The following is a 144,179-nucleotide window of genomic DNA, read 5'->3' as shown; positions in this document are numbered from 1 at the left end:
GTCAGTTTCAACAACTACTACCATGTACATACATAAAATAAGTATAGAATAGATTCTCCATTCCCTCCATGTGACTGGTACCATGATTGTTCCAAAACAGCATGAATGAGACAATGGTATCCATTCATGTGTATGTAAGATGGTATAAAAGTTCTGGAAGTTTGAAATCTATCCCGTTTTTCAGTAATCTAAGTATTCCAGTGAATGTATATAATTATTAATGCACATCCATACATATAAACACTTTATATACATTTATTATAATTCTTATTGTGCCATTATTACTTTTATTGAAGTAACCCATTATATATTTCAAGTAAGCATCATTGAAAATCAAAATGTGTATGAGTTAAATTATGTTCATCACTAAAAGTCTATTTTTTAATTTTTGGGCCACAACTATCAGTGATCAGGGTTAACTCCTTATTCTGAGCTCGGGAATCACTTCTGGTGGGGCTTAAATGACTATATAAGATGCCAGGGATCTAATCCAAGTCAGCTGCATGCAAGGCAAGTGCCCTTCCCGCTTGTACTATTGCTCTATCCCATCTAAAAGTCTGTTTCTATCCTTCACCATATAATGTTCTGCTTGTCCTAAAATTTACCCACACCTCTCCCTTCCATTATGACAAACATATTATTGTTATCCAGACAGTCTGAACATTTCAAACTAGAATTTGCTTATTAAAAATAAAATTTCAGATGTAGAACAAATGCATTCACTTGTGGTTTATAAAACAATAAGACTAATATCCAAGGCTAGGAAAAACAGGAGCCAGAGGTACTGGTCAATGGTTGGAAGCTGACCACAAGTGCTTGAGGGGTGAAGGGCGGTTAGGATAGAGAAGGGACCAGTATGACAATAGTTGAGAATGATCACTTTGGACAGGAACTGAATGTTGAAAGTAGGTAAAAAAAAAAAAAAAGATATACCCGATAACCTTTCAGTATCTGTATTTCAAACCATAATGCCCAAAAGGAAAAGGAGAGAGAGAGAGAGAGAGAGAGAGACGACAGAGGGGAGGATGTGCCTCCCACAGAGGTGGGGGGAAAAACACTGGAGACATTGGAGGTGAGAAATGTACACTGGTGAAGGGATGGATGTTGGAACATTATATGACTAAAGCCCAATCACGAACAACTTTGTAACTGTATATCTCACTGTGATTTAATTAATAAATAATTTTTTTAAAAAAATAAAACTTTAAGTATGTAACTTCCAGGCTCAGTTAACTCATTTGAGAATGAGGATAAATATGGAATCTGCCTGTTACAAAGATTCAATTAATGGGACTATGCAAAGTTCTTGGCATCCACATTTTAAATATGTGCTTTAGTAATAGTAGAATTTATATGATTGTAAGCAGCACTGTAGCACTGTCCTCCAGTTGTTCATCCATTTGCTCGAGCAGGCCCCACTAAAGTCTCTATTGTGAGACTTGTTGTTACTGCTTTTGGCATATCATATAGGCCATGTTGAGCTTGCCAAGCTCTGCCGTGCAGGCCGGATACTCTCAGTAGCATGCTGAGCTCTCCGAGAGGGACGGAGGAATGAAACCCAGGTCAGCTGCGTGCAAGGCAAACTCTCTACCCACTGTGCTATCGCTCCAGCCCATTATGGTACATATATACAATGGAATAGTATTTAGCTCTAATAAAAGATGAAATCATGCAATATTCCACCACATGGATGGAATTTGGAGATATGTGCTTAGTGCAGTCAATTAGAAGAATAGGAACAAATACAGAATAGTCTCTCTCATATAGGGCATATAAGTAAACATGGTAAGGGACCACAAAAATTCAAAGACAATAGAACATAAGAATTGGTTTATAGAACCAAGCTAACCACAGTGGGGTGATGAAGAGGGTAAGGGACAGAGGCATAATGGTGGAAAGAAGCAGACACGCTGGTGGAGGGTGTATTGTTGGATCACTGTATGGATGAAACCCTATCGGTAACAGTATTGCAAATCACAGTGTCTCAATTTTTAAAAAAGTAACTAAGAGTAATGGTAAGGGGGCCAGAGCAACAGTACAGCAGGTACGGCACTTGCCTTGCATAGGGATGACCTAGATTCTATCTCTGGCACAACAGATGGTCCCCAAGTTCCTCCAGGAGTTATCCCTTTGAGCAGAGCTAGGAATAAGCCCTGAACACCTCAGTGTTTGGCCAAACTAAAAGATAAAGTGTAAAAGTGTTGAGCTGGCTCTGAGGAAAGACAATCTCTCTCTCTCCATGAACTAGGATAGCCATGTGGTCCAGATAATGTGCAGCTACAATATCTGTTCAAAGAACTCTTATTTTTTTTTCTTTTTGTGTCACACCCAGGGATGCTCAGAGTTTACTCCTGGCTCTGCACTCAGGAAACACGCCTGGCGGTGCTCGAGGGACCATATGGGATGCTAGGGATCAAACCCAGGTCGGCCATGTGCAAGGCAAACACCTACCTGCTGTGCTATCGCTCCAGCCCCAAAGAACTCTTATATTTCTGTTATATGTGGGTACCTTTAACTCTTAGAAATAACCTGGAGTTTCTGCTCCACTCTCCACTTCTCTCCACTCTCTGCTTCCATTCTCAGTTGGAGAAGGCAGTGAAAAGCATACACTCATCTTTCAGGTCATACAGCAATTTGATAGGAAACATCTTTAGTCCCCATCTCTCTTACGCTGAATCCTGAGCTTTGTCCACAGTGCCCTCAACAGCTCTGACTAGCTCTGATAAGCATAGTGTTGCATATCTAATAGGAATGTCAAATGTAGTATATCTAATCGGAATGTCAAAGTGCCAAATTGAGAGAAGCAGAAGCAGTATGTATCTCTCCTACCTTTACCTGTTTTGTGTAAAATGTATAATCTAAAAACAGAGAAAACAGTCTAAACCCAAATTCTTTCAAATGTAGGTAAGATAATTTCACATCAAGCTAGGTTGAGCAAAGAATTATTGACTCACAGAACTAGAAAATGCAGGGGGTTGCTAGCTCCATGCACAAATGAGTCAAGGGACATGAAATACTGCTCTCTTTCATTTATTCGCTTTTTCTTACTCTAACTCTCTGTCTCTTTACCCCTTTTTATTCGGTGTGTTGATCTCATTCCTTCCTATTGCAGTAAATCTTTCTCCATAAAAACAGAAGATGGTCTTTGACAGTTTTGAATTCACATTCTCTCAGTTTAATATACCCAGTCAAAAGAGCATTCCTTTGTCTCAGTGTCCATATATCAGCCCCAGAGAGAACTATGATTGACACTACCCAGCCCTGAAACAATCACCATTGCTATGAAATGAGGTAGCAAGATTGGCAAGTCAAGATTGATAGGACTTGAGGAAGGGTTAGAGATTGAAATTTCCAATAGGATGCAATGATGGAAATATGGTGCTCATTTAGAGGTGGGGGGAAGAAGAGTAGGAATAGCAACATATATTCACTGCAAGAGACACTAAATACTTTGAGAAAGGGACTAACAAGATGAAAAATAAGGAAAGAGAAAATTTCAATAACACATGGATCATTTTTGAACAACCAGGGAAGTCATGATCAGTTGCACTTCCACTTCTAGATAGGAGTAAATAACAAATCTGAGTTTTCCAACATAAACAGTTAGGAAATTGGGGCAGTGGGGATGGAGTTCAGTGGTAGAATGCATGCCTTGCATGTGTGAGGCCCTACGTTTTATACCCAGGACGGCAAAAAAGAAAATAAAGGAATTGTATAATGTTTGAAATAATTGCTTCAAACATAGGACAAGGAATGTAAGATGATGATCCCTAAAAGAAGGGAGACAAACAAATATGGAATTCCATCTATGACCACCCCAGATTTCAATCTAGATTCAATTTTAGGTTGAGTCCAAGGAAGAAAACCTGAATCAAGAGCAGTGAGTGTATGGGGCCGGAGTGATAGCACGACGAGTAGGGCGTTTGCCTTGCAAGCAGCCGACCCGGATTCAATCCCGGCGTCCCACATGGTCCCCCAAGCACCACCAGGGGTGGTTCCTGAGTGCAGTGCAGAGCCAGAAGTGACCCCTGAGCATTGCTGGGTATGACCCAAAAAAGGCAAAAAAAAAAAAAAAACGCAGTTTGTGTAAGAATTGAGGAGTAAAAAGAAATTAGAATTTTTGAAAACTTACATTAGCTTTCCATGCAACTAACTCCAGGTCCCCCAAGCACTGCCTGAGAACAGAGCTGAGTCTTGCCTTTAAGCATCACTGAGTATGACCCAAATTCCAACATACACACCTCAAAGATGAAAAGAGTTTAGAGAAATTTGAGGAACTAGAATTTTGAGGCAAAATATCAAAGAGGAGGTGGCAGTCATAAAATGAGCTCCAAAAATCTGCATGAGGATTTCCTTGAGTCTGGCGAAAGGCAAAGCTGCAAGTGATAAAATTCCATAAAGCTGGACAAAGAACAAACCCTAGGAAGAGAAAAATTACTGACAATCTATAAGCTAAATACATAGAGTTCACTATGAACCTAGAATTATTCAAGTACTCAAGAGAAAGAATACGAAAATGAAGAATGTGAAGGATATGTACTCCCTAAATTTCACAATATTGTTAACTGATGGTAATACAATAAAATTTGGGTTTAAAAATCTTATCTTTAAAGCCAGAACAATAATAGTACGATGGTAGGGTGTTTTCCTTGTATGCAGCTGACCCATGTTCGATCCCTGCCATCCCATGATCCCATGAATCCATGGCATCCCTGAGTACCACCCAGAGTAATTTCTAAGGGGAAAGCCAGGAGTAACCCCTAAGCATTTCCAGATGTGACCCCCAAAAATAAAATAAATAAATAAATTAGATTAAATAAAATCTTATTTTAAAAAATTAATCAAGGCCCATGTCCCACTGCCACCATCCTGTAAGCTCATTTACTAGCCCTATTCCAGAGATTCATAAATAAATATAAAAAGAAATCAACTAACTGCAAAAGTTTCTCAGATACCATTCCTGGCTGAGACCTCCGGGGCAATCTCCAGAGGTGGGGGCAGGCCAGCTCCCATAGTAACAAAGTCCGGATAGCTGCTCCCACACCCCAAAGCCACTGCCATGCCTCTGACTGGACTGCACAGTTAAATATTCTTGATTTTCTGAAGCCAATATCTTCAAACTCTACCACCCTGACATCCTAGTAGTAGTAGCATACCAGATTGGATGGGATGTAATGTAGAAGCCAACCAATCTCAACTAACAAAAACATTAACATAGAAGGTTTAACTTGGAACAAGAGCTTAGTAAAATCTCAGTCAAGGACTTGATGTCCCCATGTGAGATACAATTTTTTTTCTCTTTGGGTCACAACAGCAATGCTCGAGTGTTACTCCGGGCTCTGCACTCAGGAATTACTCCTGGCAGTGCTGGGGGAGTACAGGGCGGGGGAGGGGTGCAAGGTAAATGCCTTACCCACTATACTATCACTCCAGCCCCTTTACTTTTTTTGTTTGTTTGTTTTTGTATTTTTTTGCTTGTTTGTTTGTTTTTTTGTTTGGGAGGGGTTGTGGGTTGTTTTTTTTGTTTGGGGAGGGGGTTTTGTTGGTTTTTGGGGTTTTTTTTTTTTTGAGATACAATTTTCACAAATTTTCTTCTATGAAAATAGCTTTGACTCCAAGACATATCATAGTTAGAATGATTGATGCTGCCAATAGAGATACAATACTGCAAACAGCAAGGGCAAAGAAGGAAATCACATACAAAAGAGCACCCCTTAGATTCACAACAGACCTATCAGACCTATCAGAGGAAACCTATCAGAGGAAACCCGAAGGCAATGGTGGGATACAGTGAAAAAACTCACTGAAATGAATGCTTCACCAAGAATACTCTATCCAGCTAAATCCTCTCTCTCAAAATCAAAGGAACAGTACACTATTTTCTAGATAAACAGCAGCTCAGGAACTTCATAGACTCAAAACCAAACCTAAACACAAGGGTTAAAGGGGCTACTACTATAAGACAAGACAAACCCTACAAGCACAACACACCCTTACAGAAAGATGACACAAAACCCCATAACAATAATCTCTCTCAACGTCAACGGTCTAAATTCACCAATTAAGAGACACAGAGTGGCAAAATGGATTCAGAGACAGAACCCAACATTCTGCTACATACAAGAAACTCATCTCAACAGTCAGAGCAAACACAGACTCAAAGTCAAAGGATGGAAAATAATCCTGCAAGCAAACAGTTCCCTCAAAAAATGCTGGGGTGGCCATACTAGTATCTGACAACATTAATTTCACGTTGAAAAAGTTTAGAAGAAACAGCGAAGGCTATTTTCTCCTCAGCAAGGGATACGTACAACAGGAAGAAATCACATTCTTAAATGTATAGCACCTAATGAGGGAACAACTAAATATTTAAAACAACTGCTAACAGATTTTAAGGAGGGCATTGCTAGCAATACAACAGTAGCTGAATATTTCAACATCACCTTATCACCTCTGGATAGATCAACAAGAACAAAACTCAGCAAGGAAACATTGGCTTTGAAAGAAGAAATAGAAGAGAAAGGGCTTACAGACCTATACAGGGCTTTACACCCCAAAAAGAAAAATTACACATTCTTCTCCAGTGCACACGGAACATTTTCCAAAATAGACCATGTCCTAGGCTACAAAACATACTTCAATAGAATCAGAAAGATAGAAATAGTATCCACAAACTTTTCAGACCATGATGCACTGAGAATAGAAGTGAATCACACACAGACACGGAGAACCAAATCAAACACCTGGAAATTAAACAACTCACTGCTTAACAACGAGTGGATCAGGAAGAGAGGGACAGATATAGAAATATTGCATTCATCTGGGGAACATAAAGTAACAAAATAGGGGGGTATGGTGCCACCAGCAGGCCAATTTGTACCTGTGAGGCGAGTGCATCAGCAGCCTGATGGCATCGTCAGACTTTCAGACCCCCCAAAATTGCTGCTGTGCCCTTGGCCAGACCCCAAAAACTTGGGGCAAAGTTTATCAAGAAAGTAAACAGCCAAAAGTTAGGTATGTGGAAGACACACCCACAAACCACCTCCGGCTCAGCTATATAATTGGAGGCATGGCCTCTCTGGTTCCTGATAGAACTGCTTAATGGCCATGATCCCAGAGACTCAGGAATGAATCTTGGAACCCAAACACTTTTGGCAAAAATGCATCCTGAACCTGCAGTAGGTTTCTGACGCTGGGCCACTCCAGGTGGGAATAGGTTTCGTGCCTTGACCTGTTTCCCTTGGGGACCGGTGACCACCATTCTCCAGAGGCCACTGGACAGTCAGGTTTGGGCCTGCAGTGATGAGACATGCGGGGCCTCACCAGATGGGGGTGGAACCAGCCCTTTCCTTCCCATCCCAGCGAGACCCCAAGTTGCCGCCTACAAACGGCCTCTCTGGCTCCTGATCAAGCTAATTAATGGCCATGATCCCAGAGACTCAGAAACAAATCTTGAAACCCAGCGGCTTTTGGCCGAAATGCATCTGGACCACATACAAGGTGGCCGCCGCCTTAGAGCTTCTTGGAAAGCCAGGTATGAGCCGGCGGTGATGGGGCAACTGCAGTCTCAAGGGAAGGGAGGCAGTACCGGCTCATTTTTCACGCCCTACCAAGGTCACAAGTTGCCCACCACGAGCAGCTCTCAGGCACAGCCATGGCTCCAGAGGCAAAAGGACTTAATCCAGAGCCCAGCAGCTTGCGGCAGAAAAGTGAATGGACCATGTGTTAAACTATGGCGTCATGCCTCCCTGGGAGGAAAAGGGTGTTGCTTCCTTCCGCCTTTTTCCTCCCCAGCAGCAAGGTGGCCGCGGCCTCAGAGCTTATAAGCCAGATATGAGCCGACAGTGACGGGGCAACTGCAGTCTCATGGGAAGGGGGTCGGTACCGGCCCATCCTTCTCGCCCTACCAAGGTCATGAGTTGCCTCCCACAAGCGGCTCTCCAGCACAACCATAACACCAGACACACAGAAACCAATCTCGTAATTATCTGGCTCTTTGCAGAAATCCGAAATCGCGAGGCCGCTATTGCGGCCATGCGAGATTATATGATTCTCATAACCAGCTATAGAAAACAAAGTATTTCACAATGCCTTTTCAACAATTCTGATTGTTGGGGGAAAATTCTAAACAATAATGGTGCATCTTTTGTCGAAATAATGAATATAATCAATGTAGAGAATAGTTAAGTGGAAATCATCTGCCTCACAGGCATTGGGAGGGGTAGAAGGGGGGTTTATTGGGGTTCTTGGTGTGAAAAATGAGTACTGGTGAAGAGAGAGGTGTTTGATCATTGTGTGACCAAGACTTAAACCTGAAAGTTTAGTAACTTTTCCCACAGTGATTCAATAAATATTGTATACTTTATTATATACCTAGAGTAATATGTTTCGTAGGACTTTGTGCTGAAGTGAAAATATTCTGCACTGTGTCACCAGTATGACAGTCATACACCCATATGAAGCTTCTAAGCATTTGAAATGTGGCCTGGTACATTTGAAGAAATGACTTTTTTTAAGTTGTGGTAAGATATGTAAAAAATAAATTTTGCCATTAAGTGTATACAATTCAGTATAACTAAATATACACAATCATCACCACTATTCATTTTCAGAATTTTTTCATCATTCAAATCAAACTTTATCCATTAAGCAAAAAAAAAAGAAACCTTTTCTCAGCCGATGGTAACTTCTAATCTACTTGTTCTCTTAATGTTTCAATTTGAGATGATCAGATAAATAGTATCACACTATTACTATTATTTGTCCTTTTGTATCTACTTAACATAATGTTTTTAAGTTTTAGCTATATTGTAATCTGTATCAGATTCTTTTTTATGGCCAAATAAAATTCCAATTTATTTATAAAAAAAAAAGTAACAAAATAGGAGACTAACACCCAAGAATGGCCGAGATAAGTACCAGGAGGTTCACTCCATGGCGTGGAGGCCAGCCGCACATGATAGGGGAAAAGGCAGCTCAGATAGAGAAGGGAGCACCAAATAAAGGTGTTGGGAGGATCCTCCCAGGATGGGAGATGCATGCTGAAAGTAGACTATAGACCGAACATGATTGCCACTCAATTCAAACCACAGCACCCAAAAGGAGAGAGAGAACAAAAGGGAATGCCCTGCCACAGAGGCAGGGTGGGATGGGGGAATGTGGGGTAGGAAGGATACTGGGATTCCATGGTGGTGGAAAATGGGCACTGGTGGAGGGATGGGTATTCAATCATTGTATAATTGAAACCCAAGCACAAAAATTTGTAAGTCTACAACTGTACCTCATGGTGTTTCACGAATAAAAATTTAAAAAAAATTTTACAGCAACTCTGTAAATAAGTCTCTAGCTGCCAGAAAGGAATGGATGGATATAGTACAAAATCTCAATAAAATGAAGACCTAGATAATCCATCCAGGAAGATTATCATTCAGATTTGAAGAAGTGATAAAAAGCTTCAGGAAGGGGCAACAGCTCAAAGACGTCAAAGCCTTGAAACCAGATTTACAATAAACTTTAAAGGAGCTACTTTAAAGGAAAGGACAAACCTTCCAGCTCTGGCCATTGAGTATGACATCCACTCACAATGCTTATGGGTGTCCTCTGCTAGATTTTATGTAAAGCGTGTTTACTCCTAGCTTGCTAAGGAAACTTATTCATTTTCAATAATGAGTGAATATTCCATTTATATTGAATGTGCTATGTGTTTTCAATATTCCCTCTCTTTTAAAAAAATCACTTTGTATTTTTATAGGTCAACTCAGATTTTCCCTTTAACTTTTCTTAATTCCTTTCACTCTTATATTACTAGGTTTAAACTACTGCATGCAAACTCTTAAATGTATTAGTGAAGAATTTTTAAAAATTGTTTATTAATGACAGAGGAAACAATTACTACCATAAAGGGACCCAGTACAAAATGAAAGTTAATACAACATATTTTAGATACCAGAGTTGAAAACTTATCTGAGGGTTGAAAACTTAAATAAGAGAAGACATTTTATTATATTATATAATATTATATTATTTTAATTTCTTTATTTACATGGGCTAAAATAATATAGAAGTCAATCATCACACATTTACTTTTGATTTATTTTCTGATATTTTCATTTGCCACTCTTCTAAATTTTGCTTGGTGCAAGCAATATGAAATAAATTTGTTTTGTGCCTGCTGAGAGGGCAGACTGGGGTAGGAGTGGTGACACTGGGTGGGAAGGTCACATTGTTGGTGGACTGGTGATGGAATATTTTATGCCTGAAACAAGCATATTATGAATAACTTTGTAAACTATGGTGTTAAATAAGTCTAACTTTTTTTTCTAAGTCAGCAAAACCAACTGTTCAGTTTTTTGCTATTTTTGGAAGAATAAAACTGCAAATCATTAACTAGACTCACAAAGAAAAGTAGAGAGAAAACTAATAAAAATCAGAAATGAAAGGGGACCCATCACAATAAAAACCACAGAAATTCAAAGAATCATTAAGGATTACTATGAAAATCTTTATGCCACAAAACTGGAGAACCTAGATGAAATAAATTATTTGACTCCTATAATCTTCCAAAGTTGAAGCAAGAGGAAATACAGCATCTGAATAGGCTAATTACTATTAAGGAAATTTAAATTGTAATCAAATGACTCCCCAACCCAAAGTTTGGGCCCAGGTAGTTTACTATTGAGTTCTTCCAAACCCGTAAAAACCTACTTCCAATTTTTTTCAGGCACTTTCAGAAAGTTGTAGAAACAGAAACTAGTTTCTGTGACTCAAACATTACCCTGATACTAAATGCAGACAGCGACATCACTAGAAAAGAAAGGTGTAGACCTATATCCCTGATGAGTATAATATGCAAATATTCTCAACCAAATAATATCAAACCTAGACCAGAGAGATAGTACAGTGGGTAGAGCACTTGCCTTGTGCTTGACCGATCTGGGTTTGATCACTGACTGATCCAGGTTTGTTCCCCTGAACTCATCAGGAGTGATTTCCTGAGCACAGATCTAGAAGTGAGACCCGAACACCACCAGGTGTAGCTCCAAAACAAAAACTAGTGAACTAAACCCAACAACACATGAAAAAAGATTATACACTATGAATAAACTCCCTTAACAAGCTAGGTAAGGCACTATCCTTGTATGTGGCCAACCTAGGTTCAAGCCCTGGCACCGCAAATTGTCTCCCCAGCACCACCAGGAGTGATCTCTGAGCACAGATTCAGGGCTAAGACCATCACCAGTTGTGGCCCACTGTAGCACTATAGCACTATCCTCCCACTGTTCATTAATTTGCTCGAGCGGGCCCAGTAACATCTCCATTGTGAGACTTGTTACTGTTTTGGGCATATCTAATACACCACAGGTAGCTTGCCAGCCTCTGCTGTGAGGGCGGAATACTCTCAGTAGCTTGCCAGGCTCTCCGAGTGGGGTGGAGGACCAACATAAACAAAACAAACAAAAACAAATATCGCAAAGTAACAGACGATAAAATATATAGAGAAAAATCTGCTGCTTTTCTATATACAAATAGTAAACTATATAAGAAAGAACTCAAAGAGACAACCCTGCTTAAAATAATATCCAAAAAAATTAAATACCTAGGAATTGTCTTCTTAACAAAGGATGTCAGAGACATTAGAAGCTAAAGTTATTATTGAAAGAAATAGAAAAAGAAAAGGACAACTGGACCTGAAAAAGATATTCCATGTTCATGAATTGGAAGAATTAGCTTTGTGAAAATAACCCTCCTACCTAAAGAAGTATATAGATTCAATGTGGTTCCCATCAAAATTCCAATGACGTTCTTCAAGGTCTTAGAAAATAAGCTATACTAATTCTTGTATGTAATAATAAAACTTCCCAAATAACTAAAGCAATTTTTTTGTTTGGGGGCCATATTTGGCAGTGCCCATGGCTTACTCCTGGCTTTGTGCTCAGTTATCACTCCTGGCAGGTTCGAGGCAATACATGGGATGCTGGGGTTCTAACCCAGGTTGAATACAGGCAAGGAAAAATTCCCTACCCATATACTGTTCCCCTGACCCCTGAGCTTAAGCAATTTTGAGAGAAAGGGACTGATTTTAAATTATACTATAAGGCTGCTGTAATCAAAACTATGTGGTACTGGGCCAGAGTTATAGTATTGTGAGTAGGGTGTTTGCCTTGCATGAGACCAACTAGGGTTTAGTCTCTGCATCCCATCTTGTCCCTCAAGCACTGCCAGGAGTAACTCCTGAGTGCAGAGCCAGGACTAAGCCCTGAGCATCACTGGGTATGACCCAAAAGACAAATATATATATATATATATGTGATATTTCATGAAGATAGATAGGCTCTCAGACTGATGAAATAGAAAAGGGAACACAGATACGATACCTCAGATTTATAGCTGTTCAGTCTATGAACTAGGAGCTGGGTGCATGAAGTTGAGGGCGAAAATATTTTTAAGCAAACAATGTTGGAAAGACTGAATAGCCACATACAAAAAATAATTAAACTTGATCAATATCTCACACCAATAACAAAAGTTAATTCAAAATGGATTAAAAATCTTTAGATTAGATCAGAATCTATAAAATATACTGAGGAAAACATAGGCAGACCTTTCCAGGATACAGACCTTATAATAATCTTTAATGATTTGAGTTCATTGGCAAAGATAATGAAAATAAACAAACGGGACTATATCAAATGTAAAAGGTTTTGTATGGCAAGTGAAACTCAGAGTAAAATTAAAAGACATCTTAAATGGGAGAAAATATTTGCACACAATGCATCAAATGAAGAGCTAATATTGAAATATATATAAAGCATTTGAAGAATTCAATGACAAAAAATAATTCCATCATAAATGGGGACAGCTGATGAATAGATACAATGCTGGAAGATGGCATAGAAATGGCCATTAGGCATATGACAAAGTGTTCAACAAATGACCAATAGCATCAGAGCCTGAAAGTTGACCTACAGAACTGAGTTTATCAAGAGGAGAGAAGGAGGGGTGCATGGGAGAATACCTTGAGACATTGGTGGAGGGATGCTGACCCTTTGGTAGTGACTGTGGTATTAGAACATTATATGAGAAAAACCTCATTATTAACCGTGTGTACTATAAACCACGGAACAGCTTGAGGACCTGGGTGATTTGCAAGCGAGTGTATGAAGGTCCACAGCTGTCTGCGGGAGAGAGGGGTGGTCCACTTACTGCTGGGCTATATCACAAACAAAATCTTTGATGCACTATAACCAACCCTGCTTCACAGCTCCACGACTAATCTCAGAAGAGATGCCAAGCCAACACTGGTCTTCAGGCTAAAAACTTCGGGGCTTCCCAGGAAGTGGGGCTACCCAAGTGCCTGCCTGCGGAAATCCCCGCAGTGTCTCCCATACTCCGCAGTCACCTATGAAAATGGCCCAGCTTCTCTGCTTCATGACTATCTGCCGAGTGGCCAAACCAACATAGCTCCCAGCTACATCAGTATTCCAGCTGAAAATTCTGGGCCTTCTCAGAATTGGGGATGGATGGCTTCCCCCGACCCCACCTCCCATTAGAAACCCCAGCAGCCACTCCCACATCCTACAGCCTCTGCCATATAAATGGCTCAGTGCCACAGCCTCCCAACTAATATCAAGAGACAGCAAGCCAAAGAACTGTCCCAATTCTTCAGCTCCTGAAGTACATGCAGCCACATAAGGCCTCCAGATTCCACAATGCTGTAGGTTCCCACAGCACATTAGACAGGAAAATAGCATAGAAGCTCGCTGTACTCAATAAGCTAAAACAATAACACAGAAGGCTTTTGGTGGTATTCAGGGACCATATGTCCTCAGACAATTGCTACAATAATACTATTGTGAGTTATAATAATTTTCACAAATTTTCTTTTACTGAACTATTTTTTGATAATTCCACTTACCATTTTTTTGTAACAAGCAATATAAAATAAACTATTTTGTGCCTGCTAAGAGGGAAGGCATGGGGTGGGGGTAGGAAACTGGGGAAAATGGTAAAAGGAAGGTCACACTTGTCGGTGGGATTGGTGTTAGAATATTGAACGTCCAAAACAACTTTATTATGAACAACTTTGTAAAGCATGATATTTAAATAAAGTTTTTTTAAAAAAATATGTAAAGAAATTTTTAAAAATTAAAAATATGGGCCAGAGCAATAGTGGGCTGGAGTGATAGCACAGCAGGTAGGGCATTTGCCTTGCACGCAGCCAACCGGGGTTTGATTCCTCTGTTCCTCTCGCAGAGCCCGGCAAGCTACCGAGAGTATCCCGCCAATCCGGCAGAGCCTGACCAGCTACTTGTGATGTATTTGATATGCCAAAAACAGTAAACAACAAGTCTCACAATGGCTACGTTACTGGTGTCCGCTCGAGCAAATTGATGAACAACAGAAGGACAGTGCTACAGAGCAAAAGAATGACAATAGTACTTGCCTTGCATGGTACCAACCTGGGTTCAATCCCCAGCCCACCATATGGTCCTCTAGCACCTCCAGGAGTAAACCCTGAGCACAATCAGGAGTAAGCCCTATGCACCACCAGGTGTGGCCCAAAAAACAAATGAAAAAAATGTAACTTGCCACTTATTATCATGAAATGAAAACCAAAACAATGAGATATTATCTCATACCAATCAGAATGGCATATTTCAAAAACGCCAGAAACAGCAGTGTGTGTGTGTGTGTGTGTGTGTGTGTTAGGGGGAGGGGCTAGTGAAAATGCTAATTAGTGGAGGTGCACAAGTTATGGTTGTGATGCTCACTAGGAATCACTTGGTGTTTACCCATGTGCTCAGCAGAAGCTGCACTTCTTGGCTGTGGGTTCTTAAACATCGTTTTAGTTGCAGTGCTTGCCAGGGATTGCAACCCCCCACCCCCTTTGTTGCTGACTCACACCTGGATTTGGTGCCACTAGAAATCGCTTGTGCTGCTGGTGATCACAGAGAGCAAAGCTGACAGACTCAAACAGCAGAGCTTCCAGGATTGTGTTTGCCATATGTGAGAAACTAGGAATTTGAACCTGTTAAACATATTTGCAAGGTAGACACTCTAAGTTGCTAAGCTACTTCTCTAGTCAAAATTGCCCTCGAATTTAAAAGTATTGAAATTATGCAGAATATTCTGTCTAAATAGTATAAAATTAATTGGAAATCAATAACCATATGACGTCTGTGAGCCATAGAGGAAGTGCAAAAGACTGGAACACATATTTGACAGTATTGTCCCCAGCATCACACAGTCCCTGAATACCAGCAGAAGTGACTTCTACAAACTGAACTGGGAGAATCTCCTAGGTACCACTGGATGTTTTTAGATCTCACAATCAGAACAAGCAAAAAACTCTGGGAATTTTCTAAAGGTAAAAAGGTAAAGGTAAAGGCTCTCCCGTTGATCGTCGATTTGCTCGAGCGGGCCCAGTAACGTCTCCATTGGAGACTTTGTTGTTACTGTGTCTGGCATATCAATACTCTCGGTAGCTTGCCGGGCTCTCCGAGAGGGGCGGAGGAATCGAACTCGGGTCGGCCATGTTGGCCGCTTGTAAGGCAAACGACCACTGCATTGAATGCAACAATTCCTAGATCATTCTCCTCCTATCTGTACCATTGTAAACTATTCAGGCTACCAATAAGCTCTAGACCACAGCTGAGGGGTATGTGATAACCTGAACTAGCTGGGGAAGACTGCACTGTGGACCCAACTTAGAGGAAAGAGTGACAGTAGATCTCACTCCCTTCAGTTTAAACACTAGCTACTTTGGGGGAGGCCCATTTTGAGGACCTGCAATAGTAACCTATCCATTCCCCCACAGCCTCACCTATTATCCTTTACTGTCACCAATCTCCAATTATCTAAATAGGAATAGCAGTATCATTGCATAAATCAATATGTCTTATGGTCTCCTTAATACAGAGGATTACTTCCTATTTCCTACAATCCTGGTTTAAGTCCTACACAGAAAGGTTAGAAAAATAACTGCTCAATTTTACACACAGATGTTAACATACAAAATGAGGAAATAAAGAAATGTATCAGCAACGAAAAGTAAACATAAACCCAAAAAAAAATTAAAATGCAAGGGAACCGGATAACTTATCTGAAGTAAGTAGTTACAACAGTATCATGTAAAATTAAAAAATAATTTATAAAAATTATATTTACAATAAGGAAAACAATTTAAGAGTTAAAACAAAAAGTCACTGAGTTGAAAGATACAACAGAGGAACTTAGTAAATAAGAAGTAGCTGGTAGAATTAATGGGTTGGAAAGAATGGCAGAGGTGAACAACCAAACAGAAGAGCAAACAGAAAACACTCAGAAGATGTGAGAACATATAAATGCCCTAAGAAATGATATGAAAAGTAACAACACCTGCATTATAGTGGTCCCAGACGAAGAAGAGAAAAATAAGCAATAGAAATCCTATCTGAAGTAATAATAACTCTAAAGGTCCCTAGCTTGAAGAAGGAAATAAATCTCCAAATACAGGCAATTTAAGGAGTCCCAAACAAAATAAACCCAAGAATATACACCCAGCCAACACTTAATTACAGCATCAAAAACTAAACATAAGAATATACAAATAAAAGAAAAAAAGAAAATGAAGTAATATTATAGACCCTTATTAAGATTGTCACTGTCACTGTCACTGTCCTCCCATTGTTCATCGATTTGCTCAAGCGGGCCCAGTAACATCTCCATTGTGAGATTTGTTGTTACTGTGTTTGGCATATCGAATACGTCACGGGTACCTTGCCAGGCTTTGCCATGCGGGCGAGATACTCTAGGTAGCTTGCCGGGCTCTCTGAGAGGGGAGATTAAGATTAAGATTATCTTAGAATTTTAGGCACATTTGCTGCCCAAGCCTGTGTGCTGCTTGTATCCATGTGGCTAAGCACATGTGGTGCCTGAGCACATATGTTGCCCACATCTCCTCTCTTGAGATGTACACTGAGGCTCTCTCCATTTTTAGAGAAGCCCAAATTCTCTCCTGATCATGTTACTCTTTCTCCCTTTGTCTTTCCCCTCCTTTCCCTCAAAAAAGCCTCTAAATAAAATCTGGTTTTGCTTTAAAGAAATTATCTTAGAATTTTAGTAAAGAGAATGCAGGACAGAAGACAATGGCATGAGATATTCAAAATTCTGAAAGAAAAGGACTTTCATCTGTGAATACTATACCCTGACAGATACATTTGTAACTAAAGAAAGAATAGAGTTTTGCAGAGAAACAAAACTTTAAGCAATTCATCATCATAAAACCAACCTTGCGAGAGTATTAAAATGACCCATAAAATGAAAATCAATCTCACCTAGTATAAGGCACAAAAATTATATATATGGTATGTATAAAAAAGTAAAAATGTGACCCTCTAAAATGAATATAAAGGAGCTGGAGCGATAGTATAGCGGGGTGGGCTTTTGCTTTGTACACAACCCACCCGGGCTCAATCCCAGGCATCCCATACGGTTCCCCAAGCACCACCAGGAGTGATTCCTGAGTGCAGAGCCAGCAGTATTCCCTGAAGACTGCTAGGTATGGCTTCAAAACCAAAAAATAAAATAAAATCAATTTAAAATCAAATCACCCTGAATACTGTATCACTGTATCACTGTCATCCTGTTGTTCACCGATTGCCTCGAGCAGGCAATAAAAACTCCCCAGTAACGTCTCCTTTGTCCTAGCCCTGAGATTTTAAGAAGTGCCATATTCGAGGCTCTTTCAGGGTCAGGAGAATGAGACCCATCATTGTTACTGGTTTTTGGCATATTGAATACACCATGGGGAGTTTGGCAGACACTGCCATGCGGGCAGGATACTTTTGGTAGCCTGCCAGGTTCTCCAGACTAAGAACTAGATAATAAGATGTCCTCACAGGGGACCCTACATACACAAAAGGCAAAACCCATAAATACCTCAGGGAAGCCTTAAAAAAAAAATCTGCAGAAGGGAAACATAACATATCTGCAAAGGGATCAGAGATAGTACAGTGCGTAAGACCTTGCTTGCTTCCAAACCAGGTTCAATCTCCAGCATTTCATATGGTCCCATGAGCACCACTGCCAGGAGTGATTCCTAAGCACAAAGCCAGAAATAAAATCTGAGCATAGCTGGGTGTGGCCCAAAAACAGAAAAGAGGAGAGGAGAAGAGAGAAAAGGAGGGGAGAAGGGAGGGGAGGGGAGGATAAGGGAGGGGAAGAGAGAAGAGGAGACGAGAGTGGAAGAGCACATATCTAGTATGTACAAGGCCAAGTTCAATCATAAGTACTACATAGCCCACTGAGTGCTGTAGGTGTAGATCTGATGACTCAAAATGCCTGGTGGCCTTCAAAAAGAGCTGGAGCAGGGCACTGCTAATTATGGTCTTAGTCACCCACAAGCACCACCAACTCATACCAGGACAAGTTATGACAGTAACTCTGGTTCCCCCAAGCACTGCTAGGTTTGGGTACTATTTAAAAAAAAATTAATACATGGCTGGGCTGGAGACATAGAACATGGTGTTTGCTTTGTTCAAGGCCAATCTGGGTTCAATTCCCTGAGCACCACCTGGAGTGATCTCTGAGCCCAGAGCCAGTAGTAAGCCCTGAACCCTGACAGATGTGGCCAAAAAAATCAAAAAGAAAGAGAAACAAACCTGGCTGGGGCCAGAGCAATAATACAGAGGGAAGGGCACTTGCCTTGAACATAGCTGAGCAGGGATCCCTTACTGGCACTCCATGGGGTCCCCAGAACATGCTAGGAGTGGTCCCTGAGTGCTGACCCAGAAGCAAGCTCTGAGCACTGCCTGATATGCTTCCCCCACCCCCATAAAGAAACATCTGAGGAGATAATTCAAAAGGCTGGAGCAAAATTTTGTGTTAAGGAGTCTCGGGTTCAATTCCTAACACTGCTCTGCTGGAAGCAATCCTTGAGCACTGAACTGAGAGCCGCTTCAGAGTACCACTGGGAATGGCCCAAAAACCAAATACTAAAAAGGCAAATATACCACCTGCCCCAAACAGAGCCACAGGAGCCAAAAATCTTCAGAACCCAATCACCACCATGCCCACAGCCGATCTCCACAGGCTCAGGACAAGCCTCATCCACGAGTGAATCTGTTGAAAAGCTCAAGTATGCGGCTTTTGTGACCGAAATCTCCAGGTTCTCATAGTCAGGAATGGGCAAAAACCTCCCATCCCCCTGTTCTTCCAGGAACCTAGCAGTCACGCCCACAAACTGTCTCTGGTGCCATCTAACCTCATTGACAGTCATGATCCAGAGACTCACAAATAAATCTTGGACAAGATTCACAAGCTGCAGATATACTTCCAGACCCCAAAGTTACCATTGAGTTAAAAATTTACCTCCATGTATAGTCGAAGTGACATCTGCACTTGTTTGTTCATTGCAGCACTCTTTACAATAGCCAGAATCTGGACAAAACCTGAGTGCCTGAGAACAGATGACTGGTTAAAGAAACTTTGGTACATTTACACAATGGAGTACTATGTAGCTGTTAGAAAAGACTAAGTCATGAAATTTACATACAAGTGGTACTACATGGAAAGTATCATGCTAAGCGAAATGAATCAGAAAGAGAGGCATAGACATAAAAGATTGCATTCATCTGGGAGACATAAAGTAACAAAATAGGAGATTAATACCCAAGAATAGCCGAGATCAGTACCAGGAGGATTACTCCATGGCTTAGAGGCCAGCCACACATGATAGGGGAAAAGGCAGCTCAGATAGAGAAGGGAGCACCAAAGAAAGGGTGTTTGGAGGATCCTCCCAGGAGGGGAGATGCATGTTGAAAGTAGACTATGGACTGAACATGATTGCCACTCAATGCCTCTTTTGCAGACCACAACACCCAAAAGGAGAGAGAGAACAAAAGGGAATGCCCTGCCACAGAGGCAGGGTGAGATGGGGGGATGGGTGTGGGAGGGATACTGGGATCCATGGTGGTGGAAAATGGGTACTGGTGGAGGGATGGGTATTTGATCATTGTATAATTGAAACCCAAGCACAAAAATTTGTAAGTCTACAACTGTATCTCATGGTGTTTCACTAATAAAAATTAAAAAGAAAAAAAATTACCTCCAGCTGTATCACTCTATTAAAAAGTTTAGAATTCCTGGAGCAACATCTCATACTTTATTACTACAGATGTACCAGGAGTAGCATACTGCATTGGATGGGATGTTAAGTAGAAGGCAACTGATCTTGATCTTGATCTTGATCTTGATTTAAAAAATTATATATATATAAACACAAAATGTCTCAATCTATAACAACATATTAGTAATCTCTTATACAAGGGCTAATGGCTCCAGGATGAGATAATAAGTCTTCACACACTTTCTTCTACGGAAATTTTTTTGAATCATTTTTAGCAGATTATTCCTAACAAATAATACCTATCTTAACTTCCAGACAAATATAGGCTCTAGGGGTCAGAGCAATCATACGGCGGGGAGGGCGTTTGCCTTGCATGTGACTGACCTGGGTTCGATCCCTAGCATACCATATGGTCCCCCAAGTAACGACAGGAGTAATTTCTGAGTGAAGAGCCAAGAGTAATCCCTGAGCATTACCAGGTGTGACCCAAAAAGCCAAAAATCAAAAATAAATAAATATAGGATCTAAGTAAAAGAAAATGGAAAACAATATTACAAGCAAATACTTACTTTGAAAGGCAGGCCATGGGCTAAAGAGCTAGTATAGCAGGAAAAGTGCTTGCCTTGCACACAGCTAACCCAGGCTTGATCCTCAGCATCCCAGATGGTCCCCAGAGTACTGCCAGAAGTGATTCCTAAGTGCAAAGCTATAAGTAACCCCTGAGCATTGATAGGTGTGGAATATATACATAGTCTACTTATAGATATCATATATCATTCCAGCCAAATAAACTAATAAAAGATAGGGATGGGCATTATATAATGATTAAAAGGCTTAATACAACTAAATACTAAACTTATTAAAATGTGCCTCAAAGTATCACCAAGATATATTAAGCAATTATTAATAGAACTGACTAACATTGACAGTAATTATAAAAGTGATTTTCATATAAACAGCCCAGCTCCACAGCTAATCTCAAAAAAAAAAAAAAAACCAAGCCACCAAATCATCCCAGATAAATTGATCTCTGGGCTGAAAAGTATGAGGCCTTCTCAGAGAGTGTGTATGTGTGGGGGGAGGAGGAAGGGAGAAGTGTACAGATTCCCTTCTGCCCCTGCATTGTCATCCCAAGGGCCCAGCAGTCACCATACTACACCATCTCTGACATATAAATGGCTCAGGTCTTCCACATTTCACAGTATTAACAGCCCAGTAGGAGCACAACAAAGTTGATGGGAAAGTTACACAGAAGCCCACCATGCTCAGTGAGCAAAAACAGTAACATAAAGGCTCAACCAGCACCTTCCAGCTCAGTAAATCTTCAGACAATGACCTTAGTAATGTGAGATATAACAATTATCACAAATTGGTTTTTATTCATCTATTTTCTGATCATTTCATTTGTCATTTTGTTGCATCAAGCAATGTAAAGTAAATCTGTTTGTGCCTGCCAAGACGGCAGGCTTTCAGGGTGGGTGGAGGGAAGGTCATACTGGTGGTGGGAATGGTATTGGAATATTGAATGTCTGAGTGCCTGAAACAACTGTTTTATAAATGATTTTGTAAATCATGATGTTTTAATTTTTTTAAATAGGTGATTTTAATATCCACTTACAACTATGTATGCTGTGCTAATAAGTGAACAGATAAGTAGACAATACCTTTAAATAACAAACCAGAACAGATGAGCTTTGTGGACATTTATAGAACACCTTATCTAAAAAAAAAAAAGCTGAATTTACATTTTTTTAGATTCACATAAAATATTTACAGGATAGACCATATTCTGAACATAAAATACATTGTAAATAAACTTATGAAGATTTAAACCATATCAAGGAGGCTGTAGCAATAGCACAGTGGGTAGGACGGTTGCCTGGCATATGACTGACCCGGGTTCAATTTCCAGCATCCTATATAGTTCCCCGAGCACCACCAGGAGCAATTCCTGAGTGCATGTGTAACCCCTGTTTATTGCCGGGTGTTACCCCAAAAGCAATAATAATAATAATGATAGACCATGTCAGGTTTTTTTTCTGAACACAATGCTATAAGATTAAAAAAAAAAAAAAACAGAGAAGCCAGAGCAATAGTGCAATAGCACATGACTGATCCAGGTTCAGTTCCTAGCACCCCATATGGTACCCTCCAAGGAGTAATTCCTGAGTGCAGAGCCAGGAGCAACCCTTGAGCATTGCTGGGTGTGACCCAAAAAAAAAAAAAGAGCAACTTGAAGACTTGAAGAGAGCAACAAATAAGAACAAAAGTCAACAGAAGGAATGAAATAAAATGCATGATGAATGGGACCAGAGATGGTACAGGGGTTAAAGTGTCTGTCTTGTGTACTGCCTCCCTAGCTTGATCCTTGGCTCTGACTCAGGTCATTTGAGCTCTGCCAAAAGTGACCCATGAGCATAGAACCAGGTGTTAGCTTTGAACACTGCTGGGTGTGGCCCCCAAACTTTCCCAAAAATAAGTAAAATAGAAATCAGAGTAGAAGGACCAAGGGTAGCTCAGGAGTAGAGTACCTGTCTTAAAAGTATGAGACCATGAGTTTGATCCCTGGCATTATCTCATATGTGCTGAGTGCAATCCTGGTAGCAGTTCCACTGGGTTTTTTGGTGTCACAAGAGTGGAAAAGCTGTCACACCACAACCAAGTACATGACCCCTCATCATCATAACAGAAACCTCGAGGGAAAGTGGGAAAAATTGCTTAAACGAACAAATAAATATAAATAGAAGGTAGAAATAAAATAGAAAATAAAGAAATAAGGACTTCTTCAAAGGATAAATAAAATTAGTAAATCTTTACTCAGGTTTATAATAAAGTTAATAAAAAGGAATCACAACATAAAAATGGAGAGACAACTAAAATAGTACTGTGAAGGAAGCCATCATTTTGAATGCTTTAAAATCAGTTAACTAAGATTCCATCTTATTAGTCTGGAACTTCACCTTTTACTCATTCTTTGTGTCTACCAGGGTATGACCTGAACAGGTCATAATAATTTTATAGATCATCAATAAAATTATTATCAAGGCCAATTCAGCAATATTGAAATAACAATAAAGAGATCATATATAATGATCAAGAGGGACTCATTCCATGGATGCAAGAATGATCCAACATAGGCAAATCAGTGAAAATGACTCACCATGTACACAAAAATATGAAAATTGTACATCAGTACACACAACTTCTGACACTATTCAACATCCATAACAAAATGAGGATGGAGATAGCATGTCTCAGAGTAATAAAGGTAATACATAATAAACCCACATCACATCCAATGATGAAAAGCAAATATTTTTCTTTTTTTGTTGGTATTTGGTTCTGGATATTTTTTGCAAATATTTTCCACCAAAGATTGGGTGCAAAACAAAATTTTCTACACTTGTTATTCAACATATCTATTGGAAGTACTATCTAGAGAAAGAAATAAAAGAGCATCACAACATTGACAAAAATGAAGGGAAGAAGGAGAAGGGATTTTTTTAGCTATTAAAATTAATAGATCAATCTAATAAAGAGTCAGACTATAGTATCAATACACAAAACTCTGTTACACATACACATATATAAAATAAAATAAAGGGCTGGAGCGATAGCACAGCGGGTAGGGCGTTTGCCTTGCACGCAGCCAACATGGCCAACACAGGTTCGACTCCCAGCATCCCATATGGTCCCCCGAGCACTGCCGGGAGTGATTCCTGAGTGCAGAGCCAGGAGTAATCCCTGAGCATCGCCGGGTGTGGCCCAAAAAGCAAAAAAAAATAAAATAAAATAAAATAAAACTACCCACTAACAGTAAAAAAATGATTAAGTGTTTAGTAAATAAATTTAGAAAAGCTGAAAAATCTGTCAAAGAAAACTATGCAGTGGGGCTGGAGCAATAGCACAGCCAACCCGGGTTCGATTCCCAGCATCCCATATGGTCCCCTGAGCACTGCCAGGAGTGGTTCCTGAGTGCAGAGGCAGGAGTAGCCCCTGTGCATCACCGGGTGTGACCCAAAAAGCAAAAAAAAAAAAAAAAAAAAAGCAAAAAAAAAAAAAAAGAAAACTATGCAGCATTGTTGAGCAGGAAAGACAATACAGGGATTAAGGTGTTTGTTTATAGCCCACCCTGATTTAGTCTCCAGCACTACATAATCGCCCAAGCACCACAGGAAGAGACCTTTGAGCACTGAGCAGGGAATAGACTCTGAGCACCATAGGTATGGTCTAATCAACCCCCAATACATTGTTAAAATGCATAAAGGACATTAAAATATGGGGAAATTTGGAGTGCTTATGAATTAACATTGCTAAGATGGTCATCATATGAAAAACAATTTAAAGATAATACAAACTCTACCAAAATTCCAGTAGCATTATTGAAGGAACTATAAAACATATTACTAAAATTTGTGTAGAACCACTGAAGACCTCAAATAGAACAAAATTGAGAGGGCTGGAGTAATAGTACAGCAGATATGGCATTTGCCTTGCACGCAGCTGACCTGGGTTCGATCCCTGGCATCCCATATGGTCCCCCAACACCATCAAAAGTAATTCCTGAGTGCAGAGCAAGGAGTAACCCCTGAGCATCACTGGCTGTGACGCAAAAACAAACAAATAAAACTCCCAGTGAAAGAATCTTGCATCAAATTGAAAAGACATGACCTTAGAGATAGTACAGGGAAACAGAAATAGTACAGAGAAACAGGCTCATTCTGATCACCATGAGTGATCCCTGAGTGCAGAACCAGGAATAAGTCTTGAGTATAGCCTGGTGTGGACTCAAAACCAATTAAAAAAAGAAAAAAGATAGGGCATCTTACAGAATGGGAGAAGATATTTTCATATCATACTTACAACCAAGTATTAGTATCCAATTATACAAAAAGCAAAACACAACAAAGCCAAAAAAACTGCATTTCTGGAGACTGGAGCGATAGCACAGCGGGTAGGGTGTTTGCCTTGCACGCAGTTGACCCGGGTTCGATTCCCAGCATCCCATATGGTCCCCCGAGCACCGCCAGGAGTAATTCCTGAGTGCATGAGCCAGGAATAACCCCTGTACATCACTGGGTGTGACCCAAAAAGAAAAAAAAACCTGCATTTTATAATGGTAGAGGTGGGGCTGGAGCAATAGCACAGCAGGTAAGGCATTTGCCTTGCATGCGGCTGACCCTGGTTCAATTCCCAGCATCCCTTATGGTCCCCTGAGCACCGCCAGGGGTAACTCCTGAGTTCAGAGCCAGGAGTAACCCCTGTGCATCGCTGGATGTGACCCAAAAAGCAAGAATAAATAAATAAATAAATATGGTAGAGGACCTGGGCTGGAGCCATAGCACAGCCGTAGGGTGGTTGCCTTGCACGCAGCCAAGATGGCCGGCCCGAGTTTGATTCCTCCGCCCCTCTCAGAGAGCCCGGCAAGCTACCAAGAGTATCCAGCCCGCACAGGAAAGCCTGGCAAGCTCCCCGTGACATATTTGATATGCCAAACACAGTAATAACAAGTCTCACGATGGAGACGTTACTGGGCCCGCTCAAGCAAATCCATGAACAATGGGAGTACTGTGACTGGACTGTGACTGGACTGTGACTGGTAGAGGACCTGAATAAACACTGCCTCAAGGAAAACAACAGAGGGCCATGATCCATATGAATATGCTTTTCTTATCAGATGAATGCAAAACTACAGTGAGGTATAGCCTCACACCTGTAAGAATGGCTCTTATCAAAAAGATAAGAAACAAGTTTTGGAGAGAATGTAGGAAAAGAGGATGGGAATGTAAATAGACACAGACATCATGGACAGGACTATTGAGAGTTCTCAAAAAGATGGGATTGGAGAGATACTACAGTGGGTAGAGTGCTTGCTTGCACACACCCGACCTAGGTTCGATTCCCAGCATCCCATATGGTCTCCCGAGCACCTCCAGGAGTAATTTCTGAGTGCAGAGCCAGGAGTAACCACTGTGCATCATTGGGTATGACCCACTCAAAAAGCAAAAAAATAAATAAAAAACACCTGGAGACATTCTTGCTCAAGAAGTATTATAATGGCTAGGTTGCTTGCCTTGAATGTGGCCAACCCAGCATACTACATGGTCCCACAGGCACCACCAGGAGTAATTCCTGATTGCAGAAGGGTATGATCAAAAAATAAAAATAAATTAATTAAAGGATATGAAATACTATTTACATGAAATCTTTAAAAAATTAATTAAACAAATAAAAGATGAAATTCTGCTATTTACAACCTGAATAAACACAAAGAACAGTATGTATATAATCCAGTGAAGTAAGCCAGATCGGGACAAAGAGCATATGGTATCACTCACAATAGTAACAGGAAGAAAAAGAAAACCACAACGGATGAGCTGAAGTTGAATAAAGCAAGAATACACTTTTAGACTATAACACCAATTTGTGCTTACCAGAAGGAAGTGAATGGAGGGTGAATCAGGTAAAAGGAATAAATTGAATGATAAAGGATAAAATTTTGGGTCACAACCGGCAATGCACAAATTGTCACCAGGGTAACTCCTGGTGGTGCTCAGGGGACCATATGGGATGCTGGGGATGGAACTCAGGTCAGCTGCTTGCAAGACAAACACCCTACCTGCTGTACTATCACTCCTGCCCCGAGTAGTGCACTTTTAATATATATTATTTTCTGACATATACATTTATATAACATCTATATATTTTTATACATTATAATATATACTTTTCAACATAGCATATTCATTTAGGTTGGGTTGTTGGGTTTTTTGTTTGTTTGTTTGTTTGTTTGTTTGTTTTTTTGCGATGCTGGGGTTCAAAACCAGGTTTCTCACACATAAGGCACACACTCTTTTGACCACATTGCCAGTCCTGTCACTGTCACTGTCACTGTCATTGTTCATCTATTTGCTGGAGCGGGCTCAGTAACATTGTGAAACTTGTTACTGTGTTTGGCATATTGAATGCATCACCGGTAGCTTGCCAGGTTTTGCGGTGTGGGCGAGACATTCTCGGTAGCTTGCCATAAGTACTTTTAGTATTATATAGCTACAAATTTATTTTCAATGATCTACACCAGAAATTTATATAGTTTTCATAATAAAACATCACTTCAATTGTTTAAAGGGAAAAAATCACATGTTATGAACAGGTAAAAACACTTGGAGACATTCTTGCTCACGAAGTATTTATGTGAAAAGATTGACGAGTTCCTTAGATCTCAAATTCAGTAAAAATGGGCTGAGAACTACTTAAAACTAGAACTAGGAAAGCATAAACAGGCTGATTGGCCTTGCCCAAAGGAGTGTGGGCAGGACAGGGAGGTGGGTCAACTCAGAAAGGGAAAAACGCAGATAACAGTGTGTCTCAGCACTGCCCAGAATATATCTGTGTCGGGGTAGAGGAATTTATCCAGGCACCCAAGTACTTTAGAGTGGAAGTATTTGCATCCGAATGCCCAGCCTAATGTCATCAATTATGAGATGACCCCTAGCACTGCCCCCTGCAAAGGCTGACATCAGTGAGCACGAGGTTGATTATGTAACGTGTCTCATGGTTTATCTGTGTCACTTTTACTTAATTTAGGTTTTGGAGACACACCTGATGGTGCTCAGGCTGAATCCTGGCTCTGCACTCAGGATCACACCTGGCTGGTTCGGAGGACTGTATGGGATGCCCGTGATCAAACCAGGTTGGCCGCATGCAAGGCAAACACCCTACCAGCATTACTATCTCTTCTTTGCATTACTTTTAAACACGACAGGGTAATTGTTTGGGTCTGCCTCAAATATTACAAAAACCTTCTAGGCTATTGCATTTCCCACACCTGTCCTTTGAACTTGATTGTGGTCATGTGACTTGCTTCAAGCAATGAAAAGTGATTTTAAGACACCTGCATGAACCCTTACCTAAATTGTCAACCCTCTGTGATACTGGTGTTCATTACTTCTAACAAAGGTACCATCCTAATAGGGAATGTTGAAGAGGAGGAAGCTGTGTGGTGGGAAGGCAGGGTAGAAGGGAAATCTCTGTACTTTCCACTCCATTTTTTCTGTGTACCCACAATTGCTCCAAAAATTAAAGCCTGTTTTTAAAAGTGAGACATAACATGGTTCACCTCTAGACTTCAAAGGAAGTGAGAGATTTTTCTCAGCCCTTGTACTTCCCTTGTAAGTACTATTATAGAGATCAGCTTAAATCTCACAAAGATCACCACAAGAAGCCCCCTGCCAAAGGACACTAGGCAAATAGCAGAATCAAGACATATTCTTGTATGGGGCCAGAGCAATAGTACAGCAGGTAGGGCATATTAAGTGGCCACAGGCCAACCTAGATACACAGAGATAGGACAGATATTTCAAAGTTTTATTCACACATCACAACACACTCATACAAGAGATTCAGTTCACAAGCTTAAAACACTTGGAACATCAGGGCTCTGAAACCCTTTTCATTTTATACACACTGGGGACTACATAAGCAGGCTGAATTTTACAATCCTATCCTTGTCTGGGGACTGGAGCGATAGCACAGCGGGTAGGGCGTTTGCCTTATACGTAGCCAACATGGCCAACCCGAGTTTGATTCCTCCACCCCTCTAGGAGAGCCGGGCAAGCTACCGACGGCAAAGCCTGGCAAGCTCCCCGTGACATATTGGATATGCCAAACACAGTAACAACAAAGTCTCCAATGGAGACGTTACTGGGCCCGCTTGAGCAAATCGATGAACAATAGAAGGACAGTGACAGTGATCCTTGTCTGGAGCAAAGCATAAGTACAGAATCAAAATGGGTGGTTAGTTTCATCTGGTCCTCTATCCTTCAAATTTTTAAAGTAAGAAGTCACTGGGTCAGGTACAAACCTCAGGACAGCCATGGAGTTGTCCTTAAGCAGAATACATCACACACACACACACACACACACACACACACACACACACGTGCATGACATGGGAACTAGGTCACTCTTTACCCGGCTGTGGGCCATCTGGTGATTTGCTTACTCCAAACTCTGTTCAAGTCTGCTCTGGGTGAGGGAAAAAATTTTTTTCCTATAAAGAAAAGGCTATGCTAGTAATGTTCTTTAAGGGCATTTGCCTTGCATGTAGCTGACCCAGGTTTAATCCAGGGGATCCCAGATGATTCCCTGATCCTGCCAAGAGTGATCCCTGCATGCAGAGCAGGAGTAAGCCCTGAATTCCACTGGATGTGTCAAAATAAATTAATAAATATTTAAAATAAATACTAAAACTTAGTCCATCATGACTGATATAGTGAGTGTAAGCCAGTCATGCTAGTCTTTCCAACTCAAAGATATGGAAAAGGAAAATAGATTTCCAAACTAACTCAGTTCCTAAGATAAAGTGATCAGCCTTAAATGGCTAACTATTCTTTTTTTCTTCTCTTCTGCTTGCAATCAAGACTATTTGAGGCTATGCATTTGATCTGAATTCAATAGCTTATTATTAGATGAAGTCCTCAATCAATGTCTTCAATACAAAATACAAACCAACTGTCCATGAACCATATTTAGTCCAAGCTAATATTCACTTAGCAGTGTGTACATTTTTTATTCAATTAAAATTAAAAGAATTTTACACAAAAATTCACAGCCCAGATTTTTGGTTGCTCTTAGCAACTAAATAATTGATAATCTTAGCATAATCTTGCTTTCTTGGTCCTGCATTCTTTTGTTTTGTTTTTGTTTTTGTTTGGAGACCTCACTCAGTGGTACCCAGAGCTTACTCCTGTTCCTGCACTCAGGGTTCACTCTTGGTGGTTCTTAGGGGACAATAAGAAGTGCCAGAGATCAAACCCAGGTCGGCCATGTGCAAAGCAAATGTACCCATTATACTATTTTTCTGGCTCCTTGGCGCTGCATTCTTATGTGGCTTAAAGCAAGATCAGGCCAGAGTAATAGTACAGCAGGTCGGGAGCTTGCCTTGCATGCAGCCAACCTAGGTTCAATCCTCAGCATCCCATATGTTCCCAAAGCCCACCAGAAGTGATCCCTGAATACAAGCCAGGAGGAAACCCTGAGCACCAACCTGTGGCCCAAGAAAACAAACAAAAAGTAAACTCAGAAGCAAGACCATGTTGGAAATAGTACTGTCTTCAGAACTCCCTATTGTCTGAAACTTATTTGGTGTAAATTATGTTACTTGCCTGAAGTCTAAGTGCATTTGAGTTTGTGACTTGTGTCTACTACCATCTTCCCACTCTTACAACACACACACACACACACACGCGCGCGCGCTTCCAGTTGCTTTGTATTTTTTTTATTCCTTTTGTCTCTGTATTTTATTTCCTCTGACCTTCATCATTACTGCTGACCAACACAGGCTAATTTAATCTCTCAAGGCCAGATCAAAGACTACAATCTAAGAGAATTTTTTTCCAAAGAGATTTTTTATTAGAATTTGTACTTCATTAAAGAGCTGTGATTTACATTATTTTGACACCATACAATATTTTGACACCAATTCCACCACCAGTGTCAACTTCCCTTCACTAGTGTTCCCATGCTTCCTCCTGCCGCCCCCACCCCCCCCCAATATATGCACACACCTACCACTGTGACAAGCACATTCCAAAGTTCTATAGTTTGTAGTTTAGATCTCATGTTTTCAGTGTTGTTGAGTCTGCGTTTTGGATATACAGTTTCAGCACTCTCCTTCATCACTGGTAAACCCAAGGCCCCTGACCCCTGTTTCCCCAGTACTTCCCTTTTTCTTCTTCCCTCTTACCCCTTGATTTCTTCCTTAAGAGATTATTTTCATAGTTTGCTACTAGAGAAATTTATCTGAATGTGTAAACTTATTTGAAATTAATAACTTTTAATCTATACATTTACAAATATTGTCACAGAATAGTATCACTTGATCACTTGACATCCCGTTACTCATCAATTTGCTTGAGCAGGTGCCAGTAACGTCGTCATTCATCCCTGTTGTGTGCTAGTGCAACCCAATGGCGTCTGCTCGCTCCAGGAACACAATGAACCTCAAACCAATCATTCAGGGTCTTGATGAAGAAGTCTGACCATCTCGTAGGTGGGCGGCCACGCAATATTTTGATGTCCCGTGCAATCCAGTCAGTAACAGCTCTCATCCAGCGGTCACCTCCAACTCGCATTATGTGTCCAGCCCATCTGATTTTCGACACCTTGGCAAACAAGACAGCATACCTGATTCTCGATCCTCGACGGAGGTCGGAACTCCGGATTCTTTCTCTCTCTTGAATGAAGCATGATACTCCAATTTTCGATTCCTCTTTAAAAAGGTAAAGGCCCTCTCGTTGTTCATTGATTTGCTCGAGCGGGCCCAGTAACGTCTCCATTGGAGACTTTGCTGTTACTGTGTCTGGCATATCGAATACGTCACGGGGAGCTTGCCAGGCTCTGCCCTGTGGGCTAGATACTCTCGGTAGCTTGCCGGGCTCTCTGAGAGGGGCAGAGGAATTGAACTCGGGTCGGCCATGTTGGCTGCGTGCAAGGCAAATGCCCTACCGCTGTGCTACCGATTTCTCTTTGGGAGACCCAAATAGCGTTCTCATCCTGTTTTCATAGGGCCCAGGTCTCTGAGACATATGTTAATGCAGGAAAAACAGTGGAATCGAAGAGATGTGCCCGGAACCAGAGGTTCTTCATCCTCTTAGCTATTTCTTTAATGCTAATACAGAATAGTATATTTGGATCTTAATAAAATTTATGCATTAAAAATTACCAAGTAGTGGGTCAGAGAAATAGTACAAGATGCTTGCCTTGCATGCAACTGACCTGGGTTTGATGCTTGGAACCACATATGTTCCCCCAAGTACCACCAGGAGTGATCCCTGAGAACAACTAGGCATGATCAAAAGAAATAAAATTTCAAAAAATTAGTCGAGTAGGGACTGGAGAGATATCTAAAAGGATAGGAGCACATATCTGCATACAGACATGTGTGCCCAAGTTCAACCCTTGGCACTGTATACCCACCTGAGCACCACCCAGCTCCCATATGGTCCCCAAAGCCTACCAGAAGTAATTCCTGAGTGCAGAGCCAGGATTAACCCCTGAGAGGGGCTGGAGAGATAGCACAGCAGGTAGGGCATTTGCCTTGCCTTGCACGCGGTTGACCAGGGTTTGATTCCCAGCATCCCATCTGGTGCCCTGAGCACCGCCAGGAGTAACTCCTGAGTGCAGAGCCAGGAGTAACCCCTGTGCATCGCCAGGTGTGACTCAAAAAGCAAAAAATAAATAAATAACCCCTGAGAAACTCAAAAATGAATTGTTGGAAAAGTATAATTAACAATATTGTAAATCCCAGTACTTCAATTAAAATGGTAAAAAAAAAAATACCAACTTATCTACTATTGATTAGCAACTCCATTTCTTGCTATTTGTCCAAAGATGGTAACACTAATTCTAAAATATATATGTACTTACATATTCATTGTCACACTGTTTACAACAGCAAAGCTATGGAAACAATTCAAATGTGGATCAATGAATAAAAGATATAGAAAATGTGGGAATATGTAGAAGAATAGTCCTCAGGCATAACATAAGAAATGAAACATGTATATTGCCATTTGCAACAACACGAATGGACTTGGGGGACATTATGCCAAGTGAAATAAGAGAATGATAAATGCAATATAATCACACTTACACAAAGAATTTTTTTTCTTTTTTTGGGCTACAACTGGTAGTGTTTGGATGATATTTTGGTGTCTCCAGGGATTAAACTCAGTGGTCTCACAATAAAACATCCAAATCTTTAAGTTATCTTCCTAACACCGATAGAAACCTTTAAGGAAAAAGACCAAAGTAATAATACAGCAGGTGGGGCATGGGGCATTTGCTTTACACACAGCTAACCATGATTAGATTCCAGCACCCTATATGGTCCTCCAGCCCCTGCCAGGAGTGATCCCTGAGTACAGAGTCAGGAGTAAGCCCTGAGCAATGCTGGGTGTGGCCCCAAAATAAACTATGACAACAAAAAAACCTGGTACCCAAAAGATAGTACAGAGGATAAATCAGCACCAGCTGACCCTGGTTCAATCCCCAGCATCACCTAAGGTCTCTAGAGCACCACCAGGAGTGATTCCTGAACACAGAGCAAAGAATAAGCCTCAAGTAGGAGCCCAAACCTGACTAACAGACACAGAGAATAAATTGGTGTCCCCTGGATCAAAGGTGAAGAGGGTCAAAGAGTAAAAAAGAAAATTGGCTATAAGTAAATCATGGACCTGAAATGAACAGCATGATCACAGTAATTGCCACGCCATGTTGCCTACTTGAAAATCACTTACAGTATATCCTAAAAGTTCTCATTATTAGGGAAAAAAATTGTAATAGGTGATAGATGTTGACTAGCTGAACTGTGGTGATCATATCACAACATATATGTTAAATCATCAAGTTGAGCCAGAGCGGTAGTACAGTGAGTAGGGTGTTTACATGCAAACACTGAACTTGGGTTCATTCCCTGGTATCCCATATTGTTCCTCAAGCACCGCCAGGAGTGCAGAGTCAGTAGCAGGCCCTGAAACAAACAAACAAACAAAAAGAATCAAACCATCAAGTACGAACCTGAAGCTAACTTGTCATGTCAATTAAAACATGTTATTGTCACTGATCTGGGGGTGTCACCATTCTGCGGTGACCTGAGGGTCCTCTGTTGCATTCAGGGCGATCAGCATCCCCCAGCAGACTGACAACAGAAAAATGAAGGAATGGGGGTCCCCAGACTGGTTGATAATCAGTAGTCCTTTATTCAGTTCTCTCAGAGTTAGTTATATGGAAGTCATGAAGGGGTAGCAATTACACATCAGTGTGGTTAACATTATCATACAATGAACACATGTAGAGCCCTTCCATCAGGGGAAGTTCTTCTAGGGGATTTACTCAAGGACAAAATCTCATCTAAGGGTCTGAAGCGATAGTATAGGGGGTAGGGTGTGGACTCAATCCTAGCATCCCATATGATAATTACTGAGTGCTGAGCCTGGAGTAATGCCTAGGCATCGCTGGGTATGATCCAAAAAGGAAAAAAAACTCCTCATCTAAGGGCTCAGCACTCTAGATTACTAGGAGATCCACCCAAGGATTCCATCAAGGGGCATATTGCTTTCTCCTTTCCTTAGCTAGGAATTCATTTAAACAGTTATATTAAATTTACTTCTTATTAATCTAGTCATTTTGTAAGAGATACAACACTAAAAAAATGACAATACTCTAAAGCAAACTATTCAAAGGACATAAAGTGTAGGATGACATTGGTTTGTCCTTCCTCCCTTGCCACAAGGAACTCAGGTTTATTACAGTGCTCCTGAGGCACTTCCATTCCATTGTGTTTATCTGTAAACTCTTTCCTATGTTCTACTCCCCAACCAGTTAATCAGATTTTTCCCCAATCAGACTGTCACTGTTACACTGTCCTCTCATTGTTCATCGATTTACTTGAGTGGGCCCAGTAATGTCTCCATAGTGAGACTGCTGTTGTTATTGTGTTTGGCATCGGTAGCTTTGCTGTGCGGGCGAGATACTCTCAGTAGCTTGCTGGGCTCTCCGTTTCCCCAATCAGACTCTGTTACTTGTAAGGTCAGATTCCTCAGAAATCTATGATTTTATATGTATGAGTGAAATAGTCTCCTGCCCCCGCGCCTAGCTGTCCTCACCGGGGCCCCTTGGAGGGGAGCAGTTTGAGCTTTCCTCCCCGCCCTGACCAGGGCTCAGGCAGCCGAAGACCTCCAGGACCAGCCACCACCATGCTGAGACCACTCTCTGCACACATGAAGATACTGGCAGAGGGACAAAGTCACGCGGGTTCTGGGGCCGAGATCTCCATCTTATTATGACATCTTATTATCTCATTCCTACTTTGGACAAGGGCTAGAGAGATAGCACAGCAGCAGGGCATTTGCCTTGCACGCGGCCAACATGGCCGACCCGAGTTCGATTCCTCCGCCCCTCTCGGAGAGCCCGGCAAGCTACCGAGAGTATCTCGCCCGCACGGCAGAGCCTGGCAAGTTCCCCTTGACATATTCAATATGCCAAACACAGTAACAACAAAGTCTCCAATGGAGACGTTACTGGGCCTGCTCGAGCAAATCGATGAACAACGGGAGGACCTTTACCTTACCTTACCTTTACTTTGGACAAACTGACAGGCTACCGAATGTAGCCTACCCACATGGCAGAGTCTGGCAAACTCCCCGTGGCGTACCCAATATGCCAAATACCAGTAACAATGATGGGTCTCATTCTCCTAAAGAGCCTTGAATATAATCTCAGGGCTAGGATGAAGGAGACTTACTGGTGCCTGCTAGAGGCAATCGACGAATAACAGGATGGTCGTGATCATGTGATTCGTGAGTGAAATATTGTCTTTCTCCTCTCCTTATGTCTTATGAATAGTTTACATTAAAGCAATGTCCTTTGAGTATAGATATGGGAAGACAGTTAATATTATGCTTTTTAATTTAGGATTTAATTGGATTTGAATATTATTCACTCCCAGGCATCTGCTTTCTCAACTTAAGCTTCAGTTGCCCTTAGTTCCTAGCGCCCCGATGAGGGACTGAATAGACCCAGGGCAAGCTATGAGCTACCCTGGTATCGAAATGGGCCAGGCCAAAGTGTCACGATTCTTAACTATAAGTTAAGAGTTTGATCATAGACAAATGTTGTTATGATCCAAAAGTAACGACAAGACTAGGACCCTGCTAGGGATAGGAAAGACTATCTGTCCTGAGCACTGTAGTCTGAGATCGAGATGGCCCTAGGAGAACAATTCTGTAAGCTTAAGTATTTCTTACTGTATCCATACCAAATGATTTATGTTATGTATGCTTATATGTTTGTTGGACAAGGAGAGGAGAAACACACCCAGGGGATTCCACTCTAGGGTGGGTCAACCTGCTAATGAGAATCTGTCCTAGAAGCGGCTTTCCCCGAGGTAAAGAACTTTACCCCTATTGATTGTGACCACACCTATGTGCAATTGTTACCCCAACCCCTCATGCTTTGGGATTTAACTAGACTGGAAGTGTGGGCTGGGGGATCAGAATCAAGACTCCAGAGAAAGAGGATGAAGGGGGATCAAGAAGAAGAATGAAGTAGCATGGGGGAGTGTAAAAAACTCCGAGGGCGGCCAGGGGGTGGCCCCGATGGCTCTTCTCCTGGCCACCCAGGTTCTGGGGGGCCCGGGCCCTGGGGAAGATGGCGGAGGAAATTAGGGCCAAGCAAGTTGATTGATCAGATGCAGTTTATTCCAATCTTCTCCTGATTTCTGTCTCTCCTTGGCTTCTCTCCGGAACCCCTCTTTCCTGGCACTGGCTCTGGATCTTGATCTTCTCACAGCCCACTCGTACAGACTAGTTAAATTCCCAAACCATGAGTGGCTGGGCTTACAATAAGTGTGGACACAATCAATAGGGGTAAAGTTCTTCCCCTCAGGGGATGCTGCTCCTAGGACAGATTCTCTTTCAGCAGGACCACCCACCCAAGGGTGGAATCCCATGGGTATGTTTCTCTTCTCCTTGTCCAACAAACATATAAGCATTCATAATATTAATTATTTTGTATGGACACAGTAAGAGATGCATTAAGCTTATAGAATTGCTCTCCTGGAGTCATCTCGATTTCAGACTACAGTGCTCAGACCAGATTAGTTTTTGCTATCCCTAACAGGGTCCTAGTCTCGTCGTTACTTTTGAATCATGACAGCATTTGTCATGATTAAGCTCTTAATAGTTAAGAATTTTGGTGCTTTGGCCAGGTCCATCTCCATACCAGGGTAGCACATAGCTTACCACTTGCCCTTGTTTCATCCAGTCCCTTGTCGGGACCCTGCTTTTGGGGGCACTAAGAAGTGAGGGCAACTGAGGCTTACGTTGAAAAAGCAGATGCCCGGGAATGAATAATATTCGAAGCCAATTAAATCCCAAGTTACAAAAGCATAAAATTAATTGTCTTCTTGTGTCGATACTTTTGGACATTGCTTTAAAGTAAATTATTCAAAAGACATAAGGAGAGGAGAAAGGCAATATTAACTTACAATATAAGTTCAGTGTCCTAGAAAGATCTGACCTTACAAATTAACAGAAACTGATTAGGGGAATAAGTTACTTAACTGTTTGGGGAAAAGAGCATAGAGAAGTAGTTACAAATAAAAACAAAAGAATGGGAGTGACTCGGGAGCACTGGGATGGGTGTGACCCAATAAACCTAAGCTACCTGAGGAAGGACAAAAAAGTGTTATCCTACAGGGGAGAAAGAAGCAGGAGGAGAATCAGAGGAGAATGGAGATGGGAATGGAATAAACTGCAACTAAGACCAACCAGCCTGGCCCTCATTTCCTTCCTTCACCTGCCCATCGCCATCGACCTTTCTGGGGTGGGGGAACCGGTGTGAGACTACCAAACATGGGAGATGGGATAGATAGACCGCTGCTGCTGTCTTTTTTTTTTTTTTTTGAGTTTACACAACAAAGGAAAGAGAAAAGCAATTATTTCACATACATATACAAAATCCAGAGTCCTCAGAAGATTTAACCTACAGGTTACAGGATCTGATTTGGGGATATTTGTGATTAACAGATAGGGGAAGAAGAGCACAAAGGAGAGGTTATAGATAGACACAGAGGATTAGGAGTGCCTGATGAAGTTGGGTGTGCCTTGGAAGCACTGTGATGGGTATAACTCAATAAATCTAAGCTCTCTCTGGGAGGGACAAGGACAAACCAATGTCACTTCTTAAAAATTCTAAAAACTACAATCCTGTGGAGCATGGTGACAGACACTGGTGCAGATAAGACCCGACCTTGCAAAGTGGCCCAGAAGCAAAGCCTCACAAGACGGAGTATCTGGACAAAGTTGGCAAGAACAGGGCGTCAGCCAGCACCAGGCCTTAAGCCTTCTAGACCTCTTGGTCACATGATCCCAAGACACAGAAACTGTCACATATGCTTAGCAAGTCATCCTAACTGCAGCATCAAGACTTGATTGGGATTGGACCAGGGCAAAGCAGAGTTGGAGAGGTGATAGGTCAATAATGCTAAACTTTCTGTGATTTGACCATCCCTTTAAGTCGAAACCCCCCATAAAATATGTGTATTTTTGGCAACAGTGAACAGCCATCAGCTGCCCCCGGAGAGTATTTCTTTGCACACCCATCACCCTTCACCCAACGTCCGCCCAGACCTGGTCACAATGTGTCTGTGCACCATTGGGGGGAAAGCTGTTCCCCAACACAATCCAGCAGTCATTTATTTTTCCCCCCACTTTATGTGTACGTGGTTTACAAAGTTGTTTAATATTTCAATACCAATTCCACCACCACTGTCACCTTCCCTCCACCATTGTCTCCATTTTCCCAACCACCTCTCGAGCCTGTCCACAAAGCTGGCTCACAAAAATTCAAATATTTATTTTATATTGCTTGTTACCCCTAAATGCTAACAAATGATAAAAATTTAAAAAATGAATAAGGAGGAGGAGGAGGAGGAGGAGGAGGAGAAGGAGAAGAAGAAGAAGAAGAAGAAGAAGAAGAAGAAGAAGAAGAAGAAGACGACGAAGAAGAAGAAGAAGACGAAGAAGAAGAAGAAGAAGAAGAAGAAGAAGAAGAAGAAGAAGAAGAAGAAGAAGAAGAAGAAGAAGACGAAGAAGAAGAAGAAGAAGAAGAAGAAGAAGAAGAAGAAGAAGAAGAAGAAGAAGAAGAAGAAGAAGAAGACGGCTTCCTAAGAGGAAAATCTGTGAAAATTGTTGTCTCTTACCAGGAGAACATCTCAGTCCTTGTCTGAGAGTTTACTAAGCTGTTGTTGCAAGTGAACCTTCTGTATTCATGTTTTTGTTCGTAAAGAGTCGGTTTCTACACGCTCACAGTCACTCTCCACACACTTGGCTGAGCCTCACCCACGAGTGAACCTATTCCTGAACCATGTGGCCACATTTGCAGCCATGCAATACTTCATACCATGAACCACCCATACTCTAGAAGTACCGCACCACATTTGATGTGGTTTAAAGTAGAACAAAATCAATCTTAGAGGGAAATTAATTTTTTACAGAGCACACAAGTCTCAACCTCTTACAACATGCTAGTAATCTCTTAGAGAAGGGCTTAATGGCCCCTGGGTGAAATACAACAATCTTCACATTCTTTGCTCTAAGGAAACTTTTTGTAGCATTTTCAGTGTTTTTTCATAACAAAGAATACAAAATAAATTATTTTGGTTCTACTTTGGGGCAAGGGTCGGGGCTCAGAATGAAAACATCTGAGACATGGTGATGGGATTGGTGTTCAAATATTAAATGTAATCGAATACTGTAAACTACTTTATAAAATAAAATTAAAAAAAAAAAGACTCGGTTTCTATGTTAAATCCCATCCATCTACTACTGCGATACCAATGTTGTAGATATTGAAGATACTCCAGAAAATCCAGAATTCAGAATTCTTAACTGGGCAGTCCTGCTGGAGTTAAATTTGTAACTGGACTGTGGCTTTCAGGTGCAGAAGTAGCTGCCAGGGTTTTGTTTGGGCAGGAACTGACCTGTCCACCTCTGAGTGCACTCCAGAGGTCTCAGCCAGGAATGGGTGTCTGGGAAGTGTTTGCAGTAGGTGATCGCCTTCAAGATTTATTTGAGTCTCTGGAACAAGGCCAGTAGATGAGCTTACGTGATGGCATTGATGAGATGCGGGCACGCCTGCTGCTGAGGCTTCCAGAGGGAGGTGGGAGGAGGTCACCCATCCCCACTCCAAGGAGGCCTGGAAAAACATGTCATTTAATTACATGTCTATAATTACATGTCAATTAAAACACTAATTAATTACTGCTGAGATGTGAGGGTCTATTGTTAACCCAGAACAAGACAGTCTGTTCCGACAGAGGCAGAGGCTTGAGCTCCTGAGAAAAGTCACAGGCTATGCTTTTTTGCTGAGAATATTGGCGCCATCTCCCCTTTCCCATAGCAAGCAATTTCAGGTCCCGTTTTGTTTCCCCAGGGTTCTCTTGGGTCTTTGCAAAGACTGTAAGGTAAACAGCTCAAATATTTTATTAGCTCTACTACAAACTAGGAAAGTGAAGTGAATGACTGGCCTGAGGCTCCCTGGGTAAAAGAGAGGAGGTCAGCCTGAATCCAGTTCTTTGGTTTCTGGTCTAGGCTGCATTGTTTCATTGGTATAAATAAACTGCAGAGATAAAAAAAAAAAAGCGTGGTGCAGGGGCTGGAGCGATAGCACAGCGGGTCGGGTGTTTGCCTTGCACGCGACCAACCCCGGTTTGATTCTCAGCATCCCATATGGTCCCCCAGCACCGCCGGGAGTAATTCCTGAGTGCATGAGCCAGGAGTAACCCCTGTGCATCACCAAGTGTGACCCAAAAAGAAAAAAAAACCATGGTGCTCATTATACACACACACACACACACACACACACACACACAATGGATACTACTGACTCTAAGAAAAGATGAAACCAATATAAACACACAAGGCTCAACCTTTAACAACTTATTAATAATCTCTTATAGAAGGGTTTAATGCCCTCTAGGTGAAGTACAACAATCTTCACACACTCTCCTCTAAAGAAAGTTTTTTGGAGCATTTTCAGCAATTTAGTCATAACAAAACAATACAAAATAAATTATTTCGGTTCTGCTTTGGGGCTAGGGTTGGGGTTGGGGATGGAAAAAAAAAAGAAAAGAAAAGATGAAACCAGGGGGATAGAGTGATGATACTGCAGGTAGGGTATTTGCCTTGTATGAGGCCAACCTAGATTTGATCCCCAGCATCCCATACTAGGAATGATTTCTGAGTGCAGACCCAGAGTAAGCCCTGAGTATCACCGGGTGTGAGTCCCTCCTCCCCCCCCAAAAAAGAAAAGATAAAATCATGCAATTTTAAGTAAACAACTCCGGGAAGAGGGTTTGATCATTAAGATTAAAGTTTAATAGGGGGGGCTGGAGCGATAGCACAGCTGGTAGAGTTTACCTTGCACACAGCCGACCTGAGTTCGATTCCCAGCATCCCATATGGTCCCCTGAGCACCGCCAGGGGTAATTCCTGAGAGCAGATCCAGGAGTAACCCCTGTGCATCGCCGGTGTGACTCAAATAATAATAATAATAAAGTTCAATAAGATTTAGCTGTTACCTCTGCATTGCAAGCCGTTAAAAGGCACTCTCACTATTTCTACAGTTGTGTTCCAGGATGTAATGCCTGTATCTTGCCACGTGGTGGCACTGTTGTCTCTGAGTCACTAAAACCACGTCTCAAAATTTCAAGGCAAGGAAGACAAAAATCTGGGTAATCTGGTTAAGAAAGGGTCCATCCTGTCGCATCCAAGGAGCAAAAACAGCTTTGTTAATTAATCTTTGTTGTCACTCAGTCCCCAAACTTCCCTGTGCTTCAGAAGAGGCTAAAGCAGCGAGTAAAATCCGGTTCACTGATCCTGCCACCCATTTTAAGAATGAGGCTCTCTAGACTTAACAGTGTGTGCAAGTCAGAAATTGCTGAAATTCCAATTCTGATTCGGTTGATCTGGATCAAAGCCTGGGATTCTGCATTTCTAACATGCTTTCATATGACAGGCGCCCAGACGGCTGGACAGAACACCCCCACTATGAGCTCAGAAACTCCGCCCCGCCTTTACATGGCAAACTGAGCCATGGGCATTTCTGAGTACTGGCTGTGCGGATGCCCTTTGGGAAATTCCCACGCAATCAGGGCCAGAGACCCATTTGTAAGGTTGGGAAACAGAAGCATTAGGTAATTGTCCCGACTGAAACCCCTACTCAGAGCCAGGCGTCAAAAGCACCCGTCGCTAATCACAGCGCTGTTTAGTGTGGAATTCAAGTAAGCATGTTCATTTTTTTTCCCTAACTGTGCAGGACAGCGAGAAAAGGCCAGAGGGGCCCTAGGAGAGTGGCCTGGTTCACAGTCCCAGCTCTGCCATTGTGGGACTTAGAAAGGTTTATAGTTCACTGTGCCCCTTTTTCTTTTCTTTGCTTTCTTTCTTTTTTTTTGGGGGGGGGGGGTCATACCCAACAATGCACAGGGGTTACTCCTGGCTCTGCACTCAGGAATTACTCCTGGCGGTGCTCGGGGTACCATATGGGATGCTGGGACTCGAGCCCAGATTGACCGCATGCAAGGCAAATGTTCTGCCCGCTGTGCTATGCTCCAGCCCCAACTGTGCCCTCCCCCTTGTTTTTCCTTTTCTCTTTTGGTTTTTGTTTGGGGGCCACATCTGGCGGCATTCAGGAGTTATCCCTGTCTCTGTACTCGGAAACTACTCCTGGCAGTGCTTGGTGGACCATAGGAGATCCAATCTGAGCCAACTGGTGCAAGGCAAATTCCCTACTGCTGTACTATTGCTCTGACCCCTGTGCCCCTTTTTATTTTACTACAAAACTGGAAATAGTAATAGAACCTACTTGGGGGAGTTGTTACAAAGATGAATGAGGTCACCGAGTCCTTCGCGGAGCTGGCACCCCACACCCTCCCAGGGGTCCTGATCCTTGGAATGGACAGGAGCCTATTGGTGGCACCAGGGACTAAGCTCCAACCCCAGACTGGTCCTTTTCTTCCTGGGGATTTTAAGCAGCAAACTTGTCAGAATTGCCTCTGTTCTTACAGGAGACTCCAGAGTTTTAACTCATGACCTTGCACTTGTCAGGCAAGTGCTCTGAGTTATTGAAGCATTTAAACTATCTTCTGGGGTCTTCAGCTTTGGGCTTTAAGGAACCCACAGCCCACTAAAGGACAGGAGCAGGGGGTTAAGGGTTCTAAGACAAGGGCCATGAAAGTTCCCATGGGGTGGTGATTACTACCATTGCAGGCCAGCAGGAAGGATGCCCCCTGCCTACCAGGACCCCAGGAAGCCACCATGAGATGTGAGATCTCCACTGCTGGCTCTCTGAGACCCAGCTGATCACAGGGTATACCATTGGTGCGTGCCTCCAAGCCCTTTAACACACAACGGTTGTGCTGTGAGCTTTTAAGGGAGGACTTGGCTTCAGCTGCCAAAGGGAAGGCCACAGAGCTCTGCTGAGTTCCAGGGAGGGGAGAGATCCGATACTGGAGAGATGAGAGGCCATACTCCCAGAAAGAGGCGCCGTGGGTGTGGTCACCCCAGCTGGCAGTGAGGATGCTTTGGGGAGCACTATCCCCATATGGGGTGTGCAGGGGTCACAGCTCTCTGCTGCAACCTGCATCACCACGTCCTCTTCTTAGGGCAGCAAAAAGGCATCTCAATGGCCTCCCTTTTATTAGATTGATTTTTTTCTCTTATTTTACAGCAGTCCTCTCCACGCCAGGGACCGATGGGGGCGGAGGGAGTGGGCGGGGGGATGCAAATGCCCAGACTTGCTGGACACGCTGGTAAGCGCCAGAGCCTAAGCTTTATTTTTGGGGGGAGGAGCTTTATTGGGGGGGGTCACATCTGGCGATGCACAGGGGTTACTCCTGGCTCTGCACTCAGGAATTACTCCTGGCGGTAGCTCAGGGGACCATATGGGATGCTGGGAATCGAACCCAGGTCGGCCGCGTGCAAGGCAAACGCCCTACCCGCTGTGCTTTCACTCCAGCCCCAGCTCCTAAGCTTTAATAGCAGCGAAAGCAAGGCCAAGGGGGCAGCTGCTGAGTGCCCACTTTCTTTCCTTTGCCTTTGAGGCCACCCTCTGGCTGTGGGAGGCTTTCCTGCCCACCGTTCAGACTCTACTTTGCATCTCTATCTGGCCTTTCCGCCTGCTCGCAAAAGATCAAAGTTTCTCTGGGTGCAGGTTTGCTGAGCTTGCTACCAGCCTTGAAGGTGCGGGTCGGAGGCGGCACCGGTGCCATGCGAACAGCAGGTGGCGCTCGGGACTCGGGTGCCAAATAAAAGGCACCTACAGCCGGGGAGAAGTACTGGGAGAGTCCACCCCCACCCCCACCGCGCCAGGTTCCCAGTTGCAGCGCGAAACGCACCTGAGCCGGAGTGCGCTTGCGTGAAGAAACGTGGAGTTCGTTCCCGTTACACCGTCTCGGGTCTAAGCACAGAAGCTGGCAGGAGGGCGAAGGAAGGAGGAAGGAGCCCCTAGAAAAGTGGGGCTTCCTCATTCCAGAAATGGGGAACCCAGAAATGGGCGGCCGCTGGGCTGCCCAGTCCCCCAACAAGAAGGGCAGAGCCCGGAGACCTGACTCGGTGCTTCTTTGGTCAGCCTAGAGTTCGCCTTTAGAGATCGCAGGACCTCTGGACGTGGCTCTTCCCAAAGATCTGTTGCTATCCCCACCCAAGGAAAATGCACAGGTCCCAAAGCGTCAACTGGGATGAATTTGCCCTTGAATCTGTATCCGCCTGTCCTGATTCTTGCCATAGCAACACCCAACCCCAGTTATTCTGGGCTCAACTGTTTTTCTTTTTAACGTTTCAACTCACTTTGTTTGTGTGTTTGCTGGGGGGTCACACCCTGCCGTGCCCAGGAACTACTCCTGGGAGAAACGCTGAGAGACAGGCACATTCTGTTACTGCAGTGAGAGCCTGGCCTCCCGCACGCCAAGCATGCCTGTGCTCCAGCCCTTTCAGCCTCTCCCCGACCTCCTCATCAACTAAAGTTAAGTATAAGGGAAATTTTTATTGCTACAATAACTGGAAGCCCGGTGTTTCTTGCCAAAAATCAGTGCTGTAAAAATAAATATGCAACAATTGCTGTTTCTTTAAAGTCTGGCTGGCTCCCAATGAAAAACATCTGCCATACATCCATAGTATGTTTTGCACACGCTGAGGCTCAGGGGTGGGAGGGCTGGGATTCCAGAACAATCTTGCCCAGGAATTCTGAATGAGATGAGGCAAGAGGTGCTGAGGGAGAAGGGAGAAAAGGGCTCAGAGAATCAGGGCCAAAGGCGTTGCTCCTTTCACCCTCTTGCAGAACAAAAGGAGCTCGGCAGGCTGATATTCCAAGTCCTTCCTGCAGCAAACACAGGCTTCCGGAAACCGAGTTTATTTTTGACTCCCAGCATCTGGAGAGGAAGGGGGCAGACCTGACTTCCTGCAAGCAACGGTGCTCTGGAGCCATTATGGAATTCACCCCAGAGGGAGGAAGTCTTTGGGTCACCCAGCTAGCCTCCTATGGGTGATGCCAACCCCTTTCTGGGGGTCTACCTCCTCTGGTCCAGGTTCTTACCTGCAGTGAGGCGGGCCATGGGTCAGGAGAGAAGTGATGTGCAATGCTGTGTGCTGGGGACAGAGAAAAAGGTGGGCCGGCCCTTCCGGAGACAAGGTTTAATACTCTCAAGTTTAATACAATTGTCCCCTTGGACTTAGGTTTGAGGAAACATCTTGGCAGGACAGTGAGCAAGTCACTTCCCCTCTTAATCTTGGTTTCCTCAAACTCTAAAATAAAGATGGGTGTGAGGGGAGACAGCAGGGTGAAAACTGGCTACGTTCCTTCTCCAGGGATGAGCGGGTGTTGGGGGTGCACTGAAGCCATTTTCCAGAGCCTGCACGATTCCTTTGGGGATGTGTCCCACGTGGTGCTGAAGCTCCTGTCTGTGGTCTGAAGTTCTGCTTCCCAGGGGGTGCTGGCCAGAGCGCCCCCAAAGCAGCCACCTTAAAAGGTGTAAATAAATGTAGCCATTTTGTCCTGGAAGCACCTAATGACCATGGGCCCTAATTGAGGTATGTCCTGTGGACGCATGCAGTCTTACAGTGGCATGGCAACCTCATCGTCCACCTACAGGAACCCCCAGCCTCTCATCCCTGACTCCCTCTGCCACCCCCTCCCCCCCCAAACAGTGAGTCTCACAAGCAAGCCGAGTTGCTCTCAGAAGAATCTGTTTATCAAGGAGTAGCTGATTGTTTTTCTTCTTGCTGTTGTTTTGGGGCCACACCCAGTAGTACTCAGGACTTAACTCCGGATATGCACTCAGGAATCATTCCTATTAGCCTTGGGGACCATGTGGGGGGCTGGGAATCAAACCGGGCTTGACCGTGAGCAAAGCAAGCGCCCTACCTGCTGTCCTATAGCTCTGCCCCCATGATCACTTCTAATTGTTGCAGGCCTATAGGGAGAGGGTCCTGGTAATATACTTTTTTGGAATTAATAAATTCTAAGAAGAAATGGCCTAACCCTGAAGTAGCCCAAAGGCATGAGTATCACATTTCTTTTACATGCAAATCCTAAGTCTTTGGAGAGGAGAAACGGTATCACCCAGATGCAGAAATTCAAGGCCCCACCCTGAGAAGGGTCACCCCCTCAGAAAAGGAGAAGCTACAGAGGAATCTATGTGATTATGAAAAGCCCATCAACAGTGCAAGGGCTCATATTAGGAGATGTCAACAGTGCTAGACTTTTCTGTGACAAATATTCAGATTAACTTTTTTTTTCTTTATGAGTCACACCTGGTGACGCTCAGGGGTTACTCCTGGTTCTGCCTCAGGGATCATTCCTGGCAGTGCTCAGAGGACTATATGGGCTGTTGGGGATCAAACCCGGATGGCCACATGCAAGGAAAATGCCCTACCCGCTGTGCTATTGCTCCATCCCCTCCATGGGTGAAAATTTAAAGTGACCCTGCACTCCACACATCTGCTCCTGCTGTATCACTATCAGTGTAGTTGCAGAGCCAGCTCAGATTCTTGACAGACTCAGGGGAAAGAATTCTTGAGAGCATGCACAGACAGGGAGCGGTAGGCAGACTGGGAGAAAAGGAACTGGCAAGGGCTCCCTTTGGAGAGTCTCCAGCACAGAACAGGAAGAGCATATGAGATCTTGTATTTATTTGTATTGGATATTTATTGGCTTTGGGTCCACAGCCAGCAGTGCTCAGGTTTTGGTGGTCAGAAATAACCCTGGCAGGGCTCAGAAGTCTGTGAGGTTCTTGGATTTCAACAGGGTTGGGTGGCATGCAAGGCAATCTTCTTAGCCACAGAATTATCCCAGCTTGAATAGACCTTTAAATCCCCAATCACTCCCTGGCTCCATATGCTTGATTGACTGATGAATTGGCTCATCATCTCTTCCCTTCCAGGTAACAATGAGGAGCTGCTGCTTTGTTCAAGGCTATGGTCCTGGCACAAAGAACAATGGCAGGCACATTGTAGGTTCTCAGTAGATACCTGGTGAATGAGTGAATTAAATTGCTAGTGAAAAACTTGGCACAGGCCAATTAAGGCCTTCCAACAGCGAAAGGAAGGAGACTTACGCTAGGCATAAAAGTAGGTAGGCCTGGAAGAATGTGTCCTGTCAAGAATCCAATGAAAAGTCTGGTAGGTAAAGGGCAGCAAGGTGTCTGTCATTTACTTGGTGAACACACAAATGAAGAACAAGGCCTTCTTTTTGTTTGTTTTTGAGTCACACCCAGTAGTACTTAGGGCTTGCTCAGGGACCAGTCCTAGTAGGTTTGGGGGACCATATTGGCTGCCAGGGATTTAACCTAGGTTGGCCACATACAAGACAAGTACCCCGCCTGTCACATTATCCCTCCACATCCATGTGTATAAATATAATGCAATCCTTCCACCTTTGCTGCAGTGCCAATTAATGTTAGATGAATTTCAACATCATGGGTAATACGAATGCAAAGGAACTCTTATGGAGAGGTATGGAAGACAGGACACAGGAAAAAAGAAAGAAAGAATGAATGTAGGAATGTAGGACAGGAGTGATAGTATAGTGGGAAAGGTATTTGCCTTGTTTGCAGTGGATCCTGGCATCTCATATGGTCCTCTGAGCTCATCAGGAGTAATTCCTAATTGGGACAGGCCAATAGGCCTTTCAACAGTGGAAGGAGTCTCTGAAATAATGTGTCCTGTAAAGATATCTATGTAAAGTCTGGAGGTTAAACGACAGCAAGTCACTTACGTGGTGAATACACAAATGAAGAAAAAGGCCTTATTTTTGTTCGTTTTGTTTGCTCCTAAGCACAGAGCCAAGAGTAAGCCCTGAACATTGCCCAGTGTGGCCCCCAAACAAAACAAAACAAACACAGAAAGAAAGAAAGAAAGAAAGAAAGAAAGAAAGAAAGGAAGGAAGGAAAAAAAACCCCTAGATTTCTCTACACTCTACAGCCAAGGACAAAGAAAACCCCGCCTGTCACACTATCTCTCCAGGTCCATGTTTATAAACATAATACAATCCTCCATTTTTGCTGCAGTGCCAATTAAAGTTAAATGAATTTCAACATCATGGATAATACAAATGTGAAGGAACTCTTATGGAGAGGAATGGAAGACAGGAAACAGGAGAAAACAAAAAGAATGTAGGACGGAAGTGATAGTATAGTGGGAAATACCACACTTTAATGTAGAGTTTGAACCACCTAAATACCTTTGTTTCCTCCCCTCCATCTCCACTCCAGTCTCCTGGGCTCAAGTCATTATCATTTCTTTCCAGGACCAATACCCTCTAAATGCTTCTCCTAGATCCTTTCTAGAATCCTCCTTTCTCCTCCTGCAATGCCCCCTCTCCCCACATCCCAGAATAGGGAGAAACGTTATAGAGCCCAAGCTATGAGGTGGACACACCGTATGGTATTAAGGGGTTATTCCTGGTTTAGTGCTCAGCGATCGTTCATTGAAAAATGGTCTGGGGACTCTGAACCTGGGGCCCCCTACATGCAATGCATGTGCTCCAGTCCACTAAGCTATTTCTCCAGCCCTAAGAGCACAATTCATTATTTTTTCCCATTTAAATTAAAAAAAATTTTAAGAAAGATTTCTTTTTTTTTTTTTTTTTTTTTTGCTTTTTGGGTCACACCTGGCGAAGCACAGGGTTACTCCTGCCTCTGCACTCAGGAGTTACTCCTGGCGGTGCTCAGGGGACCATATGGGATGCTGGGAATCGAACCCGGGTCGGCCGCGTGCAAGGCAAACTGCCCTACCCGCTGTGCTATCTCTCCAGCCCCGAAAGATTTCTTTTTAATTGAATCACTGTGAGATAGACCCTTGCAAAGCTGTTCATGATTAGGTTCCAGTCATACAGTGTTCCAACACCCATCCCTCCACCTTTCCCAGCACCAGTGTCCCCAGTTTCCCTCCCATAACCCCCACTCCCCAACCTGCCTCTGTGACAGGCACTTTTCTTCTCTCTCTGAGAGCACAATTTCAACGATGCAGTAATTTCTTAAAAATCTGGGAAGCCTTCTTTCTGTTAGAACAGAGACACCAAGGGTCTGGAGTAATAGGACAGTGGTAGGACGCTTGCCTTACACACAGCTGACCTGGGTTCGATTTCCAGCATCCCATGTGGTTCCTTGAGCCCACCAGGAGTGATTCCTGAGTGCAGGGCTAGGAGTCAGCCCTGAGCACTAGTGGGTGTGGCCCAAAAGCAAAAACAGAAGAGAGACAACAAGATGGAGTGGCTTTAGCTAAACTCCAAGTCACCAACTGTGAGTTAATACCAAATATAATTGCAGTTTCTGCCTCTCCCAGGAATGTAATTTAACCAGTTGGTCTGGAATTTCCTGCTCAGCATAAGCAATGTAATCTGTCTGCTAGGGACCTTCCATCCCCTATAGGAAAGTGACCTTGCTGGAGGGAGAAAAAAAAAAAAAACCTCTTTCCTTATCCTGCCCCATCTTCCCAGTGAAAATCTTTTCTAATTTGTTTGTTTTTTTTACCACACCCATCAGTGCTCATGGTTACTCCTGACTCTGTGCTCAGCGATCACTCCTAGTGGGTGTAGGTGATCATAAGTAGTGTCCAGTACCTGGGTTGGCTAGGCTGTATTATGTCTCCAGTGTCCCAAGAAAATCTTTTATTAGAAGGCAGTAATGTGTCTTAAGTGGTGGTGCACTTGCCTGCGTTGTGAGAACCTGGGTTTAATTCCTACATCATACATCTTCCTTCTGCACCACTTGGCCCTGGAAGTCCCCAAACACCATTAGAATGGCCCTGGTCCCCAAGCATGCCACACACGGCCCTACGCCAACTGCAACAACAGACAAGCAAGCAAAAAAAAAGCTTCTGTGTGATCCTCTTAACTACTTTTTATTTGTTAGCTGGTTTATGAAGCATTGACTAAACCCAACAAAACCTTCCAATGTGCTCAGCTGAATTTTGTAACGCTTCCCATTATACTTAAAATAAAATCCAGGGTTCCAGAAGATGGCTCAGTGGTTTAAAGCACAAGGTCATGAGTGCAAACCCTGGTATCTCCACATGTACTGACAGGAACAGACCCATATCTCCTCTGTCTTTCATCTTCCAGAAAAGAAGATGCTTTAGGGATAACAGAAGTCCCTGGGGCAAGTGTGAGGTAGGAAACTTAATCCCCAGTGCCTCGCATGCACTGAGAAAACCATGGGTCTAGGGTTGTGAGGGAAAAAATAGGGACCACAAGAGAGCTCAAGTGTCACGGGCAGAGAGTTTTGCCTGTACAAAGCCCGAAGTTATTTTCTAGCATTGTATGTCCCCTCCCTGTATTGCAAATGTGACCCTGGGGGCACTCAGGCCTGAACAGCATTGCATCACCAGGCCCTAGCACTAAACATTCCAGTCCAGCTGACCAAGTAGCCCCTTTAAGTGGCCCCTGCATCCCCTAAGCATTGTTTAGAGCCTTTTTTCTTAAACAGTAAAAAAAAAAAAAAGATAGATAACATACAAAGATAAAACAAAACTCCCAGAAGAAAGCAATGCAGAATCTCCTGCCCCCACTGCATATATAAACCTCCATCCCTCTTGGAGAGCACAGCAAGCTAACAAGAGTATCCCGCCCACACAGCAGAGCCTGGCAAGGTCCCCGTGGAGTATTCAATATGCCAAAAATAGTAACTATAATGGGCTTCATTTCCCCAACCCTGAAAGAGCCTCCAATACATTGGAAAGGATGAGTAAGGCGAGGCTGCTAAAATCTCCCGACTGGGATGAATGGAGACTTTACTGGGGCCCACTCAAGCAAATCGATGAACAATAGGATGACAGTGCTACAGTGAGTGATACAATGAACATATAAAATCTGTTCACTGGCTTGCTAGGTTCTGAAAGAGTCTGCCTCATCCTATTCTGGGTTTTCCCTGCTCACTCTGACCATGAAGAGCCTCCTATTGGCCAGTCTTCATTCATGGAAGACCGTGAGCTCAATCCTGCCTCAGATCTCTGGCGCCAAATTGCTGACAGACTAGTGACATCTGGGGAGGAATCTGAATCTGTCCATCTGTCACACAGCTAATATAAAACCACCCTTGGTGCTATGAGCAAGGGCACCACAGGAAATCTGGACTCACCAGAGGGGCCAGTCAATGAATTCTTGAAGAAGCCACTCTTGAACTTACATCTTATCAGATGAGCATGAATTAACCAAGAGTGAAGAAAGCAGAAGGAGCCTGTGCAAATGCCCTGTGGGCAGTGCAGGGGCGGCTGGGTGGAGGGAGGAGAGGAGTGGGCAGGAGACAGATCTTGCAAGGGCTGAAACCCAGGGGGAAATTTTCAGGTTTTATTCCGAGAAGAAGGGGAAGCTCTTGGAGAATCTTAAGCAAGAGACTGACCAATGAGATTTGCAATCTGAAATTACTCTGGCGGCAGCAGTAAGATTTGTAAATAATTTGTCCCAATCTTATAGCAGTTGTGGCTCTTGAAATTTGGACAGAGATCAGGAAGAACGTGGGAGACCCCATAGTTGTCAAAGGAAGAGATAGTGATGGCTTGGAGATATGTTTGAAAATTCATTAAAATTTGTGTGTAGTAGGGCATTCGCCTTACAAGCGACCAACATGGCCGACCCGAGTTCGATTCCTCCGGCCCTCTCGGAGAGCCCGGCAAACTACCAAGAGTATTCGATATGCCAAACACAGTAACAACAAAGTCTCCAATGGAGACGTTACTGGGCCCGCTCGAACAAAAGCACAATAGTATTCCAATTTTTCACTCTAAAGCCCTCCACCAATACTAGAATCTAGAAAGACAAAACAATCTCAATACAGCAGCTAGGTAAGGGGGGAGGGGTGGAGTAGGGGAGGCTAGGGGGGCATTGAAGGGTATTTTGAATCTGCCTAATTGGCCAGAGATGACAGAACCTCTCCTGGGCCAGTGTCTGTTTCTGACAGGCTTCCAATGTAAGGGTGTCCTACTGACATAGAAAGGCTGTTTGTCATTAAGAAGTGTGTGAGAGCCCTCAGCAGAGTCAGACTTCCTGAATGTAAACACCTATTTCTACTCCTTCATGCATCAGCTCTGTGAAACATTTCAGAATCTCTTTATGCTTCTGTTCCTTCGTCTTTAAATAGGACTGATGGTAATAGCAATCACTGTTAGATTGTTAGGAGGTCAAGCAATTTTTTTCTGCTTCTCCTGCACTCAGAATTGCAAAATGGAAACAAAACAAAACAAATGTCAGAGATCAAAATGTCATCTTTAGGATCAGGCATGTGGCTTCGTGGTAGAGCACATATCTTGCATGTGTGAGGTCCAGGGATTGATCCAAAGCCAGGCTGGGAGGCGCACACACATGCACGAGAATATGAGTGTACTCTCTCTCTCTCTCTCTCTCTCTCTCTTTCTCTCTCTGACCCCCAACCCCCCATCCCCCATGTCATCTTTTTTTTTTTTCTGGGAGGGGCACTATGTATGGCGGTCCTCAAGGCTTACTCCTAGCTCTATGCTCAGGGATCACTTCTGGTAGAGTTCAGGGGGCGAAATGGGGTACTGGATTTAGAACCAGGGTCAACCTCATGCAAGACAAGTGCCCTACCCACTGTACTATCTCATCTCTCTTGGCCCTAACCATCATTATTTCTGACCAAGTGAGACTAGAGGGTGCTGCTGGGGTGAAAACTTCCAGGCAGCAGATAATACCAGGTCCCTGCTGGGGACAGGGCAGTCTAACCCTGTGCTGACCCTTCCCAGAAAGTAACTATTGGGTCAGAATTTTCCTCCTACCTGAGGAAATGTTCCCTTACATTCTTGGTGAGCCAGCGCGGGAGTAGACCAGTCTCCTTGCCAGGAAAACTTGAGAAGAAGAAATGAGTGATTCCCTTCTCACCATCTCAAGGGGCTGTTTCAGGGAGTGAGAAAAAAAAGGTGCAATGTCTGGAATGCCGCCTCTGTAAGAGGCCTGGCCCCTGGGGTCAGCTGTGCTGGGACTGTAGGCAAGCCTAGTCAACTAAGGAAGTTGTGGTTCAGAAATTGCACGGAGCAAGGGAATTTCTTAAAAGGGGATTTCTCTCGGTTCTCCTTGTACTCTACACTCAGGAAACCTTGAGAGTTCCCTAAAAGGAAATGCTGACCAGATATGAACAAACCAATCTCCAAAACAGAAAAAAAAAATTTTTTTTTCAGAGATGAACATTTGTGGTTTTTTTTTGTTTGTTTGTTTTTAATTTTTATTAGTGAAACACCATGAGGGTTGTAGACTTACAATTTTTTTTGCTTGGGTTTCAGTTATACAATGATCGAGTACCCATCCCTCCACCAGTGCCCATTCTCCACCACCACTGATCCCAGTATCCCTCCTATCCCCCCCCCCCCCATCCCACCCTGCCTCTGTGGCAGGGCATTACCTTTTGTCCTCTCTCTCCTTTGGGATGCTGTGGTTTTCACTGAATGCCAATCATGTTCGTCTATTGTCTACTTTTAGCATGCATCTTCCATCCTGGGAGGATACTCCCAATACCCTTTATTTGGTGCTCCCTTCTCTATCTGAGCTGCCTTTTCCCCTAGCATGTGTGGCTGGCCTCCAAGCCATGGAGTAAACCTCCTGGTACTTATCTCTCAGCTATTCTTGGGTGTTGGTCTCCTATTTTGTTACTTTATGTTCTCCAGATGAGTGCAATCTTTCTGTGTCTGTCCCTCTCTTCCCTACTCATTTCGCTTAGCATGATACTTTCCATGTAGTACCACTCATATGTAAATGTCATGACTTCATCTTTTCTAACATCTACATAGTACTCCATTGTGTAGATGTACCAAAGTTTCTTTAACTAGTCATCTGTTCTTGGGCACTCATGTTTTTTCCAGATTCTGGCTATTCTAAAGAGTGCTGCAATGAACAAACAAGTGCAGATGTCACTTCTACTATACTATTTTTCCTCTCTGGGATATATTCCCAAGAGGTATTGCTGTGTCAAATAGGAGCTCTATTTCTAATTTTTTGAGAATCATCCATACTGTTTTCCAAAAGGGCTGAACCAAGGTTCTCACCACATCCGCGCCAACACCGTTGCTTTTGTTCTTTTGGATGTGGACCAGTCTCTGTGGTGTGAGATGATATCTCATTGTTGTTTTGATCTGCATCTCCCTGATGATTAGTGATGTAGAACATTTTCTCATGTTCCTTTTAGCCATTCAGATTTCTTCTTTGAGAAAGTTCCTGTTCATTTCATTGCCCCATTTTTTGATGGGGTTGGATGTTTTCTTCTTGTGGAGTTCAACCAGTAATTTGTATATCCTTGATATCAACCCCTTGTTGAATGGGTATTGGGCGAATATCCTTTCCCATTCTGTAGACTGTCTTTGTATTTTGGTTACTGTTTCTTTTGAGGTGCAGAAACTTTTTAGTTTAAAATAGTCCCATTTATCTATTTCTGTTTTCTCTTTCTCAGCCAGTGGCATGACATCTTTGAAGATACCGTTAGCTTCAATGTCATGGAGGGTTTTGCCAACTTTGTCTTCAATGTACCTTATGGATTGCGGTCTGATGTTGAGGTCTTTAATCCATTTTGATCTTACTTTTGTACATGGTGTTAGGCAGAGATCTGAGCCCATTTTTTTTTTTTTTGCATGTAGCTGTCCAGTTTTGCCAGCACCATTTGTTAAAGAGGCTTTCCTTGCTTCACTTGACATTTCTTGCTCCCTTATCAAAGATTAGATGATCATATGTTTGGGGGGAGATGTCAGTATATTCAACCCTGTTCATTGGTCTGCAGCTCTGCCTTTGTTCCAGTACCATGGCAACAGCGTTTTTTAAAGTGTTGTTTGTGAAAACTGCCCATGCTCCCTTCCTGTTTTTGCTTTGATGTTGTTTCGACTGTGTGATGGTTGGGCTGTGCACATGTCTGGCTGTGGCACTCACCAGGGGTCACATATCAGGTTTGGTCACAGTCCTCCCGTTGTTCATCAATCTGCTTGAGCGGGCCCAGTAACGTCTCCATTGGAGACTTTTTGTTGTTACTGTGTTTGGCATATCAGTACGTCACAGGTAGCTTGCCAGGCTCTGCCGTGCGGGCAAGATACTCTCGGTAGCTTGCCGGGCTCTCCGAGAGGGGCGGAGGAATCAAACTTGGGTCGGCCATGTTGGCCGCGTGCAAGGCAAATGCCCTACCCGCTGTGCTATCGCTCTGGCCCTATCAGGTTGTGGTGCTAAAAAATTTGAACCTGGTGCTCGCCAGTGTTTTTTCTCCTTTAGCATGTTTGCCAGGGACTGCACTCTCAGCTGAAGCACACAGGTTTGTTGTGGTGGTGCTTGGTGTGGATTGTGGCAGTGCTCACACACGCACATGCTCACGAGGGGTCACACTTTCCTGGCTGTGGAGCTTGCACTTCTGTTTTGTTGAGGTGCTCAGTGGAGATCGCACCCATTTTTGTGATGCTTTTTATTTTTTATTTTTTGCTTTTTGGGTCACACACAGCGATACTCAGGGGCAACTCCTGGCTTTGCACTCAGGAATTACTCCTGGTGGTGCTTGGGAATGCTGGGGATTGAACCTGGGTCAGCCGCATGCAAGGCAAATGCCCTATATGCTGTGCTATTGCTCCGACTCCTATTTTTATTTTTTTATTAAATCACCTTGAGATACACAGTTACAAAGTTGTCCATGGTTGGGTTTCAGTAATACAATGTTCCATCACCCATTCCTACATCAGTGTACATTTCCCACCACCAATATCCCCAATTTCCCTCCTTCCACCTCTCTCTCTCTCTCTCTCTCTCTCTCTCTCTCTCTCTCTCTCATCATTAAGGTTTGTGATACAGGCATTGTAAGGTTATCATATATATCCATTTCCCTACTTTCAGCCCTCAGTTTTTATCCAGAATGATCATTTCCAACTGTCATTGTCAGAGAGATGCTTTCACAGACGTGGCTGTAGCACGGCTGAGAATGTCCGTGTCACCAGGGATCAGGACCAAAGACAGAAAACCCAAGGCATACAGGGCATTGGGGATTTGAACTTGTCATAATGCCTTGGCAAGGCATGCACCTTAAGTTCTAGTTTCTTCAACTCTGGCTGCAATTCACATGGGGTGGTGTTAACTGAATATTATGGGGGTTGCAAAAAGTGTTTTAAATTTATGATTTATTATTAGTCAATATTTGATTTCTGTACCTACTTTATATACCAGAGTAACATAAAAATCTTTTGGGATATGGTGCTGGAGCAATAGCACAGCAGGTAGAGTGCTTGCTTTGTGTGCAGCCCACCCAGGTTAGATCCCCAGCACTCTATAGGGTCCCCTGAGCCCTGCCAGGAGTGATCCCTGATCACAGAGCCAGGAATAAGACCTGATCACTACCAGGTATGATCCAAAACCAAACACCTCTCCACTTCCAAAGAATGCCCACCTGAAACCCCTCCCCCCCAAAAAAAATATATATCTTAGGATAAAAAAGGTTCTGAGTAGAAAAAAAGTTTAAGAAGGCCTGCTCTACGCCATAGTACTTTTCCTTTGGTAGGCAGGATAGGTTTTTGAGGGGAAAGGAGAAGGAATCATTGCATACATTAAAAAAATTTTTTCTGGGCCGGAGTGATAGTACAGAGGGTAGGCATTTACCTTGCGCGCAGCCAACCTGAGCTCCATCCCCGGCATCCCATACAGTCCCTTAAGCACCCCCAGGAGTAAAGGAGTAATTTCTGAGTGCAGAGCCAGGAGTAACCCCTAAGCATCACTGAGTGGCTGAGTGTGACCCAAAAAAGCAAAAAAAAAAAAATCTGATTTGTTTTGGAGCCACACGCAGCAGTGCTCAGGGCTTCCTCCTGGCTCTGTGTTCAAGGATGACTTCTGCTGAGGCTTAAGGGATTAAATGGGATGTTGAGGATCAAATCTGGGTCAGCTGCATGCATGGCAAGCGCCCTTTCCGGCTGTATCATCACTCCAGCCCCCAATGTATACTTTTCAAAGCACAACTCACCACCCTTTACAATTAAGCAATTAAGAATCATTAATCAGGAAGTCACTGGGAGCAAGCTGGAACCATCCTAGGGAAGTCCTGTCCAGTCACTAACAAAGAACATCCATTTCAGTGACCGCAAGACAGGAAATAATGTGCTTTTCGACTCCAGCTCCAGGTGCACGCTATTAGCAAGACAGAGCTCACCTACCCCAAGTCATCTACCTGATAAAGGAAGGTGGATGGTTTGTGGACACCACGGAAAAGCCCAGGGGTGCAGGAAGTTGTTGGTTTGTGAGTTTAGTGGTTCTCTTCCCTGTGCTGAGTCATCTCCTGGTGGGGCACCAGGGGACCACACCTGCCTGTGTCTTTCAGACACACGGAAAACCCCAGCAGCTGGGATCCCTGGCTGGTTTTAACCTTGGGTAATCCCTCTTTACTGAGACTATTGGCCCTTGACATTTCCAACTGCAAGATCTTTATGTCTCTTTGGTCTCCTCAAGGGAAAAGCTAAATACATGAAGGGAATTTCTGACTCCACAAATTCAATATGGTTGCATAATCCTACACAAAGCTTTTCTGCCAAAGTGGAGTGGGAGGTATGGTTAATTTAGCAATAATAATAGCTTACGTGTAGTGATCACCTACTGTGTCAGGTATTATGTTCTTTTTGCAGTAACGGGTAGTACAACATATGATAAATGAGAAATTCAGAGAGGTTAATATTCCCGAGGTTCCTTTCTAGCTACAACATTTAGCCTAAAGTAAAGGAAACCAACACTTATTTGGCACAATATTTTCATGAAGTCAGAATGTCACCCTGAAAATGCCCTTAGAGACAAATAAGTGCAATGATGTTACAGATGGTTTTATAGATAGAGAAATTGAACTGGAGAGGTGTTAGGATGTATCTGTGCCCGTCCCATGGAAGATTCTGAATCCACCTCCTTTGCTTGGGCCACAACGGGGCTGTGCTCAGACATGACTCCTGGTGGCAGTGTGGAGATTTTTAACCAGGATGAGGGCTAAGCTAGCCAAACATAAAGCAAGTACTTCCTGTGTGTGTGTGTGTGTGTGTGTGTGTGTGTGTGTGTGTGTGTGTGTGTGTCCTGACTGTGCTAGGGTGGTCACTTCTGATGGGACTCACCATATGTGGTGCCAGGGATCTAACCCAGGTGCGCTGTGTGCAAGACAAGAGCCCTACTATCCGCTGTACCATCTCTCTGGCTTCCTGAACTCCACTTTTTACTTACCCTACAACAACCCAGAAACCCCTCTACCAAGTTTTTCTTTTTTTTCCCTTTTGCTTTTTGGGTCACACCCGGCGATGCACAGGGGGTTACTCCAGGTTCATGCACTCAGGTGTTATTCCTGGCGGTGCTCAGGGGACCATATGGGCTGGTACCATATGAGATGCTGGGAAACGAACCCGGGTTGGCCAGGTGCAAGGCAAAAACGCCCTACCTGCTGTGCTATCACTCCAGCCCAGTTTTTCTTCACAGTTGCTTGGCTTCTCAAACTTTCTCTTTAAGACTACTCCCTTAGGGCCTGGTTGCCCTTTTTTTTAAGTGGGTCCCACCCAGTGATGCTGGGAGTAAGCAAAGTGGGAACCCGCAGGTGCTGATGGAGGCAGAGGGAGACAGAGAGAGACGCTAGGCAGAGAATGGCCCATTTATTTATCAATTAAGGAGAAATTCGTGTAACCGAATTGATTTTAGACTTCAAGTCAAGGCAAAGCCCTGGTGAGGCACAGGATTCGGCCCCAACTCCTAGCGTTAGAGGCCTGGGAAAACCAGGAATTCTCGCCTCGGCCGGTTTAGCACAAAGCGTCTCGCCCTCACCCAAGGCGACCACACGCACACGACTGGGGAGGGGGCGGGGAAGCCCGGGCTGCCCTCAACAAACATGGCGGCGGCGCGTGACGTCACGTCCGCCCGCTCGCGGGCACTCCGTCACCCCTTTGAGGACGGCGGTCCTCCAGGCCGGCCGGAGGAGCGGCGCATGCGCGGTGGGCGGGGCCCGCCCCCCGGCGTCGGAGGCGGAGGGGCGGGGAGCGCCGGAGCCCGCAGACGCCGAGCTGCGGCGGCCGCGGCGGGATGGTCTAGCCGGGCTCGCGAGCCGGCGGCAGGGCGTGGGCGGGGGCGAGGCGGCCGCGAGGGCAGGCGCCGCCTGACGGGCTCGGGTGCCGCGGCGGCACGCTGAGGGGGCGTCGCCGCCGCGGGCGCCCCCCCTCCTCTCACACACACATACACACACACACACCACACACACACAACTCTCCCGGGGCGCCGCGGCGGGAGGCCGCGCCCGCCATGGCGGCCCGGGCGGTGCTGGACGAATTCACGGCGCCCGCCGAGAAGGCGGCGCTGCTGGAGCGGAGCCGCGGCCGCATCGAGGGCCTGTTCGGAGTGAGCCTGGCCGTGCTCGGCGCGCTGGGCGCCGAGGAGCCGCTGCCCGCGCGCATCTGGCTGCAGCTGCGCGGGGCGCAGGAGGCGGTGCACAGCGCCAAGGTGAGTGGGGCCGCGGCTGCCCGCACCGCGGCCGCTGTTGCTGCTGCTGCGACTTCCCGAAGGGCCTCCCCGCCCCCCTTTTCCTCTCTGCGCCCGCCGTGCTGGTGATGATGATGATGATGATGGTGACGGTGGTGGTGGTGGTGATGATGGGGGGGGGGCGTAGTCCTCCCTCGGCCGCTGCAGCCATGTGACCTGAGGCAGGCGCGGGCCGCTCCCCGGGCGCCTCAGTTTCCCCGCGTGTGAGGCGGGGCGAGCGAGCGCGGGGCACGGCGAGCGGCTCCTGTTGTCCTTGTCGCAGGCTCCGCGCGCGCGCGCGCCCGCCCGCCGGCCTGCCCCCCCCGCCGGCCTGCCACGAGCGACCCGCGCTCTGGAGCGTCTCGGAGCGTCGGCCGCAGCCAGCGCAGCCCGAGCATCCGAGAGAGCCAGGGCCGGTTTCCTACATTGTTTCTCCTCTCCTCCAACCCCCGGCCCCACCCCCCCAGGAAGAAGACCCCCCCCCCCCCGTAGCCCGGGGTGCACGAGTAGTCGCTTGTGTTGCCGGCGGGCCTCAGGGCCTGAGGAAGGAAGGCTTCATCCACCCTGAACAATTTCTGTGGGCTTGACTTTTTTTTTTTTTTTTTTTTTTTTTGCTGCTTTCGCGCTGCTTTTTCAGCTAACTGCTGGGGGTGGGGTGGGGGTGGTTGGAGGGGGGAGAAACTGAAACTGCAAAGACAGTGATTCACCTTCCGACTCCCGCGTTTCGAAGCAATACCTAACCCGACATCTTCTGCTCACCCGCCCTCAGCCCCAAGCCAGAAAACAATAAAGTGCATCCTCGAGCCCAAGTGCCCCTTTTTCCTCAGGTTCTCCCCGCGCCTGGGAGCCAGGGTTCCGAGCCCAGGGTCTTTGTTCTTGATACCTGCCTCCCCAAGTGATGTACCATCTCTGCCTGAGATCGTTTCCGGGTCTCCTCCTCCTCCTCTTCCTCCTCCCTCCAGAGAGCATTCTGTTCTTGCCCTTGAAGAGCCTGGTTGAAGCCGTAATTCCTAACTTGGATCATTTTAGAAAGAACGAAAGAAGAAAGCCCGCCTGCTTGCTTTTAAAACGTTTTCTAGAGGATTTAGGGTTGTGGCTTTTGTTGTTGTTTGTTTGTTTCTGGTCTACACCTGGTGATGCTCAGGGAGTTATAACTCCTGGCTCTGCGCTCAGGTATGGGATGCCAGGGATCGAAGCCGGGTCGGCACGAGTCTGGAAACGAGGTCTTCTCTGTAACTTAACTTAAAATGAGGTAAAGGTTGAATCACGTTTGCATTCCTGTTCTTAGTTTCTCAAACCATGGTGCGATTTCCACCGTCCCCATTCTCATTCCTGTGTTGTTTCTTGTTAAAGCAGTGTATCTTTCCACTACACCTTGTTTAGGAAGTTGGACAAGACTAAGGCCTACTATATCTACCAGAAATGATATGCATTTATCCCTGTTAAAACCTTTTTAGTGGTGTGTGGCCCTCCTTGGTGCAATTTGTTTTTTGTATTGGGGACACATCTGCTTCGGGATCCCTTGCAAGTCTCGAGGACCATATATGGTGCTGAAGATCCAAAGTGAAGTGGACAGAAAGCACCTTACCAGATGTACTGTAGTTCCATGCCCCCCAAAGCCCCCCTACAGTTTGTGTTAGACTAGTCCTTCCAGGAAATGTTCAAGTCTCCTACCCAAGTGAGACTTAGTTGGTCTTTTTGTCTTGAGCTCATTTAACCTAAGCCCTTCTGATTATAAATTACGAATGTAACCCTACATAAATTATTTCCCAGTCTGTACCTTAGTATCTCTCAGCTTAGGCTTTTTTAAAAAAAATTAATTATTTTTATGGTGGTGGTGGCATTGTTTGGGTGACACTCCAGTGTTCCTGCTCAGGACTTCTGACAGTGCTCAAGAATCACTACTGGTGGGCACAGGGGATCATATTGAGTGCTGGGGATTGAATCCACTTCTACCTGCCTACAGTGTTCTCACCCCCCCCCCCCCCCCCCCCAAGTCTTGAATCATTTGTCTGCTCCCAGTTTAGGTCACTCATGAAAGTCAATTCCTTTGCTCAACAACAGAAAAACCCTTTTCTTTCCAGCCAGACCCTCCCAACCTTAGTTATCTTGCTTGTTCCTGCCTCACAGATTAGCATACGCTAATTGGAAAAGGTGTGTCTTACAGTATTTTGGTAGTTTGTGTCATCTGTCATTTATCTCTTGTGATATGTGTTACTCACAACTCAATCTTCCTACATGTAAGAAATCCCTATTTTCCCCCTTCCTTGAGACTCAGAGGTTTGATTGCACACTTAAGGGAGTTTTCTTAATTCATTTTGACATTTGATTTTGTATTCAGTTAGATATGAGGAAGAGAAAATAAAAAACTTTCTTTAAAAAGTTGGGAGATGATGATACAGGGCCTAACCCAAGGCGTTTGCCTTGTTTGTAGCTGACCCCAGTTTGATCCCCTGAGCACTACTAGGCAAGACACTTCTATCCACATTTTATTTATTTATTTATTTCGGCCACACTCATGAGTGCACGGGGGTTACTCCTCACTCTGCACTCAGGAATCACTCCTGGCAGTGCTTGGGGACCTTATGAGATGCCAGAGATGAACCACTGGTCGGCCACCTGCAAGACAAGTGCCTGAGGGGCTGAAGCTATAGTATTGCTGATATTTTGTTTGTCTTGCACAAGACCAACCCTCTTCCATCCCAGGCATCCCATATGGTCTCCCATCACTGTCAGGAGTAACCCCTGAGCATCATTGGGTGTGACCCAGAAAAGAAAAAGAAAAGTGCCCTACTCACTGTACTATTGCTCCAGCATCGGCCACCTTCCCCCTTTTAAAATTGACTGGGGGGCTTCAGAGATAGCTCCAAGAGCTAGGTGCATGATCTCCCTGTTGGAGGCTCAGGTTCAGTCCTTGGCTCTGCATGGCCTCATGAGTGCTACTGGGAACAACCCTGATTCACAGTTTGTTGTTTTGGGGCCGCATCTGGCTGTGCTTAGGAATTATTTCTGGCAGTGCTCTGGGATCCTCCTTTGTTACATGCATGGCAAACACTTTGCTCACTATACTGTCTCTCCCCAGGCCCCTGGTTCTATAATTTTAAGTTGAAATATAGAGGAGAATGTTTGGCTGAAGTAAGACTTAGAGCAAAAAAATTTCAAGCAGTTTGTGGAGCATCTGATTAGAATAAGATGGCTCAAGTGTTCTGAGTCCCCACCTGATGGTTTGCTTTTTGTCCCGCTTTATAATGTTAATTCATTGCCCTTCAGCAAATACTGCTCTGTGATGGTTTTCTTGTTCAATTTCCTTTGACTTGTGAGACATGAGATGGGACTTTTAGTAGTAAAGTCAAGGGAGGTTCAAAGTCCACATCTTTAGGACTAGTGCTCCCTTTTGTTAAAGGGGAATTTGAATGTAGCAGCATCTGAGCTGGGCTTTGAAGAGCCCAGAAGACTCTGGGAGGAAACTTGTGAAAGAGACCTAGGCTCCAGAAAAAAATATGGAATGTCTATGTAGAAGAATCTGCACCCCCATGAAAAATGCCAGGACAGCACCTTGTTGAGGATGGAGTCAAGATTTTGAGAAGGGAAGAATTTGCCTGTGGTTTTTTTTTTTGGGGGGGGGGGGTCACACCCTGTGGTGCTCAGGGGTTATTCTTGCCTCTGCACTCAGAAATTACTCCTGGCTCAAACCGGGGTTGGCCTCGTGCAAGGCAAATGCCCTATCTGCTCTACTATTGCTCCAGCCCCAGGATTTGCCTGTTTACAAGCTAGATTCAACTGGAAGCAAGGGAACATTGTTTCAAGTTAAAACTGACTGTAATAGGTGATAAGATTTTCTCTGGGACTTGGTAACTTACATGGGTTAAGCCTCATAGCATGAAGGATGGTGACTGTTTTTGATCTATTTGTTGATGGGGATAGGTAGCTGACCTTTAAAGTAGACTTGTGTCAGGAAGTATACTTGGCTATCGCCTCTTAACCTCAGCGAACCCGCAGCCTAGCAGAGACAGACCTGGAGCAGAATGGTGTCATACATTCAGCAGTTGAAATTTGTGCAGAGTTATTGCCCAGACTAGCAGAGACAGACCTGGAGTAGAATGGTGTCATACATTCAGCAGTTGAAATTTGTGCAGAGTTACTGCCCAGAGTCTGGCAAACTCCCCGTGGCGTACCCATTATGCCAAATACCAGTAACAATGATGGGTCTCATTCTCCTAAAGAGCCTTGAATATAGCACTTTCTTAAAAATCTTAGGGCTAGGATGAAGGAGACATTACTGGGGCCTGCTCGAGGCAATCGACGAATAATAGGGTGGTGGTGATTCTGGTGAAAGCTTGAGGGCTGGATTTCAGAGAGTAAATGGAGATACTGTGTGCTGTCATATATTAAAACAATTTGGGGGGGGGGACACCTGACTATTCACTTAAAGATCACTCCTGGAGACCCAGGGAACCATCTGGGCTACTGGGAATCGAACTGGGTTGGCTGTGTGCAAGGCTGGCACCCTAACTGCTCTACTATATCACTCAGGCCTCCTGAGTATTTATCTTTGTTTGGAGAGTTTTTGTTTTTTAGCCCATACCCCAGCAGTGCTCAAGGGTTACTCTTGGCTCTCCAAGGATCATATGGGATATGGGAAATCGAACCTGGGTGGGCACTTGCCAGCTATGGCATCTTTCCAGCCCCTATATGCTGTTATATTTACAAAGAACTCAAAGATACAGTGCAACCGTGGTGGGAAGAACTGAGGTTGTTTATCTCAGAGCCCTGGAAAATGGTGAAAGTTAGAAATTGCAGGATATTAAAAAAGTGTAAATAATACCCAAAGTCAGTAGAAACAAGGACCAGGAGGTCTGGTTCATGGTAGGAAACTTGCTACAAAAGGAGGGGAGAAGGAGTGTATTTGGGATTGAGAAGGGACCACTGTGACAGTGATAGTTGGAAATGATCGCTCTGGACAAAAACTGAGTGCTGAAAGGAGGAAAAATGATATGCATGATAATACCATTTCAGTAACAGTACTGCAAACCACAGTGCCTAAAAAGGGGTGGGGTGGGGGAAAAGAAAGTGTCTGCCATAGAGGCAGGCTAGAGGGTGGGAGGGATAGGTGGCAGGAGGGAAACTGGGGACATTGATGGCATGAAATGTGCACTGGTGAAGTTATGGGTGTTGGAACATCGTATGACTGAAACTCAATCATGAACAACTTTGTAACTATATATCTCAGGGTGATTTAAGTTTTTAGAAAGTTAGAAATCTTACTTAGAGGAAAGTGCCACAAATTCAGAATGCCTAGTGGGACCTGGTGGTCCAGCTACAAAGGAAAGTAAGTAGTTGGTTGAGAGGAACAAGTGAATTACAGGGCCTCTTACCCTTACAACAAATTCCCACCTCACTTACTGTTAACTTATATAGTGTGGGCCCTATTTTTTTTTTCTTTTTTGGTCATACCTGTCTGTGTTCAGGAGTTACTCCTGGCTCCGCACTTGGGGACCACTCTTGGCAAGCTTAAGGGGACCATGTGGGGTGACTGGAATCGGGGCTGGGTCAGCTGCTTGCCAGGCAAGCACCCTACCTGCTATACATCTCTCTTGTCTCTGATAGCATTGATAGCATTTCATTATTCAAGATCAGCCAGGGGTGTAGATTACATAATGTGATGAACTTTTGTTTATTTTTGGATCAAACCTGGTGGTCCTCGCGGCTAACTTCGGGCTCTGCATTCAGGGATCACTCCTAGATGCTCAGGAGATCATATTAGGTGCCAGGGATTGAATTTGATTAGCCACATGCGTGGCAAATACCCTACTCAAATACCCGCTGTACTTTTGCTCTGGTCCTGAGCTCATTTTGTTTTTTGGCCATACCTGTTTAGTCTTAGGGGTTACTCTTGAGTCTTCACTCAGAAGTCACTCCTGGCAGTGCTTGGGGAACATATGCCAACCTAGGTTGGCCGCATACAATGCAACAGCCCTACCCACTATACTATCTCTTTGGCCACTGACCCTGAACAAAAGAGGAAGTAAAAATGTATTCTAAAAATGATACATGGTATGAATTATATCTTGAGTTTTGCATTAATATGTTCTATTCTCTCCCTCAACCCCATGCTGATTCTTGCAGAGAGCTTTGAAGACAGTGGAAAAGAAAGATCAAAAAACTGTTGAGCTGAAGTTAGGGCCAAGAAAGGTTAGATTGCATAAATTTGTGCATTAGAAATTCTCAAGTAGGTAATAGCTTTCCTCCTGTAGGGATTGATGAAGCCAGTCACTAACTCTAAGGTGAATTTAACTTGGCAAGGTAAAATGGGACCTAGTAAAAGGCTAGAGCGAACCAAAAATAGAAAACTTAGCTTTTGCTTTCAATGAGCTTTACTGTCCTGGAGAGGTGGTAGGTGGAGATAAAAGGGGTATGTAAGATGAATTGGGAGATGAAGAAAAGAAACAAGACCTCAGACTGTGTGCTCTTAAGTTTAGTAAAATCATAATTTGGGATTTGGAGGAATTGAGAATCATGGGTACCTCAGTGGTGAGAAATGTTCCTTTAAGGTTAGAGAAATGACAACATGAAAGAGATGAGAGTGAGGCATTAGTAGATAAAGCAAGTGCTGTGAGCCTATTAAGAGTCCATAGAAAATTGGGTGCTATAGTGTGTGAGCCAGGAATATGTCCTAGAGGGTTAACAAAGTGATTGGAAAAAACTGGCCTGGACTGCTGACTATCACTTATCAGGAACTTTTGGGATACTGAATTTGCTAGCCATGTCTGTCCATTAATTGGTATTTTGTTTCAGCCATTACCGTTTATCAGTGAGTAGCCACTGTGAGGCATACACAGCACATAATTTACCAGGAATTAGGGACCAAAGGGGTAGTGATCTTATACTTTGAAATTATGGTACACTAGGGAAATTGAACAAGTAGGTTAGCATTAGGTTCATTTTCAATTTGTGTATTTTTTTAAAGGGGAGAGGATCTTAATGAAGACTTGGTAATTATTCTTTATTCAGCTTTGAGTTTTTATGTATTTCTGTAGTAAGAAAAGAGAAAAAGAAGGATAAAGAAAATAGATTTTAAGTAGAAGTGGCCTACTGCTGCCTTGGTGTCAGAGGGTTAAAATGGACCCTGCATTGTTTCATTTCCTTTTCTATGAGAAGTTTGGTGTATACTTGGTTTCATGTGTGAATGCCTGAACAGTAGATTGCTCATGGAGGAAATAATTCATAGATGTTATTCTAGGTAATGACGTGGAGTTTTTGTTTTGCTTTTACCAGAAAGGTGAATGGTTTTTTTTTTTTTTTTTTGCACTTCCTAGAATGGTAGTTTTTAAAAATTTACTCTAGCGCTGTAACACTGTCCTCCTATTGTTCTACGATTTTGCTCGAGCGGGCACCAGTAACATCTCACAATATCGAATGCGTCATGGGTAGTTTGCCAGGCTTTGCTGTGCAGGCGAGATACTCTCAGTAGCTTGCGTGGCTCTCCGAGAGGAGCGGAGGAATTGAACCCGGGTCAGCTGCATGTAAGGCACATGCCCAACCCACTGTGCTGTCGCTCCAGCCCAAAAAATTTACTCTAGATGAGAAAATTATTTTCTTGAGAAATAGTGGTTTGTTTACTCTCTTTTCTTTGGTTGATGTTTTGGGATTATAGCAGAATGTTGAAATAAAGGATACTCAACACTGATTGTGCAAGGTGCAAGGGGCAAAGTGATTGATCATTGACTGTGGTTTCTATTTCCTTGTTATTGGCCATCTAGTATGCTTAGTGACTTTTATTAAAGCACAGGCACTTGTTCTTTATTGGCTTTTTATTTTAACTTTTTGATTTTTATTTATTTACTTTGATTTTTGGGATACGCCTGGCTCTGCAATTAGGGATCACTCCTCTTTGGGCTTGGGGGCCAATATGGGGTGCTGGGAATCGAACCCAATAGCTGCATGCAAGCAAGGCAGACACCCTACCTGCTGTGCTATCTCTCTTGTCCCTGACTTTTAAAAAAATGTATAAAATTTGCAGTCTTGTATTACTTGATTAAAATTTTAAGGGGGATTCTTTGAGTAATTTTAAAAATCAGTAGTGCCATGGAAACAACATAACAAGAAAATTTGAAGCTCCTTTCAGTACAGTGAAAGTTTTAAGTCATAGTGCTGAATATTTTAGTAATTCATATTTTCAGTTACCTTTGCTTATATTAGCTGATGAATAAGAGCTGGGTGGATGGATTCACATAAGAACTTTGTGCATGAGTACTCTGGAGTGACAGTATAGTGGGGGTAGTCTGTTTCGTTTGCTTGCAGCCAACCCAGGTTCCATCATATGATCCCGCTATTCCTGCCGAGTGATCCCTGCACAAAGTGCCAGGAATAAGCCCTTAGCACCACCAGGTATAGCCACAAAACAAAACAAAAAAGAACTCTGTTCAGAAGTTGCTTGTGATTATGGGGCTTTTTGATTGAAAACTCCCTTTGTATTAATAGTCTGGGGATATTTACTCATTCTTGAACTAACATATTTAGTAGTCTGCTTATTTTTAACCCTAGTGTTTAATAATGAAGGTAATAAAGTTACTGCTTTGTTGTAATAGGATAATGAGAAGATAAAGTGTGTATGTGTTTGTGTGTGTTTATTTTATTAATAGATTTGCCTGCAGTAATTAGACTATGCAGTATGGGAGTCAGTTATCTTAAAAGCATGGAGAAACAAAGGTTCAAAGGTGAGTTGGGTTAAGAGCTGTCCGTGTTAGACTTTGCAGTTACCTTGCCTTTCCCCTCTGTCACAAAATAACTTCTGTAGGGACCAGAGAATTGTACAGCCCATAGGGCACTTGCCCTGCAAATTTGATTGTGATAACCACCTATGATCTCATAAACACCAGAGAGTGATCTCTTAGCCCATATCCAAGAGAAAGCCCAGAGTACCACTGGTTGTGTCCCAAAACAAACAAGCCCAAAATAAAACAGCAAGAAATAAAAACAAAACAAAACACAAACTCCTGTAACCAAAAAGCTTCTAGAAACCCCCAACCAACTTTTCCTTTCCTCTTATTGGTCAGAAGTGTTATGACCAATACTAGTAGCAAAGCGAACCAGTATTCTGTTTTAACTAGTTACATTGTTGCTCTAAACACAATCTGGTTTCTGTTATTAAAGAAGCCTACTGCATGCCTCTTGGTAGACAAAAGGCAAGATTGTCACACCAGTGTTACCTACTTTAAAAATTATGTCTTGAATCTCTTCTATTTTTGATTTTGTTTTGGACCACACCCAACATGCTCAGGGACTACTCCTGACTCTGCACTCAGGAATGGTGTGTTCAGAGGACCATATGGAATTGAGTGGGCCTTGTGCAGGGTAGGCTGTCTGAATCCCTTCTGTTTTTTGTTGTTGTTTATGTAAATAGAAAACTTTTAAATGGGTGCTACTTATTTCCAGGGGTTGGGGGACAGGGCTCCCAAGCTATGCTCAGATCCTTCATTGCCAGTCCCCAGCATGCAGAATGTTCAGGAATAGGAATGTTAGAGGAAGTGAATATAGATACTAAAAAAGAATATTGAAATAAGATTGCAAATGTCCTACTGGGTAATGAAACCATAAACTCTGGGGTAGTCTTTTGTACCAGTCCTCTACCTCCACTGGATGGTAATCTGCAAGTTCAAGTGGAATTTCACAGACTATCATAAACAGTATGCCAAACAAAAAGTACTTTAGCCTAGAGCCTGTATTGGCATGCTTTTCTCCAAAATCAGGCACCCATCAATACCAGAGATTGAACTGTGGTCGACCACGTGCAAGACACACACCTTTACTCCTGTAGTATCTCTCCAGGTCCACAGTGCTGTCGTTTGAGGACATTTTTCTAGACAGTGCTGCTTTCAGATATTAAATACTCCTTGATTTAGCAGCCTTCTAATGATTCTTTAGAATGACATTTAAAGAACATTCTTTTACCTTCCAGAGATGTGTAATTTTTGTTAGTTCTTGTTGTAATTTCCATAAATAGGAGTTTATGGAGTGGGGGGAATCTCCCCAGTGATGCACTCCTGGTGATAATAACCTCAATTATGGGACCATCAGGGTTACTCCTGCCAGTGCTGGGGAGAAGAGAAGGGTGGTTGGTACTGGGGCTTGTGCATGCATAGGTTACCTCAATCCTTTGATAAATTATTCTGTTTCTGGAGAAGGGAAGTTAATTACTTTTGACCATACCATATACTTCATTGTGTCTGGAATGTGGCAAGAAGTATTATCAACTACTAAGAATGGAGAATTAACCTTCCTGGGAATTTCATTAGGAAATTTTAGGTTTTATTTTTAATAGCCAAATGGTTTTCTGTTTATTTTTTTTTAATTCTTTTTTTTTCTTTCTTTTTGGGTTACACCAGGGGTTACACCTGACTCTGCACTCAGGAATTACTCCTGGCGGTGCTCAGAGGACCATATGGGATGCTGGGAATCGAACCCAGGTCGGCCACGTGCAAGGCAAATGCCCTATCTGCTGTGCTATTGCTCCAGCCCCCTGTTTGTTTTTAAATTATATTTCTTTTCCTCTCTTCTTTTGTAAAGTTGTAATGCAAATTTCCCCAAAACTAAGAAAATTGTGTGCTCATATTTAATTTGGGCTGGAGCGATAGTACAGTGGTAGGGCGTTTGCCTTGCACATGGCTGGCCTGGCCGAGCTGGGTTTGATTCCTCCACCCCACTTGGAGAGCCCGGCAAGCTAATAAGAGTATCTCGCCCGCACGGCAAAGCCTGGCAAGCTACCTGTGACAGATTCGATATGCCAAACACAGTAACAAGAAGTCTCACAATGGAGACGTTACTGGGCCTGTTTGAGCAAATCGATGAACAACGGGAGGACAGTGCTACGGTGCTATTTAAAGTATGTGTTCAGGGGGCTGGAGCAACAGCACAGTGGGTAGGGCGTTTGCCTTGCACTCGGTCAACCTGGGTTCAATTCCCAGCATCCCATATGGTCCCCTGAGCACCACCAGGGGTAATTCCTGAGTGCAGAGCCAGGAGTAACCTCTGTGCATTGCCAGGTTTGACCTAAAAAGCAAAAAGAAAAAACCAAAAAGTATGTGTTCATACATTTGGATAAATTAATCTCTCAAAGTTTTCAAAATCTTTGAATTTTTGGGGCTTTCATACATTGCATGTAAGGCTGACACCTTGTATGCTATAGAATAGGTATCTGATCAGTTTCCAGAACATTTGGGTTCATATATGAACTAATCTCTGTTTTGCAGTGACTAGGATCAAACCCAGGGTTTCACATATACCAGATATAAAAGTCCCTTGTTTTGCCTGTCTGGATGGGGTGGATTGGTGGTGGGGTGGGGAGTGAGGAAGTGGGGAATGGTGGGAGGAGATTGTATGTAGAGGAGTTGTGTCACCTCCATTGATGCTCAAGAATAATCACTCCTGTGGGTACTTGGGGCAACCATATGTGGTGCCAGGGATCTAACCAGTCAGCTGCATGCAAGGCAAGTTTCTTAACCCTTATTACTTCTCAGGCCCCATTCCCATTTTTAAATAATTACCATATAGATTAAGTGAGGTTTATTCTCAGATGTCAAGTTATAGAATGGATTGCATAATAAATTTTTCTAATTTTAGAGGTAGGGAGTTTATTTGTAGTGTCGGGTGGCACCCAATACCTCATACCTACGCTGTCATAATCCCACCCTGGGGGGGGGGGTTGCCGGGATATACAGCCCCCTCTGTTAGGACAGTGTTTGAAGGCTGCTCCCAGAGGTGCTGGTGCAAGATCATTTGGTGCTGCTCTCTAGCCCTGGACTCCCAGTGCTTTGCATGTGCTCCAGCCTTTGAACTATGTCTCTCACCTGAGGATAGATTTCAATTTGTTCTGCTTTGTTGTTTTTTTTTTTTTTTCCACCACAACCTGCACTGTTCAGGATCATGCAGTGCCTAGGAGGAATTTGAGCTTCCTGAATACAAGGCATGCACTTCAGGTAGATAAATTGGTGCCTGGGATGGAATCTGAGTCTCTCACTTGCAAGACATGCACTCAAGCCAGATGAGCTTTTTCTGGCCATTGAAGACAGATTTTTTGTTGTTGTTGTTTTTCTTGGTGATGCTTTGATCAAACCGAGGGACTCATGCAAGACCCAGATTTCTGCCACTGAGTTACATGCCAGGTGCAGATAACTGCATTGCCATAACTGGACAGACGAAGTAAAAGTAAATCAACTTCGTTTTTAGTTCTTTTCACTCAGCTATTAAAGAAATAACCTTATGTTTAGTGATTTTGTTGAGCTGTAGGTTAATGTCAATGTTCTAAACATAGTTAAGTTAGGCTTGGTCAAGCTGTAATTTTAGTAGGTTAAGGATCCTTGGTCCATTTTATAGTACAGTATTTTCAATTTAAAACCTATTATTGGGATGTAACCTTGTTGAGGAAGAACTGTAATCTAATTGATCTTAAAAAATTACTTTGGGTACTGTGGTTTATCATACTGATAATGAGAAGGTTTCATACCTAAGAAAGATTTCTTGTGTCCCTCTCCTGACTAACTTCACTTAACACTATGCTCTCCATATCCATACACATAGCAACAGATTACTTTGTTTTACCTTTTTTTCTTGTTGAGTAGTAGCCCATTGTGATATGTACCACAGTTTGTCTTTCTTCCTTCCTTTCTTTCTTTCTTTCTTTCTTTCTCTTTTTTTTTAATGTAGGAGTACTGCTATTTATTCAGCCACTGATTAGGCTGATTGAATTGTGCATGAACTCCTCACCAGTTTCTTTATCCAGTCATTTCTTCTAGGACCTTAAGATTTTGCCTTTTGTGAATAGTGCTATAGTGAACATAAGGTTGCCAGTCTTTTCTGATTTGAATACCCTTAGTTTTTCCTTATTGCTTAATTGCTATGGCAGGGACTTCTACTACTATGTTGAATAGTAGTGGTAAGTGTGGGCATCCTTGTCTTGTGCCTGATCACTGAGAGAAGACTTTCAGTTTTCGTGTTTGCTGTGGGCTTGTGGCAAATGGCTTTCACTTGTTTAGGAAAGTTCTTTAAAATTCCATATTCTTGAGCATTTTCATTATGAATGGGTGTGGGATTTTATCAAATGCTTTCTCTGCATCTATTGATATAATCGTGATTTTTATTTTTCTTTGTATATCATATTGATTGTCTTGCATATATTAAGCCATCATTGCTTCCCAGGGATGAATCCTATTGGTCATGGTGTCTGATCTTTTTGATACATTGTTGGATTTTGTTTGCGAATATTTTGTTGAGGTTCTTTACATCTATATTCATCAAGGATGTAGGGCTATAGTTTTCCTTTTCAGTGATATCTCTGCTTTTGGTATCAAGGTCATGTTTGTGTCATAGAAACGAGGATTCTTGTTTCCTCAACTTACTGAAAGAGGCTGAAAAGGATTGGAGGTAGTTCCTCTTTTTAAAGGTTTAGAAGAATTCACTCGTGAACCCATCTGGGCCTGTGCTTTTGCTTTTGGGGAAAGTTTTGATTACTATTTCAATTTCCTTGATAGTAATTGTTCTGTTTAGGTACCCTTTTTCTTGATTCAGCCATGAGAGTCCAAAAATTTATCAGTGTTTCCCTGCGTTCTCCTGTTTCATGCCAGAGTTTCAAAGTCATCGCTGATGATCCTTTGAATTTTTGCCTTGTCTGTTGTAAAGTCTTCCTTCTCATTTCTGATTTGGTTTATATTTCCTTTTTTCTGGTTGTTTTGGGTTCCTTTTGCTGATCTTTTCTCTAGCTGCTTTAAGCTCTCTAGTTCAGTTATTTAAGTGGGCTCTTTCATCTTTACTAAAAAGCCCTTGTAATATTCTGAACTTTCCATTTAGCACTACATTTACTGTGTCCCATATATTTTTGTAGCTTGTGTTTTCATTCTTCTATTTCCAGAAATCTTTTGATTTTTCTCTCTGACTTACTTGTCGATCTACTGGTTGTTCACTAGCAAGTTGTTTATTTTTTTTCTTTTTGGGTCACACCCCGCAATGCTCAGGGTTACTCCTGTCTCTACACTCAGGAGTTACTCCTGGTGGTGCTTGGGAGACCATATGGGATACAGGGGATCAAACCCAGGTTGGTTGCATGCAAGGCCAAATGCCCTACCCACTGTACTATCACTCCGGCCCCTGAGTTGTTTGATTTCAAAGTGTTTAGTTTTTCCTCATTTCTTTTTGTGATTAACTTCCATTTTCAATGTATCATGATCTGAAGAGCATAGTTGATATAATTTCTATCCTTGGTTTTTGTTTTGGGACCATACCCTGCAGTGCTTGGGGGCTACTGCTGGGTCTGCACTCAGGAATGAGTCCTGGCAGTGCTCAGAGGACCATAGGGATACCAGGATCTAAACTTGTGTTGACTGCATGCAAGGCAACCATGTCCTGTTGTTCTGGCCCTCATCCTCTTGGTTTTATGAAGGTATGTATTGTGACCCACCTTGTGGTCTATCTTGGAGAATGTCGCTTGTGTTTTGGGGAAGAACGTGTGTTCTATTTTTGGAGGGGATGAAGAGCTCTGTTTATATCTGCTAAGCCCACTTTTCCCTTTGAAGCCACTGTTTCCCTGTTGAGTTTTGGTGGATAAAGTAGTGTAGTCTCCCACTACTATTGTGTTACTGTCAGTGTCTCCCTTCAGATTTGTCCCTTCAGATATTTTTAAGTATTTTGATGGTCTCTCATTAGGTTCATATATATTTAGGAGTATGAGTTCTTTCTTATGTATTAATATGTCTCATGTATTATATATCCCTTGATCATTAAGAAATGACCATCCTTGTCCCTTACAGCTTTTTTTTTTTTTTTTTTTTTGCTTTTTGGGTCACACACGGCAATGCACAGGGGTTACTCCTGGCTCTGCACTCAGGACTCACTCCTGGCGGTGCTCAGGTCAGGGGATGCTGGGACTCGAAACCAGGTCAGGTGCATGCAAGGCGAATGCCTTACCTGCTGTGCTATCGCTCCAGGCCCACAGCTTTTTTATAAAACTGGAATCTGTGTAGTCTTTTATAAGTATGGCCTCCCCAGTCTTTTAAAGGGAGTTTTCATGAAATACTGTTTTCAGTCCTTGGACTTTGAGTCTGTGTTTGTCCTGACTGTTAAGATGTGGTTTTTTGTTTGTTTGTTTTTTTGTTTTTTGCTTTTTGGGTCATACCCAGCGTTGCACAGGGATTGCTCCTGGCTTTGCACTCAGGAATCACTCCTGGCCTTGCCCTACCTGCTGTGCCATCGCTCCAGCCCCTCAGATGTGTTTTTGTTCTAGGATAACATTACCACAGGGAGCTTAGGTTTATCAGGTTATACCCATCACAGTACTCCCAGTCACTCCCATTCCTCTGTTTATCTGTAAACTCTTCTCTGTGCTCTCCTCCCCAGCCACTTAATCACCCTTTCTCCCTAATCTGATTCTGTTAGCTAGTAAGATCAGATCCTTCTAAGGACACAGAAATTGTATTGTAAGTTATGCCCTTTGCATAGTTTACCTTAAAGCAATGTCCTTTCTGTATGGACACAGGAAGACAGTTAATATTATGCTTTGTAACTTGGGAGTTGATTGACTCTGAATAATATTTACTCCTGGGCATCTGCTTTCTTGACTCAGTTGCCTTTAGTTCCTAGAACCCCAAAAGCAGGGTCCCAACGAGGGACTGAATGGACCCAGGGCAAGCTGTGAGCTACCCTGGCATTGAAATGGGCCAAGCCTAAGTGCCACAATACTCAACTATAAGTTGAGGGCATGATCACTGACAAATGCTGTCATGATCCAAAAGCAAGTAACACACACACTGTGGAATATATAGTGAGATGTCATCAGGAAGAACCAAACCTTAAGTTTATATCTCTTACCCTGCTCATACAGAATGACATTGCTAGAAATATTGGAAGTAGATTTACTACAACTATTTAAGTAGATTACTAGCTGAGGAAAGAACACACCCTCATTGGTATCCCACCCTTGAGCAGATCTCCTAGTAATCTGGAATAATCTCTTTAGATGAGATTTTTATCCTTGATTTAATCTCCTAAAGAGTGGTCTTACCTCTCTTTGTTGATTTGATAATGATCAACTCACCTTTGTGTCACCGCCTTATATGATTGCTATATAAACTAAGACTGGGGGGTCTGAGGAGAAGTCACAGGAGAAGGCTCAGGCTGAGGATGAGGCTCGGGCTTGGGCTTGGGCTTGGGCTCCAGAGGGTAGAGTTAGAGGTGAGAGGGGCTCAGGCTTGAGAGAGAGAAAAGCAGAAGGGGAGTGAAGATTGGAATAAACTACAATTGAGACCGATCAGCCTGGCCCTCATTTTCTTCCTTTGCCTGCCCATTGCCATTGACCTCCTCGGGGTGGGGGAAGCGGCCCGAGACCACCGAATGTGGACAGCGAGAGAGATAGAGTGCTGCCGGCCTTTTGAAAACATACTTGTAGACAGCAGATAGTTGGGTTCAGTTTTCTGATCCATCGTACTAGTCTCTGCTTCTTGACTTGAACATTTAGGCTGTTGGCATTGAGGTTATTGTTTGGTTTTGTTTGGGGACCATCTACGGTGCTCAGGGCTTAATCCTGGGTCTGAAGTCAGGGATCTCTCCTGTTGGACTTGGGGGACCATGCAGGTGCTGGGTATTGAATTCATGACCCCCTACCTGTAGTAAGCACCCCTATGTGCTGTACTATCATGTTGGCCTTGAGAGTGAGATTATTGACCTGAAGTGGTTTTTTTTTTTTGTCATCTGTACAAGTTAGACATGTTTGTGACACATATCTTGACTTTAAAACGTCCCTTCAATGCTTCTTGTGAAGTTAGCATCAAGTCAACAAAGTTCCTGAGCTGTTGCTTGCCCATGAAGCTTTGTATTGTTTCTTTAATTTGAATTACAGTTTAGCTGGGTGAGGTGATGAGTTTTTTTGTTGTGTTTTGTTTTGGGGCTGCACGTGATGGTGCTCAGGAGTAACTCCTGGCTCTGCATTCAGGAATTATTCCTGGTGGTGCTCGGGTGACCATATGGGATACCTGGGATCGATCTCAGGTTGTCAGCGTGCAAGACAAGCACCCTACCAACTGCATTACTGCTCCGGCCTTATTTTTATTGAGTTTTTAACCCTCTAGAGCTACCTTTGTGTGTTTTTGTAGGTATAGATGATAGGAGCTAGGATTAATTTAGTGTTACTGTGTTGTTGTTGGGGGCAGAGTGAGTTCAGTGCAAAAGTCCAATGTGTTCACCATGGAATAGTGCGCTTCTGGGGGTGGGTTGAGATGGAGGTTCCTAACTTTGGGGTCCTATGCAGCACTGTTAGAGTTAAGGTCGAGGGGAAAACAGGCTGTTCGGTGACAGCTGTCTAGGCTGTGCTGTTTTTGGACCTGTGGGCAGGGCAAGTTGGAGGTTTCTGGCATAGGGGGTCTTTGCATAACACTTAGGGTACTTGGGGGGAACATGGCCAGGTACAGGCTGCATGAGTTGGACTCAGGTTTATAATTTTATGTATCAATAGCTCTAGAAATAGGGGTCTGTTTTTTGTATTCAGGCTGAGAAATAAAGGCTTTTCAGGTTTGGTTCCACACTTTTTTTTTCCCCTCCCAAGCAATGCTTAGGGGGCGTGTGGACACTTTTAGGCATACTCTGCCAACTGGCCAGCAGGTCTCTCAAGACCTGAGGATACAGTGTTGCTTGGTGCCAGTGGTGCTGCTATAGCCACCATGGCCAACTCCATGGTGTGCTGGGCCTCCAGAGCTACACTAAGCAATACTGAGACCACGTGGTGTTGGGGGTTGAAACCAGTCCAGAATACAACACTGCCCTATCCTAGCCCCTGCTTCTGTACTCCTAGCCACAGGACAAAAGTAATCTAAAAACAGAACCGGATTGTTAAAAAAAAAAAAAAGGGTCTTGTAGTGGTTTTGAAATATGTTTATGCCCAAACTGAAAACTAAAAAAAGACCAAACCTGATTTTCTTATCTCTCATTTGACCACATTGGGCTGGAGCGATAGCACAGCGGGTAGGGCGTTCACCTTACAAGCGGCCAACATGGCCGACCCGAGTTCGATTCCTCCACCCCTCTCGGAGAGCCCGGCAAGCTACGAGAGTATTCGATATGCCAGACACAGTAACAACAAAGTCTCCAATGGAGACGTTACTGGGCCCGCTCGAGCAAATCGACGATCAACGGGAGGGCCTTTACCTTTACCTTACCTTTACCTTTACCATTTGACCACAAAAGAAAAGATTTTCTGTTGGTAGAACTAGCACATGGTCAGGCCATAAAATCAGATTCCTGTACATTCATATATACCTCCATAGGTTCATATGTATTAAAATAAAAAGGGCAGTTGAGAATGACCCAGTAGGGGAAAGGGCTGTGTAACAAGGAATCATAAAGTAGAAATAAAATCAGAAGAAAACAGAACAAGGAATTGGCACAAATAAACTTCTCTTCCTGCTTGGGAGTCACTTTGGGAGCCGGAATGTGTATGAACTCCAAACAATAATTCTTGTATATCTTCATGGGACAAACAGAACTGCTAATGTAGAATTTTTTAAAAGTTCCCCTACCATCCCTTTTTTTGAGTACTTGGGTAACATCCAGTGGTGTTCAGGGATCACTCCTGGCAGTGACCAGATCATATGTGTGTGTTACTGAGGATTAAACCTGGACCAGGACAAGTATTTTACACACTGTATTTTTCTCAGGCTCCTCCCTCCCCTTTGTTTCTATGGCTTCAAAGTGCAGAGATCATACACGCCCATTGTGATGCTTGCCAGTGGTTGCCCACCAGTTGCTGCATACCAGGCATCCCAAACAGCAGAGCCACTGAGAATTGAACTCATGGCACCACTGACCTCAGGATTGCAAGCAGGTGATTTTGTCTTTCCTCCAAAGTGTGACTTTTTTTTTTCCCAGTATGACTGTCAGATAGGTAACTCATGTAATTGAGGGGACCAGAACATAAAAGAGGTGGAGACAGTCGGCACTGAAAATAAGTCTAATAGAAAAAAATATTACATTGCTAGAAGAAAGAAACCAACTATTATCTCACAGAACAGTGAAATAATAATCTTTGCAGATAACCCTTCTACCAGATTAAGGAAATTGGCTTTTTTGCTCAACAAAATTGGCATCCCCCGAAGCAAGTTAGGTTTTCCTCAAACTTTCTTAGAAAGACACAAGGTGAGAGAATGGGAGAAGTGTGTGTTCAAGGAAGAAAAGTCTTCTTCAGAGTAGAAATTGGCAAGGAAAGAGAAAGACAAGCAAGTGGGGTCTCAAGGGAGAACACAGGCTTGAAGAGCAAAAACAAAAATTTACATTCTAATAGTCTGGGAGCTAATCAGTAAGAAATAGTATCTTAGGTGAATTTCCAGAAAATTCTTTTCTCATTTAGAAGTATTTTATATTTCTTATGTTATGTGACTATAATTATAGGCATCCTCCTCTTCTGACCCGCAGCTTGCGCTCCTCCTCTTTTGCCCCCAAGGATAACCTTGTGATGCTCAGTGGTTCTACTACTGTGTACTCGGGAGTTACTCCTGGCTATGCTCAGAGGGCCAATTGGTGGTCTTTTTTTCTTTTTTCTTTTTTGGATCACACCCAGCAATGCTCAGGGGTTACTCCTGGCTTTGCACTCAGGAATTACTCCTGGTGGTGCTTGGGGGACCAGACTCCTGCTTGGGTCAAACAGAACTGCTAGGGATCGAACCCGGGTCATCCACGTGCAAGGCAAACGCCCTACCCAACTGTGCTATCTCTCCGGCCCCTCAGAGGGCCAATTGGATGCCAGAGATCCAACATGGGTCAGCTGCTTGCAAAAGCAAATCTGTACCCATTGTACTACTGCCTCAGACCTATGCCTCCTCCCTTGTTTTGGCCACTTTCTCAAACTGTTATTAATTAATACTTTGACTAGATGTCCTTCTGTTTCCCCAGACTTAATTCCTGTTTTGATTTAGCTACTTTTTTTTTTTTTTAGATATCTATTGATTATAGAGTTTCTCACAGAGGCACTGCTGACATTTTGGCCAGTTTATCATTGTGGGGGCCTGAGGTATAGCTCAAAGACTGAGTGCTTTGCGTGCTGGAACCCTGACTCCAACCCCCAGCACTCTTCTGTGTTATTTAGAGGTGCCTCTGGCCTCTGCTCTGCCCTTAAGATGCCAGAAACATCTCATTTGTGATAATAGAAATATCTCCTGACATTGCCAGTGCCCCCAAGAAGAACAGAATCATACTTGGCTCATAATTACTGTGCTAAAATACTTAAGACTAGTCTCTGGGCTCTTGTAGAGTTGTGATAAATGTTATAGCTTAAACGAGACTGTTGTGTGCAGAGAACATGTTTACATTGGTCCTACCCACCTGTCTCATTCTTGGAAGGCATTTTTGGCTAAGAGTAGAAGGAAGAAAATATTAAAATAAGAAATTACACTAAGGTTTAAATCCCTGAGGACATTTGAGTATGGTTCTGAGGATCTTGAATATTCTGTGCATTAAAAAGTTCCAGAAAGCTTTAGAGTAAGGATGTAAAATGGATATTCTTTTAGGCATTTTTGAGTATTGTTAGAAGGCATTGGGAATGAGTATGTTCTCAGACATAATTTTGATAGTGTTGTTAGGGATTAGAGTGTGGGCCAAAGACTGATGGCAGAAGGAAGAGTTTAGGGTTGGTTGCATTGTTAAGATACGATAGTCATTGAGAAGAGCTGTAAAGAAGGAAGGCTGGAATTTAGTTTTTTTTTCCCTTTTTGGGGTCACACCTGGTGATGCACAGGGGTTACTCCTGGCTCTGCACTCAGGAATTACTCCTGGCGGTGCTCAGGGGACCATATCGGATGCTGGGAATCGAACTCGGGTCAGCCGTGTGCAAGGCAAACGCCCTACCCGCTGTACTATCTCTGGAAGGCTGGAATTTAGACTGTGTTTCATTGAAAGGGACATTGGACCAAAGATGGAGTGGAAGAGAACTACTAACCCTGTTTCAGTCCTGATAAGTTTGGCACATTTGTGGGAGAATCTGGTAGAAATGCCAGAGGATAGTCTATAACCTAATAGTAATAAAACTTAGATAAGTTAACTCCAGATAAGAGAAAGATATGGTTGAAACTTGGAGTCTATGAGAGTACAATTGAGAGGGGAAACGTACAGAATCTTGAGTAATTTCTATGTTACCACAAATACAAGGTGAGAAAAAGCAGCTAAAAATTGGGGTGGGGTGTGTGGGGAGGGGGAGGTGCAGGGGTGGTATTTCTGGAAGCCCCAGCAGCCATACCAACATCTCACAGCAACCACCATGTAAGCTCATCTATTGGCCCAGGTTTACAAAATGCCTTGTTAAATATTCTGGATTTTCTGGAGTGTGTGACCATGTCTGCAGCCACGTGACACCTTCAAACTCCACGATACTAACATCTTAGTAGGACCATACCAAATTAGATGGGAATGTACCACAGAAGCCAGCTAAGCTGAACTAACAAACATTAACACTGATCAACTAACAACTATCCTCAGACAAGGACATAGAGTACCTATGTGAGATATAACAATTCTAAGTACTTTTCTTTTATTGAAGTATTTTTTGATAATTCCAGTAGCCACTTAGTTGTAACAAGCAGTACAAAATAAATTATTTTGGGCTTGCTATGGGGGCAAACTTTGAGGGTGGTTGGGAAAATGGAGACAGTGGTGGAGGGAAGGTCACGATGCTGGTAGGATTGGTCTTAGAGTATTGAATGCCTGTAATAGATGTATCATGAACAACTTTGTGGACCATGTAGTGTTTAAATAAAGTGGAAAAATAAAAAGATGAGGTGTGGTGCAGAGTGGTAGTACAGGAGGTAAAGTGTTTGCCTTGCACGTAGCCCACCTGGGTTCAATCTCCGGCATCCTGTATGATCTCCCCCCCCCCTCCCCCCAGCACCACTAGGAATGATTCCTGAGTGCAGAGCCAGCAGTAACCCTGAACATTGCCAGGTATGGCTCAAAAACAAAACAGAAAAAATTAGGGGGAGACAGTCAGAGGCAGTAAAACTAGCTTCTGAAAAAGGATTTATACCAGGTAAGTATAGGCAGGAAAGAACTTCTCAAGAAGTTAGTTAACAGTATCCTGCTATAAAGCTTTGTTTCTGAACTGCATCACAACAGTCATGGTCACAATAGATCTCATAACTGAATATGGGGGTCATGAAAAATTATTTTAAAATAAATTTTATTATCAGCAAATTTTTTAAATTGGTATTGTTGATAGCACAGCGGTAGGACGTTTTTGCGCAGCCAGCCCAGCCGAGCCGGGTTTGATTCCTCTGCCCCTTTCGGAAAGCCCGGCAAGCTCCCTGTGATGTATTTGATATGCCAAACACAGTAACAACAAGTCTCAAAATGGAAACGTTACTGGGCCCACTCGAGCAAATCAATGAATAACGTGAGGACAGTGTTTGTTTGACAGTGATTTTATATACATGGGGGTCATATACAAATTTCTCAGATTAAATGCCTGTAACAGATGCATCATGAGCAAGTTGATAAACCATTGTGTTTAAATAAAAGGTGACTGAGTGATAGTACAGCAGGTAGGATGGAAAAAGTTAAAAGAAGCTTTCTGTTATTAATAGTGAAATAAACAGGAAAATGCAAAGAACAAATACTTGAGATTGGCAGTAATTGTCATTGACTTTCTTGATTTTTTGTTTTTGTTTTTGGGGTCACACGCAACGATCACTCCTGACTCTGCACTCAGGAATCGTTCCTGGACTATATTAGACCTGGGGATTTAACTTGGTTGTCCACATGGCAGTCACCATCCTACCCCACTGTACTGTCGCTCTGACTCCTGTCATTGACTTTCAAGAATGGTGGCCAACTGGAGAGATAATATAGCGGGTAAAGGCTTCCCTTGCTCTTGACCAGCAAAGTTCAATCCCTGGTAACTCATGATCCCCTGAGCATTGGTGGCCACAACCCCTAATCCAAAACTAGGTGTAGTCCTCAAGAACTGCAGGTGGTAATAGATAAAAGTGGTAGAATCCAAATTTGTAGGGGTTCACTGTGAGGTGGAATTGTAGATTACTTTCCCTTCCCATCTAGCGGAGGTGATAAATCATGGGTATAGTGGTCCATGTGAAGGCAGTGGGCCTGAGGGAAGTGCTGTCTGATCAGGTAAATGAAGACATGTTTATAGGTGAGAAGCTGGGGATAGTCAGAACCTGGGAGGAAGGCATGGCTTTAAAACAAAATCAAGGAGAAAATAAATTTGTGAAAGGTGGAGTTTTGAGGTCAAAAGGAACAGGCTTTTTGAGACATTGGTCCCTCTTACTTCCCTCCTGATGTTGTTCGCTTTCTGTGTCCTCCACCTCAGCTTCCAACCTGTTGACCTTCAGCCTTTTGCTGACCCCCCCATTTATGTGATTTTTGCCTGTGACCTCCTTGGAATCTCCTGGAAGCCCACAAGTAGTCATATGGTCCCCAGTTGAGGAAACACCAGTTTAAGTAGTTCATAAAATTTGCCTCCATGAGAAGAGTGACAAAAGAAGCGGTCATCAAAGCCCTAACCAATCAGGGCTCAATACATCAGGATCAAACTTAATACATCAGGATCCTCCGTGAGCTGTATTACGGATTCACTACCAGGATCTCACCATTCTACAAGGAGGTGATCATTAGCGTCAAGAGAGGGGTTCGGCAGGGTGATACCATTTCACCGAAACTCTTCAGTGCCACCCTCAAACATCATGCGATGACTGGAATGGGAAGGAATGGGAGTGAAGATAGACGGTCAGCAACTATACCACGTCTACTTTGCTGATGACATTATTCTAATACACCAAACATTAGCCAAGCAGCACAAATGCTGGCCAACTTCGACCGTGAGTGTGGAAAGGTCGGGCTCCAGCTGAATCTCACGAAGACACTGTTTATGAGAAGCAGTCTCGTTCCTGACGTTCCATTCACTCTCAACGGAATGACTATCTCCAAATGTAACAGTTATGTGTATCTAGGTCCAGAAGTCAACATGACTAATGACCTGGCACCTGAGTTGCGCAGGAGGAAGAGAGTGTCTTGGAACGCCTTCAAGAGCATTGAAGAAATAGCTAAGAGGACTAAGAGCCTCCTGCTCCGGACACATCTCTTTGATTCCACTGTTTTTCCTGCATTAACATATGCCTCAGAGACCTGGGCCCTACAAAAACAGGATGAGAACACTATTTGGGTCTCCCAAAGAGGAATCGAAAGAGCTATGCTTGGAGTATCACGTTTCACTCAACTGAGAGAATCCGGTCGATGGTCAAGAATCAGGGACACTGTCTCGTTTGCCAAGGCATCAAAAATCAGATGGGCTGGACACGTAATGAGATTTGGAGATGACCACCGGACTAGAGCCGTTACTACTAGATTCCACGGGACGTCAAAAGACTGTGTGGCCGCCCACCTACAAGATGGTCAGACTTCTTCGTCAAGACCCTGAATGATTGATTTGAGGCTCTTCATGTTCCTAGAATGAACAGACGCCATTGGGCTTCACTAGCACGCGATAGGGACGAATGGAGACATCACTGGTGCCCGCTCGAGCAAATTGATGATTAACGGGAAGTCAAGTGATCAAGTGAGAAGAGTGACAAATGACGTTGGAAACCTAAAGACATTATTTGGGTAAAAATGAAATATAAATTGATCAGGAAAGCTGAGAGCTTCAGAAACTGTTATGGATGTAGAGCTCTACAGATATAAGGGGATGAGGGCTTGAGTATAGGAGTTAATGTACTGGCTTTGCACTTGGCCAACCTTGGTGTGATTCCCCAGTACTGCAATATAGTATTAGTACCTGAGTACCAGGAGTGATCCCTGAGCATAGAGTGAGGAGTAGGACTTGAGGATGTGACCCCAATGCCGAAAAACAACCAAACCATGAGGTGGGGATGAAGTTTAGGGGAGTGGACACCCAGTGTATGTAGCTCCTGGCTTGTTTCTAGAAATGTGCTCAGAGAGAAGTACATTCATGCAGGAAAAACTTTTCCTGTGGAGTGATTAAGTAATCCCACTTGGAATGACTTTAGATATTTAGGAATGAGATTGAGGATGGTGGAGCAGAAAGCAAAGATTTGAAGTGCATTGGGGAAATTATTTTTATAGCAGTACTATTAAAGATCGAACAAGTGGACTTGTCTGTTTTATATATTTTAACTTAGTGTTATGAAGTGTTTTTCCTAAGGTTTATGTCAATACCTAGAAGTTACATTAATCCTCCACTTCTTAGAGATGCAGTGCTATTTCTGTGAGAATCTAAATATGAGAACCCTTGAGAATCTTGCAATGTATGGTCAGAGAATTAGTCTGAAGCATTTTAGAAATCTGTCTAATGCGTGAAGAACTTCCTTGTCTATGTAGTTTCTCCTTCCTTCCTCAATGATTTGTGGTCAGTTTGTGGTTGGTGTATCTTCTGTTGTGTTGTGTCAGGATGCAGTTATGCTCCTGGCAGCTGCCTGAGTCTGCCAGATCTACACTCATGGTGGTTGATCTTCACGTAGATTATATTTTTATCCATTATGGTTATTATCTTTGTGTCTTCCTTAATTTTTTTTCTGCACCTGTGTTGTCAGTTATCATTTACTGTTGTGTGCTCTATAGGTAGGTAAGCTGTTTCTTTTACACTAGTCAGCTGCTTCAAACCACATTATCTGGGAGACAGTGGACATATCTCTTCACTGTAATCAGAAATGGTAGATGTGCCTGTAATCAGAAATGGTAGATGTGAACAGTGGTGCTGAGAAACTTTCACTCAAATTAACTGTGCAGGCTCTTGAATAGTGGACTTGTCTGTTTTATGTAATTTATTTAATTCTGGTTTTAGTGCTGTTCTGAATGGCAGAGATTGCAAAGAAGTCCTTTTGTATAGAGAAGGGCTGCATTTGTGAAAGGTGGACTAAAATTCGTTTTGCCAAGTGTAAGGAAAGTCATTGTATATGTGTATATACATATTTATATACACATGTACTTTATTTAGTCGCCTTGAAATTACAATGTTACTCGTGATAGGATTTCAGGCAGGCAATGCTTCATTCCTGGTCCACTTCATTCCTGGTCTCCTTCGTGGTCCACTTCCCTCCACCAATGTCCCTGCTTGCTGCCTCTCACCCACGCTTCCTCTGTGCTAGGTGCTTTTTAAAAACAAGTTCTTTCACTATGGTTTATAGGACTGTCACTGATAGGGTTTCGTGTATAACACTTTACCATCTTTTCGCACCACCTCCTCCCTGTTGAACACCTTCTGCCATCAGTCATTGTCTCTTCTCTATCATGTCCTATCATGTCCCCTAGGTTGCCCCAGTAGCATGTTTCCTACTGAAGACCAGCTCTCATGTTCTTTGTTTCCATTCTCTTTGGGCATTTGTTATTCCACCATTGTGTTTCTTTGTGTCCTTCATGTGTGAGAGAATTCTGTATCAGTCTCTCTCCCTCTAACTTCACTTCCCATGGTACTTTCCAGGTCCCTGCAAGTAGCAGCACATTTAATTCTAGCTGTGCCATTTTTTTCTTTGAGCTCATTAAACATCCTCATCATGGTGTCAAGTAGAGTCACTGACGATTGACTGAACTGGTTGGTGGTGGTTATGCCTTTGGTTGTACTGGTTCTGCCCATTGAACTTGCTGAGCATCTATGTGTTTGCCCATTGGTTTTCTAGTGTTCTTGTTGCGCTGAGGGTGAGTGAGTCTTTGTATTATACCCCCTTGAAGATGCTGAGGGATTAGATTAAGACTAGGGTTGCTCTCGTCCTTCTCTGCCTGACTTTACTGAATAGCAGGAAGAATAACCATGAGCAGTGTAAAATGCTGGGTAGATCTGCTGCATCAGAAGCTGTGATGTGGGCCCCTTAATATGGCACAGGTTGGGTGTAGAGGCTTCTGGGACCTAGTTGGAAGGATGGGGCTGCCTCCCATTCTTGAGTAGACCCAGTGACATCTGCCATAGACTTTCCTCACTTGGAATGCCTAGCAGCAAGCAGAAGTGGTTGCACTTCTTTTTTTCCTTCCTTTCTTTTTTTCCTTCTTTAGGGGCCAAACCTGGCAGTGCTCAAACCTACTCCTGGTTCTGCTCAGTGATCACTCCTGGCTGGGCTTAGGGGACCATATGGGGTGCCAAGGATTGAACCAGGGTTGGCCATGTGTAAGGCAGGTGTCCTGTTCACTGTAGTGTCACTCCAGCCCCAGGAGTGGGTGTATTCCTTTTTAATTGTGCTCAGCAGGGTTGCTCTTTTGAACACTTTAGTGCACATTCTGGGTCTGGAGTTTGCCAGTGTTAACACTTCTGGTCCTGTTGCTCATGCTGGAAGTGATGGGGTTTCACAGTTCCAGTGGCGATGCTCACACATTTCTAGCTCTAGTGAGGCTGGAAATCTCTTGTACCAGGAATTATAGATAGCAGAGCTGCGAGTATTGCATTTGTAGTAGTACGGTGTGATCACATTGAGGATTGAATTTGTGACCTTAAACTTGCAAGGCAACTGTTCTCAGTCACAAAGTTATCCTCTAGAGCCCTGCATACACTTTTAAGTTTTTTTTTTTTAAAAATTGAGTGTGCCAAAATTATATAGGTGTGTGTATATATTTAAATCACTCCAGGAGCGATAGCTGACTCCCGTTTGATTTCTCGACTCCTCTCTGAGAGCCGGCAAGGCAAACTACCAAGAGTATTGCGCCCGCAGGGCAAAAAAGCCTGGCAAGCTATCCGTGATGTATTCGATATGCCAAAGTGACAAGTTACAATGGAGACGTTACTGGTGCCCACTTGAGCAAATCGATGAACAACGGGAGGACAGTGCTATATATTTAAATCAAATATTACTTGGCCATGACCATTGCTTGACAGTAAAGCACAGGGTCTTGCATGTTTTTGCCTGGCTTCAATTCCTGGAGCGCGCACGCGCGCACGCGCACACATACACACACACACACACACACACACACACACACACACACACACACACCCCAACCAAATAAAAATAAAGTGTTACTGAGGGTTTTTTGTTGTTTGTGGCTCTTAAGTGGTGTGCAGGCAAAACATGTGCTCAGCCTGTTGATCTGTTTCTCTGGCCCATACTAAGAGCCCTAAAGTTGGGGAGGGGAAGAAGGGAAGAGGCTTGCCAGGAAGGTTATGGGACACTCCTGGCTTTACTGGGGTGGGGGTTGGTGATGGACAATATTTTGTAACAGGATTAAACTAGGGCCAGTCTATTCAAGTCACACTCCTTAACCCCCCTGTACTATCTCTCTGGCCCCATCTACTGAGGATTTAAAATAAAAAATAAATAGAAGTTCTTGCTTTTCCCATTCAGCTTCCTGGAGGTGACTACTTTTATTAGTATTAAAATTGCTTCTATGGGGCTGGAGTGATAGCATAGCGGGTAGGGTGTTTGCCTTGAATGCCACCAACCCGGGTTCGATTCCCAGTATCCCATATGGTCCCCTGAGCACTGCCAGGAGTGATTCTTGAGTGCAAAGCCAGGAGTAACCTCTGAGCATCGCCAGGTGTGACCTGAAAAGCAAACATAAATAAATAAATAAACAAAACTGCTTCTAGCTTCTTCATTGGTTACCTAAATAATTTTAAATATTATATTCCTAAACCTTAGGCATTACTTTTAAGACAAACAAAAGCTACCTGCTTTTTTTTTTTTTTTTTTGCTCTGGTCTGCATAGCCAATGGCTTCCCAATGTTCATGTGCTGAAAAAGCCAGATCAGGAGATGGAAGGTGATTAATGTCCCAAGGACAAGCCCTGGATGAGGGTAATGCCCTTATGAGCGAGGCTTGAGAGAGCTTCTTTATTCCTTGTATAATGTGAAAGTCAGGTAGAAGTTTTCTGCGTGGAACAGGATCCTCTCACCAACTGTGTGCATCTAGCCTCCAAAACAGTGAGAAATTTCTCCTCACTAGCCACTGTAGTTTACTTGTATTTCATTACATGAATGGACAAAGACACCAACATTGGTTGCTTGAGTGGGTTGTTTTTAAGTCAAAGTTAGAAACAAACAGGGCTTATGGCCTAAGTATAACTCACTGAAAAGCCACATATTTATTGCATTATGCCTTCTCTCTGGTATAGCTTTTCTGTGTGTGTGTGGGAGGGCATGGGGTCACACCTAGCCTTGCCCAGGGTTTACTTTCTGGCTTTTCCTCAGGGATTGCTTCTGGCTCAGGGTGGTCCTGGGGATGGAACCCACATAAACCATGAGCAAGGCAAGGGATCTACGCACTGTACTGTCTTTTTCTGGCCCCAGCTTTTAATTAAAATATATATTTTATCTGCCCTGTCTTCATCTACTTGTGACATTTGCTTTCCACATATATTTAGTATTTCACAAACATTCCTTTACGTCGTCTATTCATTGAATCATCTTTCCCCGGAGAGCTCCCTAGTTCCATTGCTCCTCTGGTCAGCTGGTTGCTCAACTTGGCTGCTGTACTACTGTGATCTTTGGCCTTATATTTGCCACTCTGGATTGAATTTACTAGTTAAAATATAGCTCACATTTTTAGTGACTCGGTGTCAGATAGTTTCTCAGGGGTTTTTAGGGTTATTTTCTAGGTCTTTGACATATAGAATTTTTTTCCTTTCCTTATATTTGATGTAGAAGATGAAATGTATAAAGATATAAGTACTTTCCCCTTAATATTTTATTTTATTTTATTTTTTTATTTTTTTAAATTTATTTATTTATTTATTGAATCACTGTGGGAAAAGTTACAAAGCTTTCAGGTTTAGGTCTCAGTCATGCAAATATCAAATACATTTCCCTTTACCAATACTTATTTTTTACCATGAAGAACCCCAATAAAACCCCACCCCCCACCTCTCCCCGTCCCTGTGAGGCAGATGAATTCTAGTTAACACTCTATCTGCTTTGATTAGATTCATTGTTTCAATAAAAGATTCACCACTATTATTTAGAGTTTACCCCCACCCCCAAATCAGACATGCTGAAAAAGCATTGTGAAGTGATTTGCTTTCTACAGCTGGGTTCAAGAATTAATGTTGGTTTTGGATTTCTGCTATTTTACCTATTGACCCTGGAAGTATTTCAACTGAAAGTCAGATAGTTAAGAAATTGGTTTCTGTGTTCTGGAGTCGTGGCCATGCTGGAGAGCCACTAGTGGGGGGCAACTGGTGGCCTCGGTAGGGCGTGAAGGGCGTACCGAAATGCCCCCCTTCCCATGAGGTTTTAGTCGCCCCCACACTCCCGGCTCATACCTGTTGTCCACAAGGCTCCCATGTGACCGCCATCTTTCTTTCCAGAGAGGAGAGGGCGAATGGGGCAACACCCTTTCCCCTCCGGCAGACTTGATGGCCTGGTTCAACGCATAGTCCGTTCACTTTTCTGCTCCAAGCTGTCAGGTTCTGCATTAAGTCCTTGTGCTTCTGGGGCCGTGGCTGTGCCGGAGAGCCGCTCGCGGGGGCGACTGGTGACCTCAGTAGGGCGTGAAGAACGGACCGGAACGCCCCCCGACCCATGAGGTTTTAGTCGCCCCCACACCCCCGGCTCATACCTGCTGTCCACAAGGCTCCCATGTGGCCGCCACCTTTCTTTCCAGAGGGAGGAGGGCGGAAGGGACCAACACCCTTTCCCCTCTGGGCAGAAATGATTGCCTGGATTAACGCATAGTCCTTTCACTTTTCTGCTCCAAGCTGCTGGGTTCTGCATTAAGTCCTTGTGCTTCTGGGGCTGTGGCCGTGCTGGGGAGCCGCTCGTGGGGGGCAACTGTTGACCTCGGTAGGGCGTGAAGGACAGACCGGAACGCCCCCCTTCCCATGAGGTTTTAGTCGCCCCCACACCCCCGGCTCATACCTGCTGTCCACAAGGCTCCCATGCGGCCGCCATCCTTCTTTCCAGAGAAGAGAGGGTGAATGGGGCAACACCTTTTCCCCTCTGGGCAGAAATGATGGCCTGGATTAACGCATAGTCCGTTCACTTTTCTGCTCCAAGCTGCTGGGTTCTGCATTAAGTCCTTGTGTTTCTGGGGCTGTGGCCATGCTCCAAACTTAACTCTGATTTTCAGGGAGAAAGATTTCGTGGTTTACTTCTCATTGATCACTTTGTATATAGAGAGATGTCCTAGTTCCCGCATACTCGAGCTGTGTTTGTAGAGGCTTCTGTTCACCGGGGTTCCATCTGGGAGAGGCGGGATGTGGCACCTACCCCATCTGGAACTTGCCGGTGATCTCGGCTCTTTTTGGAACCTGTTTTTTTTTTTTTTTTCCCTCCGGGATCTGTGGTTCCCGCACCCTCCATGTGGTCCTTCTCTTAGGCTGAATGCTTCAAAGATGGCGCTGGGGGGCGGGCTGTGGGCGTGACTTCCGGAATCAGAGGTTACCTGGGAGCTGTAGTCCGGCAGATTTGAGAAAAAGTCCTAGTTCCCACATACTCGAGCTGTGTTTGTAGAGGCTTCTGTTCACCGGGGTTCCATCTGGGGGAGGCGGGATGCGGCACCTACCCCATCTGGAACTTGCCGGTGATCTCGGCTCTTTTTGGAACCTGTTTTTTTTTTTTCCTCCGGGATCCCCTTAATATTTTAAATTCATTGCTGCCTACTCTTTTTTTCCAGTCATCGATTTTGTTCTCAAAACTTAATATTTCCCCATAAAATATGTATAGTGTTTTGTGTATTATCATTTCAAGAAATACATAAATATTAGGTCTGTAGATAACTCAAGAGTCAGGGGTAAAGAGCTGAAGTGATATAGTACAGCGGGTAGGGCATTTGCCATAAACGCGGCCAACCCAGGTTCAATCCCTGGCATCCCATGTAGCCCCCAAACACTGCCAGGAGTAATTCCCGAGTGCAGAGCCAGGAATAACCCCTGAGCACCACTGGGTGTGGCCCAAAAAGGAAAGAAAAAAAGAGAAGAAAGAAAGAATACCTTGCATATTTAAGGATGCAATTTCAGTCTCTGACACTGTATGGTCCAGAGTGGCCACTGACTGTGTCTAAGGTGGTTCCTAGAACTAGTAGGCCCAAGCACGGAATTATCCAGCCTGATCAGCTGTGACTCAATCAGGAATGACCCATGGACTCTAAATGCTACTTAAAAGCCCCCACCCCCATCCTGCCCCAAGAAGAAATTTGTTATAAGGAATACACAAATATTTGTGCTATTTTCAGTTGCCACTCTGTCTTTTTTTGTTTGCTTGCTTTTTGGCCAGACCTGGAAATGCTGAGAGATTTAATTCTGGCTTTGCACTCAGAAATTACTCTTGGTGACTCAGGGGACCTTATGGGATGCCAGAGATTGAAATCCGGTTTGCCATGTGCAAGGCAAGTGCCTTACCTCCAGCCCTGCCATTCTTTCTTTTGAGGCATCCTAGTTACTTGGATTTAGGGTATCCTAGATAGAGGACCTAGGATTTAAAATCTCTTTTCTCTTTATTTTCCTCATTTCTTCATGTTTGTAGGGCCTTTGTTTTTTATTTTTGAGGCCACACCTGATGGTATATGTGCAGGGCTTACTCCTGGCTCTGCACTCAAGAATTACTCCTGGCCGTGCTCCAGGAACCATATGGGATGCCGGGGATTGAACCTTCGTCAACTGCATGCAAAGCAAACACCCTACCTGCTGTACTATCATGCTGGCCCTATTTGCTTGTAGAAATTTGCATTGAAAATTTGCCTCACTTTGTCACACAGTTCTTCCGTGACTCTTGTTTTGGCCATTGTTTAAGTTTACCTACTCATTGTACTCTCACCTGCCACATCCGTTTACTTATATTCTTAATCTGGAAGTTTTTTTTACTCTGATTTTTAGCCTCTTGATAACAGTTTTAGGAGTTCATTTTCCTTATATCTTGGGAAAATTTTATTTTATTGGCTTTCCTCAAGGGCTGGAGCGATAGCACAGCGGTAGGGCGTTTGCCTTGCATGCAGCCAACATGGCAGACCGGAGTTTGATTCCTCCGCCCCTCTCAGAGAGCCCGGCAAGCTCCCGAGAGTATCTCGCCCTCACGGCAGAGCCTGGCAAGCTCCCCGTGATGTATTTGATATGCCAAACACAGTAACAACAAAAGTCTCATGATGGAGACGTTACTGGGCCTGCTCGAGCAAATCGATGAACAACGGGAGGACAGTGATAGTGATTTTCTACCTTGCTATACATAGATTGTTTTCTTGTATTTTGTGTTTTGTTTTGTTTTGTTTTTACTTGAATATGTGAGGCGTATTTTGATTTGTGCATTTTCTTAAGTTTCATAACCAAACATAAGTAGACCATTGAAACCTTTGGTGTGGGAGGGGACTGTTCATAGATAGACTTTACCTTTCATCAGTTAGAAAATGAACTTCATTGTTTTGAAGCTCCTTTACTTGGAGAAGAAACCTCTTCATTCCAGGTTACCTAATTGCTGCTAGCAGTCCAGAGTAAACTGGGATCCAGATTGACTTTTCCTTATAGATGGCTGCATAGTGGTGTCAACAGTAGTTGACTTGTGTGAATTCAACCGTATATTTAAACAGGACTTATCTCTTTAAAAAATACTAGAAGACAGCACCAGACATTCTGTTTTCTGAGAAGAAAGCCAGTATACTTCACCCTGGACTGATATAGCTCTAAAATCTTGACAGAATGTACTTAAGCAGCTCTTAGAGGACTCTGAAACACTAACAAATAGCGACAGGCAGTTTGGGAAAGATCAGAATTCAAAGTGCCCATCCTAAGCAGTTGTGAATGTACCTTTTTTTCCCTATGTTATTTCTAACCTTTAGCTTACTAATGGGCTGGAGCGATAGCACAACGGGTAGGGCGTTTGCCTTGCACGCAGCCAACATGGCCAACCCGATTTCAATTCCTCCGCCTCTCTCAGAGAGCCCGGCAAGCTACCGAGAGTATCTCGCCCACATGGCAAAGCCTGGCAAACTCCCCGTGATGTATTCCATATGCCAAACACAGTAACAACAAAGTCTCACAATGGAGATGTTACTGGGCCCGCTTGAGAAAATCCATGAACGATGGGAGGACAGTAACAGCCTACTAATAAGAATGGGTTCCAGGGCACAGAAGGAATACAGGAGACGCCTCTGCTTTTGACAGAGGGGCATTAAAAAGGAGCACCTAAAGAATAACAAGACTCCATTTTGTGTCTTTCCTTCATTCCATTGTACCTCAGATTCCAAAAACATCCCGTGATGGTGACGGTAGGAGCTTGCAGAAGTCAAAAAATCTAAGGGAACTAAGGGGATAGATAGCTCAAAGAACTGGAGTGCATACTTGGTATATGGACGCCCGAGGTTTGATAGCACCACCCAAACACTGCATATGGTCCAAAAGCCAAAAAATGGGATAGGGAGAAGCATGTGGCTCAGCTATGAAGAACATACCTGCATTGCTTAAGACCTGGGCTTGACACTGCTATCCCCTTCCTCCACACCCCTGGAAAATGGAGGAGGAAAGTCTTTCTCTCTAGTTGGATTATGATTCCAAGAGAATGAGGCCAGTCTGCTTTGTTGTTCTCTCTGAGTCCTCAGCAAGTCAGTTTAGAAGTACAAGGCAAATTGAGATAAGGAGAGCTTATCTTTATGACTGGAGAACTGAAAAGAAGGATGTGGAGAGAGAAATGCAGGCACTAGAAAGAGCAGGGAAAGTGACATCAAAAAAGTAGTTTATGATTCATCACCAAGCTGTAGTTAATCTGTTTACTCATCAGCATAAAGGGGGAAAAAATCCTGAGAGCTAAACAGAAAACTATCATCTGGGTCCCACTGTGGTCACTAGGTACCACTCAGGTGACAAATATAAATAGCGTTGCGGGGTTTTGAAAAAATCTGAACTGATAGAAGAACCAAAACTCAGGCGAGATTGGAGATTGAAGCCTGGAATTAGCTGGATCACCTACCTACCAGCACAAAAATACCAACATGCACCTTGGGATTTTTAAAAAAAAAAAAAACGCAGCGACTTGTATTTAAAATGACTGCAAATTACCACAGGACCCAAAAGGAGAGAGAGAACAAAAGGGAGTCCACAGAGGCAGGGGGGGATGAGGGCTGGGAGGGATACTGGGATTAGTGGTGGTGGAGAATGGGCACTGGGGGAGGGATGGGTACTCGATCATTGTATAACTGAAACCCAAGCACAAAAATTTGTAAGTCTACAACTGTACCTCATGGTGTTTCACTAATAAAAATTTTTAAAAAAATCATCCAGTTCAAAAGGACATGCTGACCCTAAAGGTCTGTAGGGAAGCAGAAAATAAATGGTTATGTGTTAAGGATCAGAAGGTAGAGATGCCCAAGAGGTAATTCAGGGTAAAACATGTAAACAGCCAGTGTTACTTCTTCAGCAAGTAGTACACAGGTTCAAGTTCAAGTTCTTCTGTCTAGTCAGTTCTTCATAAATGTATTGTCAAAAAAATGGATAGACTACCTGCTATGATTGAACATACATAAACAAATGAATAAATAAATAAATAAATAAATAAAAATAGAATGACTGCATTATCTTAGTATGTGAAGAACCAGGAAAATTATGACCTCTTAAAAGATAAGGCGATAGCTTAAAGGACTGGAGTGCCTGCTTTGTATGTGGGATTTGGTCCCTAGAGCTGCACCGTCTCCTGAGCACTGTCAGGAGCAACCCCTTAGCACTGTACTGGGGGGGTCACCTCTGACTCCCTGGAGTGTTGCCAAAAAGAGAAAAACAATCTAATAATTTTGTTTGTTTTTTTGGCCATTGCTGGCTATGTGCAGGGCTTACTCTTAGCTCTATACTCTGGAGTCACCCCGGTGAACTTTAGAGATCATATTGGTTGTTGCAATGGAACCTGGGTTATCTACGTACAAGACAAGCACCTTACCTGCTGTACTACCTCTCCAGTTCCTATATATATATATATATATGTGTGTGTGTGTGTGTGTGTGTGTGTGTGTGTGTATTTCTATATCCTAGACAGAAGATACAATAGAGTGCCATGGGGTGGGAGAGATACCCAACAGGTAGGGTGTTTGCCTTGCACATAGCTTATCCTGGTTTGATCCCCACACCACATATAGTAGTACCCCAACCACCGCTAGGAGTGATCCTGATTAAAGACGGAGAAGTTAACCCTGATCACCATCAATAATAGCTCCATCCCCAATATATGTTTTTGAAGTATGGAATGTGATAGATATATACCTATGTATGTGTATATATTATTTTGTTTTATTTTGGCCACATTGGGCAGTGCTCTGGAACTACTTCAGTGTTTGAGGGACCAATGTGTTGCGGATTGAACCCAGACATTGTGTGCACTCAGCCTGTTGAGCTAGCTCTCCAGCCTCTATAAATTAAGTTTTTTGACAAAGATGCAAAAACAGGGGCTGGAGCGATAGCACAGCAGGTAGGGCATTTGCTTTGCACGCGGCCAACCCGGGTTCAATTCCCAGCATCCCATATGGTCCCCTGAGCACCGCCAGGGGTAATTCCTGATCACAGAGCCAGGAGTGACCCCTGTGCATTGCCGGGTGTGAACCAAAAAGCAAAAAAAAAAAAAAGATGCAAAAACAATGCCGCAGAGAAAAGGTGGTTTCTTGAAGAATGGTTCCAGAACAATTGGACATCTTTAATTCAGAAAATGTGATCTTCTGTCTAAGAGTCATAACACAAAAATCAGTTCCATTTACAGATTTAAATATGAAACTTTCAGAAGATAACACAGGGAGAAATTAAGTAACATATCTATTTTAAAATCTTTTAATATGTGACTTTTTTTCTCCTAAAGTTGTTAGCATGCCTTTGATTTTATATACTTATATTTGTAACATGATATATGCTGTGAGGAGTTTTTGTAAATTAATCTAATTTCTTCTGTTTATAGGAATATATTAAAGGAATCTGTGAACCTGAATTAGAAGAAAAGGAATGTTACCCCAAGGCCATGCATTGCATTTTTGTTGGGGCCCAGAGCCTGTTTCTGAAAAGTTTGATTCAGGACACCTGTGCTGATCTTTGCATTCTGGACATTGGGCTTCTTGGCATCCGAGGAAGTGCTGAAGCTGTGGTCATGGCTCGGAGTCACATTCAGCAGTTTGTAAAGCTCTTTGAGAATAACGAGAACTTACCCAGCAGTCACAAAGAATCAGAGGTAAAAAGGGAATTCAAACAATTTGTTGAAGCTCATGCAGACTGTTACACGATGGACTTGTTAATTTTACCCACTTTGTTGAAAAAAGAACTTTTGGCACTCACACAAGGTGAGGAGAACCTATTTGAAACAGGAGATGATAATGTTACTGAAATCAGAGATTCTGTACAAAGAGAGACTACACAGAACACTGCCACAGGTCTGAATATTTCCAGTGATGAGGTAATTTTGCAGGAAGATGCAAGAAATAAAGCCGGAACTCCTGTTTCTGAGCTTACAAAACAAATGGACACAGTTTTTTCCAGTTCACAAGATGTACTTTTTGTTCCGGTAAATGGTTTAACTCCAGATGAAGAGGCGCTTTCCACAGACAGAGTTTGTCACAAAAGGAGATTTTCTGATTCTGAAGAAAGACATACCAAGAAGCAGTTTTCATTAGAAAATATACAAGAGGGGGAGCTTTTACATGATGGTAAGTCACCATCTGGAAATGCAGGGATTGACCTATCTGATTCTTCTGCTGATCCTGAAAATTTAAGTCCAGATGTAAAAGACACTACTGAGGAAATGGAATATAACATCCTTGTGAACTTCTTTAAAACCATGGGCTATTCCCAAGAAATTGTTGAAAAAGTAATTAGGGATTATGGACCATCTACGGAACCACTACTGCTTTTAGAGGAAATTGAAAAAGAAAATAAAAGATTCCAAGAAGACGCAGAATTTTCACTAGGTACTACATATACTGAAACTAATAAAACCAAAAACAAAAGTGTTTGTAGCAGCATAAGTGAGCTTACAGCAGATTCTACTCCAAAGAAAACACTGTGTCACACACAGCAAAATATAGTAGAACGATTTTCTCATTTACCATTCAAAGCAGAATCAAAACCATGTACCTCAAATTGCAAAATCAATACTTTTAGGACAGTGCCAATAGAACAGAAGCAAGAAATCTGGAGTTCAAATCAGAACTACACTTGTAACGTAGACCTGGAAACTGATGGTCTTTCACCTTCTGTTGCCTCTTTAAGTCCCAAAGAAGTTAATTTTGTTTCAAGAGGAGCCTCAAGTCACCAATCCAGAATTCCAGCTTTCCCTGAAAATGGTTTGCAGCAAGGAGATCCTTTGCTTCCAAATATGAAGTCTGCTTGTGAAAATCGCTTGGGACATTGTAGTTCTCCACAGCCTAAGCCAAACTGCCCACCCCTTTCTCCACCGATGCCACTGCCCCAGCTGTTATCTTCAGTTTCTGATGCAAGGTTGGCAGGAACTTCTGAGCATATTGATTCCTCAGTTACAGGGGTTCAAAGGTTTCGAGATACCCTGAAAGTACCTTACAAGCTGGAATTAAAAAATGAACCAGGGAGAACAGATTTAAAACACATCGTTATAGATGGGAGCAATGTTGCAATTACGTAAGTCCACTTTTCTATAACTTTTAATTTTAGAGAAGGTTATAGTCAGTGTCTTAGCATTATATCTGTAAGGTAAGGTAAGGTAAGGTAAGGTAAAGGCCTTCCTGTTGATCGTCGATTTGCTCGAGCGGGCCCAGTAACATCTCCATTGGAGACTTTGTTGTTACTGTGTCTGGCATATCGAATACTCTCGGTAGCTTGCCGGGCTCTCCGAGAGGGGCGGAGAAATCGAACTCGGGTTGGCCATGTTGGCCGCGTGTAAGGCGAACGCCCTACCCGCTGTGCTATCGCTGTAAGAACTCCTATGTGTCTGGTTGCTCTGTAGCATTTTTTTTTTGAAAACAAACTTTTTTTTTTTTAATGTAGGAGTACTGCTATTTATTCAGCCACTGATTAGGCTGATTGAATTGTGCATGAACTCCACGAAAACAAACATTTTATGCAAAAATTTGTCTTGTCTTCTGGAGTTGGAAAATGCTTCACCCTGCTGATGGTTTCGCAGGACAAGATAAGATAGAGAATTGTGAACCATTAGGTTCACATTCCAGAATAGCACTAGATAATTGAATTCCTATGTGATGCTCTGGAAAAAGATTTTTTTCTTTTTTTATTTTAATGGTAATCTTTTCTAAAGTGAATGCTGTGGGGCACTGGGACCTGGTGGGTGGAGCTTTCGGTGCAGTAGAGGGGCACTTTCTGTTTTCTTAAAGAGAGTAAATTTTTAGGGGTCACTGAGTTGTATTTTAAAACATTCCTTCAGTCAGGGGCCAGTGTAATAGGAATTTAGCCAGCAGTATACATTGGTGTGATGCGCTTCTGTTGTTGGGATTTGTCTTGGGGTTTTTTTGGACAGTGAACAGCACATTTCTAAACAAATTTATCTGTTTGAAATATTTTGTAGATCTCAACTTTATAGTAAAAGTTTCATCCTAACCCAATTTCCTACTTCTGGTGTGGAATTAGGTCTTTTTTCTAATGAGTGGCCTAATACAGTGACTGAGAATACAGAGTAGTCACTCTCTCTTGCTGGGCACCAGTGAGCTGTTAGATCTTGGGGTCCATTCTGAAACCCTGAGGAGTTTCTTTTGCCTTTGCTTTGCCCCAAGAACATCTTTATGCTGTACTTCAGCAACTCATAGGAGTCTTTCATTTTTCAAATTCAGTTCATATTGAAGTAGACTTCAGTGTCTAAGCAGTTTATTAACTGCATTTCAAGAAATCAGGCACCTGGACATGGTAAGTTGTAATAGTTTTATGAATTGGTAAGTTTTTGTGGCCTCATTCCTTGTGTGTGTGTGTGTGTGTGTGTGTGTGTGTGTGTGTGTGTGGTGGGGGTGGGGGTGCCATACCTAGCCATGTTCAGGGCTTACTCCTGGCCCTGCACTCAGGGATCACTCCTGATGGGGGTTGGGGAACCACCTAGGGTGTTGGGAATCAAAACTGGTTGGACATGTGCGAGGTAAGTGCCGTACCCAACTGTATTATCACTCCATTCTCACAGTCTCTCTCTCTTTTTTTTTAAATGTAGAGTACTGCTATTTATTTGGCCATTGACTAAGCTGTTTGAATTGGGCATAAACTCCACACTACTTTTTTTTTTTTAATTGGATCACCATGAGATAGAGTTACAAAGCTACAGAGCTTTCATGCTCAAGATTCAGCCGTACAATTATTGAACACCCATCTCTCCACCAGTGCACATTTTCCACCATCATATCTCCAGAATATCCCCCCATCCCAGTCCTCACCCTGCCTCCATGGCAGGCAATTTTCCCAATACTCTCTCTCTACTTTTGGACATTATGTTTTGCTCGAATTTTCCTACCGACATTCAAGCCTGCCTGCCACGGGCAGATGCTAGTTTATTGTCCATTGCTGAATATCTTGGGTGCCGCAGCCATGCGCTTCCAGAATTCTAGATTGTAAATGGTTGTGTTCCAGAGACATTTCTGTAGGGCACCAATCCATTTTGGGATTCAGTTGGGTGTCTCTGGACCAGGGCTGTTGATGTGCTAAGATGGCACCCAGAGGCACATTCTGGGGGTGACATCCAGGCCATCAAGTGGTTGGGGAGCCAGTGAGGAACAGCCTGGCACCTCTGCTGCCATGCGGCATGGAGATTTAGACTGGAACCCCATTCCTGGGCCTTGCTTGTGAAAACTCTTGTTCCCCGGGATTTAATCTGGAGTAGGTGGGGAGACTGCACCTGCTCCATCTGGGGTGCCCTGGTGAAATTGACAGCCTCATTCTTAAAAGGGTTTAAAAGATTAGTGTGTGACATGACTTTATTTAAAAGTACTTGATAAGGTGCCCAGAACCATTGTACAGCAGGTAAGGTACTTGCAGTGCATATAACCAACCAAAGTTCTGTTCGGGGCATCACTTACTATCCCTCAAGCCTGCCAGGAGTAAACCCTGAGCACTACCAAAACAAAAATACCAAAAAAGAAACATACTTGATGAGTTGGAAATATTTTTTATTATTGAAATGTTTATTGTGTATTTGTTTTGAAGATTTTCATTAGAATTTTCAGACATACATAAGTCACTGTCACTGTCCTCCCGTTGTTCATCGATTTGCTCGAGCGGGCCCAGTAACGTCTCCATCGTGAGACTTGTTACTGTGTTTGGCATATCGAATACGTCACGGGGAGTTTGCCAGCCTCTGCCGTGTGGGCGAGATAACTCTCGGTAGCTTGCCGGGCTCTCCGAGAGAGGCGAAGGAATCGAACTCGGGTTGGCCATGTTGGCTGCGTGCAAGGCAAACGCCCTACCTGCTGTGCTATTGCTCCAGCATAAGAATATAGCATAATGAATTATGTTTTATATTGACCTGGGATTCACTTACGCTTGTTTCTCAATTTCACTAGTTATCTCTTGCTCAGTCTTGTTCCATCATTTCAAACATTGTCTTATTCCCCATCTACTGTCTTTTGAAGAAAATCTAGTATATATCTTTTCGGCTGTTTTTGGTTTGTTTTGGGGTCACACCTAGGGGTGCTCAGGGCTTATTCCTGGCTCTGGGTTCAGGGCTTGTCCTGGTAGGTGCCGGGGATTGAGCTTGGGTTGACTGCATACAAGGCAAGTGCCCTATGCACTGTACTATTGTTCTGGTCTCAACCACATTTAAAAAAAAAAGAAAGAAAAGTATGCACACTTATTTAAATACAGGATTCCTTTGTTTTCTTTCTTTTTTAATATCATTTTGCTGTCAAGGAAAAGAAAATGGCAGTATTTCACATTAAAGTTTGGAGATACTAAAAGTTTGTAATACTTTTGTCTTTGTTTCTAAGTAATACGATCTATTGTCATTTCCTGTTTTTTTTTTTCCTGGAAGTACTTTTGCAAGGAAACGCAGCAAAGGCTTACAGCTTTGTAGCATTATCTAAGTAAAATTGTAAAGTGCAGGGGATGGAGCTATAGCACGGAGGTAGGGCGTTTTGCCTTGCACACGGCCGACCCGGGTTTGATTCTCAGCATTCTATATGGTCCCCTGAGCACAGCCAGAAGTAATTCCTGAGTGCAGAGCCAGGAGTAGCACCTGTGCATTGCCGGGTGTGACCCAAAAAGCAAATATATAAAATATATATATATAAAAAATACAGTTTTCAGTCACACAGTCTAAGTGCAGCTCCAGTTTCTCATTGCAGTTTCTTAAATGATGATAGAAAATTTAGGTCATGCTTTATTGTGAGTAATACAAGTCTTTTTTCATTTTATCTATATTTGGAAAGAATTTTCAAATTAGTGTTCAAAGAATAAGACATGCAAATGAGTATTGAATAAGCAGTGATAATAACACTTTAAAAAATCCTTTCCAAATTAGTGTTCAAAGAATAAGAAATGAAAATGAGTATCGAATAAGCAGTGATAATGACACTTTAAAAAATCCTTTTGGAGTAATAGTGATTTAGTATATTGCTCAGGATGGTCTATTAGGGACCAATAGTATATTGTCTGCTTGTGTTCGCTTCCCTAGTCCCTCCACTTTCCCTAGTGTCTTGTGTCCTTGTGACAGTCCTGAACACATCCACATGATCTCTCACACTCTTGAGTACAGAGTCATCTCTTTCAGTTTTTTGGTTTGTTTTGGGGTAACACCTGGCAGTGCTCAGTGCTTGCTCTGACTCTGCACTCAGGGATAACTCCTGGTGGCCTCCGGGGACCATATGGGGAGCTGGGGCTTGAACCCAGTGCAGGTGTTCTACTGCTGTGTCATCTCTTGAAAAATGCTGAATGAATGAACTAAGGGGAAACCACAAGCTAACATTTGCCAACTCTTGAAAACTTACTGTGTAGGAGAGATCTTGGTTTTCTTTGAATTCACAGATGTTTATTTTGAAAAATTCTTAAAAAGGATATGTTATCCTAAATGATGGAGTTTGATGTGAAAAATCTTGATCTAAAAACAGTATCTTAACATTAACCTTTATTTTAAGAAGAAACTGCTTAATGGATACGGGGTTTTATTTTGGAGCAAAGAAAGTATCTTGAAACAAGATGAAAGTGGTGGTTTCCCATCACTGTGAATGTGATAAATGTCACTTAATTGATCACTTTGAGATGATTGTTTTAACTTGAAAACAATCCCTTCTCTAAACAAATTGCTTTAGCATTAAATGTGAATTACGGGCTGTAAACCCCATTTATAAAATGAAAGTGATTTGTGTCTATTTCTTCTAGAACAGCCCCCATGATCTAAGATGCTTTGCTCTTGATAGGCATTTAGTTATGACTTATTGAGTTAGTCTTAAGACTTGTAAGACTGGAAAGATTAGCTCAGTAGGCTGGAGAGCTTCCTGTACATTCAGGAGGCTTAGATTTGATATCCTGAGTATTACCAGGAGTGACCCCCCCTCCCCCCAGCACTGTACCAGTACTAGCCCTGAGCACCACTGGGTAATACCCGGAATACCCACCCCCCTCCCCTGCACCAAGAAAAATGATTTGGATGGGCAGGGCCTGTGGGTACACCTAGCTATGCTTCCAGGTTGATGATCCTGTCTGTGTGGGGTCAGGATTGGCCCAGGTTGGCTACATATAAGACAAGCACCTTATCTGCTGTTATTTTTTTGCTGTTGTTGTTGTTGTTGTTGTTGTTGTTGTGTGTGTGTCTGTGTAGGAAGATAGTTTTTATTTAAACTGTTTTTAGAAAGATGTGAGGGGAGAGAAAGAGAGAGATGTATGTTCAAGAGAACATAGGTGGGGCAGAAAAGTGCAGTGAGTAGGGGTGGATCAGCCTTGCAGTCAGCTGATCCAGGGTAGATTCCTGAAAACCAAGCCAGAGTAAGCCTCCAGCATTGCTGGGTGTGGCCCCAGAAGGGTCGGGGGGAGAGGAATAGAGGGGTGGAAGGGGGGGGCAGGTGGGAATGGGAGCACACAGGTTTCTCTAGAGTGGAAAATTTAGTCAAGCAGAACTGAGAGAACACAGGCGTGAAGAGCAAGCCCCTGCTGCTGCTGCTGTTGTTGTTGTTTTAAGCACTGTAGTTTACTATACTGTTAATGATGGGGTTTCATGCATAACACATTCCAGCACCACACTCTCCACCAGTGTTCACTTTTTTCCACCATTGTCTTAGTGTCTCCTCACTCCCTTCCCTCCTTAGTAGTTAAGCTTCCTACTAAAGACCAATTCTCTGCTTGTTGCCCTTGGGCATTTATTGTACTTCGGCTTTGTTTCTTTATATTCCACTTATAACAGACATCATTCTGAGTATGTCTCTCTCTGACTACACTCAACATGATATTCTCCAGACCCGTCTAGGTAGCAGCTAATTGCCCGATTTCATCTCTTGAAGCCAACTGGTATTAGAAACTGAGAGCCAGCAGAAGACCAAATTGCTGCTCCCTGAGAAGTGCGAGAACTCAATTTTATTTTGCTGGTAGACCCAGCAGAGCTCATGCTGCAGACTGGACACTCTCCTCAGGGCGGGAGCAATAGTACAGTGGGTAAGGCCCCTGAATGTGACTGGCCCAGGTTTGATCCCCAGGATCCCATAAGGTCCCCTGAGTGCTGCCAGGAGTAACTCCTTCCTGAACATTGCCCCCAAACAAAACAAAACACCAAAGGCTAGAGCTCCATTTTAAAGAATATCTGATAGGATGCAACCTTTGCAGGCTGCTGGCAGGAGAGGAAGCAGAGATTCTTTTTTTTTTTTTTCCTTCTTTTTGGGTTACATCCGGCGATGCTCGGGGGTTACTCCTGGCTCATGCACTCAGGAATCACTCCTGGCGGTGCTCATGGGACCATATGGGATGCTGGGAATCGAACCTGTATCGGCCATGTTGGTTGTGTGCAAGGCAAATGCCCTACCCGCTGTGCTGTCGCTCCAGCCCAGCAGAGATTCTTAAGCATGTCATCTGCAAAGAAGGAAGAGACCATCTCAAGGATTTAAGCCCATTTGGAGTACCTTTCCAGGTTACACCAAGGCTACAAAGTGAGACAATTACCATCTCAAAAGACATTTGAATGCATTCCGTGGTTATAGCAAGTCTCTCAGACTCAGTTACCCTTTAACATTTTCTGCTCTGTGGTGTTGGCCTGTTGAAATGTGGGCAGGGTATTTTCCTCATCAGTATTCCATCGTATATATGTACCATAGTTTCTTAATCCAGTCGTCTGTTCTTGGGCACTTAGGTTGTTGCTAGATTTTGTTTATTTTGAGTAGAGCTGCATGAAAACGCTTTTTTCATTGGGGTGAAAATGCTTTTTTTTTTTTTCCTGAATAGAGCTCTTGGACCATCAAGGTAGATGCTAATAAGTAGAGTTTCTGGGTTTTATGGAAGCTCAATTTCTGTATTTTTGAGAAGTGTTAATATTGTTTTCCAAAAGGCTGGACCAGTTGGCATTCGCACCAGCAGTGAATGAGGTCCTTTTGCCCCTACATCTGTGCAAACACTTGATTTTGTTCTTTGTGATGTATACCAATTTCACTGATGTGAGATGATAGCTCATTGTTACTTTGATTTGCATTTCCCTGATTAGTGATGCAGAGCTGGAGCAATAGCACAAGAGGGTAGGGTTTTGCCTTGCACGTGGCCAGGGTTTGATTACTCTGTCCCTCTCAGAGAGCCTGGCAAGCTACTGAGAGACCTGCACGAGTATTCCACCTGCACCGCAGAGTCTGGCATGCTCCCCATGGCGTATTTGATATGCCAAAAACAGTAGCAACAAGTCTCACAATGGAGACGTTACTGTGTCCGCTTGAGCAAATCAATGAACAACGGGGAGGACAGTGACAGTGATGCAGAGCATTTTTTCAATGTTTTTGGCAATCTGTGGGTCATTGAGGGAGTTTCTGTGCTCTTATCCCCCAACCCCTTTTTTTGTTGGGTTTGGGTTTTTTTTTCCTTGTAAAGTTCTGCCAGTGCTTTATATATCTTGGATACTAACACTTTGTCAGACGAGTAGTGGACACATTTTTCTCCGTGTGTGTGTGTGTGTTTGTGTGTGTGTTTTAATTCTTGTTTCTTTTGCAGTGCAGGAACTTCTTGGTTTGAGGTAGTCCCATTTGTTTATTATGTAAGTTTTGGTTTGCTTGGCCAGTCACCTGCTGAATTGTCTCTCCAGCCTGGTTGGAGTTTTTTTTAAAGGACTTTTGTACCATTCAGCTATAACTTTATTTCAACTGATCTGGTGATCAATTTAGATTAAAATTTTTTTTCTTTTTTGGGTCACACCCATTGATGCTAAGGGGTTACTTCTGGCTCTGCACTCAGAAATCACTCCTGGCAGACCACATGGGATGCCGGAGATCGAACCTGGGTAGACCTTGCAAGGCAAATGCCCTACCGCTCTGACCACTTAGATTAAATTTTTAGGCTATATATTTAATTTAAAATATTATTTAAAATCTTAAAAGTTGAAGCACCAGTTTATGTTAGGTATGGCACTTTTGTCTTTTATAACATACAAATTATGTATGGTTATTTACATATATCATGAAATGACTTTAAAATCTTATACTTGGGGCTGGAGAGGTAATACAGTGGGCAGGGCACTTGTGTTGCAGACGTCTGACCAACCTGGCACCGCTTAGTGTTTCCTGACTCCTGCCAGGTGTGATAACTGAGCACAAAGTGAGAGGTATGCCCTGAGTAACTCTGGGTGTGGTCCTCAAACAAAAAGTCTTGTACATGATTACACAGATTAGATTTGAGTTCATAGTACCTCTTCACAGCTATCATTACTCCTTCCTTCGTAGGAATTGAGGTTGGCATATTCTGGCCTTGGTTACGAAGCCTTTACACTACTAAGTAAATCTCCTTCATTTGATCTGACTAGTTGGGAATGTAGTTAAAGAAGTTTGAAACTTAAAGGCTGTGTTGGTTGATCCCTGTCTGGAGCAGTCCAGGCCCACATCATTCTAGATTTCTGCAAGCCCTTTAATTTGCCTCTCTGGCATGGTGTCCACAGTTCATATACGCTGTGAGAAATTCCATAATACCGTACTTAATGCTGCTGATTATGCAGGTTTCTACTTGGTTTTTCCCCTTTGTCACCATAAATGAGTCAAGTGATGAGTAAATGGAAATTGTTTGTGGTATATGGCTAGACATCAGTGGTGTCCAGATAATACTCAGGCTGTCAGTCTGAAACTTCAGCATAAGATCACCTGACTTATCTGGGTAGATCATTTTCCATAAAATGAGGTTTGCCCCTTAGCTTGCCCGAACTGTAGTATAGCCATTCTAACTTTTTTAAAACTATGCTCCACTTTATCAAGCTTCCCCAACTACTTTCATGAAGTACACACTAGTAGGAAATTACTCTCCCCTGGGTAACTCAGAAAGGTTTTTCGTTGTTTCTGCATGTTTCCCTGAATGGTTCTGGGTGTTGTGAGTCTTTGTCATGTATCTGTTGTATAGCTTCCCTGTATTTTGGGGGTATTCTTCCATCTAGTGTCTACCTACTATGATACGAATAACCGCATGTTAATAAAAGTTGTTGACTCTGTTCATTCTGAATTTGAATCTGGGATCCTCAGGGCTTTTGCCTTTCTCAGAAGTTTTATCTGTGAGTCAAAAGTTAAAACAGGTGACTTTTTCTCTTGTGTGTTTATTTTTTGTAAACCCAAGATTTTCCACCAGAATTTTAAATTGTTCTCTTTATTCTTGCAGATATTGGCGGGGGGTGGGGCTTATCAAGAGTGACTTAACTGGTTTCTTTTTAAGTTTATTATTATTTGGAATTTTAGGGTCACTTGCTTGCTCTAAGATTGCTCCCTCTAGTACTAAGGGAACCAAACAGTGCTGGGATCAAACGCGGGGTTCCCACATGCAGCAGAACATGAGCTCCAGCCCTTTGACTATCTCCCTGACCCCCAGAGTGATCTTTTTTCTCAAATGATTCAGTCTTGTTAGTGAATATAAAAGCTTGGGAATTAGTTTAGAGCTAATGTTTCTAGAAATTTTATGTATTCCCCTCTTAGTTTCGAGGCTCCAAGGCAGCCACATTTCACCTGACTGCATTTTCTAGCTTTCTCTTTAGTGATCCATTAAAATGCAACAGTGTATCCCTCCTGTTTTTTTTTTTACTATGGATGCCTCCCCCTCCCCCTAGTCTTAATGAAAAAGAATACACATTTGTATATATTTGATTATCCAGGGTGCACTTGACAAGATTTTGCAGATTTGACTTGTTCCTTGATTGTTATAAAAAGGAATAGATGGCTATATTTTGGATTTTTATCTTTTGGCTCTGGTTGACTTTAACTCTAGGTTGTCTTTGCTGATAAGCAAGCAATTAGAATCAGTTAAAAAAGAGAAGGCCCCTGGCCAAAAAGACTGTTTGGACTAGCACGCATGCACTGCATGCAGAAACCTTAGGTTTGATCCCTGACACTGGGAAGATGCCTGCCTCCTCCCTCCATTGCTTGGTACAAACAAAACAATAGAAAACAAAAACAAGGCCATCTCTACAAAGAAGTACCCCTCACTTCTTTCCCTAACCATGTAATGCTATATTCGTCTTTTTGTGTGTGTGTGTGTGTGTGCTTTTTGGGTCACACCTGGCGATGCACAGGGGTGGTTACTCCTGGCTCTGCACTCAGGAATTACTCCTGTCAGTGCTTGGAAGACCGTAGTTGGCTACGTACGAGGCAAACGCCCTACCCACTGTGCTGTTGCTTCAAGCCCCTGTAATGCTTTATTCTTGCTGTGTTCCAGTACTTTTAGAACAAAAACAGCTCTGAATTAGTTCATCAGAAATGGGTTTATTTCTTTCTTTGTTTTCTGGGGTATAGTGGACACTATGAACCACGAGAACAGAGTGGGGTTTTAGCCTCTAAAAGGAGATTTTTGAACAACTCCTTTGGATATTGTGTGTCTGGCTCAAACCCTGGTGTGTGGGGATGTAGGCCTGGTTGGGCTAGACTTCGGTGGAGTATTAAAAGGGCCTAGCAGGTTTGAAGAAGCCTACTCTTATTTTTTTTCATTTAAAGGTATTTAATTATTTCTCCATCTTTCAAAGATTGAATTGGATATATGTCATTATATATGCAATGTCATATCCCTATGTGTAAAAACTTCACTGTAAATTCCTGAGTGGTACTGTTGAAGTAAAAAAACATGCACACACATAATTTTGAAAAATATTGCCCAATTGCTCTCATACGACTTGTGCCAATTTCTTTTCTACCAATAACAATCCACGAGGGTGGCTGAGTACTCTTATTTCCAGCTCCGTCCTCCTCTATCAGTGCATCCCCGGCTGGTGACTCACATGGAGTGTTCTGTTCTTTTGATTTGAAACAGAAACTGAAATTCATTCTGTCTCGTAATTCTGATGCAGCAAGTCAGGAAAGAAAGGGGATACTGGAGTGTCTGTCTGTGTCTAGAGATACTTCATCAAAGATAGGGCGCTGGAATGGAATCCTGAGGGTATTTGAAGAGGGCAAAGGAGGGGGTAAGAGATTGCACACAGGAAGGGGCTGAAGAACAACAACTCAGCACAGAGAGTGATGGCAGGAACACCAAACCGTGACATGTGGTGGGAATGGAACGATCCCTCTGATCCCTCTGACTAGTTAGATGTGGAGGCCTCAAAGCCAGGGTTTGTCTCGAATTATGCCGTTAAGGACCTGAGCATGAGTCGAGTCTTTGTCACTGCACATCAAGGTCAAGTAGCAGGAGTTGGCCAGATGGGTTGGGACTGAGTGATCCTGGTGTTGACTGGGCAGATATGTATGTTCAAGGTGTTTGTTTTCTGGGGTATAGTGGACACTATACCCTTATATCCTTCAGCCAGGAGGCTGAAGGAAATAGATACTGAACTTGGGGAGCCTGAGGTAGAGAAGACAGGACTGAAGATGCAGGGTTTACTCCTTTTTTTTTTTTTTGCCACATCAGATCACCCCTGACTGTCCTTAGGTATCATTCCTGCAGTGCTTAGGGGACCATATGTGGTGCTGAGGTATTGAATCCATCCAGGGCAATGCTTTACCCTCTACCAGAAGACTTACTTACTTGAAAACAAGTAATCAGTGGAGCAGTAAAGGTGGATTATGCTAATCTCGTCAAAGTTTGGAATTTAATTTCTTTTTCTTTCTCATGCCTATTGATAGGCAGATAGATTACCACCTGAAAAACTGTAGCCCCTTTAAAAAAATAAACTGCACTTTTACATAAGTGCTGAAGGATAATAAATGATTCCCTCCCCTTTTTTGAGTTTTTGTTTGTTTAGGTTATACCCAACTGTGCTCAGGGCTTAATCCTGGCATATTCAGGGGACCATGTGGGGAGCTGGGGATTGAACCTGGGTTAGTCACGTGCAAGGAAAGCCTCCTATTCACTGTACTCTTGCTCTGGCCCCCAACATTTATGACATTTGGCTCTTTAGGAAATATGGGGTCTGGGGCTAGATAGAGCGAGATAGTACAGAGGTAGGACCCTTTCCTTGCCAACCAGGGTTCAATCCCTAGCACCATAAATGGTCCCCTAAGCCCCACCAGGACTAATCCCTAAGTACTGAGCTGGGGGTAAACCGTGAGCACCGCTGGGTATGGCCCAAGAACCTAACAAAGATGCAAAAGAAAGAACGCTGAACAGATAACTCAATGGGTGGAGCCCTTACTTTGCATTAGGGAGACCTAGGTTTGGTTTTGGGTTTCATGAGCACCATTTAGTATGGCTCCCAAAGAAAAAACATTAAGGAGCTGGAAAAGTAGTACAGGTGTTAAAGTGCTTACCTTGTATCCTGCTAACCCCAGTTTGAATCTCTAGCACCATAATGTCCCCTTGAGCACCACCAGGCCTCATTCCTGAATACTGACTGATGTGGCCCAAAAATCTAAAGAAAAAAATTCTGTGCAATAAAAGCGCATAGATAAGCAGATATTCCCAGGAAGCTCAGACTCTTTTTTGATTTTATGAAAAATCCTAAAACCAATAAGAATCGCAAGCAAAGTTAATGCAACTTGATGCCAGAAAGGGTATAAAAGGGAATTTTGTTCTAATTGTTCCTGCTGCATATGAATTTTATCTTTTTATGGTGGAATTTAACATGTTTCACAGTGAAATCATTTTTATTTTCTTATAGCCATGGTTTGAAAAAGTTCTTTTCTTGTCGTGGAATTGCTATTGCAGTTGACTATTTTTGGAAGCTTGGCAACAGAAACATCACTGTGTTTGTTCCTCAGTGGAGAACAAGACGTGATCCTAATGTCACAGGTGAGACAAATTGATTTTTCCAGATTTCTGATTGCATGTTTAATGAGTGAGCTTATAATGGTGACACACACTGCGTAGAAGAATGCATGTGCCATAGATAGCAGCTTTCAAAATAAAAATGTAAATCCCTTGCTCCTATTTAAGTGTCAGTTGAAGAGGATGCTATAGCCTTAAGAAAAGAAATACTGGAGTGTGGAACTGGGGAGATCATACGGTGGTTAGGGCGTGCTGCCAACTCCAATAACTTGTGCTTGTGAGTTCATCAAACACTGCAGAAATTTTGACTTAAAAATGTAGTTCTTGGGGCTGGAGCGATAGCACAGCGGGTAGGGCGTTTGCCTTGCACACGGCCGACCCAGGTTCTATTCCCAGCATCCCATATGGTCCCTCGAGCGCCGCAAGGAGTAATTCCTGGGTGCAGAGCCAGGAGTAATCCCTGAGCATTGCCGGGTGTGACCCAAAAAGCCAAAAAAAAAAAAAAGTGTAGTTCTTTAGCTTAGTCTATTATGTTTGAATAGATTGTGGGTTTTGTTCAATATTGTGAAGCCCTTGGGTTATCTCTTTCGCTGATGCTCATGTGATGCTCAGGGTTGAACCCAGGGCCTCAGATGTGCAAGGCCTTCGTTCTACCACCAAACTGCATACAGCCCAGCCCTAGTGTTCTTATTGTTTGGCTGAGGGGGGCATTGTTTGTTTTGGGGCCACACCCTAAAACAAACAGTTCTCAGGGTTTATTCCTGGCACTGTGCTCAGAAGTCACTTCTGGTGGGGCTAGGGGGACCATATGGGATGCAGGGATCAAATGTGGGTTGGCTGTGTGCAAGGCAAGCACCCCCATACACTGTACTGTTACTCCGGCCCCAGTTCTAGTACTTTTTGAAAGTCACTTGATAAACTCAGGACCCTGAAATAGAATATGTTTTTAATAGTCTTTTGAGTAACACTATAAATCATTTCTGTTAATTGTATGAAACCTCTAGGCCACAGACAGAAGGTGCGAACTTATTAGGAATCATGAAAAATTTTGAAGAAATTTAGATTATTTCTTATGTCATGGGGCTGGAGTGATAGCACTCCAGCTATCACTGGAGGGCGTTTGCCTTGTGGCGAGCCAGGTTCGATTCCTCCTCCCCTCTCGAGCCCGGCAAGCTACCAATAGCATCTCGCCTGCACAGCAAAGCCTGGCAAGCTAACTGTGACATAATTTGATATATGCCAAACACAGTAACAAGAAGTCTCAAAATGGAGATGTTACTGGGCCCGCTCAAACAAATTGATGGAACAACGGGAGGACAGTGTGTGTTACTTCTTATGTCATGATAGGAAGGCAGATGAAAGGGAACTTAACATACCAGAGACCTAGAAATAACAGGTAGATTGGGAGTTGGGAGAAGGGTGAGTACACTGCTTACCTAGCACATCATACAGAAAATAGAACCTAACCATTCTTAAAGCAGAGATGGTAAAGCCACACTTTTTTTTAAATTTTATTTTCTGATGGTATTTTATTTTATTTTATTCTTTTTTAAAAATTTTTATTAGTGAGACACCACAGTTGTAGACTTACAAATTTTTGTGCTTGGATTTCAGTTATACAATGATCAAATACCCATCCCTCCACCAGTGCCCATTTCCCACCACCACAGATCCCAGTATCCATCCCACCCCCCATTTCCCCCAAAAGCCACACTTTTTAAATACCCAAACCTCCCTCATTTTGGAGTATCTATTTGCCATAACAGAAGGTACTTCAGGGAAGAGACAGATGGTGCTCATTTTGCAGATACTTTTGCAGTTAGATTCCCGAAAGAATCATGTGAGCTTCTGGGTTCTCAAACACTTTGGTCAGAGGTGGGTAGTGACAGTAATGTATGGGACTCTCAGACCTCAGTCTGGGGCTTTGGCCCATTACTGACTTTCTCAAGGGAGACTTAGTCCCTCCTTCTTTCTCTGTGACCCACCTCCACAAATACCTAAATTCTGCAGACTGAAGGGAGTTGTTGACAGACTGGGAATTGGGAGCAGGGAAAAATCATTTTGGGTATCAGGTGTGTGTCATAGTGGTGCAGCCCTCCCTTTGTGTTGTTCCATCATTGCCCTCTCCAGTGGGTACCCTGTCCTATGCTGACACACTTGTCATCACTGTTCACATTGCTTATAGTGGGGAAGTGAAAAACTTCTTGTAGGATTCATTAGGTGTTGGTTTATGATTTACTCTTAAATAAATGAGTCAAATATTTTTGTCTTTGGAAACATGGTAGAAGTCAGTTTTTACATTGGATTCGTCTTGAAATGTGCTTTGCTCAACTTTTTTTTCATACTAAGTCAGTATAGTAGTTTCCCAACTCTATAAGCGAAACATTTGGGGGATAATTTCAGTTATTTAAATGTCTTTTTCTTTTTTTTTCTTTCCTTTTCTTTTTTTTTGGTAATTTAATTTTTTTAAATTTATTTCTGGGTTCTCTAGTTTGCAGTACTATTAATAATTGTTTTTCATGCACAAGATTGCCTTTTTCTGAATGTATTTCAACTTATTCCATGAACAGAACAGCACTTCTTAACTCAGCTCCAGGAGCTTGGAATATTATCTTTAACTCCTGCACGGATGGTCTTTGGAGAAAGAATTGCTTCTCATGATGACAGGTAAGAAAGGCCATTTTTCTTTCTGAGGTGAGAAGGGATGTGCAGTGCAGAGGCAAGCCCTTGCTCTGCTGAATAGTTGTGCAGCTGGACTCACAGTCTCTGAGGACTCCCTGATTCAGATTGAGTTTTAATAGTTATTGCCTCATTGATTTTATGTAGAAATTTGGAAAGTTACACCAAAACTGTTGCATTCTTTCTTTTTTCTTTTCCTTTTTTTCTTTTTTTGAGGTGTTGAGGGCCTCACACATACAAGGCTCTATTGCCGAGCTCATCCCCACCTAGAATTTTTTCTTTTTGGTTTTGGGGCCACAACCTGTGGTTCGGAGCTTACTCCTGGCTCTCTGTTCAGGGGTCATCCCTGGGAATGCGTGGGGGATCATGTATTGGGGATTATAATAGGGGTGTCTACCTGCAAGGGAAGCAAGCACCTCAACCCCTGTACTCTTTCCAACCACTCGGATTTTTTTTTTTTTAAAACATGTATAGTAACATAGGCATAAAGTAAAAACAGACGTTGAGGTAGTCTTGGTGCATAGTGAAAATCATGTCTGTCTCATTTTAGTGTGGCCATCTCATGAATGATTTTCAAACATTTCAAATTGTTTTGGACTTGTCTATCATAAAAACTGGAAGGAGGTGCTAGTACCTTTGCAACAGTAAGCTTCCGTCCATATCTTTTATAGGTTTTTTTTTTTTTGTAAAGGCTATGTAGTGAGCACTAATAAAGTGATAATGTGGGACTGGGCTCTAGGGACCCATGGAATTCAGATGTACTACTCTGCCCTGAGAAGCTTGTGATCCAGAGAGAAGAAATAACAGTTGTTATTAAATTAGAAAAGGTTCCAAACTTGACCAATGGTGTAAAAGCCAATTTTAAAATTCTCTCACAGTAATGGCAAGCCTCTTAGTATGGAACTTGAAGGGGGTAGCTATAAATTCTTTTCTTCTCAGTCGCCCTCTTTAAAAGTGGGGTGTGTGGGTCCTAGAAGGTGGCTCAGTGATTTAAAGTGCTTTACCAAGGCTCAAAACCAACTTCACGCCCTGAAGCAACCATGCCAAACCTGACAGCGCCACCATCTCTCCCTGATTGGGTGTGGGGCGGACGGGATGGGACTCAGGGTGAATGAATGATAGACATTTTTATTTAGTGAGTGGATTAATATGAGAGAGTGGATCTGATGGAGGAAAATGAGGTAAAACGAAAGAATCAGGCTGGAAGAAATAGAACCTGGACCTCAGGGCATGAGTGAGAAAAACCTGGTAGACTGAAGTCGAGAGGCACCTCTTGGTCTTACATTTGATACCTGTAGTAGTTGGGTAGGAAGGTCGATTGGGAGTTGGAGAAATAGTACAATTGTCAGGACATTTGCCTAGCTTGTGACCAACCCAGATTTGGTACCTGGAATCTAATATGATCCCCAGAGCACCGCCAGGAGTAAGTCCTGAGCACTGTCGAGTGTGGCAACAAAACAAAACAAGAAGGAAGATGGAACTCCTGAAGGGAAGAACCTTCAGGCCCAGTAAAACAGTAACTGTATTTTCCAGCAGAATTTGGTTGCATGTACAAGTGTGCAGATCAAGCTTTTGAAGAATTTACATGCTCTTGAGTTTTTTGGTGGAAAAAAAATGTTATTTATAGTACAGGCACTCAGAAACATTACTTACCTGTTCTTTTTAATGGCTCTGGCAGACGTCACTACTTACACGTGATGCCAGTCTAGAAATAAATGTGTCATTCATGAATCTAAAGAGCTAAATCCTGTTTACTTTCCGTTTCCTAAAATCTATCTTGTAAAGAATATTTAAGAAACATTTTAACTAATAAAAAGTTGTTTGTGACTTTAATTCCAGAGCTTCTCATAACTTGTTTTACTATTTTTGTTTACATTCCTTTGATCCTAAGGAATAAAATTCACTTTTTCTTAACTGATGCATCACTCTCACAATTATTATCCATTGTCATCATGCATCTTTTCATAAGTTGCTTTTGAGTTTATAACTTGGTTTACACAGAATGGCAGTTCTAGATTTCTCTTAAGAGCTGAAAATGTGAACCTTTATTTATTTATTTTTCAATTTTATTTGGTAAAGAATTACCAGCTGCCTGAAAGAAGCAGTTAATCTTAGAATCAGAGTACTGTAACTTAGTAACTAAAACCTAAATTGATATTTGCTGGCCTGTTAGCTTGTATTCATTCTTTGTTCTTAGTCTGCTGTTTTATTACCACTGCTTGTTGATAGTACTCCTAACTTATTGGATATGCCAAACACAGTAGCAACAAGTCTCATGATGGAAATGTTACTGGGCCCCCTCAAGCAAATTGATGAACAATGGGAGGACAGTGCTACAGTGTTCTCAAGAAGGAATTAAATTACTTGAAAAGCACACCTTCATTCATAATCACACTAATAGTTTAGTATTTCGGATCATTCGTTGGCATGACTCAATTCTGCTTTTAAATTCTGCCTTAGCTAAATTCTTTGATTTTCCTATGAAAAGGAAATCCATTTGTTTTCTTAAAACACAGCTTTTTTAAAACTAAGAATAAGAAAGCCAGTGTGTTCACTTTAACTTTATTTTTATTTATTTTTTTATATTTTTCATTACCATAGGTTTCTGTTACACTTAGCGGACAAAACTGGTGGTATAATTGTAACAAATGATAACTTCAGAGAATTTGTGGCAGAGTCAGTGTCTTGGAGAGAAATCATTACAAAAAGGTAATGTTGTCTATGTTTTTGGTCAGGAATTTTTGTTTATGTGATTTTGTTTGCATTGTGTCTACTTTGTGTCTGTGTGGTTGAACCCTGCACAAAGCAAAGGAATTCATCCTCAGATTTACTCCCAGTCTGCAGGCTGACTGGTTTCTGAAAGTACAATGGGAAGACCTAGCACACAACAGCACAGTCAGGTGAATGATGGGGGATTCTGAGTACCCTAAAGTATTTTCTAAGAGATAAAGAGTTTCCTGCCATGGGGCTGGAATGATAAGCACAAGCAGGTAGGGTGTTTGCCTTGCACATGGCTGACCCGGGTTCGATTTCCAGCATCCCGTATGGTCCCCTGAGCACCGCCAGGAGTAATTCCTAAGTGCATGAGCCAGGAGAAACCCCTGTGCATCGCCAGGTGTGACCCAAAAAGCAAAAAAAAGAGAAAGTTTTCATGAGGCATGAAACGGATCATTGTGAGCTCATTGTTAACTATGTAATGGGACACAAATGACCCTTACCTTAGCCTTGACATGATACCAAAGGAGATTCTGGCAGTTCATTGGAACTGCCTGTTTTATTCAACTTGGGATATGAAGCTTGGGTATAATGGCAGTTGTGATTTCAGAAATAGAATAAGACCAAAATTAACATGCTGATTAGATGCTTGACTTCTTGAAAGAGGGGAAATTTCTAGGCTTTCAAAGCTGATAGAGTTTTGTTTTGTTTATTTTTGTTTTTTCGGTTGGTTGGTTTTGGAGCCACATCTGACAATGGTTGGAGGGGTGTATAGTGCTGGGATCAAACCCAACCGCTCATGTGCTTTGCATACACACTTAGGCCTCTTGAGCTGCCGTCACAGCGAGTGTGCATTTATTGAGCTTATTTGCCATCGTTTAATAATCTGTGTGGAACATGTATCTTATTATCATCCAGAACAACAAAGTCAAGAGTTTAGCATTCACTGCTCTGATTTTCTTATTTGATGATGTACTAAATATGTCCAAATGCTCCAGAACTGCCCAAGATCAGAAAACATTGGCTTCTTTAAGTAATTTGATGATTTAAAAGACTATGGTATTGTCAGGATAAGTCTAATAGCACAAATCTAAAAACATAAATGAACATACCTTAAATTATATGTTACTGGTAAATGAATAGAATAAGAAAATATTGTACCTCCTTTGGGATTTCAGCAGTTGTCATATTTTACTGTTGCTTTGAAGTTGGCTCGATGCTTTGAGATACTGATCAGTTCCTGCAGCAAGAAACATTATGTTTCCTACAGTTGAACTGTAATAAATTTCTGTGTTATAGGTTGCTTCAGTATACCTTTGTGGGTGATATATTTATGGTTCCTGATGATCCGCTGGGAAGAAGTGGCCCTCGTTTAGAAGAATTTCTTCAGAAGGAAGGCTTCCTTAGGTATTTTCTTTTTCAGATTGTCTTGCATTTGCAGGTTTATTACAGTTGAATTCTTTTGTTTGTTTTTGCTTTTGTGCAAATGCTGTCTCCGAAGACCAATAATGAAATTTTACTATTTTTAAAAAGGACTTAAATATATTTCTATTATAAAACATGTGAAAGTAAAGCACATCAAGCACCCCAAAATACCAAATCTTCATTTTTGGCTCTTAGGAATTTAACCACAGGAGATTAGGGAGCCAGACTTTATCTATAGGTCTAAAACACAGCAGATTTTGCTGGTAATAATGAATGCCACTGAGATTCATTATGTATTTCTTTGTGCATGTGTCTTCTTATGTGCTTTGAATAGGTGGTGTTAATCTACAACTGTCAAAGGATCATGACCCTAGGGACCATCTTGTTACATGCTGTCTTCACTAGATGGAGATCCACATTTTATCTGAAGTTTAATTCGATAATTCACATGTCTGTTGGTTGTCCTTTGGGTTTGTTTTTTGTTGTTGCTGTTTCATTTTTAAAGACACTATGCTAGTGATTGTTTCTGTTTCAGAATTTTCGGTAATGGATACTCGCAGATCATATTACCCAGTACAGACTTTCACCATTAACTTACTTATTTTTGGTTTGGGAGCCAAAACCAGCAGTGCTTGGGGGCTATTTGTGACTCCGTTCTTGGAGGTTGCTCCTGCTGGTGCAAGAGGACCATATGGTACCTGGAAGAGAACTCAGAACTCCTGCATGCTGAATGTGTGCTGAGTGCTGAATTTGAGCTCTCTCCCTGGCCCAGCTTTCCCCCTTTTAAAAACTAAGTAAATTCCGCTTCTGGATACTTCTGCCAAAGGGGGGGAGGGGAGCTTGATAATACTACGGGTGTCAAATGTGCTTAGCTTCTACTGCTTTTTTTGATTTTGGGTCACACCCAGCAATGTACAGGGGTTATTCCTTTGCACTCAGGAATTACCTCTGGTGGTACTTGGGGGACCATATGGGATGCTGGGAATTGAACCCAGGTCAGCTGCGTGCAAGGCAAACGCTCTACCTGCTGTACTATCGCTCCAGCTCCTCCCTCCACTTTTTAAAGGTCGTGAGCCAGAATGGCTTATTTTTCCTCCAGATGGATCCTCTGGGGGCTTTAGGTATAGATTCAATTGTTTGGGAGTTTTACATGGAACTGTTTTCTACAGAGGAGACCAGTATGATTTCAGCTCCCTGAAATCCCTGGTTACGTGAATCATTTCTCTTTTGAACCTTTTTTGGGTTTTGTTTCATAGATGAAGATCTAGTTCCAAATAGTCTGCAATCATTGCCACCATTGTTAACAGTTACCAGGTGTCAATACATTTCATTTTTCCTTTTTTGACCCCACATGTAATACCTTGGTGATTATTTGTAAGGCTTTGAGGTCTGAGTCTTGTGTAAGTGAGCCTAGAGACCCACGGCTCAGACTTGGTGGGAGCAGGGTGTCTGACTCCACCCACAGACTTGACTGCTGTTCTTTCCAAAGATACTACCTGACTCATAAGTTATCAGGAACTCTGCTTACAGCAGGACTAGCTTTTGGAGTTAGCTGAGGTTTGAAGTTGGGAGAAATTTACCTAGTCCTATTCCTTAAACTGCAAGCCAGAGTCACAGTGGCAGCCTTCTAGTGAGGGAAAGGCCCATCATATGGTCTGTGTACACACCCCTGGGTGTGTGGGTGCACTTGAGATACGGAGGTAATCCATGGTTCAGTGGGGGCTGCCTCTCAGCACAGTGGTGTTCCCTACGTCCTGCCAACCAGCATCCCACACAGAATCAGATCTCCAGAAGAGTAGGACCCTATGCGGATCCTGTGAAAGCTCCCAAGTGATTTTTTGGAGCGACCTTGTTTAGAGCCAAATGACTGGACAAGGTCAGCCCTCACAGCAGCAGGCCCGGACGGGTGCAGTAGCACCTGAAGACCTGTCACTCCCCCACCTTGACTACATACTTCTGGCTTGCTTTGAGAAGCCAGCAGCATGTTGAGCCTCAAGTTCAGAACTGGGTATTTTAGGAGGGTTTCTAGTTTTTCTTAATAAGCCCACTCACCCAGACTTGCTTCCATTCACAGAGATATGCAGCCCCTGCTCAATGCCCTGCCAAATGTGGGCATGTTTGACCCTGGCTTCCGAGGCCCTGGCGCCCAGGCAGCCAGCACCAGCCACCAGCCTCCAGCCCGGATCCAGGGCAGCCCACCCAGCCACTGGCTGCCTCAGCAGTCTCACTTCCCTCTCCTGCCAAACCTCCCCAGTATCCAGCAGAACCTGCCCCTGCCCGCACAGAGGTCTTCCGCAGAGACCAGCGAGCTGCGGGGAGCCCTGCTGAAGATCTTCCCCGACTCGGAGCAGAGACTGAAGATCGACCAGATCTTAGCAGCTCATCCGTACATGAAAGACCTGAACGCGCTGTCTGCCATGGTGTTGGATTGAAGTCTGTCAGGAGCCGGCGCTCAGGGCTGAAGGTCACACTCAAGCTAGTGTCTGCATGCAGCAGCCAGAAGCGATATAATGTGAAGAAACCAATTTCCAGTGGAAATGCTGTTGTAGTATATAGAAGAAACATGTTTTGTGTATAAAAAAAAATCTGGATTTTCAGAACCAGCTTTTTTCTATATATAAATTATGCTGCTATTACAGATTTAACATTTTCTGTGAAAGGAAAGTCTACATTTTCTGCCTGTTCAGAACTGTTTAATAGCAGTTAACTCTTGAGTGTATTTACATTTTTATGTTTTTTAAACTATTTTCCTTAAAGCTGAAAATATTGACAAATGGATAAAATTAGCCTTTCTAAATAAAAAAAAAAAGAGTTGCTTTCTTAGGGAAAGCAAGACCTCTTAAAAGTATATTTTCTTGAGATGACTATGTCACGTGCACTAACAAGAAGTGTACTCACCCCTCCAATCTCCTCCACCCACACCTCTGGAATCAGGAGTCTGTGGGAGTCAGTTTTGCTTTCTTGAGGTCTTTCATCGGAGCCATTTGTGAGAATGGACAATGGGTGCCACTAGATGGCACCTTGTGCCTAGCCATTACTGTTGACCAGGGCCTTCCGGAATGTCAGGGTCAAGAGAAAATTTAGAGCCCGTATAATCAGCCCTTCTCCCCGCCCGTCCCACAGAAGGGAGAACTGAGGCTCGGCGTGCTTCCTGCCCGGGTGTGCTCAGGTCCATGCCGGGCAGTAGCACACATGTACAGGACCCTCCTCATACTGCTCTGACACCTCACCACATGCCAAGGCCTTGCTGGGCCCAGCCTGACTAGAAATATAGCTGAGTGTCTGAAGATAGAAGTGAACTTGACAGCATTTAGCGAACAGCCCCATCATTGTGAAAATGATGTCCCCATATGAAGTTAGTGCCGCTTTGTCAAAAAATGTTTTTATATTCTCAAGAATGACCTAAGCCAATAAATAGCATTAGTAGCTTCTGTGGGGGCCTAAAGCCCCATATTTATTTTTTCCTGTGTTTGTGTCTTTAGTGCCCTAAGCAGCCCCCTCTGTAAGTCTTTTTCTGAATTGATATCTTAGTATTACCCGTTTTCAGTGTTAACCGTATTGTCGTTGAAGTTCTTTTTCCGAGTAATCAGTTCATCTTTACTCTTTTCTGAACCTCCAAAGGGCTTTGTGTTTTCTACCTGTTCTCTCTCCAGTTGCTCACCATCACTTCCATGTCTGCCCTGTGGATCATGTGTCTCCTGACCCCCGACTCAGCTTCTGAGGACTTGGTGCTGGTTTGTACTCCCAGGCTGATGGCACTTTGTTTGCTCCGAGCAAAGCTGGGTGGCTTTCTGGGATGTTCTCTCCAGGCGCACTGACTCCCTCAGAAGGATGCATTGCAGTCCCCCGGTGGTCAGACTTGTAGTTCAATCATAAAAAGTTGCAATTTTCTCCTGGGGGCCTCAGGTGCATCCTGTTATGTAACTATTGTTTGGGGGCTGGGTTGCACCGGTCACCCATTGGGGAAGGGGAGGTGGGAGATGTGAGGATGACCAGGAAGTGACTCAGTCACAACTGGGTGCCTCAGCTTTGAAGCTGGTGGGTTTTTAACCATAGCAAAGATGGGAAGGCTTCTTTTTCTGAGTAGTTAATTCTTATTGCCTTGCCATTACTCAGACCTTCTGGTTCAAGTTTGGCCCAGCCTAGCTTACTAATCTAGCAATTCTCCTCTGTTTTAGAGGGGTCCCAGGAAGGACCCAGAAGGCCCTTTGATAACCAGTGTTTAACCCCTGGTTTTCCTGGTAGGAGGCTAAGGCTTCACTGATACCAGCTGTTGCTGGCTAGGCCAAGAAGTCAAGAGTTTCTTGGGCTCAAGAAATGACTTGACCTTGACCACAGAGTTAGGTAAGCTTCTGTGTTCTTGATATTATTTCTGACCTCTACCCCTGCCCTCTCAGGTGTGAGAAGGAGGGATGCAGAAAATTATGTGGGAAAAATATAGAAGAGCATTAATTACCTTCATGAATTATGAAATATTCACCTTTCTGAAATCTATCAGGTTGAGTCCAATTGAACACGTAAAAACTCAGTTTTCAAATCATTTAAAAGAATTAATTACCAGGGCCATGGAGAGCTCAGAGAGCTGAACATGGGCAGGCCTGGGTCCCCTCCCCAGCGCTGCATGGTCCCTGGAGCACTGCCAGGAGTGATCCCTGGGTGTTCCCCCACCCCACCCCTCTTCTCCCCCCAAAAAGTCACGACCTGTTCTTAGCCTCTGGATACTAGGCTAGGTGTTGATTCTACATAAACTTTTCTCAGTGATGGAGAAACGTCCCTTTGAGTTTCCAGTGATGAGGATAGGATTTCTCTCTCTTATGGCAGATTTCTAATCTGCTTCCTTGGGTGTCAGCAGCAGTTTCTCATTCTGTAACTCACCCTGGGCTTGTGTGTGCAGTGGCTCTGCGTTCCATGTTCAGCGGCCTTCCTAGATGTCAGGAGAGAGGATGAATGACTGGTGCTTGGGGCGTCTAGAATAAAGAATAAATTGGTGGTGATGCTGAGTGATTTCCAGGGCTACATTTTCCCCAGGGCAAGCCTTGTCCACTGGCCTGTGTGTTGACAGTCTTGCACCATGGGCAGGGAAACAGCACGAAGTCATTGTGGCCAAGTGGGCCAGCCTTGCCTGGTGGTCTCAGCTGTATCATCAGGCACCTGTTGGTGTCAGTGAGAGGAGGGACATAATCTGACTTACTTAGGCTCGTGGCATTCATGGAATGTGATCTGCACACGGAAACCCATGCTCTCCATGATGCTTCTGCATCCCATCCCCTCTGCCCCTCCCCTTCTGCAGGAAGTGGCCCCAGGTTCTGTGCCCCTGAACGTGAGATGAGGCACTGTTTGCCCTCTGTTCCCAGCCTATTTCACTCTGTCTCTCACGGAGCCCATCTCTCACCCAGTTTAGTAATTACTCTCAACTCACTTCATTATCTACCTCTCCATTGTTCCTTATGTACAAATTTCAGATCCTTTAGATTGAAAAAAGATAACCTGCTTTTCACGAAGAATTACTGTGTTGATTGCTTTTCACCCTCCTACTCCTAACTTCCTGGCTTTCAGATTCAGGCTCCACCTGACTACGAGAGTCTAGGAAAAGCCTTCAAGGACCACTGAATTGCGTGGTCCAGAGACCTTGTATCAATCTGTAATGTTCGTGTGCCCTCTCAGTGACCATTGTGTTTGACAGTGTTGACTTTATCTTCCCTGTTTTCTAAGATTTTCCTCACTCTTAGAGATTCTTCATTCCTTTTCCTTCTTTTACCTAAAGGCCACTCTATAAAGTGTTTTCTTTCTTTACAAGTAGGTCTCAAACCTAGGCTCAGCATTGGGAATCCTGGTGGGGAGACCGCTATGAAGAAAAACACAGGTTATTGGGCGCTACCCTGGAAGTGTTCAGTTACTCTGGAGGAAAGCCTGGAAATCTGTGGCTTCCGCCAGCCCCTTGGGGGACCAAGTCTGGAGAAGCTCCACCCTCACCCAGGGATCCCCTCCAGCCCTGCTCTTCACATCCTTACACTCACTCCCCGGACTCCCATCCTGAGTCAGTTCCTGGTTCTTACTCCCTCGACTCCCTCTCTCAGATAACAGCACTGCTACACGAATCTTTCAGAAACATGTTTCTACTCACCCCTTTTCTGTTGTGTGATCTTTAGTGGCCCTCTGCACCAGAGTGCCCGCTTCAGGTTCCCTGAACGTAGCGTCCATGGCTGTCCACCTTCTCAGCCATACTTGATTGCCCACTTTGTATAGCCGTACCCAGATGCTCAGTGTAGCCATACACATTTCCTCACACTTACCTCTGCTCTCTGCTAGAAGTGGCTTTTTTTCCCAAGTGACTTTACCCCTTCAGAGACTCAGCCTTGAGTCTCTCTCTACCTTTTACCCACTGCTTCTAACAAGAAGCAATCCCTTCCGTGTTCTCTGCCCCCACAGCACGTGTGTCTTGCTTATGGCACTTGTCATGTTGACTGGTGTCACTGAAGCTGGTTGTGTACTGTGTCTTAACCTTCCCTCCTAGACTGTGAGCTCCTCGCGGGCAGGGACCGTTCTGTGTTCACTCTTTGTGTTTCCCGTGGCACCTAGCACAGTGCCTTGCACTTAATAGGTGCTCAATAAACATTTGCTCAACTGAACTGGAGGACAGTGCCTTCTTGACTGCGGTACCCCACAGTGGGACCTTCACCCAGAAGCCGTTTCTCAGGAATCAGCTATGTCGCTTTAGTACCTCTCACCACAGTCTGGGTAAAGGGCCTGGGTCCCTGTGGTTTCCTTCCGCTCTGTATTTTAACACACAGCCTGGGTCAGAGATGGGTACCTAATAACACAGGCTGCACCCCACAGTGTTGTCTGACTTACTGTGGGTAAACGCTCTCTGCAAGACACCTTCCCCAGGCTGGGCTGGTGAGAGCCGCTGCTTGGATTTCGCCCTCTGGTGGCAGGTGTTGGGAACTGCAAACTGCTTTCCCCAGATCTGTTAGAGGTAGTTCCTATCAGAAGGGAAGCTGATGGCAGTAAGATGGGGGGGAGGGGGGTTCAGGAACTTGGTGACACACACCACACACACACCCTCAGTGCCCTTCCTTAGGAAGTGAGCTGCCCCCCATAATTCTAAAAGGCTTTTTTAAATTTAAGTTGGATTCACATTCCTTCAATGCCCAAATGTGGACTTACGTGTATATCACACTGGGCAGATCAGGAGGCTTGTTTTCTCTTAGGGAGGATCCTGCATGAAGGTACCCAAGTCTCCGGGGGCATTCGCCTGGGGGTCAGAACAGGGGCAGGTCTCCCTTCCTTTTCTGTGCAACTTGAAACCTTGTGCCCACCCTCAAGCAGGCTTCTCCCCGCTGCTACTTTTCCTTCCTGGCCATCCCACTTCCTCTCAGTGTCATGTTTTAGAAATTCCCTGGGGCGTGCCCGGCTGAGACAGACCTTCCCGGAGTCTCTCAGAGCCACGCGCCTGGAGCGCAGATGGGGTCCTGTGGGGAGGATTCTGTGTGTGCAGACCCACACGGCCCATTGCCCGCCGGCCTTCCAAGGACGATGCCATCCTCAAAATCCCACACCCCACCTCGACACTTGGTGCTTAGAGATCTCATCTCCCAGGCCCCTCCTGCTCTACTGTGCCTCTCAACTCACCAAGAGTGTGGACTGGGAAGAGTCCACACTTCCTCAGAGCTTTGGCAGTGCCCTGGGAAGCCCCTCTACCTAAGAAGGGCATTATTGCCCCTTGAGCACTTGGCACAGGATGCATGGGGCATCAGTTGATCCCAGGGCACCCACCAAGCTCGTGCCTAACTCCGCTCCATCTCCCTGACCTCTTGCCCCTCTACCACCAGCGCTCTATACAAAAAGAGTTTGAATGGCGGACTAGTATTTCTCAAAGCCCAGGTGTCTAGGCTTCGGGGTTTGGAGTTCAGCAGCCATTCTGCCTCCCCAAAGGCAGATCTCCCCCAAATGCCTCGGCAACTAGATCGGACCCCCTCCCATGGACCCCCTCCTGCCTTCACTCACTAAACAAGCACAGGTCAAAGTTGTCAGCTTGGTGGGCAAGGGGGTCTGGAAGGAAGCTGTGTCCCCTCTCCCCCACACTGCCCCTCCGCTCTCCCCCACCCTACATCCTGGGGCCCAGGTGCAGCCCCGTGCATGTGGGAGCCTGCCGACTGCACATCTTTAAAAAAGAAAGGCCTGGCATTGCAGAGCTCTTGCACACCCTTTCAGTCTTCTAGTTCACTTAGGACCACACAGTTAAATGACTTTGGATGGTGTGTTTGAAAACCTGAAGCCGCCTCGTTCTCACTACTCAAGATTCCAGCCCTCTTGAAATCTATAGTTCTCAGGCCAGTGACAGTGGAGAAACTGAGGCCGGGCAGAAGGGATTTGCCTAGAAACAAGGTAGGAGTCCCCAGAGCCCTTGTGGAGCAGGGATCCCCTTGGTCGTAGGTTTCCTTGCTCTGTCACCCTCATCTCATTCCAGATGCCCGAGCGGAAGTTCTAAGTGTCTGGGGCTCCCCTTGTCCCCCCCAACTCCTGAGCCCTTGGGGGAGTCTCTTGGGCCCCACAGCCTGGGACCCAGTCTGGGTTACACCTTCCTGGTTCTCCGAGAAGAGGTCCTTGGCCAGAAGAATGCACTCGGCAGCTGCCTGTCAGGCGCCGGGATGGATCTATAAAGTTTCCGCCGCCACAGCAGCCTGGGAAGGACAGCCCCTGCCAGCTGACCCGCCACAGCCGCTCTCCACACCAGCACCCTGCCAGGATGGGTGAACTGCCCAGGCTTTGTCCAGCTTTTAAGACTAACGTCCCTGACCCCAGGCGTGCCCTCAGACAGAGAACCGAAAATCCTACTCGAGTAGTGTTACGATCGGGGTCAAGTCCACCAAGTGTCCTAAATGCCCATGGAACCTCCTCCGACCTCAAGTGCGTCTGTAACGCAGGACCCTGCTGGAGCAGGCCCCTGGGGATGGGCGGAGCCCAAACCAGGTAAGGCATGAACAGCAGACGTCTTCCGGCCCATCTGCACCAAGTCCTGCTTGAGGCCGGCATTGCTGCTTTCTCGCCCAGCTCGTGGCAGTAGTTGGTTCTAATGACACCCGGGGACAGTTGCTGAGGGAGGGCGTAGTTGGTGTCCGCTGAACACACAGGCTGCTTCCACCAAACCAGCAACAGACCCGTCACTGCCCCACAGGACACTGATGACACCTGAGGCTGGTAGGGACAGCACAGGATAAGAAGATCTCATTATGTGGAGAATGCAGGGCTCCCGTGGGGGACCACTGGTCCAGCTTCCTCTGACCGTCAAGACTGATCCATTACTTTAGCTCAGCACTCCACTGCTCTCCCTGCAACACCCTCAAAAGCGTTTCCCAGTTTTCTGGCACTTCCCATAGCCCCCAGACCATGAACTTGGGTGTCAGGGAGCAGCCTGAGCCTCAGGCACAGGCAGAGATTCCACTGGGGTGGGCACAGCCTTGGGCTACCTGGTTCCTTCTCCCCCAGACCCCTGACTGTAGAAGTGGCAGTCACGTCCAGCACCCAGTGTGCCAGCATGGCTCCACGGCCGAACACCCTGACCCTGGGACATCAGAGCCTGGGGCTGGACTGGTGCCTGGGAACCAGCTCAGACTCGGGATTGTGTGCCTCGAACCTTGCCGCCAGCCCATCCCACAGCCCTTTTCCAGGCCAAGGATCCAGAGCCATTGGCTTGGATCTTCCAACCCACCCTCTCCTCCCAACAACACAGACACACACTCCTCAGGGACCCCAGCTACAGCCACAGCTGTTCATTACCTTCTGACTTGGATGGATCATTTCTACAATAGCTTGATGGGGTGGGCAAGAAGGTTACCCACCTTAGCGATGTGGAAACTGAGGCAGAGCTGAGCTCAGACCTGAATGGCTCAGGAAATCGCCGCTGGAGGCCCTTCATGAATGAATCCTGCATGTAGGTCATGATGACACCCGTTTCCAGTGGGGGTGGGCTTGGAGCTCAGAAAGACCGGGGTGCACCGGAATTAGCCCACAAGGAGGGCAGAGAGCTGGGGATAAGGCAAGGTCTGCCAGGTGACTGGGGTTTTCTGGGGAATGGGGTTGACTCATTCCTGGACGGGGGAGTGCTGCCTCTTCTCCCTCTGTCAGCCGTGTGTGTGTGTGTGTGTGTGTGTGTGTGTGTATGTATGTATGTATGTGTGTGTGTTTCTGTGTCTGTGTGTGTGTGTGTGTGTGTGTGTGTGTGTGTGTGTGTATGTATGTGTAGGGTAGGAGGGTGTGGACCCACAGTCTGCCCTAAGAAAAGCCTGGGGAGTGGAGTTGAATCACTCCTGGAGGGGGTGTCCTGCCTCTTCTCCCTCTGTCAGAGCTCTGTGTGTGTGTGTGTGTGTGTGTGTGTAGGGATGAGGGGTTTGGACCCACAGTCTGCCCTAAGGAAAGCCTAGGGAGTGGGTTTGACTCATTCTTGGAGGGGGTGTCCTGCCTCCTCTTCCTCAGAGCTGTGTGTGTGTGGGGGGGGGGGCGTGGACCCACAGTCTACCCTAGGGAAAAGCCTTTAAGCCTCTCTCCGCCCTCACTGGCACCTCTCATTCCAGCCCCAGCTGCAGACCGTTGGTGTCTTTGGTAGTGGAGCCTGGGGTCTCCACCACTGAGGAATCTGCTGGGTTTCTGGAGACCAGACCTGTCCTGAGGTGAGCAAGACTGACCTTTTCCCTGACCACTGACCCAAGGCTGCTGTCCTCCATTTGTACCCCACTGGAAGGACCACATCCGGGGGTCAGTTCTGCCATCCCACCACCAGAAAGCACTCCGGCCCTTTGGAAAACGGTAAGTTGGCTTGTTTGGGGGAGAGGTTCATTCATTGCGGTTTAATTTATATCCTCCTTCCCAAGAGGCTTGAGGTTTCGCTCTCCTAAGCCTCAGTTTCCCCAGTCGCCTATTCTGCAGTCATGGCCGTTGTGCTGAAGGGTCAGCTCTGCTCATTCCCTTCTCCCGTTTTGAGCCTTTGTGAGCTGTGGTTGACACATAGAAGAGGACGCAGATCACCATGAGGCAGGTTGCTGGGGACCCCGCCAGTCCTCTCGCCCCTGCGCAGGAAACCAGCATCACCACGACCTCTGGGGATTTGCGCTCCTTACTCCTGGACTGCACCAGTCCTCATTATAGGTGCCCACTCGAGCAAATCGACGAACAATGGGAGGACAATGCTACAGTGCTACTGGACAGTGCTACTCCTGGACTGGGCCAACCTGGCCCCTTCAACATGAAGAACGGAGTGGAAAAGTGGGTTCCAGAGCGCCTGCGTGCAGCCCTGGCTCACGTGACTTCAGAGAACTGGGTAGGGGGCCCACCTCCCCCACAGAGCTGACCAGGCAGCCCTTGCTGAGAGAACCCCACGAGTGCACCTCTGGAGAGCAGATCTGCAGAAAGTCTCTTGTGCTTTCCAAGAAAGTGCACTTTTTCCTTTAAAAAAAAAAAATACAACAAAAAACCTGTGAGGTTTATAGAGTTCTCTGGCATGGGCCAGGGAAAGGCAACAAAAAAACAAGCGCTTTCAGTTTTGTTTAGTTTGGAAGAATAGCCCTGCAGCTGGCCTGCATTCCAGGCCCTTCTTCACGCCCCTCCCTGCTTGGCCTCCTGAACTGGTAATTGCATCCAGCTGGCCAGGGTGGAAAGCGAACTTCCAGGCCGGACTGGCTGCTCTCTGGATGGCAGCTGTCGGAGACAAGGAAGGAAGTCCCCTCCTCGACTGCCCACCAGCCCATCTTCCTCGGGTCAAGCCCTTCCCCCCCCCGGCTGGGGTGGGCCTCTGGTGGCGTGGCCCCTACTGTCACTGGGCATCCCCCCCCCCCCCCCCATGTGTCAGAGATAAGCAAGTGTCGCCACTGCTCAGTGCTGGAGTTTTTACGACCCTTGGATGTCAACCGTGATTTGGGGGGAAAGAGTTCCCCGGGGCACAGGGGGCAGTGGCTCCTGAGCATGACTGGAATGCCCCTAAAATAGGAAGCACAGTGCCCACTCTTCCAGGAAGGCCCTTGGGACCTACCACAGCCCCAACTCGGCACAGGTCTGCTTGTTTTTGACTTACAAACTTTCGTGCTTACGATATGATCAAGTACCCATCCGTCCACCAGTGCCCGTTCTCCCCGTTCTCCACCACCAGTGATCCCAGTATCCCACCACCACCCCCATTTCCAACCCCCTGGCCCCAGCCTCCGTGGCAGGCACATTCCCTTCTCCTCTCTCTCTCCTTTTGGGTGTTGTGGTTTGCAATACAGGTATTAAGTGGCCATCATGTTCGGTCTATAGTCTACTTTGAGTACGCATCTCCCATCCCGAGTATGCCCTCCAAGCATCCATTACTTGGTGGTCCAGGTCTGCTTGTTGAGCAACTTCTAGAGTGGGCTCAGGAGTGCACAGCCTGGTCCCTGCCCCAGCGGGACTTGTGTCCTGGGTCCTTTACGTGGCCTGGGGTTCTCCCTGAGGTGGCATCTTTTTCACTCCTGCTGGCACTTGGGGTGGGTGCTTGGCTGCGTTTTGCATATCTTCCCTGAAAACGTCATGCAAGGGACTGTGGGAAACGCTGTCTGCACAACCCAACTCATCAAACTGACCGGGCAGAGTGAAGACTGCTGGGCGTTATTCCCGCCCACAGTCTAGAACCAAGTGGGGCTCAGGGTCAGGTCCCCATGTCCAGAGCTCCCTAGGTTCCGCCTGGCCAGAGGGGTTGCCCATTTCTTTTCTTTTCTTTTCTTTTTCTTTTTCTTTTTTTTTTTTTTTTTTTTTTTTTGCTTTTTGGGTCACACCCGGCGATGCACAGGGGTTACTCCTGGCTCTGCACTCAGGAATTACTCCCGGCGGTGCTTGGGAAACCATATGGGATGCTGGGAATTGAACCCAGGTCAGCAGTGTGCAAGGCAAACGCCTTAACCGTTGTGCTATCACTCCAGCACCGAGTTGCCATTTCTGAACCAGACAGAGGCCATGATGCTATCTGCAGAGAGTGAGGGGAAATGACTGGGGACTTGGGAACATGGGGCTGAAAGCCCAGGAGCTAAGGACCTCTGTGGTTCTACAGAAGGACAGTGCTAGTCTGGGACAGGGGGGTGGCAATTCAGGGGTGATCAGGAGAAGGAGAGGCATGCCGGACCCTAAGCAAAGCCATGGTCAGCTGGAGAACCTGGCTGGGCACTACCAGGACCTGTGAGCTCTGCGTTGTTGCTTCTCTGCCCCCTCCTCGTACCCCACCACAGAGAACAGGGGACCACAGTGCACGGGGGCTCATCAGCACCAAGCTGGCTAGGCAGGCCGCCCCTTCTCCGTCCCTAGCACACACTCACACAGACTCCAGGGAGCAACCCAGAGCCAACTGCTCATCTCTCATTTCTGTTCCTAGCGCCTGGGGAAAGGGGTCAGTGGAATAAACTCAGGGACAGAGGGGAGGCCTTCGCCAGTGCTCAGAGCCTGCCCCCTGCACCACCAGGCTGGAGCCCTGCTTCCCCCAGAGCTGTCTGCTGGTCAAACTCTTGTTGGTTAGGATGCCTCAGGGAGGCCCTCAGACCCCGGACCCTGCTTCCCCGGCCCCTCTTGGCTTTACTTGTGTCTTCCATTCCAGTGTGATGGCTGGTGGGGCCCTGGGAAAGCCCCTGGGAGTAGGAGAGCAGCAGGGGTCTCTCCGACAGTCACTCCTGCAGCCACAGGGCATTCCCGGTTGGGCCTGCGGGCGCCAGAATGAGGCTAGAGCTGGTACTTGAGGTTTTGTGGCACTCAACCCCGACCCCCCCCCCCCCCCCCCCCCCCCGCTGGAAGAACCAGGCCCTGGCAGTCTCTGCATGTGAGTGTGGAAAATTATGGGGACAGGGAGCACAGTGTGCTCAAGTGACTCCCTGGAAGGAAGGCGCCCGGAACCCCCCGAACTGCCCCCTCCCCCCCATTCCCATGCCGCTCTCTTGTCCTCTGGGTTGGTCGGTTGTTTGCGTAAGGTGCTTACCACATCCTGGAGGGCATTTCTCCAGGGTAGCAGGGCCAAGCTGGCACCTCGGAGACTGTCAGGCCAGCAGCTGGGCAGGCAGGGGTCGTGTGTGGGAGGTCCGTGCCCACCACTGCTTCTTCTCTACTACAAAGCCAGTCCCTCAGTGTGTGGGAGGGGTGCCACGAGAGAACGCCGAACCCTCAGAAGGTGGGGCGGGGATTGGCTGGCTGAGGCCTGTGGGCAGGAAAAGGCAGACCTGCTGAACTAGGAGGGTCCCATCATGCAGGGTGGGGAGGGAACTGTTCCCCAAAGTCTACCTTTCCCATCTCCTGCCACTAAAGATCTTCCCCTGAAAAAGGAGGGGAGGCATTAAGTTTATCTCTGCTACACAGGATGTTAGTTAGGAACTCAGTTTAATCCAAATGGGCCAGAGTGTATCTCAGGAAATGGGGCAGTCTCTTCCTCTTGAGACACCTGTTTCCTCTGTCTCCCAAGGGCTGGGCTTCAGTCTGGATGCCATTCAGACTTCTGACCCTGTGAGGTCTTGCTGAGCTTCCTTGAGCAGACGCTGTCCTTTAGACTGCAGCTGAAGATATTGGGAGCTGGCACTGAAGGTTTTTTTTTGGGGGGGGGGGTGGTCACACAGGGATTACTCCTGGCTTTGCACTCAAGAATTACTCCTGGTGGTGCTCGGGGGACGATATGGGATGCTGGGAATCAAACCTGGTTGGTTGCTTGCAAGGAAAATGCCTTACCCACTGTACTATCCCTCAAGCTCCCTGAAGTTCTTATAGCACTGAATTTTCTTGTTTCTTTAGCCAGGACAGAGGGAATTAGAGAGCAGGAAGCATAAGGCAGGAGTTTCCTGCAAAGTCAGGCACATACCTGCCAGACAACTCAATTCTCAGGGTTCAGCTAAGAATGTGAAAATGTGTCGATCACTGAAGTTTGTCCCACGAGATGACAAGCAGCCCTGGCTTCTGTAAGGCCACAGTGGAAGGAACCCACCATCCACAGGTTAAGGCATGAATGAATTGTGGAACAGCCATCATCTAGCTAGCAGGTCCTCCCAGGGAGGCCTCAGGATTGAAATAGGACCCAGGACATTCCTCCAGCCCTCCATGCCCTGGAAAGGCAGCCTCAAGCTACACTCAAGTCTGCAGGGCCTGGGAACTCGTCCCTGCCACCCTGGTGCCTGGGACTCAGGGGAGCCTCCTCTGAGATTGAAGGAGAGGGATGCCAGTAGTCACCCAGGCACCAAGCTCTTGCTCCCACCATGCAAAGGAATTCAAGGACAAGATAGAGAAAGCAAATGGACTTAATGACTGCACAGGCAATGAAAGGGGGCCAGTGTTCTCAGGGGAGCACCGCTCCTGCATGATTGAGGGTCTTCAGGATGTTATAGGGTGAATTAGCTTAGTAGTGAAACAGTCATTGGAGGTGGTGGGGTCAATGCAGGCACATCGGGGTGAGAGGCCTGCTCATGTGACATATGTGTCATTAGCATCTCTTATTCAGCGGCAAGCTAATGTGAATTTTGATCTTAATTAAGGAAGAGGTTGTAATGAGGGTCAGAATCTCTTCTCTGAGCATGCACTAGTAAGAGATTTAGGACCAGTCTGTGTTCCTTTATTATATCAGAGACTCATGACCACAAGAATCCTGGGCACGCCGGGCATTTCCTTCCTCTTGGCAGTTTTTTGCACTGCTTCTCCTGCTTCGTGATGGGATACAGTTCAGCAGGACTTGGGCATCCTATTCCCACAGCAGTGAGGCAGAGCGGCATACGTGAGCCTCAGAGACATGAGCTGAGTGGACAAGCGAGGCACAAAGTGCTCTGCTTCTAACAGCAGTTAGAAGCAAGGGGAGGAGGGAGGATCCTGTGGGAAATACCTTCCAGTGACCATGTCCCAGCTCTTGTTTAGAGAGGTTCATTTAAGGTTTAAATGAACAATCAGGATCTGGGTGTTTTCATGTATTCAATAATGGCTTCAATTAAAAATTATTTTTATTGAATCACTATGAGTTACAAAGTTTTACATGTTACAAAGTTTTCATGATTGAGTTTTAGTTATGCAGTGATCAAACACCCATCCCTCCCCCAGTTGTACCTTTTCCACCACCAATGTCCCCAATATCCCTCCTGCCACCCCCACCCCACCCCAGCCCCTGCCTTTATGGCAATTTCCCCCATCCTCTCTATCTCTTGGGCATTACGGTTTACAATAAAGATACTGAGAGGCTATCAGGCTTGGTCCTTTATCTACTTCCAGCAGCTAACTCCCATCCCAAGGGATCCCTCCAACCATCAGTTAACTTCACGATCCCTTCTCTATCCCAGCTGCCTTCTCCCTCAGCTCATGAGAATGCCTTCATTTTAAAATCAATCAAAAAAAGAAAAACCCAAGCCCAGAGGACCTTGCTAGAGACTGTCTCTCAGCCCCCACCCACATCACCCCATTTTCCAGCCGAGACCTGCACCTCTGCTAAACAAGCTTAGCAAGCCTGATGCAGCCTGGGCTAGGAAGGGAGATCCCTAGGCAGGGGAGGGGAGAGAGAGAGCCCCACAAGTGCCCAGGAGTCTAGACAATGAGCTGGAGGCTGAGGGGCAAAGGGAAGGAGAGCTCTGCTGAGGGGCCCCTGTCTTGAAGTCATGAAACCACCCCCACAGGTTGAGTGGCGCTAGCAGACTGTACTATCGCTTCAGCCCAACATTCAGGTCTTGAATGAGCTGTGTGACCCCCAGAATGGTCAAATGATTTTTAACAGAAGTCACAAGATGAGTTTGTGTGACCAGTCTCTTTGTTGGGCACACCTGCTGGGCCTCCTGCTAGTCACTCCTCTGTACCTCCTCCCCTGCAGTTGCTTCCAGCCCACAGAGTGTGGCCACGCCATCAGGTGAGGCTGTCCTGCCGTTCATGTGGCAAGAGACGCTCCTTCTGGTTCCGGGTTGAGAGCTATTGTGTTTAGAAAATCCACCTGACAGCTGCCCTGCAGGGCCGAAGGAGGCAGCCAGCAAGTGTGTCTAAGCACATGACTGAGCTTAGACTAGATTCTTCCCAGTTACGCCTGCAGTGAGAACGTGGCCCAGCGACACCCAGAGGAGAGCCCAGGGAACCCCTGCAAAGGAGGCCCGCTACAGCTGTTCCCAGGCTCACATCATTGTACTCAATGCATGTTGCTTAAGCTGCTAGGTTTGGTCTGAGAGATGATACAACATAACAAAACTAATATAATGCACAGGTTAAAGCAATGAACCTCCATCTCTATCATATATAAAGGTTAACTCAAATCATAGGTCCAAATATAAAACCACAAAAATTACAGAATTAAAATAAAAACAAACCTGAACACAGAACCCCTGGGCAGCTGAGACTGGAGCCTCGTGGGGCAGAGGCCAGGATGGGCTAGTGCTTGGATATGGCCCAGTAAGACCCAGGCAACAGCAGTAATCTAACCCAGGATCTTTCTGGTGGCATTTTGTCTAACCCCTTTGTAGTCAACAGTCTAGTCCAAATCTGATGGGCTTACCTAATGTCACACTCTTGGGTCAAATTCCTTTCGGACCCTGATAGATGAGTGGCAGACCTGGGCTAGTGCCTATTCTCCTGTACCAGCCAATCACTGCTGCCTCTGGGGCTCTGGGCTGGATCCTGGGTGATGCCTGTGTGGTGACGGACTCCAGAATGCCTATCTCTCTGTGCCTCAACCTCCACAATATGTTCTATGCCCATACTCAGAATTCCCTGAAGACAGACCCAGGCAGGGACTCTGGGCTCCTCTGCGGCCTCCCACAAACATCGCTGTTGCCATTGACTCCTGCTGGGCTGCTGGCACCACAAACCCAGACAAGCAACCACCTCTGAAGTCCTACCAGAGAGGCTGGAAGCAACTGGCAGGACAGATGCCAGGTGGATGGGGATGGTTGCCTAGAAAGACCTGGGAAATGCAGGGTCCGTCCCTTTCATTTCTTTTCTTTTCTTTTCTTTTCTTTTCTTTTCTTTTCTTTTCTTTTCTTTTCTTTTTCTGCTCTTGTGGAAGGAAGCACAGGGGCCTGTGAAGGCAGAAGGAAGCGGAGGGTGCAGGGCACCTGAGTCAAGGTAGGGAGGTTTCCATTGCCTGGACCACCATCCCCACCAGATCAGTCCATGATATAACCATCCCCCCCAGCCCCGCTTCTCCGTTACTCCATCTGTGACAGTGCTTCCTTGGTTCTCAGGATTCAGCCACCCAGTGGGTGCAGGTGGAGGATGGGGAAATTGCTGGAAAGTCCAAAAGGACACAGGGTGCTCAAAGAATGGCAGAATGCAAATCTTGGGGCCTGGTGTCCTCCGGCTCTATAACTGCTGACATCTTACTGCAATTAGAAATGTAGAAGCAAGAAAACTGCTGAGAGAGGAGAAAGTGGGACACAGAGTCTCCTGTAGTGCAAACATGGGCTCTGCCGGGCATCCGTCCAGGTTAGGCTGAAATGGGGAGGACATTTCAGAGGCTAGAGATAGTGAAAACCTCCAAGGACAGACAGAGGGAATCAGGACCTTGGCTGCCAGCAGTGTCCTGAACTGTCAGTTGCTATGGTGATAGGGAGAAGAAGGGTGGAAGGAAGAGATTATAAAATGTCTCAAGAAATGAGATGGGTGGATCTCCCCAATACCCTTTATTTGGTGCTCCCTTCTCTATCTGAGCTGCCTTTACCCCTAGGATGCATGCTTAAAGTAGACTATAGACTGAACATGATTGCTACTCAATTCCTCTTTTGCAAACCACAGTACCCAAAAGGAGAGAGAGAACAAAAGGGAGTGCCCTGCCACAGAGGCAGGGTGGGATGGGGGGATGGGGGTGGGAGGGATACTGGGATTAGTGGTGGTGTAAAATGGGCAGTAGTGGAGGGATGGGCACTCGATCATTGTATAACTGAAACCCAAGCACAAAAATTTGTAAGTCTACAACTGTACCTCATGATATTTAATAAAAATTTAAAAAAAAAATGGGATGGAGTGTTTGTTCTGTGTGTAACCCATAAGTTCCTGTCAACTCAGAGTGTTTGGGTGGTCTGAAGAGACCATACTGTCTCTCCCCTAGGTAAGGGACTCGGTGATGGTAACAGGAGCTACTTGGTGCTTGGAACTTAGTATGATAAAGACAACTTGAGATATAAGGAGCCCCATCCTAGAAGGCTTCCTGGAGGAGATGCCTATAGAAGAAAAGAGGCAATGACCATGAACTGTAGGAACATGCCCCAGAGCAGAGTACACCTGGGAACAGTGACCGTGACCTCCCAGGAGTCTGCAAGTAGAGTCCAACAGAGCAGAGAGTGACCAGAGAGTGCTCAGCTACAAGCAAGAGCTGCCAGTGGACAGACGTGGGCAGAACCCTAGATGCCAAAATCCATCCTGCTCCAGTGATCACTCTGAGTGGCCACTCACTCTGTCCTGGCTCACTGTTTTTTTGTTTTTGCTTTTGTTTTTTTTTTTGGTTTTTGTTTGTTTGTGTTTTGCTTTTTGGGTCACATCCAGCAATGCTCAGGGGTTACTCCGGCTCTGCACTCAGGAATTACTCCTGGCGGTGCTTGAGGGACCATATGGATTGCTGGGAATCAAACCCAGGTCGGTCTCTTGCAAGGCAAACACCCTACCTGCTATGCTATTGCTTCAGCCCCTCCCGGGCTCACTGTTGACCAGTGCCCACCTATCTGCAGCCCTGCCTAGGAGGGGAGCTGGGCTTCGCAGGAGCAAGCAGAGATACTCAGGCAGCATGGGAAGGCGCCTTCTGCAGCAGGGACGGGGGCTGCCCGCCAGCCTCACTCACTCAAGACTCGTGTTTTTAACATGGAGCTGGGCCTCATGCTCCACTGCCAGGCAGGAGATGGACACGGCAACAGAGTTTATGTTCCAGTAAGGGATGAGACCACTCCAATAATTTAAACACAAACAGCAGTGGTGACCACAGGGAAGAAATGGGCAGGATGACAGCACTTAGGAAGGGAGGCTTAGGTGTAGAGATGCTGGTCAGTCTATGTCCACAAAACAGGTGCCCCCGAATGAAGTAATTTAAACCACAAGGGTCTCTGTCACCTCTCAGTTTCTGTGGGTCGGGCAGGACATCCTGGATTGGCCTGCCTCTATTGCCTGGTGTATGAAGGCTGTGAGCTGGAATCATCTGGAAGCTCATAGGGGAGGCTGAGGCCAGATAAACTTCATGTGACCTCATGGGGTGGTCTGAGCACTAGAAGAGCTGGGTTTAAAGACAAATTCCCCAAGAGAGAAAAAAACAGCACCCGAGAGGCCAGGCTGGTCTCTTGCATGCCACTTCTGCAACTTTCTGGGGGTTGAGAAGTTGTATAAGTCAAAGTTCAAGCCTGGAAAACTCAGACTCTGCCTCTTGAAAGAGGAACATCACCGCCATCCTGTAAAGGCATGTGGGAGGGAGCAAACATGTATATTGGTTCAGTCATCTTTGGATAGTACAGCGGGTAGGGCGTTCGCCTTACAAGCGGCCAACATGGCCGACCCGAGTTCGATTCCTCTGCCCCTCTCGGAGAGCCCGGCAAGCTACCGAGAGTATTCGATATGCCAGACACAGTAACAACAAAGTCTCCAATGGAGACGTTACTGGGCCTGCTCGAGCAAATCGACGATCAATGGGAGGGCCTTTACCTTTTACCTTTCCATCTTTGGAAAAGCATGACTACTGCTCAGAAGCAAGAAGACTTATCTAAGGACTAAGCTGGTGCTATAGAAAGGAATATTCCAGGCAGAGGGGAATGGCATATGGGACAGCTCTGCAGTTGGGAAGAAGTTGGACATGTTTGGACACCAAAGGGAAGGCCTGTTCTTAAAATGAGGATGCAGGAACAGAAAGTGATGCTGGGAAAATAGATACAGGCCAGAGGATGGATGCCTCTTGTCTGTGAGCCTAAGCATGCTCTGAAGCCATGGAGAGACTTGATCAAGTGAATGCTCTAGAATAATCCATCTGCCACCCTGTGGGGAAGAGTGATGAACAGAATCAGATGGGTCAGTTCTGACTGGGCTGGAAGGCCCACCTGCTGGGAACACAAGGGCAGAGACTGACCCAGCCAGGGCCATGGAACAGAGAAGCTGTCATTTAAAAATATTTCATTTACTCTCCAAATACTTTTGGATTTCACAGCTATCTTTCTACTTAATTGGTTTTGAGTTAATTCCACTGTGGTCTAAGAGTGAACACTGTAATTATTATTTTTAAAATTTTGTTCTAAGGCCAGGGAAAATAGGGGCCAGGAGGATTGGTCAGTGGTTGGAAAGTTTCCACAAGAGTGTCTGGGAGACTAAGGGGAGTTAGGATAGAGAAGGGACCAGTATGACAATAATAGTTGGAAATGATCATTTTGAACAGAAACTGAGTGTTGAAAGTAGGTAACCTGATAACCTTTCAGTATCTGTATTGCAAACCATAAGGCACAAAAGATAAGGGAGAGAGAAAGAGAGAGAGACAGAGAGAGACAGAGACAGAGAGAAACAGAGAGAGAGGGAAGGAGAGAGAGAGAGAGAGAGAGAGAGAGAGAGAGAAGTGCCTGCCATAGAGAGGGGTGGGGAGGGAAACTGGGACCATTGATGGTGGGAAATGTCCACTGGTGAATGGATGGGTGTTGAAATATTGTGTTACTGAAACCCAATCATGTACAATTTTGTAACTGTGTTTCTCACTATAATTCAATTAAAAAAAATTCTTAAACATGAGTGTAGAAACTGTGCCCTCTCCCTTCCTGAGCCCTGACTTTCCCTTCCCTCCTGCTCTCTTTCCCCTGGCTCCTTCCGCAGTTGCTCCTGGCTCTTTTCTGGGATCTCAGACCTCCACATTACAGATGAAGGAAGAGCTCAGTAGGAGATGGGCAGATCATCCATCTCTACAGCTGCCGGACAAGGGAGACAGCAGGGCTTTCAGCCGGGAAGACTTTCCGCAGATTCCAGAACTTGCTATCACCCCATCGGGGGACTGATGGAAAGATTGATGTCTTTTTTTCAAAGTGAGAGGGCCAGGTGAACTTCCATGGATCCAGAAGAACTTTGGTTCATTTCCAACCCATTGAGGGTAATGAAAAAAGTAAAGATGTGAATGGACCTGCGCCACTCCCAAGCAACAAACTGCACTTTGCACTTCGACTCTGATTCAGATAAAGCTGACATGCTCTCCCATGAGGAGCTGCTGTTCCAGGTGCTCTGCGTGATGGTTGCAGTGACTCTCTTGATGACCAGCGGGGCAGCATCGCAAACAGGACTCTCCAGGAGTCTGATCAGGATGGAAAGAGTGCCCTATCATTACAGGACTTGTTAAGGGTTTAGAGAAGGTGCAAAACAATAGAAAATGATTCCTAAAGGCCTCAGATTTCTAAAGAACAGAGAGCAAACTGTTTATTGTTTTCTAGTATGAAACAACTGGAATTTGAGCATGCTCTCATCTACCAGCCCACCTCTGCCTTCACATCACCCCCTTCCCTGAAGTACTGTTGCTTTTGCATGATCACAGATATGTCAGATTAGCACACATCTGTCTTTGGTATGTAGCTGTGCATTATGGAAAGTCTCTCTCTGTGTCTATCATTTGCTGATGATCTCCATTTAAATGTCATCTCCCCCAGTTCCACTGCTGATTGCCGCGTGAACATCCATCCAGTCTGAATAAGTGAGCAAGGAAATTCTGCCAAGAACCTGCTAGCAAACCTTTCTCTGGGCCTGGCACTGGAGCTGGGCCGCCTCTCTCCAGTCTGGCTGCTTTCTCTGTTCTATGCTCTTGACTTCTACCAGTCAGCTTCCTGCTTTGTACCAAATCTTAGCCCCCTCTGTTCTGCATGGCATCCCAGGTTCTACATGGTACATGTATTTCTGATTTGGCGGAATAGATTAGCTTGTTTGGCATTTTTTTGTTGTTGTTGCTGTTGTTTTGTTTGCGGGCCACACTTGTCGGTGCTCAGGGCTCACTCCTCGCTCTGTGCTCAGGGATCATGTCTGGTGGGCCTGGGAGACCATATGGGATGCTGGGGATTGAAACTGAGTTGACCACATTCAAGGCAAATGCTCTACGTGTTGTATTCTCTCCCTGGCCTTGGTCTGGCCATTTTAATCTACTTTACACTATAGAAGTCCTGGGGATGTTGCCTCTCCAGGAGCTTTTCAGGAACTAACACTTGACTCAGAATTGTGTGGCCCTCTCTTGCTCCATGCACTCTGCTCTCCCATGGAGGACAGTTGGGGGTAGGTTTTGGAAAGGTAGTGGCTGTGATGAGCTGGGAGCTGAGCCTCCAGGCAGCTTGGTCGCTGGACCCCTGGTCTCTGATTCTCGGCAACCAAACTTGCATGGTTCCTAATGTTATTATGGTATTATGGTAGTGACTTCAGAAATAGCAACTTGCCTGCAGATTTGCTTCATTTGGGAAGACCATCACCACCAGAATGGCCAGAGGCTCTGCGGCTTTCTCATGCTTTTTGTGCAAGGAAGCTGGACACCCTAAATATCTCCTGTATTTTCACTTCTGCAGCATGGTTTATGAGTGTTTTGTACTCTGGAATATTTTTCACTTCACTTTCCCAAGTGGAAAGGTCAATGTTATGGAAGTGCTTTATTTATCCCAACCCAAGAGATTTAAACATTATCCTTCGTGTCTCAAAGTTTTGCACAAAATCTCTAGGAACTTACATTTAGCAAATACCAATGCTGGAAACCATAGTCAGCTCCTAATGTAGGTCTGACATGTTGAATGTATCAGGTCATTAGCCACCTGTGCTTACCTGTGCTTACATTGACCTCCTGGCTCTTCTTGTAGATCTTTGCTCAAATCTTAGAAATGTGGAGTTTGGTGTTCGTGCCCTGAGGAGAATTTATAGGCTTTTGTGTGAGCCAGAGCAAGACGGTATCAACCTCACTGAATCAGGCTTCTGTCATCCTGTCTTCTGTCTGTCTGAGTCTTTTCATCATGTATCTGCCTGTGGCTGGCTCTCTCTGACTCATTGCTTGCTTGCGACGGAAGACCATCCCAGACTGTGCACACAATAACTCAGGGTGGGGTGGTTAAATGCAAACCAAAACCAGGTTGGGAAGAGTGGAGAGCAGAGGAGTATTCAGGTCAGATGATTTTAATAGAAATGACTGAGGAACTCTTGATGAAGTATCAGTCTGACTTTGTAACCAAGTGATGTAATATGGGAGTTATATGAAAGGGACGAATTGTCTGTGAGATACACCAGAGGCTCCTTGACTTGAGTATTTTAAATTCCAAAGATTATGACTTTTTCCTTCTTGGTTGTATATCAAACCATTTTAATCTGCAGTTGTGCCTTATTTTTCCACTAAAATTGCATTTGTCAATTTCATCAATGCATATTTCTGGTTAAAGCAAGTAACTTTCTAAAAAATGTTTTATGGACCCAAATTGACTTATTTCGTTGACTGCCTTGTGTGAGTTTGAGAAGAATGCATTATCTGCTGTTATAAATTGAGGTAGTCTGTTGATATTGTATCTGATGGACAGTGCTACTGAACTCAACAGAGCCCTTACTGCCCGAGGAATTTGTCCCCTTCCAATAGGGCCAAGGGGTGTTAAGGTCTGCAACTGTAATAGCAGCTTCATCTATTTCTTCTGTTTTTTTCCTTAGTATATGTTGATATTCTATTTTGGGTGGCATGAGGGGTCCTGTTCAGTGACCCCTCAGGAGTTCCTCCTGACTCTGTACTCAGGAATCATTCCTAGCTGTGCTCACTGGACCATATGGAATGTCGGGAATCGAACCCAGTTGGACCACATGCAAGACAAGTGCCCTACCCACTGTGCTATCTCTCTGGCCCCCTCATGGTTTGTTTTGAGGTGCATGCACAGATGGATCACTATACCAGTGGGTAGATCTGATCCCCTTATTATAATTTAGCAGCCCTACTTGTCCCTAATAACTTTCCTTGTTCAGAAGTCTGCTCTGTCTAAAAATAATCTGGTTATTCCTGCTTTCTTTCTTATTTATTATTATGCTTCGGGCCCATGCCTGGTGGTGGTAGGGACTATTCCTGGCAGGGTGCTTGGGGAGCCACTCCTGGTTGTGCTTGGGGGACCATGTGGAGTTATGAAAAGCTTGTGCTCCAGGCCCTTAAATTATCATCCTGATCTATACTCCTGCTTTCTTTCTTTCTTTCTTTCTTTCTTTCTTTCTTTCTTTCTTTCTTTCTTTCTTTCTTTCGTATTCAAAAAAGCTTTTATTTGTGGTACCTTCTTCTTTTTAAATTGTATCACCATGAGATACAGTTACAAAGCTTTCATGTTTGACTTTCAGTCATACAATGATAGAACACCCATCCCTCCACCAATCCACATTTTCCATCACCAATGTCCCTGGTATCCCCCACCCTCCCACCCCAGCCCCTGCCTCTATGGCAGACAATTTCCCCCATACTCTATCTCTACATTTGGGCATTATGGTTTGCAATATAGATACTGAGAGGCTATCAGGTTTATTAGCCTTTATCTACTTTCAGCACACACTCCTGCTTTCTTTTGTTTAATGTTGGTTTTTGTAAATTTTTCTTCGTTCCTTTACTTTTCAGTCTAAATGTGTTTTTATACTTGAAGTGAATTTCAGGTATAGCCTGCCCTCCCAGTTTGTTGCTCAGAGTGCACATGCAGCAGTGCTCAGGGGGTCAGGCAGTGCCAGGGCTCGCACCAGGATCTGATGCATGCTGGGCATGTGCTCTAAAATTTGAGCTATCACTGGACCAGGTATTTTTTTTTTTTAGTTCAAATTGATTCACGCATTCATGAGTTCTACCCAGCCCCTCAGACTGCTGCAAGCAGGTTTACTGGCAAGTGCCTTCCATTTTCACTTGACTGAGAAAATGTTTATTTTTTCTTCACTGTTGGAGAATAAGTCTGCAAGCACAGACTCCAGATTGGTGGGATTTATTTCTCTCCATTCTATTCCTTTTGACATGGATAAGAGAGATGTTAAATGTAATTTTTATCTTTGCTTTCTGCTGCTAATATTTCCTTCTCCCTCGTTGGCTTCTTTCAAGATATTTTTCCTTACCCTTGATTTTCTGAATTTTAAAGATCTTATGCTTTTTAGTGTAGCTTTTTGGAGGCATTTATACTGATCTCTGGGGCTGGAGTGATAGCACAGCTGGTAGGGTGTTTGCTTTGCACGTATCCGACCCGGATTCGATTGCCAGCATCCCATATGGTCCCCTGAGCACTGCCAGGAGTGATTCCTGAGTGCAAAGCCAGTAGTAACCCCTGAGCATCGCCAGGTGTGACCTGAAAAGCAAAAAAAAAAAAAAAAACCCAAAAAACTGATCTCTAAGTATAGAGACGTGGTTCTGTGGTCCAGTGTCTCAGATAAATTTTGAAAGTTCTCCATCATCATCATCATCATCATCATCACAATTTATTTATTTTGTGGGGTCACACTCCCCAAACTCATATAGCAATTAATCATCAAAATTGACTTTGATTAATTTTGTTTGTTTTGTTTGGGGCAGTACCCAGCAATGCACAGGACATACTCCACAGGCTCGACTTACTTTTGATACTCAAAAGTTACTCCTGGCTCTGCACTTAGGAATTACTCCTGGCGGTGCTTTGGGGACCAT

The 144,179-nt window shown here is 44.3% G+C and overlaps 1 protein-coding gene across 1 annotated transcript; it reads left to right on the top strand.

Moving 5' to 3' along the window:
• The first annotated feature begins 59,399 nt into the window (after positions 1-59,399).
• Positions 59,400-122,305, top strand: N4BP1 (NEDD4 binding protein 1). The gene is made up of 7 exons (XM_056136204.1): positions 59,400-59,629; positions 96,471-98,155; positions 110,694-110,824; positions 113,371-113,467; positions 116,081-116,188; positions 117,494-117,601; positions 119,694-122,305. The coding sequence occupies exons 1-7, from the start codon at positions 59,432-59,434 to the stop codon at positions 120,049-120,051; spliced, it is 2,685 nt and encodes an 894-aa protein (XP_055992179.1). The 5' UTR covers positions 59,400-59,431; the 3' UTR covers positions 120,052-122,305.
• Positions 122,306-144,179: the final 21,874 nt, after the last annotated feature.

This window comes from Sorex fumeus, unplaced genomic scaffold, assembly GCF_029834395.1.
Source record: "Sorex fumeus unplaced genomic scaffold, SorFum_2.1 ptg000122l, whole genome shotgun sequence".
NCBI classification, from domain to species: Eukaryota; Metazoa; Chordata; class Mammalia; order Eulipotyphla; family Soricidae; genus Sorex; species Sorex fumeus.
The sequence above is the reverse complement of the archived record's forward strand: the minus strand, read 5'-3'. Positions and strand labels throughout refer to the sequence as shown.

Coding starts and splice junctions, on each gene's coding strand:
- N4BP1 (XM_056136204.1), top strand. CDS start 59,432: ATGGCGGCCCGGGCGGTGCTGGACGAATTCACGGCGCCCGCCGAGAAG. Junction 98,156..110,693: donor GGGAGCAATGTTGCAATTAC/GTAAGTCCACTT, acceptor ATTTTCTTATAG/CCATGGTTTGAAAAAGTTCT. Junction 116,189..117,493: donor AGAGAAATCATTACAAAAAG/GTAATGTTGTCT, acceptor TCTGTGTTATAG/GTTGCTTCAGTATACCTTTG.